We start from the raw sequence: 118,279 nt of genomic DNA, 5'->3' as shown, positions 1-118,279 counted from the left end.
GCCAGGTGCCAAGGGGGCAGGAGGACCTGCCACCTGCCTGACCCTTGTTAAAAAGGAAGAAGAGAGTCAGGGCCTCATTCCTTGTAGCCTCTGGTGTCCAGCACAGAATCTGGCAGTTAGGCAATTCCATAAATGTTTGTGACTGAAGGAACAAGTGGGCACAGAAGCTGACCATTGGGGATCAAGGACAGGAGATGGAAAAGCCCCTAGGATGTTTGAAGGATGGCAACCCAAAGGCCAGGCTGCCTGTTGCTGGACAGTGGAGGAGTAAAAAGAGAGAGGGCTGGAAGGGAGGTTGGGGGGCTGAATGTGAGTGTAAGGTGTCTGGGCTTCGTTTTTTAAGCACTGATGGGGAAGCAGAGTGTGATGTTCTCACCTAGACTTCTGAGAGTTACGGTCAAGACCAGCAGAAACTATGAAAGGGCAAGCTCCCAGATTCTATTTCAGCCAATTGGGACCCGGATCCTACCTCAGCCAATCAGGACCTGGATCCTATTTCACCCAATCGGAGCTTGGTCTCTCTCCTCTCCAGTCAGCAAAGAGCTCACCCACCACCCTTAGACCCTGCCAATTGACCAGAGCCACGACCTATCACCCCACCAACTACCCCTAGTTCCAGCCAATCAGCCAGAGCCACGACCATCACCCCACCAACTTCCCTAGAACCCCATAAAACCTATGTAGTATTGAAACTCGCTCTCTTTCTCTGGCATCTTGCCACTGCGTTGGTGTAGATGAGAGATTGAGCTCGAGCTAGCTCCAATAAAGGCTCTTTGCTTTTGCATCGGTGTTGGCTTCTTGGTGGTCTTCTGGGATTCGCGACTTTGGGCACAACACTAGACCCTCCCCAGCCCACTGACAACTTGGAGAGGAAGAAGGGTTGACCCCATGTTGTTCACACAAGGGAGCAGGAGGAGCTCTGCAGGGGCAAAGGTGAAGATGGAGGGCTGCAGAAAGAGAAGAGAAAAGCCTTGGGAAAGGAGGGAGGGGCCTGCAACCCTAGGACCTTCCTTGTGGACGGAGGATAGGACACATTCCAAAGACACACTGTAATTTGAAAGAAAGGACTCAAGAAAATGAGGACTTCAGAGCAACCGGAACACCAGTCGTATGGGGAAGGTCCCCTGTCCTCCACCTGTCCCTCTCCAGCTCAGAACGCTAAGGTATTTATGTAAGAATGACTTGGAGAGATCTGTTATAATGTATATGTATGACCTTTGTCCTCAGTTCTATGCACAGATGTCCTAAAGGCTCTGGAATTTTCTGAGTGATAGGATTGCCTTTTGTCATTAGAAACCTTCTGAACTGTGCCTGAGTTTATGCTAATGAGGTGACTTGGAGGCTCCCAGCCAGCTTCAGATGGGGGCTGCTTGTCCAGAGGAACCGACCTTGTGATGAGATGGCTGGAATTTTCAATCCCATCCCACCTCCAGGAACGGGAAGAAGGGCTGGAGATTGAGTTCAGTCATAACAGCCAATTATTTAATTAATCATGTCTACATAATGAAGCCTCAATAAAAACTCCGAAATAATGGGATTTGGAAAGATTCCAGTTAATGAGCACACCAAGATGCTGGGAGATTGCCTGCCCGGAGAGGGCATGGAAGGCCTCGCCAACCCCACCATGTTTCCTTTCCATTTAGCTACTCCTGAGTGGTATCTTTAATGATAAGCCAGTAATGGTTAAGTAAAGCACTTTCCTGAATTGTGTGAGTCATCCTATCAAATTATCAAACTAGGAGGGAGTCAATGGAATCCCAAAATCTACAGTCTACAATCTGCAGGGCATAAGTGTGTAGGCTGGGGTCCCCCCTTACGGTTGGCATCTGAATCTGACGTGAAGGCAGTCTTGTGGGACTGAAGCAGGCTTGTGGGGGTCTGTACTAAACTCAGGGGAGTTCAAATCAGAATTGAACTCAGTTGTTGAATACCTGATTATTGTCAGAGAACTGAAAAACTGGTGTCAGAAAAAAGCCACACAGGGTCCTAAAAACTGACTTAAAATATACTTGATTTTAAATAAACATATTACACTAAACAAGACCAGTCCTGCCAAATCTCTCTTCAGACACCTCACTTTCATTCTCTGTGACCGTCTCCACCTTTTTGCTGGCAGCCAGTGCCGCCCTCACCCCTGACTCCAAGCAGGTGGGGTGAGGTGGTGGAACACTTTGGTACGGAAACATGAAGTGCCTCTGAGGAGGAATTAATCTTTACCGGTGACCAAATCCTGCGTACAGGTACCAAATCCTGGGTGGGGAAAATATTACCCCGTGGGTAACTCGCCTGAGGGTTTCAGCCCGGGGCAAGTTCCTGTGGATTTAATGAGACTGAAAAATGACAACAGATAAAAGGGGGCTCATACCAAGCTTTATTCTCACTGTGGCCGGTCAAGTGCTAGAATCCCATCGGCCTCCTGGGCAGTCTTCGCCCCTGTCTCGGCCTCCAGCTCAGCCTCTGCCCCAGGCTCTGTTTCCGTTTCAGGCTCTGCCCTTGCCTCTAGCCTCTGTTCCTCTCTCCCCCACTCTCTTTTCTCTTCTCCAAGCTCTTAGTCTCTGCTCTTAGCAGGGGCAGGGGGTTGCTCTCTTACAGCAATACCAGCAATAATGGCTTATTGCCAATGGGTATGCCAGCATGTGCCTGCGCAGTAGGCTAAGTATTACCCCATTGCACGTACACAGTGGGTATCAGGTGAGGATCCTGGCCATGGAACTTCCATTTTCCCTACAGTGGAGATTGTCCCAGCCTTCCTCATTTGCACATTTTAAGTAGCCACCTCCTTTATGTGTGTGTGTCTTAGGAGAGTCCAACAAATTATGCATACTGTCCTATTTTACTTCAAAGATATCTATTGGAGGTCTGCTCACTAAACGTACGGTACACCATGTTAGGTAGGCCCTTGGCATATGTATTTCATTAATCCTCACAACAGTCAGCAAAGGTAGGTAGGCTTTACAAAAGAGGAAACTGAGGCAGTGTCCCTGACATGGTCAGATGAAGTTGCAGAGCCATGAATCCTGGGGGAGAATTTGTGACCTCCCTCAAGCTGTGTCTGTCTAGCAACAGCTCAATCTAGAAACAAATTGTAGTAGTTCACAGGTGGAGCACAGTGATGGCCGAAGCAGGGGAGGGACACGTGGGAGGGAGAAGTTAATTCCCAAGAGCAAGGACTTTGTGGAAGAGGAAGTTTTTGATTAGGGCCTTGGACAAAGAGTTGGGCTTCCAAGGACAGAGATGAAAAGAAAGGTGCTCAAGGCAAAGTCTGGCTTGTGGAAAGGCTGGGCTCACAGAATGCAGGGTGCAGAAGACAGCCTGGAGTAGGTGTATTTCTCATACAAGTGATACATCAAGTGCTGTAGTTTGGGGCCTCATCCCCCACCCCTCCAACCTTATTTTTTTATTTATTTTTTGTTTTTTTATTTTTAAGAGAGCAAGGTACAGGCTTTTATTTAGAAATAAACTGAGAGGAAAGAGCTCCTGGCTCATGCCAGAAGGGGACAAGAGAGCCCCCTCCAACTTTATTTTTATCTTTTTCTGATTCAGACCAGCAGTACTTTTGTACAGAGTTTACCTCACGCACTTCATAAGCATATTTCATTAGTTTCTGTAAACCGTCCTAAAAAGTAGTCCTGAAACATAGTTTGAGTGGCTATTGTTAATATTTTGCAGAAATTATATGACTGACTGATATGAGATTCTGAATAAATGTCTATTAAACAAAAGAATGAAGGACTTGCCCAAGGTCACCAAGCACTAAATGGGAGAGTCAGGACCAAACCTTGCTCTGCTCCCTCCAAATACCAGACTTTCCACTATTGTACATATCTGGAGGATTTAGGAACGCCATTGTGTGCATGTGTGTATGTGGGGGAGGGCAGGGGGAGGGGCTCGACTCCTTATTGTGTTTTATAATGTGCTGATCATTTGAAAAAGGCTCCAGGCCTGAGAACAATACAAGCATTCATTAAAGTATTTCAGTAGACTGACAGCAGCAATAACCTAAAATTAAACAAAGCAGAGCATCTTGTGTGACACTTCTCCTGAGGAGTCAGTGCAAAAGCACCAGGCTTCAGGGGAACAGGACAGAGCTCCCTAGGAGAAAGACAAAGCAGAGATCTACAGAATCTGTGTGGAGACAGCAGGCTGGGAGGGCCCCCATCAGCCACTTGGGCAAGCCCCCAAGAACACAGGACACCAGGCAGCTTTCAAAAGCTTCCCCTTCTTCCTGAATAACTGCCATTTACTGGGAACCACGAGTAACCACCAGGCCAAAAAGGGAGCCTTTAGAGATCACCGTCTTTTGTGGAAAAATAGTATCTTCTTACTAATTTTACTTTCTGGAGAAATGTGTCCCTTAAAGCACTTAGAGTTGTTCTGGCTTTTTAACTCAGCTGTGGTTTCTCCCATGAGTCCTTCAAGACAGAAGGGCAAAAGGCTAGCTCTGCAGGAAGGCATCTCAAGGTATCTCCTTGAGGGAATGGGGAAGCCTCATTGAATGTAGCATGTCTGCAAAGCTGGAGGGTAAAGGCAAAGCTGACTCCATTCTAACACACCTGTGCACTATGGCTCAGACTGAGGGATGTATAAGATGTACATACTAGCCAATCTTTGCCCTCAAACAACTGAGCCCTTGTTAATGGAATGTACAGTGTCTTCTGATTGAGTCACCTCTACTATACAGGTGGCCTTACCCAAGGCAAAACTATAAAATCAGTTTCTCTTTGGTGTGTCTTTTCTCACTATATCTAGGACCCTCCTTGCCTCAGTCAGTACCTTCATTTCTCACCACTCAAGGCCCCAGGACTTTAGCCCTTCTTGCCTCTCTCCCCCATCTTCTGACAATCAAAGCTTCCTGGTGAAGGACTCAATCTCTATGGCTTCCAGTCTACATGTCTTAACAATTAATTAAGGAACCTAATTCTTACTAGAGTGATAGCTGACTAATATATTGTGTGGCCTTGGTACTGGTTGGCCACCCTAGGGTGCCTCACCCTCCCATGGGTGCAACTTAAACTTAAGTGGCCCATCTACTCCCCATCCTCATTGAGAGAACAACAGTAGAACATTCCTTGCTGGGGCCTTCAGTCTCTGGCAGGAAATACCCCTTGGCTGAAGGATTCCTCTTCTGGGGCTGCCCCAGGTTGCTGTGAGTAACCATAAGTAACCACAAGTCACCATACAGTCTTGAGAATGATAGAACATTTCCCAAACTGCCATACTCCAGGTAAAAAGTAAGGGGATGATGGAGTACAACATTTAGGGCCAGTTCAGGCCTTGGGAAGATTTCTGGGGCAGAAGATGGAGAGGGGGGCAACATTTTAGGACCCAAAGAAAGAATCCAGAATTAATTTCTAGTGGATGATAATCTAGTCTTCCAACTCGAGGACCATAACATACAAGGAGCATCACTTTCTTTATATCCGATAAATCAATTTAACTTCTACACTAAGGCCCCCACCTGGCAAGAAAGTCCATGTCACTCACTGCTGAAGCCTTATTTCCCTTCTCCTCCCAGGATACCCAGAATCCAAGTGCCCAGGAAGTTAAGGCAGCGTCTAGTCTTCTGTCCATCCAGATACATCACTTGCCAAAGCACAGTGGTAGGCAGTAGCTGGGCACTGTTCACATGTCATGTATGGGAAATCTTGGGATCCCCAAAGGCCTCTGCCCCACAAAGGTGGACTGGCCACCTCCACCGTGGAGACTGTGCAGTGGTGAAGGCACCCTTACCTCTCTCCTTTTCCAGGCCCTCATGAGTTCTCTCTTAAAGGCCATCTCCCATCCTTACCTCCTCCCTTCCCCCACAACATACATGAAATTAGTGAGTTTCGATTTTTTTCAAAGGACCAGAAGAGTCATTGACCTCAGGCTTCTTCTACTTTGCACCATGTCCAAATGCCAGATAAGGAATTAACTTGGCAGTCTACTTGAAATTCAAGGGATAGGTTGGAATACTATGAGAAACACACAAATCAGAATGTCAGAACATCATCCTGAACTTCATACATTCTCCAGCACTTTATGGATACCTGCCTTGGAGATAAGCACCAGGCTAGCACTGGAGACATAGATGTGACCAAGGAAGTCCTTCAGGTGCAGCACTCAACCTGTCTGTCCCAGTAGGGAAAACAAACATGAGGTCACCTGACATTAGGAATTTATGACAACATAATAAAACTATGCACCCCGAGTCACAGGAACTGAGACAAGGAAGCTGCAAACTTGGCCTGGGTGGACTCAGCCAGGAGGAGACCTCTGAGCCAAGACTCTGAAAATGAAGAGAATTTTGAAGCACAGAGAAGAGGAAAGGCATTTTAGGCAGATGTCACAGGGAATCAAAGAGCCACGCCCCTCCAGATGAGTAGGCCTGGAGGTAGAGTGCCTGTTCAGAGGCACTGAGGGCCCCAGGGAGAGAGGAATTTGGGAGAAAGGACACAATCCCCTGGGAAGCCATGTGTAATATGGACTGTGGTGGTTTTTCCTTTTATTCTTGCTGGGGGGAGGGGGGCTGCAATAGGTAACCCTCTTCCTCCTCTTAAGTTTGGAACCAATTGAGAAAGAAGACAGAGGAAACAGGTGAACATTTAAATGTCATCTTTATGGTAGATAAAAGTTAGACTCGTGGTTACAAATGTGTAGTCCCCGTGGACTTCCTAACATGTCTTGGCCCCTGGATGCAGACATCTGCCCTGCTGGACAACTTCAGCTCTTTCTCCCCTAAAGGCAGGTCTGCTGCATGATCAACAGCCCAGAATATACCCCCTCTGTAGGCAGGCAAGTCTTAAAGAGAGTAATCACATTGGTTCACTAGCACAGCCATAATAAAGTACCACAAACACAGAGGCTGAAACAACAAAAATTTATTTCCTCATAGTTCTGAAGAGTTCTGAAAGCTAGAAGTCTACCGTCAAGATGTCAGCAGGTGTGGTTTCTTTTAAGGGCTCTCCTCTTGGCTGGCAGATGGCTGCCTTCCTGCTGTGTCCGCACATGGCCACTCCTCCGTCTGTGTGTCTGCGTCCTAATCTCCCCTTATAAGGCCCCCAGTCATGGTGGATTAGGACCCAATCTAACACCCTATTTTAACTTAATTACCTCTTTAAAGGCCCCATCTCCAAACAGTCACATTCTGAGGTACTACAAGTTAGGGCTTCAACATATGAATTTGTGGGGAACAGTTCAGCTCATAACAAGCACCCAGCTGGTCTTAGCAGGGCATGCTCAGTCCCTTCCCTCAAACTTTCCATCAGATGTCTTTCTTCCCAAGAGAGAAAACATAGAGAATCCAGGAGTGTGACTCAAATAGAGCTCCCTCCACATGGAAACACAAGGAGCAAGGGATAGAGGTTCCATGTCACACCCCACATCCAGTTCGTGGGTACCACATTAGTACTGTTTTCTGAAATAAAGAATGATGCCTCCCATTTATATAGAAATCAAACTTTTCATAGCATTTCATATCCATAAACCGCATAGTAATGTAGAGGTTTTCAGAAATCACCTAATCCTACACTCTCCTCTTACAGATGAAGGAAGCCAGGCCTAAAAGTTTTAGAGACCAAGCAAGGGCCACACAATTAATTAGTGGTCACCTGTCTTCTAGTGCTACCAAATGTCACAAGATCATTTGACTTTAAGGTCCCCAACACAAAACATTCTTCCATCTTTTTAACATCTTCTCTGTAACATCCAGAAGATCAGTACAAGTGTTTGAAAGGGAATTAGAGTAAAAGAACTTCTGGGAGTGGCTAACTGCTCAGAAAGGACCCAAGTCACTTGGCTCAAGAAGGCAGCTTGTTTATACTTGCACACAGGGTCGGAACCACAGGGGTACTCAACTCACAATAGCAGCATCACTCATGCATGGCTGAAGAGCCAGAAGACTGGAGACAGGAAATACCATTTGTTCAGCAGTGAGTGAGGAGGGATTCTCCAAGCGATGGAACCATGAACTTGGCATTGACCTGAGACCTCTGGGTGCTCTGGCATCCCTCCCCGCTCTCCAGTGATCTTTCAAGGTCATCCAGGGCTCTTTGCTCTTCTTCATCCCTATATCAAATTTATTTCCAAGTTCTCTCATATCTCCTTCTTTTCCATCTCTTTTGCCACATCCTGGCCTAGGCCCTTATCAATTCATGCTAGTCTGTACTCATGTGTCAGGCAGGGCTGAGCACAGAGGCCTGGGAGGCAGCTAGCCAGCTATCTTAGCAGATCAGGCTGCATAGACACTTGTCTCCCCACCCCCTCCACAGCCTGGCCCTTTCTCCTTATCTGCTAACCTCATATGGACCCCCTGCCTCCACCTTCCAACCAGCCACCAGCTCCTCACTCAGTCAGTCACACGCCCCACTCTTTCGGGCTTTCTCTACCATCTCTCCCGTGCCTCTCCCTCCCCCAGACCTCTCCTTCAGGTTTCAATTAACTGGCAGCCCATAGAATGATTGCAGCAAATTTATTCTCCCTGAAATAGAAGTGACCCATAACAAGGCTTAATGAGATCATCCCCCAGGGAATTTAATAAGGGACAATCGCTTCAGCCAGTCAAATGAGAGTGTCAGCTGTGTCTGAGAGAGTATTTGGGGAAAGGCAGGCAGCAAGTTGGTGCTCCACCTCTGGGGGCGTTGGTGGTCCAGGGCCCTGTGACAGGTGGCAGGGGTGTGAAAAGCGGGGGGACACACGCAGATCGGCTCAGTGAGAGCAGACAGAAGCTCAACCTCATCCACCTCAGAGGTTTGCCAGGAGCTCACAGGAAACCCGATGCCCTCCTGACTCAGCTTCCCATGAGCTCCCGGGTCAGCTCTGAGATCACCAGCCCAAGAGCTTTAGGTGTGTTGAGATGAAGATTGCTGAGAAACGGCCTTTGCCCTCTCTTCAACTGGCAGAGAAGGGGGAGGGTGCCCAATGTGGAGCTTCCCTTACAGAGCAAGGAAAAGAGGATGCTTGTTTTTCCTGCTTTTGAAAGATGATCGCCTCTGCAGCCAGGAGCTGTGCCAGTTGTGGCCAGTGTTCAGCCTGGCAGCTGGGTCATCGGGGACTCAGAGCAAATCCTCAACTGTCAGCATTTTTCTCTGTGTAGCAGCCTCAACAGCACACCTTGGCACCCACAGCTCACCTGCTAGAGGATTGTTCTCGCTTCTCCCAACACAAAGCACCCAGTATCTGCCTCATATATAACAGTTTCCAAAAGCTGGAGCTGGAAAGACCTCAAAGTGTGACCATTCCCCAACTTGTAGATGAGTAACTGGAGCCCAGGGAGATTAAGGGGTGTCTCCAATGTGCTAGTGTTCTATGTTGCATAATCAATGACCACAATCTAGTGGATTAAAACAACACACATTTATTGGCTGTTTCCATGAGCCAGGAGTCTGAACTTGGCTTAGCTGGGTCCTCTGCTCCAGAGTTTTGCTATGCTGAAATCAACATGTCTGTTGGGGCTGCTGTCTCAACATTCTCAAGTGGGGAAATATCTGATTCCAAGCCCCCTCAGGCTGTCGATAGACTTCATCTACTTGTGGTTGCAGGACTGAGGTCCTTGTTTTCTTGCTGGTGGTCAGCTGGATGCTCTCAGTAACTGAAGGCTGCCCACAGTTCCTCATCAAATTACCTTCTCCATAGGCCCTCTCATTACATGGCATTTTGAAAGCCAACAACTGAGAGTCTCCGTCAGGGAGGGCCCAAGACCTCTTATAAAGGATTTTCCCTGATTTAAGTCAGGCCTGCTCAGAATAATCTCCCCTTTGATTAAATGCAAATTAACTGATCTGAGATCTTAACCACATTTTCAGAACCTCTTCACCTATGCTATATTCTATTCATTAGAAGCAAGTCACAGATCCCACCCGCACTCAAAGGGAGTTGATTATACAAAGTATGAATAATGCAGGAGACATGAATCTTAGGGCCATCTGAGGCTCTGTCCCCTCCATCTAATGTCTCATAGCTAGATAATGGCAGAGATAAGATACAGAACCCAGATTTCACATAGAAACAAGTCCCGGGGACTAGTTATGTTTCAGAATTCAGAATATTCCAGGTTTTAGAAAGACAATCAGGTGCTTACACCATAGTCTCAAAACTCACAGTGTAGTCAGGGACAGCACCCTGTAATGAAACACTTTAGATTTCTGCATAAAATACATGAGCACTCACACCAGGCTGTACATGTAGATGACAAGTAGCTGCATGGTGGTTCAGGTGAGCCTTTGCCACCAAACGAATTCAGGGCAGATTAGGTTTTGCCAAATTATGAAAGACCTTTAGGTTTCCAGAGCTTTGGGGGCTTTGGGAATTCCAGTAAGGGATTGTGGACGTATAACTAAATGCTCAATGAGTACCTGCCTTATGCCAGATCTGGGCTAAGCCTTCTGCAGTCTTACAGCCCCTTGGAAGGAGGATGTTTCTGAGATATAAGCCATTTTCCTCCCCTTTCCTTCTCATGCAGGTGGGCTCTGCATTCATTGGCGTGGGGGTCAGGGGAGGCTGGATACTGAAAGAGGCTGAAGGCCTCTCTTGCTTATGTGTTTCCAAAGCTGTTCAAGCCCCAGACTGGGGAAGGAATGTGGGGATTTTGATGAAAAAATTTTGACAAGCAAAAAACAAAACTGGAATAGATCCCTTACCCTAGGCTAGGGAGAGGAAAGAGAAGGGGGGCTTCTGGAAGCAGACCTACACTGGCAGGACCCCAAAGTAAGGGCCATGTGCCCCATTCTCAAGAAACTGGAGTCTTGGGTGGCCTCTCAGTGTGTTTCCTCTGGGCCAAACAGAAGCAGCATCCTCACTGGATGCCGTTTGGCTAGGGTCCGTCCTTTACTGCTTTCTCATAATGGTGTGCAAGTGAGGCCTCTCTTTGTAGCCAGAACAAGTCTATTTTTCTCCCACCCAATAAAGAGCTGGTTGTTGAATAGTGTAGACAGCGCTCAATAACCGACTCTCTTCAGTGAGGACTTGAAAGGTGGTGGCTGTGGGGTGCCCTGGGCCCCTCTCTCTAGGGGTTCCTCAGTTAACTTCCTCTGAAGTGTTTGGCTTGGGAGACCCTCTTATATATTTCATTATGGCCAGAATCAGGTTTTAGAACATCCTCCTCCACTCAAGGGCCCAGGGCCTCGTGAAAAACGGGTGCAATCCCCAGGCCCGAAGTGGGAGAATGGTTTGGGCACTGGCTGCGTCCCCCCTGGAATGAATCCCACTTTGGGATTTAACTGTTCCCAGCAGCCTAGGGATAATTTTCAAGGAACAGATTGGTCCCTTTTCTTCCCTTCTGATAGTATTTTAAAAATATGACTGCCCTCTGGTGGATAAATTATATATGTAAATACCCCAAACTCCAGGCGAGTGACTGGGTGTTACAGGAATGAGAGTCGCTAGATCAGGTTACTGAGTTTGTTTGGGATTAGGGTGGGAGAGGGGAGGTAACGCCTGTTGGCTGACACAGAAACCTGACTTCAAGCAGCTAATTGGATCTGGATCACTTACGCTCTAAACTTCGTGAGGGCTGGGAACCACTTGTTTGGGTTCAGCGTTTTACCCTAGTGCCTAACGGTGTCTGGCACACGGAAAGCACTCAGAAATACTCCCTGAAAGAATGGATTAACTGCAGACATGCCTTAAAAGGAGCAAACACAACCGCACTCATTTTTACCTTATCCTGCTGCCTTTGAAGTGCTTCAAAGGTATGGGCAAGGCATTTGAAAAAATTCACCATCTACTATCTACTTCTTAAATACTCAGTACTACAGAATAGAGGGACTTTCTTGACATAATGAATAAATAAATCTGAACCCAGCCTTAAAGGTGAAGCTCCTTAAAGGAAGAATTTCCACTCAGCTCAGGAACACAACAAAATCATCCCCTTTGGCAGACTGTTTTCCAAAGGTGGCCACAACAATATACTCCATCTCACAGGCTCTTCTTAGAATGTAATCCTGACAGTCCACACACTGGGTGGACAGTCTATGTCCTTCCCTTTCCCTTGACTGTGGGTGGACTTTTGGAACTACTTATTTGACATAACACAGTGTTACAAGATGTAATACTTATTTGATGTAACATCAATACAAAATTGATAAGTAAATTTATCATCATTTGCATGTGAAATAGTTACAGATCAAGAGAATCAACTGGAAAAGTATTTGAATAAGAATTCAATAAGGCTGAATGTTAAGTCATGAAACCATAAAACTCTTAGAAGAAAACAGAGGCAAAAATCTCTTGAATATAAACATGAGCAACCTTTTCTTGAACGTTCATTTTGAAAGCAAAAATGAACAAATGGGACTACATCAAGCTAAAAAGCTTCTGTACAGCAAAGGACACCGTCAATAGAACAAAAAGGCATCCTACAGTATGGGAGAATATATTTTTAAATGACATATCTGACAAGGGATTAACAACCAAAAATATATAAAGAACTCACATGCCTCAATACCCAAAAAGCAAATAACCCTATTAAAAAATGGGCGGAGGATATGAACAGACAGTTCTCCAAAGAAGAAATTCAGATGGCCAACAGGCATATGAAAAGATGCTCCACATCGCTAATTATCAGGGCAATGCAAATAAAAACCACAATGAGGTATCACCTCACAACAGTTAGGATGGCCAACATCAAAAAGACTAGGAACAACAAATGCTGGTGAGTATGCGGAAAAAGGGGAACCCTCCTACACTGCTGGTGGGAATGTAAACTAGTTTAACCATTGTGGAAAGCAATATGGAGGTTCCTCAAAAAGCTAAAAAGGTAAATACCACTTGATCCAGGAATTCCACTCCTAGGAATTAACCCTAAGAATACAAATTCTCGGATTGAAAAAGACATATACACCCCTATGTTTATCACAGCACTATTTATAATAGCCAAGATGTGGAAGCAACCTAAGTGTCCATCAGTAGATGAATGGATAAAGAAGATGTGGTACATATACACAATGGAATACTATTCAGCCATAAGAAAGAAACAAATCTTACGTTTTTTAACATGGATGGAGCTAGAAGGTATTATGCTCAATGAAATAAGTCAGGTGGAGAAATACAAGTACCAAATGATTTCCCTCATTTGTGGAGTGTAACAATGAATCAAAACTGAAGGAACAAACAGCAGTGGACTCACAGACTCCAAGAAGGGACTAGAGGTTACCAAAGGGGAGGGAGGGAGAAGGGGATTGAGGGGTATTTGATTAGTACACATGGTGTATGTGGGGGGGTCATGGGGAAGACAGGGTATCATAGAGAAGACAAGTAGTGACTCTGTGGCATCTTACTACACTGATGGACAGTAACTGCAATGGCGTATGGGAGGGGACTTGATAATATGGGTGAATGTAGTAACCACAATGTTTTTCATGTGAAACCTTCATAAAAGTGTATATCATTGATACCTTAAGAAAAAGAAAAAAAAATTCAATAAGAGGCCAGACTCAAAACCTATTTTCTTTCCAGTATTTACTTGCATTAATGACCAAAGCTGTAATTGCCATTGTCAAGACTCCCATAACATTGGCTCCTTGCCATTGGAATTCTAATTTAAACACACCATCAGTGAAGAATACACACTGGTTGCCAGTTTAGCAAATAAAGATACAAGATGCCCAATTAAATCTGAATTTCAGATAAATGACAAACACAGTTTTAGTATAACTATGTCCCATGAGTTCTATTTGCTGGAAGTCAGTAAGTTCAGCTCACACTCAAGATGAGGGGTGTAGACAAAGAGGATACTAGAAGGCATGGGTCACTGGGGGCCATATTAGAGGCCCCCTGTCATCCCCCTTTTTAAATTTTTCTGAGATACCCATTGTATTCCAAGTAGATACTGCTGCTCAGAGAACAGCCTGGATACCTCCCCTCTGGAATTTCTTCCTTGGGCAATAGTTTTATTAGATGAACCAAGGACTTAGAGGTTTACCCACTAGATTTTCATCTACCCAGTACTGAACTGAATGGGTGTGTTGTTACTTGCATCCCATGTGAATAATAAAAGGAGAGATGAAAGATGAATTAGTGTTTGCACTTTTTATGTCCACAGTGTTGCTGAGGTCTGTAAGTCAGTTATAAACTTATGTCCAACTGACAACAGGGTCGTGAGATGAAGTTTGCTTCCTATAAAAGGATGTGAGCTGAAGTGGTGAACATCAGACAGTGGGGTGGTATAGAGATATCTGTGTTAAAATATAAATGTGGGTGCATGAGGGAGATCAAACCCTTTGCTGAGAACTAGAAAGACTAGAAAAATGAAGAAAGTTGTTCAGAGAACTGCCCAGGCAGCCAACATTCAAGGAGCAGAGATTCCAGATAGAAGGGAAACAGCGAGCTGAGTGTTTCCTACTCTTTGAGGAATGTACTGAATCATACATGGTGTGGCACAGAGATGTTGAGAAGCTGAGCAAAAATTGGTCTGCCAAGAGGTGAGAATCTGAGCAAAGTTTTCGGTGGTCTCAGCAGGATAGGAAGAAAAAAATCTGGAGTTTTGGAGAACCAAAGCAGTAGGAACTTGAGTTGCCAAGATCCCAGAAAGAAAGGAAGCTCAGAGTAGTGAACCCAACAATCTGAAGTTTTTTACTCCTTAAGGCATTCTTCTATTTGTAAGCAGCACAGGTCAAGAGGTAGAGGAACGAGCAGCCTGACGGAGCTGAGGAGATCAATCTGGGAGTTCAAGGGCCACGAGATGGAAGGGTTCCGTGGAGGAAGTCCTGCAGGGCTAGAATCTAGAAGTAAGCGTGAATGGGAAATAAAAAGGCTTCCCTGATATGGAAACCAACCTTATTTCAGCACAGTCACTGCTCCTATTCAAACTGCCTGCCAGAAGTTAAACAATTCTCCTATAGGAAAGTGATGTCATAGAGTGCAGTGGCCTTCAAACTTGAACGTGCATCAGAAGCAGTTGGTTTCGTTGATAAAACACAGATTCCTGGGCTCTGTCCCAAGTTTCTGAGTCAGAAGATCTGGGGTAGGATCAAGAATTTCATCTTTAACAAATACCCAGGGAGTGCTGATGCCATGTTTTCAGAGCCACTGATCTAAAAGTTCTCCAGTTTTTCATTCTCAGTTTTGCTAACCAGGTAAGAATCACCAATAAATTACTATGCCAAGAGAAAAAGGAGAATAGTAGCAGATGCATAGAGATACATACTGGAGTTGTCAGATACGGGCTTTGAAAATAAATGTGATTAATGTGTTCAAGAAAAGACAAAACGGAGAACTTTGCCAGAGAATTGGAAGTTGTATTTAAAAAACAGAACAAAATGGAAATTATCAACTGCAAAGTATAGTAACTTAATAATGCAATAGATGTGTCTTAACAGCAGATTAACAAGAAAAGATTAGTGACCTAGAAGATAGAGATCTAGAAAAATATCCACAATGAGAGAGAAAAAAGATGGAAAATAAATTGGAAGAAAAAAGGGATGGAAAATAGGAAAAATGTGTCTGAGATATGAGATGCAGTGAGAAAGTCTAAAATCTAGGTAATTGGGAGTACCAGAAAGGCAAGAGACAAAGCAGCAGAGGCAAACAGCCACAGTCGAAGAAATACACATTACTTTCAATAAGCAATGTTAAGATGGATGGGTCATTTCTCAGCAAAACTGATGTGTGGATAGAGTCTTGGGTGGCCCCTAGGATCCTTGCCCCCTGATGTTTACACCCTTGTATGACCCGCCCTTGAATGATCCACCCTTGACTATGGGCAAGGCCTGTGGCTTGCTCCTAACCAACAGAATAAGACAAAAGTGATGAGGTGTACACAGTTACATACATGAGCATATGAATTCTAAGACCACACGCTTATGATACGTAAGATCATGGTACCCTTCTTACTGGGTCTCATTCTCCCCTTACTGGCTTTGAGAAGTGGCCATGTTGGGGAATTTCACATGGCAAGGGACTTTGGGTGGCTATTAGTAGCTAAGGGCAGCCTTAGCTGATAGCTAGCAAGAAACTGAAGCCCTCAGTCCCACAAACTCAACAAACTGAGTAAAGATGGGAAGAGATCCTTTTCTACTCAAGCCCCAGATGGGAAACCATTCCTGATCAACACCTTAATTGCAGCCTTGTCAAGGACCCAGATAAGCTGTGTCTAGACACCTAACCCACAGAAACTGTGAGATAATAAATGTGTTTTAAGACAGTAAGTTTGTGGCAATATTTATACGGTAATAGAAAATTAATACACAATTATAGAAAATACTTGAATTATATATTTAAAGAGCAAAAAGAAAATAACTTCCAACCTATACATCTAAACCCAGTGAAAATAGTTTTTAAAATGAAGGTGAAAAGCACTAATAAAAAAAGGAAAAAATTGGTAAATTGGATATTAGACATTCATTCTATTCATCAAAAGATGCTATTAAGACATAAAATTTATCCAAAAAGAACAAAATCCCTGATTCGAAAGGTATATATGCCCCTATGTTTATTGCCACATTATTTACAATAGCCAAGATATGGAAGCAACCTAAGTGTCTATCAATAGATGAATGGATAAAGATGTGGTATATATACACAGTGGAATACTATTCAGTCATAAAGAAAAAAAGAAATCCTGACATTTGAAACAATATGGATGGATCTGGAGGGTATTATGCTCAGTGAAATAGGCCAGAAGGAGAAAGAGAAATGCCATATAGTTTCACTTATTTGTGGAGTATAAAAACAAAACAAAACAAAACAGAATGAACAAAACAGCAGTAGACTCACTGACACTGAGAAGTGACTAGTGATTACCATGGGGCAGGGGTTGGAGTTGGGGGACAAAGGGGCACAGAAATTCTCAATCATAATATAAGTTGGTCACAGGGATGGTAGTACAGCATGGAGAATATAGTCAATGATTCTGTAACATCCTCCTATGTTGACAGTAACCGCACTAATTGGGGTGAGGATTTAATAATATGGATAACTGTTGAACCACTGTGTTCTATATCTGAAACCAATATAAGATTGTACATCAACGATACTTCAATAAAAAATAAATAAAATACAAGCTCCCTAAGGAAAGAAAAACAAACAAATAAATAAATAATGGAAGCTTTGGAAGCTTAATTTTCTAAAACAAAATTGAATCTTATCCAAGAATATTATAAAAGAAAACCCATATCTCTTATTTTGCTATTTCATTTTCTAACAGCTTTTTTGAGGTAAAATTGATATACAATAAAAGAGTAAAATGGCAATCCATACAATGAGGAGATATTTGCAGTATTTATGGCTGATAAAGACCTCAGAACCAGAATATATAAAGAACAACAAATCACTAAGAAAAGGCAAATAGCCTAAAAGAAAAATGGTTAAAAGACTAAACAGGCAATTTACGAAATAGGCTACCCAAATAGTCAACAAGTATAGAAAATGTTCTCAACCTCATGAGTAATCAAGCAACTGCAAAGTAAAACTACAATGTGATAATACTAACACCCACAAAATGGCTAAATTTCTTAATGACAATATCAAGGATTTATGAAGATGTGGAGCAATTGGATCTCGCATACACAGCTGGTCAGAGTGTAAGTTAATATAATCATTTTGAGAAATGTTTTGGCAGCACTTTCTAAATTTGAACATATCAGCAATTTTAGTCCTAGGTATATACTTCAAATAAACGCAAATATATGTGTACCAAGACAGGTATGGGAATACAAAGCATCTTTATTCATAAGAACCCCAATGGAAGCAACACAAATGTCCATCAACTGTGTAATGGATAAATAAAACAAAAAAGAATTTTAAAGGAGGGGACTACTGACATTTTGGAAAATATGAGTGTTATAAAAGAATATAATATATGTAATATCAGCTCTGCATAGATTAAAAGTCTAGAAGGATTCACTCTTGGTAAGTAGAACTGTGGACAAAAGTAGGAAAGGACTTAGACTTTTAAATTTTATGTGTTTTCGAATTATGTGCTGGAATTATTTGCAATGATCAAGTATTACTTTTGTGGTTAAAAGTAGTTTGGAGTTTTCTGTTATTTTCTTAAGGGTGTTTTGTTTTGTTTTGTTTCACATTTGAGAAGGTTGGACATCCCCAGTCTAGATTTCTAAGTAGTTAAAAGCTAGGTAGAGAGATTGAGTCTTCTACAGTTTAGACAAGTGCAGGTAATACCAAGAAAAAAATCTCTGGGTTGGGAAATAAGCAATCGGGATTCCAATCCCAACTCAGTCACTGACTGGATGTGACATCTGGGCAGTCATTTTACTTCTTTGAGCCTCAGTTTCCTTGTCTAGAAGACTAAAATTTGGACAGGACAGTCTCTTCCAGTCTATAGTCTGTGAATTTATAAACTGCTTCTCTGAGACTAAGGGGATTCTTGCTTACCCTTGTGGCCCCACTACCTGACACATAGTGTTTAATAAAACTTGTTAATAAATAAGTGAATGAATGATAAGGGAGGTAGGGCAAGTATTATTCCATTGGACTCCTGAGAGTTTACATGATGTCTTTAAGGTCACATCGGTAGGTGGCATAAGAGCTAGGATTCATATTCAGTGTTTGAACTAGCACAGAGAATATGGATCCTGAAGAGGCAGAGAAAAAATTATCTCCCCCAATACAGTGGAAGCAGGTGTCAACCCACAATTGCTGCTGCAGAATTTAAAGAAAACTGTAAATGTGAGAACTGGGCAATATTAGATAAACCTAAAATTATATACCCACACAATCTCAGAAGAGGCTGTGCTAAGTGACATCAGTACATCTGGGCATCATGACACTAAATAAGGCTGGCAGAGTGGCCTCTTCGGTAGTGTCTTATCAAACCCAGGACATTAGAAGTCCAGACTTGGGGTCATAGCCAGACTATGGCGAGCGTTCTGTCACATGCTCCTGTGATAAAGCACAAGAAAAAGTTCCCCTGGCAAACAAACAGGCTCCAAGGCCATCCACACACAATCCTCAGTCCACTCTTAAAGTAGCTTTGAACACATTTTGATGAGGAACATCTTTTCATTCAGGCTGCACGTCTTACTCAATAGCCAGCTTCCCATGCTTCCCAAGGAGCAGAAGCTGTAATAGCCCATCCCATTCTGCTGGTGACTCAAGCACTGCAATTAAGTCAAAAGATAAATGACAAACTTGGAGAAATGTTTACAACTCAAATCACAAGATGAATTTAGCTGATACATAATAAACTCCTATAAGATGTTAAGAAAAAGATCAACTCCAATCCCTAAATGGCTAAAAGATACAGACTGTTTCCAGAAGAGGATATAAATACCTCTTGCATTTTATATTTAGCTACATATTTGTGAAAAAAGAAAGGTCAATTTTTGAGGACATTAGGATAGGTCTTTAAAAAAACTGATTGTTTCTTAATCCAATGGTACAAAATCTTTAAAATTATTAAAAGATACACAGTGAAGTCTCTCTTTCTTTTTACCCCCACCACATATGTCATGTCCTTTGATTTTTTTGCTTCTGAAAGATTTTGCCATGTAGGAATTTTTAGTATTTCAAAATTTTCAAATATTTCATTTATGGCTCCTGAATTTTGGTCACATGTTTCTGACTCCATGATTATTGAAAAATCAAAACATTAAAACTCCTCCATGATTTCTTTTACTATCTCTTTAAAATATTTAATCCTTTGGAATTATCCTGACATAGGTATGAAATAGTGGATCTAGCACCACATATTGAACTATCTCTCTGTGACTGATTTAATTTCATAAATTAAATTCCTGCATATACTAACATTTGGAGACAGGCAGGTGAGCTAATCAGAAAGGACGACAGCAAAGCCCTGGTGAGGGAGGAATGGGAGAAAAATACTAGATTGTCAAGCTTTCCTTCTCATGTAGCTGACTTAATGAGTGATGGCCTGACAACTATCATGACATTCACCAAACAGAATTACTAAAGGACGCTCACCCACCAGCAGTATAGACAACCACAAATACTTTGTAATATGAGAACTATGTATTTGGGCAGAAAAATGCAATACACAACCAGAAACCACTATTCTATCAATAATGACATTATTATCTCATGTAAGAATACAGAAATTAAGTTATTAAGGAATGCCAAGAGGAAACAATTTTTTAAAGTCTCATTTCATTTACTTTGTTAGGAAAGATGAAGCATATTTGGCTCTGGTCACAGTTCCATCATATTTACTTTCTTTGTAAGTTCAGCCTCAATGGTATCCTAAAGGAAGAAAGAAATACCATAAATACTAGAAATAAGGACATAAAACAGGTGCTTTAACTTCAAATGCTATTTAAAAACAAGGGAAGCAAAAAAAAATTAAAACAAATGTTTTAAAATACCATTACAAATATTAAATATGCTTTTATAATCCATTACAAATATTAAATATGCTTTTACAATCCTTTGCTTTTTTATCTACCTTCCTTCCCACATCCCAGAAGTTTTCAAACTCTAATTCTAATAAACATCTAAAGGAGAAAGAAAACCTTTTAGAGAGATGAATTAGGGCAGTGATACCTGCAGATTTTTCTGACCTTCAGTCCTTAAGCACCGTACTTCCACAATGTCTCTTATATCACCTCTTTCCAATCCCCTTGTCACTGTTCTCATTACTTCTCATCTGGCCTATGTAAGCTAACTGATTTCTGCAATTTTCTTCTTCCTCTAATTCATCCTATATAATGACTCCAGAATAATCTTCCTAGAGATCTGGGCTGATCAAAAACCATAGTTTAACCACATTTCCCTTTAGGGGAAAGACACAGAAATTTCCAGTGGTCCTCTACAGCCTCCAAATTCAACCCACATTATATTTAAGGTCTCTTATACTACTAACCAATTGACCATCTTCAGCCCTATCTTCCCTGCATACACCTAAGCAACTAAACTGTATCGTTTGCCAAAACTTGGAAAAGTCCTCCACTGATCAGCTCTTATGTCTCTGTCTATTCCTTTTGCTTAGACAATTCTGTCTCTCAGCCCCCCGTTTCCACCTGGTAACAATCTATGCAAAATTTAAAAAGATATGAAGACTACTCTGTATGTTTTTTGGAAAAAAATATATATACATATGCCAAAAAGTTCTTAAAAGATGCATGAGAATGATGCACAGCACCCTTGGGGTTTTCTTTCTTTTTAAAAAAGCTGAAGAAAAAAAATGGAACTACTTACTAATTCTCGCTTTGCTTCTTCGATTTTCACCTTAGCAAGAGATGGATTCTTTTAAAGAAAAATAAAACAAGGAAAGATTATATTGGCTCAACTAGGACTCAAAGGGAAAAAACTGCAACAATCCTTTTCAAAAGGCAAAAAATCCCTACAGAGAGTATATCCAACGTATATGCAGTACTGACATTCAGCACAGATTTTAGATCCTTAAACATGGACCCAATATTTTCATGATAATTTAGTGCCCTTGGGGAAAGCCAGAGGAGATGACTTTTTTTTATTACTCATAAAAATAATTACCGGCATTAAATCTAAATAGGACTCCAATTTTTTCTTCAAAGGTACAGTCTGTCCTTTTAATTCTGCCAATTTCTGGGGATGGAAAAAACACAAGAGTCACAGAATGATGGAGATATTCACAATGCAACTAAACAGTGCTTATTTCTGAAATCAAACATGATAAAGCATTAACATTAGGATATTTAAAATAATGTATCAAAGAGCTTAAAAGATAAATGAATAACAAACTCACTTCCAATGGAAAGAATCTATATAAGGTGCTTAAAACAGTAAAGTCATATTCCCATTTGTTAAGAATAGGATTTAAGTATGCTGTCTAGGAATACAAAATGATGTGATTAAGAGGAATCAAAATGTAAGAGAACAAAACGTAAGGGAACAACTGTCAACTTTAGACTACAAAATGCAAAGTACAAAAAAAATCTTAAGACCAATAAAATTTTTTAAAAGCCCTTTTCCCAGCAAAACAGATGAAACCCTTAGACAACCTAAAAACCCAGAACTGTATTCCACAGGAGTTTGGAGGCCTGCATTTTTACTGTACGTGGAAAGAGAAAAAGGAGAACCTGGATGGTTAGCACATAGTCCCTCAAAAAACTTGTTTAATGAATAAATTAGTAACATATAACTCCAGCAAAGAGTTTCTAGCATGTAGTAATAAATGAAGGAAAGCAAACAAATGTGAGAATATATATACAGCTAAACAAGTAATAAGACATAAATACTGGGGAACATAAAGTACAGAGAGAATGGAAAAGAAATAAAGTCAACTGAATAAACCTCTATAAAAGGAACAAATGGAAAAAGCAGATTGTGCACTAAGATTTTAAATAAAGTCAAACTGGGTTAAAGCTCACCTCTGAGAGTGCTACTAGTGACCGATGAGACAGTGAAGCATCCATGCCTCTGGCTGAAAGTTGCTCCTACAATTACAAAGAAGGGAGTTCAGTTAAAAAAATTATTTTGAAAGTGACTATCATGAATTACTTTCAACATGTTAACACAGTAAAGAGAAGCTACAAATAAAAGATAAAAACTGCATGTATCTAGGATTTTTATGTTGCATGTAAATCATTCCAGTCACAGATTTGTGACAAGACGTGTGCGGCGGGGCTTAAGAGCATGCACTTCAGAGCCTGGATACCTGAGTTTTAATCTGGATCTGCTAAGTAACTATGCAACTTTGGGCAAGTTACCTATCTTCTCTATAGTTCCCTTGTCTGTAAAAAGGGAGTAATAATACTGCCCAGTTGGGAGGATGATGGTTGAAAAGATGTCTGAAGACAGCTAAATATATTCAGTTCTTCATACAAACCTCTGCAGCTCTGATTCCAAATTTGAACTCCTCTGACTTCGCTTTTAGGAAGCCCATATTCTGAAGACGATTGTCAACTTTGGCCCTTTCCACAGACAGATGCAACTCTGCCTTCTTGAGATCCCTTTAAAAAGTAATGTTGAAAACATTTCCTTCTCAGTGAAATTATCATAAAAAAGAAAGTCAACTGATTCTTGGATTCCTCTGGACTACCCAGGAGAAGATGAAATACTTGCTGAATTTTCTACCATCAATTTTGTATCCCAGACTAGCTGCCATACATTCTCCCAGGTCATCTTCCCCGCCATGTTGCATCTAGGATTTTTCTCAAGAAATACTAAGTAAGTTTAAGATATTATGCCAATTATTCTTGAAGAAAGTAGATCTGCTGCTCAAAAAAATGATTTAATGTATCCTAAAGCCAATTTGAATCATGGAAGCCCCAAAGTCCTCTCTCCTAAACGTGATATGACACAGTACCTTGTATCTACATATTCAGTATTTGCTGAAAATCTATTCGACAGTACATATACATAGTCCTGATCCACAGCATCTACTCTCTGGGGCAACTGGAACCCAAAGAAGGTCCAGAGCATTAAGAGGGATACCACAACTCTAGTAAGGAAGGGCAACAAAATATAATGTGACTTTAAGTTGCACCACAGTACATAAGTTAAAAAAAAAATTCATATGCATTTTGAAAATGACAAAACCCAGGTTATTTGTAAAAGAGGGAAAAAAGGTAAGAAACTACATTAAGAGGGGAAAGTCTTACCCAAACACCCACTACCTCCACACGTTATTTTCTACTTAAAAATATATTTTATGGACCCCATTTTCTAACATGTTGTTTTAAATCATATCTATTGCCAAAACTCAATCTGACAATGTTCTGTTACTGCCTTTATGATAAAAATGATCACCACTTCAAACTCAATTACTTACTCTTGTAGACATTTTTCTAATACTAAAGTTGCAGTTAGATTTTTTTCAAGTTTTGTCAATTCAAGCTTGATTTCTTCATTTTTGGATTTGGTATGAAAAAGGTCAGAGGTCAAATTGTTCACTGCAGGGATAAAACTAAAAAAAGAATCTGGGTCACAATAGATGGACATTAAGGACAAAATTATAATTATTCCTCATGTCAAACAATGATTTTACTGCTATGCAGATTCTTCTATTAACCAAGCTGCTTCATATCTCTATGCATTTTTTACATGCTATTCCCACTGCCTGGAAAGCCCTTACTCGGCTGGCAAATCTTCATTCGTCCTTCACACCTCAAATAAGATTTACTCTCATTCTGGAATTCACCACCCTTCTCTGTGCTACTCAGCTACAGCTGGTACCTTCTTATACTGTTGCAGCTGTCACACTATATTATAGTTTTAAATGTCCATCTCCCTTATTTGACCATGAGCACAGATTACCCTTGCTGACAGTTATTATTCTATTTATCTTTGTTTCCCCATGCCTATCTATCTATATGGTTATAAGTAAATTCTTATATACACATATAACTCTCTATATGTATATATAGTTATATGCTTAGTACTAATTGGTGTTGTGTCTGCTGAATTGACTTAATTCAAGTCTAGATTTCTGCTGCCATATAGCCTATATGTTCTTATACTTGAAACACTACTCTTTGAGCATAAATATAAATTCCAAGCCTTTATATTAGCAAGTAAGCAGACTAGCTGTACAGTCCTCTGATTATAAGTCACAGTGGTGGTCCTAACCAAGCTGTGGCCACGCATGATAACCATATGGACTTTGGTGTCAGACTGGGTTTGAATTTCAACTCCGCCATTTACTAGCTCAGAGAAGTTATTTAACACACCCCTTCTGAGCTTCAGCTTCCTTTTAGAGTTGTTGGAAGAATAATGTCATCATATAGGTGGTATGCCTGTCACAAAGAACAAAGGTCCTTAACCAACTCTACCCAATTGGGTAGGGACATGACCAAAATTCACTATGCTCAATTAGATGAATTAGCTTATTGCTTTTATTATTGCTTATAGGGAACAATGTAAGTAACACCTAATCACTTGCGAATGTATATGAGGACTACGTTCACAAACCTAATCCTGGAAGAAGAAAACACTAAATCTTAAGCAATACCAAGCATCCGAATTACTTACACAAACTCACTAGTGATTTAAGGAGTTAACTATATTAGGTATTTTTGCATTTATTGTTAATTTCCTATATAAACTACCCTGAGAAACAGAAGTCTTTAGGTATAGACCTTATAGCATATATGATTCTAGAAATTAAAATTGTCACAAAAATTACCTAGCTAGTGAGGTATCCTTTGTTTCAAGGGCCACTGCGCTGTCAACCAAGGCAGTCAGATACCTAGAACCAGTGCTAGAGAGACTGGCAGGGGAAAAATTCACACTTTCCATGAGAAGGTCTTGAAGATGCTTGGCTGAAAAGGTAAGAGTGCTATAGTAACTAAGATGTTTAATACCTTCATTGAAATCTTCACATATCATACAACCCACCCCCTAAAGTACAGAATACAGTGGCTTTTAGTATATTCACAGAGTTGCACACCCATCAATGTGATCAATTTCAGAACATTTTCATCACCCCAAAAAGAAACCCCATTCTTTAGACATCATATTCTAATTCCCCAAACCCATGAGGTCCTAGCAATCACTAATCTACATTCTGTCTCTTTCTATTCATTTCCCTATTCTGGACCCTTCATATTAACGGTATAATGCGATATGTGGTCCTTTGTGCCTGGTTTCCCTCACTTTGCATAATGCTGTCAAGGCTCATCCATGCTGTAGCAGGTATTAATACTTCTTTCCTTCTTATGGTGAATAGTCCATTGGATGGATCAGCTGCATTTTAGTCATCCATTCACACACTTATGGATTTGGGTTACTTTCACATTTTGACTATTATGAATAATGCTGCTATAAATATTCATGTACAGATTTTTAATAGACAGGTGTTTTTATTTTTTGGGTACCTAGGAATGGACTACAGGTCATATGGTAACTCTGTTTAACCATTTGAAGAACTGCCAGACTGTTTTCCAAAACAACTGTATGATTTTACATTCCCACGTAAGTGTACATTTTAATTTCTCTACATCTGCACCACCAATTATTGCCTTTTTTTTTGCACAGTGATCATTTAGGAAACTGAATAATGAACAATGAAACTCAAGACCTGAATATTTGTCTTTTTGATTGTAGCCCTTTTTGTAGGTGCAAAATAGAACTGTGACTTTGATTTGCATTTTCCTGACGGCTAAAACGCTGCCTTACTGGCCATTTTGTTTATCTTCTTGGGAGGAACGTACATTCACATCCTTTATCCATTTTTAACTGGGTTACCTGTCTTTCTACTATTGAGTTGTAACAATTCTTTATATGTTGTAGATAAAAGCCCCTTATCAGAGACATTATTTGCAAATATTTTCTCCCATTCAGTGGGTAGAGGCAGTCTTCTCAAGCATATATGAAACATTTTCCAGAATACAGCTTTATGCTAGGCCATAAAACAAATCGAAACAAGTTTCAAAGAACAAGATAATACAAAGTATTCTCTTTTCACAATGGAATGAAATTAAAAAGAAATTTGTGAAGCTCATAAATATGCAGAATTAACACACTTCCAGTAACCAGTAGGTCAAGAAGTCAAAAGGGAAATTAAAAAATACTTTGAGATGAATGACAATGAAGATACAACATACCAAAACTTATCGGATGCATCTAAATCAGTGATCAGAGGGAAATTTAATTACAAATCCTATAAAGAAAAATCTCAAATCAATAGTCGAACCTACCACCTTGTAACATTGAAAAAATAAGAGCACACTAACCTTAAAGCAAGCCAAAGGAAGGACATAATAAAGATTACAGCAAAAATTAATGAAATGGAAAATAGAAAAATAGAGAAAAATCAATACAACCTAAAGCTAATTTTCATAAAAGATCAACAAAATTAAAAAAACCTTCCACTCATTTGATGAAGAAGAAAAGAGAGAAGATTCAAATTACTATAATCAGAAATGCAAGTGAGGACATCCCACTGATTTACATACTTAACAAAAAAGATTATAAAGGACTATATGAACAATTATACCCAACAATTTAGACAACCTAGGAAAGCTCAGGCCTGGTAGGCTTTACCACTGACTTCTATCAAATACATAAAGAAGAATTAACATCAATTCTTCACCAACTCTTCCAAAAAATAGAAGAGAATACATCTCGACTCCTTCTATGAGGCCAGTATTACCCTGATACCAAAACCAAACAAAGACATCACAAGGAAAGAAAAGCAGAGAACAGTATCTCTTAAAAACATGAATGCAAAAATCCTCAACAAAATACTAGTACACTGAATCAAGCAACATATAAAAAAAATATACACTGTGAAGATATGGATTTATCTTAAGAATAAATGTTGGTTCAACATCTGAAAGTCAATTAATATATCATATCAATAGAATAAAAGACAGAAGTCAATGTTCATCTCAATAGACACAGGAAAAGCATTTGAAAACTCCAGTACCTTTTCATGATAAAGGCACTCAATAAATTAAGAATAGATGGTACTCCCCCAACTTGATACAGGGCATCTACAAAAAAGCCCACAGCCACGTTATACTTAATGGTAAAGACTGAATGCTTTTCCTTTAAGATCAGGAAAAAGATAAGGATGTCCACTCTTGCCCCATTTTTCAACATTTTACTCGAGGTTCCAGCCAGGGCAATATCTTTTCATTTTCTTCAAATGAAGAACTGACAAGATGTAAAATAAATGGTTTCAAGAGTTTCATCTGTATTTATCATGATTAAAAAGTCTTCATGTACAACTTTTACATCTTTTCCCAATTCCTAAAAATATTTCTAAAATGTTCCAGTCTCATGTGCTGCAAAGAACTGTATGGTATAGAAATAAAAACTATCTAAAAAATGATTTTTAGTTTAAAAGTCATTCAAGTCCAGAGAGCTATATGATATCACTACTCAAAGCTTAGATTTACAAACCAAAGAAGCAGAACTCCTTAACAGTGTACTCGTTATAAGGTTCCACAAATTTTGTTTTCTGCTTGATACTTTCACTGTCTAAAAGAAGGGAACACTTAAAAAAGAAGAATAATGATTAAAGTATATGAGGTGCAGATTTAACATATCAATGGTGGCAGGACTCTTCTAGATACTCAAGTGGAAATAAGTGTCAAAATTTTGTATTAATAATAGAAACATTTGCTATTTAATGTGTCACCCTAAAAGGTACTTGAGGACAGACATAAGTAACCTTAATTTGAAAATCCTTAGATTTTTTCATCACGGGGTATTATAGACAAAAAGAAAGCTCTTACAATATAAGATTTTTCTGGATTCAAAGCCCCTTTCTCTATGCTGTATTTTAATAACTATAAAAATAAAATCATTTAAAAATAAAACAATTTTAAAGGCACATCTACGGGGGAGATTATGACCAAGTAGTAGGCTCTGGGGAGTGACAATTGTTCTGTATCCTGATTGTGCGGGTGGGTTCTAGAATCCATGTGTGCTAAAAGAGTACACCAAAGCAAAAGTCAATTTTATTTTAATTTTTTGAAGAAAATTGGAGAAAAGCACACATGCAGTAGAATTACAACATAAACTGTACTATATTCAAAACATTGTATGTAACCATGCCATGCACGTGTTTAAATATAGTGCAAATGTAGGTCTCACTCCCTTTCTTTTTTGTATATTCCCACCCATAAAAAAGTTTTTATCAGTCTTTTTTTATTTGTAGTTAGCATTATAAAAACAAAAGGGGTTTTGAATGCACTTTTTCAAGCTATATATGCAAAGCAGAAAATTCTAATGCAATCCCATGAATACACTGCAATAAAACAATTTGTTCAAGTCTCATAATTCATGGCTGCCACCTCGGGTGTCCTGATGGCTCACTGTAACTAAAGCATGGGGGCTGGAAACAGACCCAAAGTAGAAGTAAGTGGGAAACCAGAGGCATCTTGTATGTCAGGCTGAGTTTAGCTCTTATCTTTTAGTGCTTACTGTTTTGCTATGAGAGTACCAACAGAAAATGATAAGATTTATGATTTATTAAGTTACTATAACAGAGTGGGAGACAAATCTAGGTAAAATGAAGCAAAACTAACTAGTAGTGTACACTTAATAAATCTCATCTACTTTAGCATTATAGAATGTGGTTAACTCTGGTTATTATTCAAAACTCCGAAGTTAAATCTCACCTTCTGATTCGTATTCACTTGCTTTCTGTTTCAAGTCCTCTATTACCAGGTAGACATCTCTGTCCCGGACCCTGTTGCGTTCTGAAAGATGATGTAAAATCTCAGTGGTCCGTGGATTCACTTCATATTGGGGAATGGGATGATCTCCAAATATTTTTTTCAGCCACACAGCAACCTAACCGTTAAAAGTAAGATAAATATTATAAGCCTTGTTTATTGTTAACGGCATGAAGCAAATATTAGTGATCAGAAGCAAACAAAATGCTTTCTGTGAATATTCTGGAGTCCTACGTACTTAACATCCTAATTTGTCTTTGGGGTGACAGTACAGGATGTCGGGAAGCAAAAGTAAGCACAATGAACAAAATTACCAGAAAACAATCCATCCTTTCCTAAAGCCACAAAATCAGTATAGGCTGGTAATTTGCATCACTCCAACAATTTTAAAGGTCAATATACAGGTGCTAAAGCATTATTGTAACATGCTAAGTCTGAAGAGAGTTGGTCCCAACACACTATAGACCTGGGATATTTCTAGAGTTGGGAGGAAGGACGGGAAAGCAGGTCTGGTGTGAAAATTCGAGTAGGAAGCATCAGTGACCGGCGGAGCTTGGCTGGAAGGTGGGTGTGGGTTCAGAAATTAACATACTGTAAACCCCACTCCAGTCTGTTGGGAGGGGTTTTGCACCCGGCTCCTTATCCCGTCTACATGCCAGAGCCTGTGCGAAGAAAGGCCTGGAAAGGGAAGGGAAACGTCCTTCCAGGTGAGGATTTAGGCGCGCGCAGATCGGGAAGGCAGGACTAAAGGAACAGGGAGTCTGAGGGGGTTGGGGGGGGAAGAAAGTAAACGTGGCGAGCCCCAGGAAATCGCAAGCGGGTGTCCCAGACGCGGCTGCCAGGCGGCCACAGATACCCGCTCCCACCTCATCACCTGCTCCTCCTTCTTGCGCGCCTCCATAGCCGCCGGTCCCGCCGCTTCTCGAGAAGCTCGTCGCGAGAAGAGGCGCCGCGCTCGCTCTGGAGGTGCCTCGCCCCCTCCAGGACCCGGGATATCTGGGAGTTGTAGTTTTTGCTAGGACTGCGGGTTGTTAAGTCTTTGGACAAGGCTGGTCTAAGGCGCCAGCACTGCAATCGCTCCTCGCTTGCCCGCTCGAGGCTCTGTCCGCTCTCCATGGTATCATCTCCAGGACAAGATGTAGAACCAGGATGTTTTCTTCTTATATTTTTATTTCTCACTTGATTTCACTTGTTTTAAAAAACCTGAATCTTGTTTTTGGGTAGCAGATGTTGTTTCTTCCACAGTGAGTACATTAACTTAAATTTTTTATTTTAGCCTGGCGCTAGAGCAACCTTATCCCTTAGTTTCCACTACCAAAGACCTAAATGCGCTGCAGACTTTAAAACATTAACTGTCACTGCCACTCAGCCATTCTTCCATTAACTTCTCACCTTCCCTAAAGTTCTCTCTTCTCCTCACCACTCTGTAGGTGACAATATGCAAACTTCTTTATATTTGCACAGCATGTATAGTTTTTCTATGTGCTTTCCTGTTTTTTTTTGTATCATTAATCTACAATTACATGAGGAACACTATGTTTACTAGACCCCCCCATCACCAAGTCACCCCCACATACCCCATTACAGTCACTGTCCATCAGCATAGTAAGATGCTGTAGAATCACTATTTGTCTTCTCTGTGTTGCAAAGCCCTCCCCATGCCCCCCCCCACATTATACATGCTAATCATAATGCCCCCTTTCTTTTTCCCCACCCCATATCCCTCCCTTCCTACCCATCCTCCCCACTCCCTTTCCCTTTGGTAACTGTTAGTCCATTCTTGGGTTCTGTGAGTCTGCTGCTGTTTTGCTCCTTCAGTTTTTTCTTTGTTCTTATACTCCACAGTTGAGTGAAATCATTTGATACTTGTCTTTCTCTGTCCAGCTTATTTCACTGAGCATAATACCCTCTAGCTCCATCCATGTTGTTGCAAATGGTAGGATTTGTTTTCTTCTTATGGCTGAATAATATTCCATTGTGTATATGTACCACATCTTCTTTATCCATTCATCTACTGATGAACACTTAGGTTGCTTCCATTTCTTGGCTATTATAAATAGTGCTGCGATAAACATAGGGGTGCATCTGTCTTTTTCAAACTGGAGTGCTGCATCCTTAGGGTAAATTCCTAGAAGTGGAATTCCTGGGTCAAATGGTAAGTCTATTTTGAGCATTTTGAGGAACCTCCATACTGCTTTCCACAATGGTTGAACTAATTTACATTCCCACCTGCAGTGTAGGAGGGTTCCCTTTTCACCACAACCTTGCCAACATTTGTTATTGTCTTTTGGATGATGGCGATCCTTACTGGTGTGAGGTGATATCTCATTGTGGTTTTAATTTGCATTTCTCTGATGACTAGCGATGTGGAGCATCTTTTCATGTGTCTGTTGAGTTTTCCTGTTTTTTGTTTTGTTTTTTTAATAACCCTGTTAAACACATGTACATTATTTTACCTGTTTTTAAATTTAAAAAACACCCACATGGATTAATGATGACTGAGATTAGGTAGTAGAGCTGGGAACTGACCACAGTGTTTTGGGTCCAAGTGAGTGTTTCAGTGTCCTAGGGTTATACCACACTGCTGCCTGCAACCTCCTGTAGTGTACAGTTTTACATTAGGAAGGGTAGACCATACAGTCAACTTTCTGTGATGTGTGGTTTATCATCAAATTGTGGATCAGTCTTAGCACCAAATATCTTTCTTCTAGGTCGTATGCATATTTAAAATGATTAAATCTTTTCAAAGGAATTTAACCAATACCATATTGGCTTGCTTATACATTTTTAGTCAAAAAGTATATCTCTGTTCAGTAACCAAATCTCAGATGTTAGTACAGACTCTGAGTATGGGAGAAAAAGTTATCTTTATGACCTTTGTCCAATTTCACCACAAGTTTTACAAAATATCCCTGCAACTTTGCTGTTTATACAAACCAATTTTTTTCATTAGCCTGTTCCTACTCACAAGGAGAAGGATGCTCATATTTACCCCTAGCTCACTTAGAATATTAGAGAAAGGGATTGCTGACTTTACATTTGCAACCTATGTTTTAGGAGACAACTCTTTTAATCCGGGTATTCAGATGCCCCACCCAAATTAAGGTTTTGGGTATAAACAACTCTTTGGTGGATGAAGCTGAAAGATGCTCCTCAGAACAGTTATAAGTGAAGGCAATGTTAATGGGCTTTACTGTCACAACATACCCAATATATTCCATCCCCCAAATTATGTACATATCACAAAAAAAATCTCAATATTACAAAGATTCTGTGTGGAGGAATAGGGCAGGGAGGCAGAGGAAATCCTGCCCCAATCTTTCAGAGTAGGTATAGGAAGTTTTCTTTTTTCCCATCACTTATGTTGTACTTCAAATAAAAACGTATAGTCCCTACTGTTACGAAACCAGTTTGTAGAGGAAAATTTAAGTCCTGGTCCAATCTGGAGTGAGACTTCTAACTCCGGACCATTCTCAGTAGGATCAGCACCACTTGACCTCTTTGTATCTGTTAACATTTTTAAACAATCTGCTCTAGTTCTTTTAGATAGAAATTGAAACAACTGGGATTCTCCAACCTGAGTGTGTATTGGATCACCTTGAATGGTGTGGGTGCTTGTCATAAATTTAGAATGCCCCAAATTTTTGACTCAGAGGATCTGAGGTGAGGCCAGCGATCTGCGGGTTAACCAATTCGGAAAGAAACATCGTATGGCTGACCTGTCCCAGGGTATAACTGTTTACTGCCTGGTGCAACACCAAGGATTGAGCAGTCTACGGATCACCACCATCGACACCCCGTCACCATCAAGCCAGCCACGCCCCAAGCCGGGTGATACCATGTGGGGAAGTTGGGGTTCCTATGGCCAGGATCGTCACTGAACTTAAACCACCTGATGATGTAACTAGCCTGTTGCTGGGCTGCTGCTTCCACACCTTTAGGCAATAAGCTATTATTGTGCTACATAGAGAGCTCGGCTCAGTGCTCTGGGCGTAGGTAGATACGCTAGTGCTCGACCTACCGCCAGAGAACAAGCCTGGTAATAAACCCTTTCACCCGAAAACGTTTTGCTGTCAATTTCTTCGGTCATACTGAATCCATAGTGAACTTGCCCATGGCTGAAACCCATTGGCAAGACACACCAACGCCACCTGGAACCCCTTCTGGGGCCTGGGAACTGCTATCCAGCGAGCCCATTGCCCACGTGGTCTCCAGAGGCAACCACAAGGTCGACTAGAAAGATCAAAACAAATGTGTAAACGAATGCCTGGGCCGAAGCTGGCAAAGGTCTAATCACTCATTTTGAAGTTTGAATCCAAAAATTATCCTTAAAAAAAAAAAGCACACACCCCTTCACTTATCCGCTAGCAAAAGGCGGATTCGCGTCCGGTTGAAAGCGAGGGGCGGTGCTTCCGGGTCAGGTGGGCCGGCTGCCTTGACCTTCCCTGCGGTTCGGCCATTTTGTCCCAGTCAGTCCGGAGGCTGCGGCTGCAGAGGAACCTCCAGAGTAGAGGCTGCAAAGATGCTGTCCGTGCGCGTCGCCGCGGCCGTGGCTCGCGCCCTACCTCGGCGGGCGGGGCTGGTGAGTGCTGCGAGCCGGTGGGAAGGGGGTGGCCCGGAGGTGGCTGTGGCTGCGGGTGAGTGGTGGAGCTTTGCCTCCGGAGCTCTTCTGCAAGGAGGGTGAGGGGCTGTGGCGGGCACCGCCATCTTGCCGTGCGGGCAGCTGCGCAGGGCCGCCTGCAGAACGGCGCTTGTGCTCGCCAGTTGTGCAGTATGGTGCAGAGTGGTACAGGGGAGACAGTGACCTCGATGCTCTGCAGACACGGGGCCTCCGGAAGATTCCCATTTTTGGCTGAGAGTGGCCTTAGGTGAAGGTCAAGGCTTGCGCTCTGTACCTGCTCCGAAACGGCGAGACTTGGGCCCGCTAATTGTCCGGGACTCCTTAGCTATAGGGCAGAGCACTTGTCAACCCAAGTTGAAGCGAACTAGGGAACCCTGACATTGTATGAAGGTCAGCGCGAGCTCCGGCATTTCACCTCTGCTCGGAGGTCGGTTCACAGGAAAGCAAAAGAAGGTTGTTTTCTGAATACTTAAATAGGCGGTCTCTTCGTGTTGAATATTGAAAGGTTTGTGAAGACACCGTACTGGTGCAAATACGCATTTCATATAGCCAGTACCGTGATATAAGTGAAGCTGTTCTCTAAATTGTCTCAGTCTAACAAAGACTTTGCTTGGTGGAACTCTGACGTAAAGATTTCGTCCTTGAGGAATCGTTAGCGATTGAGAGCTCAATAGAACATAGAAAATGCCTGTAGAGGTTAATGCCCTTCATTATTTATCTCTTGAAGTTAGGAGCATAACCCTTTAAGTTCTATGTAAATGCCTCTACATTAATTTTTTCATCTCAAACATAATTTCAGTTTCAAAAGTGAAATAAACATACTAGCTATTTTTCTGCCCTAATACCACCGCTAGCAAAAACATTTTTAACGCTTTTCATCCAGGTACTATAGAAAGTAGTAGCTTCAGAGTGGACAGTGACCAATCACAGCATGACAACTTGAAGGAGAGGTCCACATTGCTGCAGGCTTTGTTGAAGTCAGTAAAAATAATCCACAGCCATACTCTTAGTTTCTAATCAAACTCTATGTAAATTTACTTACTCAATTTTTGGTTGCCTTTTTTTTTTAATTGTGTAGGATATCTGTAGAGATTTACCCCTTATAGGAACCAGTTATATTCAGAATTTCCACAATTCCATTGAAATACATGTGAAGTCAAAATATTAGTACCTGATGCCTTTAAAGGAAAAAATACTTTGTTAACTGTTGGCTTTTAAAATAGAGTGCATTTTAAGGATACGCTTTTTTTAAAATTCATTTTATTATCATTAATCTACAATTACACGAAGAACATAATGGTTACTAGACACCCCCCTTCACCAAGTCCCCCCCTAAACCCCATTACAGTCACTGTCCATCAGCGTAGTAAGATGCTGTAGACTCACTACTTGTCTTCTCTGTGTTGCACTTCCCTCACTATGCGCCCCCCCACACTATACATGCTAACAGTAAGGCCCCCTTTCTTTTTCTCCAGCCCTTATTCCTCCCTTCGCCCACCTCCTGCCCAGTCCCTTTCCCTTTGGTAACCTTTAGTCCATTCTTGGGTTCTGTGATTCTGCTGCTGTTTTGTTCCTTCAGTTTTTCTTTGTTCTTATACTCCACATATGAGTGAAATCATTTGGTACTTGTCTTTCTCTGCCTGGCTTATTTCACTGAGCATAATAATACCCTCTAGCTCCATGTTGTTGCAAATGGTAGGATTTGTTTTCTTCTTATGGCTGAATAATATTCCATTGTGTATATGTACCACATCTTCTTTGTCCATTCATCTATTGATGGACACTTAGGTTGCTTCCATAGTGCTGCGATAAACATAGGGGTGCATCTGTCTTTTTCAAACTGGGCTGCTGCATTCAGAATACGCTTTTTATAGAGAATTTATAGTGTATCAGGAGAAGGCAGTAAATTTTCACATAAAAGTACTCTTTCATGTAATTAAGTCTTCCAGTTTTAAGCAAAATACTTTTATTGTATTTAGTATTTTAATTGTAAGTTGATCACACTAAGCCTGCATGTGTTTAAGCTTGTGAGTTTTATAAAGACTTTTTTAAAAACTAAGTTTTTAAAAACGTTCATGCACTAGGTCTCCAAAAATGCTTTGGGATCATCCTTCATTGCTGCTAGAAACCTCCACGCCTCAAATATTCATCTTCAGAAGACCGGTAAGTCATTATTTCTAGTCTACACCACACTTAGGACCTTGTAATTAAATAATAAAATAAGTTACTAGGTTACATAACTGTTGTGGGTTTTTAATTTCCATTTATTAATTTTTCTCTCAGGAATCTTAGTTTCTTAACCCATAACATGCCGTTTAGCTCTGCCTTTGTAGGTTCCCTCATTCTAGTGAAATGAACTCTACGGTGATATATTCCCCTTTCAATGTTAATGCAATTTTTTTCTTAATCTTTTTTGAGTGGAAACAAAGTAGACATGTAAGTTGCTGGGCATGCTTTCTGATCAGTGGAGGATTTCTTTTTTTCCTCTTCTAACAAACCTTAGAAAAAAGTAAGCAGTTTTTACCTTTATGTTTTCAAAGACAGCTAGTCTATACCTGGCAGTCTATGAATTTGCTCATTGCAAATGTGATAGAGAGGGGAGGTGAACATAGGAAATGCTGTAGATTAGGGAATTTCTTTGGAGATCTGTATTTAGGCTTTTGAACTAAAGATTTAATAAGTAAATATATCTCCTTCATGCTAAGGTAAAGGAACAGTAACTGCCTGTATGCTTGTAAAGGGAAAGAGTCTTAAGCTTTGTTAATGGTTGCTTCTTAAAATTGACTGCATTTCTAAAATAAGCATTTAATAGAGTTTGACCAAAAGATCAGATTTCAACATAGATACAGGTTCATTAGAAATTAAGCCAAAGGAGCAGAAGATAAAAAAATATTTTTAATGCAATTGCTTAGTTTTATTAACATCTTACTTGGTTTACTTTTGTGAAATTCTCAATCACTTGGATTTGTTTTCATATTAGTGGTAGATATCAAGCTTTTTTTTTAAAACAACTATGTATATTACATTTTAAAATAATTTGATTGTAATGCTGACAAAACCATGGTTTTAATTATGTTGTTGGGGAAATGGATTTAAAAAGATCTTGGGGTTAGGTTATTTTTGTAATGGAATTTTCTCCTCAATAGGCACTGCCGAGGTGTCCTCTATTCTTGAAGAACGCATTCTTGGAGCTGATACCTCTGTTGACCTTGAGGAGACTGGGCGTGTATTAAGTATTGGTGATGGTATTGCCCGTGTACATGGGCTGAGAAATGTTCAAGCTGAAGAAATGGTAGAGTTTTCTTCAGGTTTAAAGGTAATTTATGAAATGAGATTTTGGTATTTTAAGGTTGTTTTAGTTATTCATTTAGTAATTCAGAGATTTTTTAAAAAATCGTTAAGTCCCAATCTGCTTAATTGTTTTTGTCATTATCACAGGCTGGGAAAAGAAAAAACTTCAGGGTTTGACTAACCAAGGTTTTTACTTTGGGGCTGATACACAAGAAAGTAGCCACTAGTGCTGAACTATAAAATTTAAACCTTCACCCAGATTCTAAGAAATCAGGCATGTTCTTGGAGCCATAAAGATGATCTTACACAAAAGCATTTGATAGTTTCATTTAAATTCAATTCTGGTGGAAAGTTGAAAGTGGTTGACTTCGTATTTCTGGTAAGAGTAGACCTATTGTTGAGAGATGAGTTAGTGGTGTTATCAGAAGCTCCCTGATGATACATGTCCACTTCTTTGTATTAGGTTGAGCCTTGTGGGATGAGAAAAGTTGTAGGTATTGTGGGTTCTCTGAGGAAAGGGGAGCATGCTTTCCAGATGGACCATGGTCATTAATTAAGGTTATCCACTTAGCACACAGGGAAAAGATAGTCTTGGTCTAGTTGCTAGTGTCCAGTATGGGAAATGCCTTTTGATGTGGAAGACTAATTATAGAGCCAAAAATTTTATCAATAGCTGTAAGACCTTGGCTAAAAATTTAACCTCTTGTTTTCAGTGTATATGTATGTCTTTGAAAGGTGAGGCTGAGGTAGATGAACTCTTGAGTTTCCTTTTAGCTTTTAAGATTCAAGAGTCTGGACCAGTATCAGATAGACCAGAACTTTCTGCAATGATGAAAATATACATCTGTGCTGTTTAAGATAATACGTCATACTATATTAAACATACTATGAGTACATACTAAACATACATATGAGGTTATTGAGCATGTAAAATGTGGAGTTTCTCACTGAGAAAGAGTAGGTGATATGTAGAGACAATAATTGGAGGAAGAAGTTTCTCTGACTTTGGTAACAGCATTTATTAATAAAAATTTTAAATAGCCACATGTGCGTAGTGACTATATAAACATTTCAGATAGCCACATGTGTATAGTGACTATGCTTTTGAACATCAAAGACGACTGAAGATTTTATACCTGCAGTGATACTCCATGATATTCCTGCTAGCTTGTTAAAATGCATTAATAGTGAAACTAATATATTTTTTACTAAATACTCTTATTAGTTTGTTCATTAAAAAGCTAATTCCTAGTACAATTATTCTTAAGTACTTCTCCAGAGCTTTCATTACTGATGGGACTTGGTTCCTAGAAGAACATTTTGCTTTAGTCATGATTAGAGACCTAAAATCTCAACATTTTGAAATACGGTTGCAATGATGAGAGAGGATTCCTTGCTGTTATATAATGAAAATTTGTTCTTGATAGAGTAGCTTTTAATTTCACTTTTACTGACCTGATGAGCACAGGTTAGGATTATAAATTTTTCAGCTGTTCTGTGGAGCACAAGAGATGTCAGTCAGCAGTATCTTAGAATTCCCAGTTCTGCCTGATCACTTTTTTTGTACTGATAATCCAGTTTAAAAGCCGTAGTCAAAAGAAATGCAGTGGGAAAAGCTCAAACTGTTAATTTCTTTGCTTCTTCAGTTCCTTGAGGATGTGACATGGAACATGCTAGACTTACACTATGCTTTCCTAAGATGATTCAAGGGAACATGTTGCTGTTTTAAAAGTCTTAACCAAAGGTTGGTTGGTTGGTGGAAGAATACTCAAGCCAGATCTGAAGGACAACCCTACCTTTTTTATCCCAGCTATTGTCTTTCTGTGTAGGGTTGGTATATGGGAAGAGCTGCCACTCAGCTTAGTGTATGTTCAATTGTGTCTTTTGTGTAGGGTATGTCTCTGAACTTGGAACCTGACAATGTTGGTGTTGTCGTGTTTGGAAATGATAAGCTAATTAAGGAAGGAGATATTGTGAAGAGAACAGGAGCTATTGTGGATGTTCCAGTTGGCGAGGAGCTGTTGGGTCGTGTAGTAGATGCCCTTGGTAATGCCATTGATGGAAAGGTAGGTTCAGCATTTATTAGATGTGGTTGTAGCTTCTAACTAACATCAAAACTGATTGTTTGGGGGATTCCTTTTTATTGTTTAACAGGGTCCAATTGGTTCCAAGACCCGTAGGCGAGTTGGCCTGAAAGCCCCTGGGATCATTCCTCGAATCTCTGTGAGGGAACCAATGCAGACTGGCATCAAGGCTGTGGACAGTTTGGTGCCAATTGGTCGTGGTCAGCGTGAGCTCATTATTGGTGACCGACAAACTGGGTAAAAGACTCAATAGCTTGTTAAAAGTTCTGTCTAAAATTTGCTATGGGAAGATAACTTTTTAGAGTTGAAATTATAACTGCTTGGATATGATGGGGAGAGTAGAATGTGATATGAGGATTAGTAGTAGTAATGAAATTTAAGTTGGTGAATCCTTTGAAGTATTTAGTAGGATTTACATTTACTTTCTCTTTTTAAAGCAAAACATCAATTGCTATTGACACAATCATTAACCAGAAACGTTTCAATGATGGATCTGATGAAAAGAAGAAGCTGTACTGTATCTATGTTGCTATTGGTCAAAAGAGATCCACTGTTGCCCAGTTGGTAAAGAGACTTACAGATGCAGGTATTAAAGAACTAAGTCACGTTGCTTTTGTCTAGGTGTCCTATTGCTGCTAATCTGAGGATAGCTGCGTCTTGATGAAGGCTGATCTTAATTACTCCCTGATGAACTGGAATTTTAGTATAAATCAGCAAATTAAAAAAAAATAGAATAAAACAGTAAACGTTGAGGCCTTGTTATTTAAATTAGAAGCTATATAATCTTGGTTAATCTTACTAGTAAATTGGTAACAAAAAAATCAGGTATCTTATTTATAGTAGACTCTAATTTAAAATCACAATATTGATAACCTTGTAAAACTTAAAATTTATCTTCTCAGATGCCATGAAGTATACCATTGTGGTTTCGGCTACTGCTTCTGATGCTGCCCCACTTCAGTATCTGGCTCCTTATTCTGGCTGTTCTATGGGAGAATATTTTAGGGATAATGGCAAGCATGCTTTGATCATCTATGACGACTTATCCAAACAGGTCAAAGGAAATGTATTTTTAGAATCTGTTTATTTGCACCACAATGAAAATAGACAAATGTAGCTTCTGTGTAATTGGTGAATTTCACAACCCTCTTCTACACCATAGGCTGTTGCTTACCGTCAGATGTCTCTGTTGCTCCGCCGACCCCCTGGTCGTGAGGCCTATCCTGGTGATGTGTTCTACCTGCACTCCCGTCTGCTAGAGAGAGCAGCCAAAATGAACGATTCTTTTGGTGGTGGCTCCTTGACTGCTTTACCAGTCATAGAAACACAAGCTGGCGATGTGTCTGCTTACATTCCAACGAATGTCATTTCCATCACTGATGGACAGGTATCATTTTATGATTAAAATAAATATAAAAGCGTTGGATGATTCTAAGACATTTGTCGATGATAGTCTTTGTGAATTTGTTTTAAATACCTTTTACATTTTGTTATAGAAAATTTCAAATGTATACAAAAGGAGAATGGTATAGTGTACTTCGTTATTGGCTTCATTTATACTTGCTACTATTCTCTCTCCAAGATAATTTTGAAATGAATCCCAGAGATACACATCACCTGTATATATTTTAATAGAAATATTACCCTTTTTCCCCTCATTTCATGCATCTCTAATCTCAGCAATAGAATATGTAGGTTGATTTGGGTTGTGAAGAATTTAAGGGGCTCTTTGCCCTAAGAAGGCACTTAGCATTCTTCCTTGGAGATTTGGGGCTTCAGTTTTTTGGCAGTGTCTTAATTTTTCAAAATAGTTGATTTCTTTAAGCTTGCTTAATACCTATTCCCCTTACATTGTAGATCTTCTTGGAAACAGAATTGTTCTACAAAGGTATTCGCCCTGCTATTAATGTTGGTTTGTCTGTGTCCCGCGTGGGATCTGCTGCTCAGACCAGAGCCATGAAGCAGGTAATTTGCATCATGTCAAGGAAAGGAAAAGGGGTATCATTAGGTTAAAATCACAGTTGTATTTGTACAGCGTTTTGTGTCCCTGAGGTAAGTGTTTTTTTTCTGCTGTATGAGTTAACTATTTCTGTATTTCAGGTGGCAGGTACCATGAAACTGGAATTGGCTCAGTATCGTGAGGTTGCTGCTTTTGCCCAATTTGGTTCTGACCTTGATGCTGCCACTCAGCAACTCCTGAGTCGTGGTGTGCGTCTGACTGAGTTGCTGAAGCAGGGACAGTATTGTGAGTTTCATTTGGTTAAGTTTCCACTGTGTGTTGGAGCCTGTGAATATTGCATAGTTCTCTATAAGCTATAATACATGCCATTCTTTTTCATTAAAGGGTACTGGTCTTTATAATCATTTGAATGTAAATGTTAGAAACTGAAGCAGGAAAACTTGGTATACTTAATTAAACCTTTCTTTTGAGGACCTGTTAGGTCATTCCCCACAGAGCCCCATACACACACTTTAAATAAGAGTGTGAAATTTGGCAGATTTAAAACAGTATTAGTATGTGTGTATTTTCCTATAAAATTTCAGCAAGTTATTTATGCCCAAAACAGTATGAATACTGCCAGATGATAAACATTGCTTACACAGTATGCCCAAAGATTACACTTTAAGGATGGCATGTATGAGGAAAAAAAACTTGTTTCTGGTGGGGCAGGTAGGAAGGAGTGGTGAGGTCGGAGACTTTCAATCACTAAGAAAGTGATAAATGATATGTAAAGCATGTTAATAATTGGAAGAAAAAGTAAGTTTCTCCGCCTTTGGTAACATGGCATTAATTTGAGCAACTCACATGGCATTCTTTTGTTTGTTTTCAGCTCCCATGGCTATTGAAGAACAAGTGGCTGTCATCTACGCTGGCGTAAGGGGGTATCTTGATAAACTGGAGCCCAGCAAGATCACAAAGTTTGAGAATGCGTTCTTGGCTCATGTTATCAGCCAACACCAAGCCCTGTTGGGCAATATCAGGTATGAGCACAGTTGATGGCCTCTTGTAATTTTAAAGATATAAAGTCTTGTTAACATTCTTTCGAATTCTCAGTAGGTGAGTCAGTGAATTTTTGTCCAGGTCAGAACTGAAGAACTGCTTTTATTTCCACTTAGGACTGATGGGAAGATCTCAGAACAGTCAGATGCAAAGCTGAAAGAGATTGTAACAAACTTCTTGGCTGGATTTGAAGCTTAAATTTGTATGGATTCACACCAGTACGTACCAGTTTGGTTTTGTCATTGTTTCTGATAGTAATAAGTTCCATTTATAAAAGGATTATTCTCATACTCCAGATGTACAGAAATCATGTTAAAAATAAAGGTTCCATGTTGCTTGGTGGTTTTCTGTAGTTTGAGTGATTCTTTAAAAGGAACTGAGATTACTTTGAGGAGTTGGTAAACATGCTTCTTAGTTTATTTTACCTGAATATTATAATCAGCAAGCCTGTATAATTCAAGGCTGAGCTATTTGTAAGTTTCTCGAGTGCTTCTTGATTGTTAAAGAGAAATTCATTGACTGGGTATAGGTGGCAAAGTTCACATTTGATAATGTTGAGGAGCCTGACTAGCCTGTCTGCTCAGAAGAATAATATGCATTAAAAGGTTGTATAGGCAAGAAAACAATAGAACAGCTGAAAGGAAGGAAATGAAAAAACCAAGAGAAATGTGAAAGATTGGGACAAAAATTGAGGAAGGATATGTCAGAATGAATAGAATTAAGACTACTTGTCAATATTGTCTCATGTAATTTGTTTATCATTACCTTTGATAGGCACTTCTTAATTATAGTCACGTTTTTATGGTTAGTATTTTTGGTTTTATTTAAGAAATCTTTATATTCAGAAAGATAACTATGTTTTCTACTAAGTTGTAAAGGTTTGCTTTTGTTGTCAAGAGCTTAATCCAGGTATTAGAGTTCTCCAGAGAAATATAACAAATAGGATCTGTATAGAGAGAATGTGGGGTCTGGCAGGTTGGGTAGGCTGGAGACCCAGGGAACAGTTGCATCCAGAGGCAGAATTCCTTCTTAATGGACCTCACAGTTTTCTCTTGGGCCTTGAACTAGAAGAGAGCCACCCACATTATGGAGACTAACCTGCCTAACTCAAAGCCCACTGATTTTTGAATGTTGATTAAATTAAATTTAGGCATTAATTGGAATGAAAATAGCTTTGCTATAGTAGGCTGCTGGTGTTTGACCAAAAAGTGGATTATCATAGCCTAGCCAAATTGACATTAGATTGGCCACAATCCATCAGGTCATGTGTTTGTATAGAGGTTAGAAATTTTTTCCTTTTCCATATCCATATCCAAGTTTTTTAGCTCTGTTTATTAAGTGGCTCCTCCCCACTTAGCCTGCTCTGACACCTGTGTCACATTGAAGTTTCAGCCATGCCGGTGTGTCTCTGGACCCCATTTTTAAATTGTCACACAGCACTATAACTGAAAGATCAGAAAGTCAAGGCTGTTTTTGAAAAATGGAATTCCTTGCTTGCCTACACCCAGACCTCTTCTACTCTCCCAAAAAAACTGCTTCCTGTTTTCTTCCTTTTCTTGGCTCCTTCTGTATTACAGTTACTGTGTTGCTTGGCTTTTACTTTATATGTGTCATCTTGATTTCACCCAATGGATGATAAGCATTTTACATGTGCACATTCTCGGCCCTACATACCCCACCACCACCGACTCTTAACTCTCATCTATGTGAACAGGTGATGATTTGGAATAAAGAGAACTGGCTGCTTCAAAGACTTTCTTTGAGCTGATGAAAACTAAAATACTTGTTTTTAGCTCTCAGCCTTTGTAGCATCTTTTCACAAAATATTATTAAAACAGGTCTGGCTCATTTTGCCTAATAAAAGTGGGAGAGATAATACTCTTAAGAGCAAATATGTCCTATGAAGAGAATTGGTGGGAGTTGGTCATCTATATTTTAGATTCTGCCGTTGACAGGCTAGATGATTTCGGTAGTAAGTGTGTGTTCATGTAAATTAATTGTGCTGGAAGATGAGTTCCCCTAGAACTTGAACAGCCCTTTCTCTGGTAGTTTTACTGAGCTAGAGCCCAGGCCATTCTATTGCAGCAGTGAACCAGGAGAAACAAATTTTGAGAGTCAAATACTAGCTTTTATTAATCACTCAGGGTAGTGAAATGGGAGACATCACAGGCTACTGGCTGTTCTTACCTGGCATGTGTAAACACTGCTTGCTTAAAGGCCCTGTGTGTTGTAGCCAGAAGACTAATAAAATGTGGTTTTTATCACTGAGGAGTGGTAAAATCTGAGAAATGCTCTTGACCTTTGAAACTGAGGATTTATGGCTTTTGGATTTGTATTTTAAAATCTATTTATTAAAGTGTTCTAGCTCTGCAGAAAGCCTGTTTCAGTTTTATAACCTGTGATTATAAGAATATTAAGATAGCATCTTAAATAGTGCTCACTTGGTGCATCAACTGAGATGAGCACTGCAGAGAATACAGAGTGAGTAAACCAGAAGGATCCTCTCAGTAACTTACCTAAGGGTAAGGAGGGAAGACAAAGGACAAATTTACTGTAATGACTTTGTAAATACTGTGCAATTGCTACATAGAAACACAAGATGCAGTGAATAACCAGTACAAAATGCTATTTGTATTAAACATAAACCTATTGGTGGAACTGGAAGAGTTCATGGAGGAACTGGTCTTTAGCAGCATGTACACATCTTTGTTTTTTAATTATGAAAATATTCGGGCTTAAAGTAAAATTGAAAGAATAGTACAGTTAACATGCATTTATTATTCATCAATATGTACTAGTTAATATTTTGATGCATTTGCTTCATTCATTTTTCTGGTGAGCCATTTTAGCATAAGTTCCAGACATCCTGACATTTCTAACACTTCGTCTAAAAAATTTTCAACCTCTGTATCCTAGGAATAAAGATATTTATCTATATAACCACAATGCCAGTACACCTAAGAAAACGTAGCATTGATTCAATAATGGGCAGTCCATATTAAAATTTCCCTGATTGTCTCTCCCCAATGTCTTTCATAAGTTTTTGGTTTTTTTTTTTTAGCTCTTGAATATCTTTTTCTCAATCTTTCACTGAATGGTTTTAGGATATTTTTTATTCTTGCTTATAGCAGTTATAATACTGGGAGTTGTAAAATGGTGATTTTATAATTCCTTTTTGTATTTACTGGCTGGTACTCCTCAAGGAAAACTTTCCCTCATATCAGTATGGTTTATGTTGTTTTTTTTTTTTTTATCTGTTACAATATAGGTTAGATTTTGACAATCAGAATGAAGGTCAGGGGCATTAGGGTAGTATTTGCAGCCTACACAAAGGAATGAGAATAGGAAAGTAGCTTATTTTGGGAATAATGACAACTTGCTTGCACCATATGGTATGTCTGCCAGGGTTGTTTTTTACACAGTTGAGCCCTGTTATGAAGGGCTTTTAATACCATACTAAAATATTTGGAATCCTCAATAATGGTTAGTTATTGAAGACTAGGATGCAGACACCATCAGAGTTACTCCTTAGGTTGAATACAAAGTAGTGATTCATTGACAGCTTGGCATAGGAAAATTGGAAAGCCAATTCAAAATTCCTGGTAAAGACTATGAAAAGGGAAAGAAGTGGATTTAAGGGACATTATATGGAAGTGTTAATGCAGTACTGGAAATGAATGAAAAGAATTTAACATTGACCGTGAGGCTTTCAGTCTGGGTAACTACAAATGAGAGAAAAAATCAGATGTAGAGGTGGAAGTTAACTCTTTTAGATAGGTTTGTTAATTTATTTATTGAAGTTAACACCTCAGATGCTCACGGTAGAATCACTTCAGGCAAGAAATTTATTCTGAGGGTCCTCAAACAGGACACTGAAGAAAGGAGCAATATCGTCATGGAGATTTTTACAGGAAACGGTGACAGGTTTGTTTCCAGGGCTGCGGTCATTTTTTAGTATGAGACTAGCTTATGCCAAAATGCAATATGGCAAAATTATCTCTACTCTGGGGGCCAGTGCTATCCAGAAATAGTTTCTTAATTGTTTGACCTTAGTCCTTAAATGTCATTCCCCATATTCTTAAAGCAGTTCTTGATGCATACCAAGGGACACTTGAGTCCAAGACTACTACACTGGTGGATAAATACTCTATTTACAGTTCATTCAGATGGTTGCTCAACAACTGCAAATTCAAAAAGAATGGCAGGATGTCCTTCAATACAACTTGTCAGCTTTTACACACACTATTCACCATCATGTTAGGAGATTAAAGTGTATCAGATGATTTCTTCAAAGGGTTTATTATGTAGCTGAGATAAGATGAATACATAGGAAAGATAAATACATTAAAATAATTGAAAGTCACATGATGAAGCACTAATATGAGTGTCTTCTCAAACCAGTTAGTCCAAAAAGAAAAGGTTTGCCAAGAGTACTAGAATTACAGAAAGGTTCCATATGGAACATCTAGTTCTACTTTTAATGAAGTTTGCTTTCCTTTATGATTGTGTTTTTTGTGTCCTGTTTAAGAAATCTTTAAAAAGTAACTCAAAAGCAGAATTAAATGGTAATTTACCAGCGGCTGATGGAGGTGTTGGTCAAATGATACAAAGGTTCAGTTATGTGGGATGAAAAAGGTCTGGAAATCTGCATGGTCATTGCAGCTAATGTTGTAGTACTGTATACTTGAAACTTGCTAAGAAGTTTAAGTTGATCTTAAATGTTCTCACCACACAGAAAATTGTAACTATGTAAGTTGAGGGGTATCTTAATTAGCTTGATTGTATAATCATTCACAATGTATCAAAACATGCTGTACACCTTACTATATACAATTTTTTTCAGGTATACCTTAGTCAAGTTGGAAAAAAATAAAGAAATCTTAGACTGCCCTAAATTTTAAGATTCTACTTTTTTTTTTCTAGAACTCCTTTTGCCACATTAGGTCTGTGTGTCAGGTCCCCGAGTGCATGCCCAGCATCAGTGAGTTTCTAGAACTCATGGCACTGGGCATATGACTATCTTGGCTATGATTTATTACAGTGAGATGATATAAAGCAAAATCAGCAGTGGGAAAATACTCATGAAATAATTTCTGGGAGAAACCATATACAAGCTTTGAAGAGTTCTCTCAGTGATGTCACATAGGATGCACTTCATTCTTCCAGCAGTGAATTGTGACACCATTAGTGAAGTAATGTCTTCTGGGGAAGCTCATTAGAAACTTGGTGACCAAGGTTTTTATTGTGGCTGGCCACAGGTAAACACTGCTTAGCACATAGAATTCCAGACTCCCAGAGGGTGTCATGCAGCTGTTCAGCATAAACCACATTGTACAGAGAGTTTAGGCACAGTGAGCTGCCCTCACCATTTAGGGAAGTTTCTATATCAGTGTTAGGAACTGTTTACCAATCAAGTTTACAGACACTAGCCAAGGGCTTTTCTCAACATAGCAGTTCCAGGTCTGCTATATTAACTTTTCTGCACAGTTAAGACTGAGGCAAGCGAGACTAACCTGCAGTATTGACCTCAGTCATGCTCTCTAGGAGTCCTGGATTTAGCTAGTTAAATCCTATTGACCATGGAGGTCTACTTTAGAATGTTGGCTCCTTCAAGTTGCTGCTGTATGAACCTTTTTTATTTGGCCAAAGTTATCAACTTAGGCCCAGCAGAACACTGACCAGTGAATTGAAGCTGACCTGAATGCCTTCCAGGGCTGATGTAGTATCATAGTAGTACATTAGTATGGTTTATTTGTCACAACTAGCGAACCAATGCTGATACACTGTTGACTGAAGTCTGTAGAGTTATTAGTGCACCCACTCACCCCTGATCCCGCCAATGAATTACCTTCATTTTTACCTAATACCCTTTTTCTGTCCCAAGATCCCATCCAGGATAATTTAGTTACCATGTCTCCTTAGACTCCACTGGGCTGTGATAGTTTCTCAGACTCTCCTGGCTTGTGATGATCTTGACAATATTGAGGGGTATGATGTATCAGTTATTTTATAGAATACCCTTCAATTTGAGTTTGATTATTTCCCTCATGTTTACACCAGGGTTATGGGTTTTGGGGTGGAAGACCACAGAGAAATGCTATTCTCATCACATGATATCAAGGGTACTACTATCAACCTGAATTTTCATGTCTATGTTAGCCTTGATCACTTGCCTGAGGTAGTGCTGCTCCACTGTAAGGTTACTCTCCCCCTCATCCCATCACACTGTATTCTTTGGAAGGAAGTCACTGTATTTCCTGCTTAAGGGGTGGGGAGTTATGCTTCACCTCCTTGAAGGCAGAGTATGCATATAAATTATTTGGAATTCCACCTGAAAGATTTGTATATTCTCTATTCAGTTACCTATTTATATCAATATGGGCTCATGGTTAATTATTTTGTATTTTGTATTATAATTATTTTGTTCAAATTCTTCCAGCTTTGGTCATTTGGAGCTCTTTCAGTTGGCTCGTTTCCTTTGATACGCCCCCAGTTTTTTTTTTTTTTTTTGTGTGTGTGTGAGTGTGCACGCATATGAGTGTGTTTCTGACATTGCAAGGTATTTCCTGCCCCAGCCCTAGAAACAGTCCTTATGGCTGTGGTTTTTTTTAAATGTTTTGTTCACTTTTACAATTTCTTACATATATAGTGGATATGAGTCCTTTGTAGGACAAATACGTCATAAATTTCCTCTGTGCCTTGCCTTTCACTTTCTCAATGGTGGCATTAGACGGGGGAAAAAAAAACTCATGTACAGTAGGTTGATAGTAGGTACAAGTTTTCCTATCTTTAAACTACTTTGATCAGGGACAGATTCTTTGAGTTCCTTACCTCACTCACTTTCATTTGAGAATTCAAGTCTTGATGGTATCTACTCTAACCCTAACCCTTGCTTTGATCCAGAGCCAACCTCCTCACCCACCATGCAACTAGCCCTCAGGCACTTAAGCCTCCTCCTGGATGTTTGTCCTGTGTATTCATCCCTGTCCTGTCCTGACCCTCTGCTCCCTTCCTCAATCTGGGTTTCTAACCTTAGTGACAAAATCCAGCCTCTGATTTTGATGACTTGGCAGACCTAGCAACATGCAGTATACCTGCCCTCTGGGGCTTTCAGATCGTGGCTCTGCTTGGCTAGGTCGTAGTCCTGGGATCCCATCTAGCTTTAGATACTTGGCCAGTCCCACTGCCAGGTTTGCCCCTGCTTCCTGGAAGGGAGGGATCAGACTCCGGGAACTGAAGTAAAAATTGGTACTGCTGTTGATCAGAGAGCAATTATTCCCTGCCCAGCTCCATCACTATCTAATCCATGAGAGTACATGAGAAAATATCCTTGAGGTGCTTTGCAGTCTTCTTGGGGAAGGTAAGATATCTAAGAGGAATAGAAATTAGAGAAGAACGTAGGATGTAAGATACTATCAAGGGTAGTTTGATGATAAGTTCCAGAAATTCAAGAAGTGAGAAGACACGGGGCTGGGGAACTTGGGGAAGTGGCAATGAGGTGGAACTTGAGCAGGAGGAAGAGTGAGGGAACCTGCAAAGCTAAGCTGAGATGGGGTGGGGGGGGCAGGCCAGTGAAAAGCCTGGCTGGCTTGGGATGGGGAGACTGTATGAAGCTGGGGAATGAGATGGAAAAGGTCAGGGTCGGGCCAGAGTTGGAAGGTCTTGAAGGTCAGATAGAGGCATCTGGGGCTTTATTCTGAGGGGCAGAGGAAACTTCAGTAGCTCTGAGGAGGGGCGAGACATGATGAAATTGTTTTAAGGATGAACAATTAAGAGTTTGCAGAGGAGATTGGGGAGGAGGGAGAGGGATGGAGACTTCAGATTTTTAAAAGCATGAAAGGCAAATTGATGATTTTAGGGGCATTTGTTATTTTTGTCACCCACCCTTCACGTTACCCTGTTTCAATGAAAGATCCCTAATTCCCTCTGGGGAAGCTCTCCACTTTCTCTGTAGCTGAGAGTATAGATGATACAACTTTTCTGGAAAACAATTTGGCAATATATTTCAAGAACCTTAGAAATGTTTATATTTTTGACCTGTAACTCCACTATGAGGAATTTTAACAAATATTTATATATACAAGGTATTTATCACAGTAATATTTCTAAAAGCGTTAGGGAAACGCTAAGGAGGAGGAAGTATTGGCATATCTACTGGATGGGATATTATGCAAAGTTGAAAAGGATATTGAAGAGTTCTTTTAATTTGGGGGGTGGTTTTGTAATAAACCTACATGGTACAAATTCAGAGGTCCCAAAGGAAATGAAAAGCAGGCCTCCTTCCCTCCTGATAGCACACAGTACTCCTTCAGCCCTGATCCCCTCCTTAGAGGGAACCATTTAAAATTGTGTATGTGTTTGTGTGTGTTCTTTTTCCTCTCCTCCCAAATGGCAGCTTGTTTTTTTTTTTTTCACTTAATAATATATCTTGTGATTGTTTTATATCAACACACAAAGGGCTTCCTGAATGAATATTATTTTATTGTATAGATATATAACTATTGAGCTGGTTCCCCCATTGATGGGCATTTTGTTATTAGAATAAGGTTAGAATAACCATGCTGCTATGAATAACTATACATATTTCACTTTGCACATATTGAAAATATATCTGGAGGGTAAAGTCTTCAACATGGAATTGTTGGGTCAAAAGAGGTGCATTTAAAATTTTGATGACCAAATTTCTCTTCAGAGATTTTTGATTTTTATGTGTAAGAGTGTCTGTCTATTTGGCTAGTACTGTGTGCTATCAGATGTTTTGTTAGGGAAAAATGAATTTACTTTAGAAAATGCTTATGAAATATTAAGTTTAAAAAGCAAGACTCAAAATTTATGTAAGAGCTTACCCATGCAGATGTATATTATTGGAAGAGATTATGACCAAACATAACAGGGGGTTAGCCTAAAAAAACTGATGACCTAATTTAATTATTTCATAATTATTGAAGTAGTGCTGTTTCAGTAAAATATCCCACATTTTACTTACCTTTTTATCCACACCTGTCCAGGTGATGAGCTTAATTGAAAAAGGAATGAGTAGTATTTTCCGGCAGCGGGACAACCATTTGCAATCTTGCCACCAGGTGGTAGAAGAGAGTTAAAATTCCAGGATCTTTGCTTGCTTCCCCAGGCCTGGGCTTCTGGGTCGGCATGACCCATATCTTGGTACCCTTGACTTTGATCCTTTCTTGAGCACCTACTCTGCTCAGTGGGGAGCTGCCTTAGGAGTGACATTGGTCTTTGGCTCCGGCGTTGTTTCGAAGGGAAGGGCTCGAATCCAGTTCTTCGTGCCTTAGGTGATCTTGGGCAAGTCATTCAGCCTCTTCGGGCCTCACTTTTGACTCAGGGCGTGTAGCAATGGCTAAACTTTGCCCCAGATCATCAAGTTACCACAAAGCAGGGATGGGTCTGACTTGTCTGGGGTTGTTTATATGAGGGTGGAAGAGTGCAGGGAAAACAAGGAAGCTCTGGGCTCCTACTGCAAGTGGGATTGGTGGAGAAGGGTCTTGGGTCTTGAAAATGGAGAGGAGGAGGTCGGGAGGAGCTGAGCCCCTGGGTGCCTTGCAAGGACCCCATTAAGGGACCTGGAATAAGTGGAAACCGTGTCAAGGTCCCTTCCTTGACTTTTGGAGTAAAACCTGCCCAGGGGCTCATCTGTAACGGGCGCATGGGGTCGTGCACATGACTCACTGAAGCTTCTACACCTCACTCCGACACCCAGTCCACGCGGCCTCTGATCAGGAGGGGGCTCCTTCCACCACCCCGCTGACCCTGGGTATCTGCGAGGAATTCGGTGGGGACGGTGGGGGCTTGTGGGCAGGAACGAAGCCGAAGTCTGGAAGTCTGCAGGACCAGCTCCTTACAATCCTCGAAGGTTCCCGGAAGGAGGGCGGAATTTAGGCTCACGACCTGGTCTTTACGTGACGCCGCGGGGCTTTAACCCGCTCAGGTCTCGGCGCGAGGCGCGGCCCTGCAGTCCCACTCGGGGAGGCGGCGCAGAGCGCGGGCCCGGGCCGCCGGAATCGGGCGTGGTTTAGGACCCGGGGCGGGCCTCCGCGCGGGTGGCGCGACTCCGAAGTTGGGCTCGGGGCCGCGGCGGTGACCGCGGCAGTGACCGTCAGGCCTCCGGCCGCTGGCGCCCGGCTCCGCTCTCGTCCGCACCACGACGCGCGCCGGCCATGACGGGCTCACTGTTTCGGGCGAACTTCTGGGTAAGTGGGCGCGGCGGCGGCATCGCCGGGCACGGGGTTGGCCGGGCGGGAGGCGGCCCCCGCTCCGCGCGGCTCGGGGACCGAGCGCGGCGCCGCGCCCGCGGCTCCGAAACGCCGGGCAGGCTGTGGGGCCCCGGGTCGGAGCGGATGCCCCGCCGCTGTACCCTCTCTGCCGCCCCTGCCCCCAGTCGCGCGGGGCTCCCATAGACTCGGGACACCCACCCCGCATCTCACAGAGAAGAAAACCGAGACCCAAGGAAGGGAGCGGCCCGCCCGGGGAGAGTGGCCGGTGGGTCTGGAGGCTGCACCTTGAGCGGAAGTGGGGGGCACCTGAGGCGAGCTTGACCGGCGGAGAGCGGCTGTCACCCCCTGGGGGGTGGTCTTTCCCAGGTCCACCAAAATGAAAGCGCCTGACTTTACGTTGCAGACCCTGAGGGGTTTCTGCAGAAGCTTTGCCCTACCTGGCAGCCTGTTGCCTGAGCCGCCTCCCCAGGCCCTCACCCCACACCAGAGGGAGGCCGAGGCAAGTGTGAGACCCCGGAGCTGGTGGGGGCATCCAAGCCAGGAGGACGGGGGCCAACCAGGAGGCAGCGGCCCGGCCTGACCCTCTTCGCCTTGTCCTCTCACTGGCCCTCTTCGCCTGTCCAGTCCTCTTCGCCTTGTCCTCTCACTCCCCAGGGGCCCCTCAAGGGCCTGATCCCTTATCCGGGCGGAACGCCCTCATCCCTGCAGGGCCGCCGGTAGCATGCCTCCAAGTTGACCTACAGCTGCCAAGCAGCACCAGCTCCTCACCTGGGGCCCTGCTTGCCCTCTGTTTACTTCACGACTGCCTTGCAGGTCCCTGTCCTCCACTGTGGGCTGCTGGATGGAGAAACCTGTCTCTGTGGCCTCAGGGACAGAGTTGAACCCGACCTTGTGAGGTCCCTTTTCTTGTAGTTTTTGAGGCTCCCCTGGAGCACTGCCCACTAACTTCACAGAGAAGGTGAACAACCTCACAGTGGCCCTGCCAGGAGGCCTGGGAATCCTTCAGGTAGAATATAGGACTTTTCAGTCCCATGACAGGCATTGTGCAAAAAAGCAGGGCAGAGTGACCTGCCTTTCCCTTCCTCAAAGTGTGACACCCAGTTTTTAGGTATTGGTCCAAATGTCACCTCTTCAGGGAAAGCTTTCTTGATTGCTCTCAGTAGGCCCTGCTATCTGCGGAACGCCTTGTGGACAGTACCGGGCTGGCTTTCAATGCACCTGCCCCTGCCCAGGCCTTCACACAGCACTTGCACAACAAACAGCTGCTGAGTGAGTGAAGTGGGTCTATAAGGCTGACAGGACCTGTGAGGGGGTGAGAGCTGCAGCCTTCATCCTCGGAAGGCTCCCAGGTCCCAGTAAGGCAGCTCACCAGCTCTTCTGATACATACTTGCAGGAGTGGTTAGCGGAGGAGGCAGAAATGAGATCTGGGTTAGGAGTCGGAGTTTGGATGATGGTCTGTGGGAGAGAACTTCCTGGGTTTATACTTTTTCCCCCCTCTGGCCTTATAGGTTCAGAAGGTGTCTGAGATCCTGAGAGGGAGTTTGAAAAGGTGTCTTCAATCTCTAATCTTCTGTAACACTTTATGTCAATAATAAAAACAAGCTGACATTATTGTGCACAGAGTCTGTGGCAAGCACCATTCTAAACATACAAGTCTCACAACTACCCTATGGGGTAAATTATTTACTATCCCATTTTACAAACAAGAAAACTGAGTGACAGAGAGGTTAAGTAACACCTAGAGCTGTTAAATAGTGGAGCAGGACTCTGCATGGACCAAATGCTCAGTGAGTGCCTCAACAAAGCTGGCACCCAGCGCAGCTGTCTGCAACACCCCTTACTGCCAGATGTAGATGGATGGTGGGTCATCATCTGACTCTTCCTGTGAACATCTTTCTCTTCCAGCTCCAGCAGTGAGCTCCTGGACGGTAGGCCCTGGGTGTCACCATCAGCTGAGTCCCTAGCCCTGTGTGGCCCCTTGCATTTGGATGCTCAGGAATCAGGCAGATGGAACTGCCAGCCAGGCCCAGGGGAAAAGGGGCAAAAGGGAACCTGTTGGGGATCTCAGGGCCTGCCTGCAATGCCTCCCTGCCTTTGAGAGCGGGTAGCAGAGGCAAGGCTTTTATTAACACAAAGGGGAGTAACTCTCATGTTTCCAAGGATGAGAAAATTGTGTTTAGATAAGGTAGAAAACTTCGGAAACTAAAGTGGGTTTCAACTGACTGAATTTAGTATTTGTGAAATATCTTCTCTGTATGAGGAGCTGTAAAACGGAGGTGGCATTTGCAGCATAAGAGCACCACCTTGATTGGAAGGTAGATTCCTATGAGGAAGTGAGGTGGGGAGGGTGGGCTTTGACCTTGAATGCCTGGCCTCCAGGATGTGGAGGAGGAAGGGGCAGGGGCTAGGGAGAGTCCAGCAGGGGCCAAGGGTACAGGGCCAGGGTTAGAAGGGGTCTGTTCCAGGGTGGAGACCATAGGGAGGGGAAAGGAGGAGACAGGTGGGAGGAGCACAGAGGGTAGAAGTCAAAGCCACAGGACAAGGCAACCAACTGAAGGTGGGCAGTGGGGAAGGAAGGAGGGTTTAGAGGAGGGTTTACACCTCTGTGTAAGGTGGACTGGATAGTGAGGTGTGGGCCCCAGAAATAAGGAAGTCAGGAGGAGGAACTGGTTGGTGGGGAGAGGAGGAGAAGGAAGAGGAGGCAGAAGCGACATTAACAATATTTAACCACAGGGGTAGCACCGGGAGGATCAAGGGCAGCAGCATCCTGAAGCCCCCATAGTCCACAGCACTACATCTGGATTGCTGGATATGGGGAGGTCCTGAGAAAGGGAGGGTCTTTGGGAAGGGACAGCATGCCAGTCAGCAGGCTTTGGAACTATCTTAAATGTTTTACATTTATCATATAACAACCAGTGCAAACACACCTGGCCACTCTCTGAGGTCTGGTGGTCAACATCCTGGGTTTGAGGGTCTGGTGAAAATAGCCCCAGCCTGTTGGAAAAGCTCTGAGGTGGACTGACTGGGTTTGAATCCTAGTTCTGCGCCTTAGAACTGGGTGACCTCAAGCAGTTAGTTTACTTCAATACCCCTCCTCCCAAACCTTAGTTTTTCCATGTAAAAGTGGGGATAATAACAGTGTCTACTCTATAGGAGCGTTGTGAGGATTAAATCAGAGTTTAGTATAGTGCCTGGCACATAGTAAGCAGTTGTGACTGTCAGCTATTATCATCAGCACAGATGTGGCAACTATAGGAAGTGAGTGACAGTCACTCAAGGAGAAAGAATGAAGAGGAAAGAAGTTCCCAGGAAAGCAATCTTGGTGAATACCTGTGTTTAGGCAGGAGGAGAGGGGGCAGAGAAAGAGAGGCAGAGACTTGGAGATACAACCAGGAAAGAGCCATCTCAGGCCCAAGAGAGGAAGCTTCCATGGAAGTTGAGAGGCCCATAGTCAAATGAGGTAAATATTCAGAAAAGATATGAGTCAGCACACCCTTGATAAATAATGATATTCAAATGCCCCATGGAAATACTTATTTAAAGGAATCTTTTCACTGGATCTCTTGAAAAGAGAATACTCAGTGTTCTTTAAAACTGGGACGGTCCCCAGCTGGTTGGTCTGACATGAAGCAGCCTGCACGTTTTGTCCCTCCCACTCTGCTCTATGCACACCTTCGTTAATGGCCCTGTGGTTAAGTGGTGCTGTGTCATTGGTCTTGGTTGATGTAGATACTCCCTAGTCAGAATAAGACAGTGACCACGGATGTGGTTTCCAGAACTCCAGGGAAGTGGCTGGGCCACAGTAAAGGAAAATATGCCAGACACAAGTGTCTTCCAGATGTGGACATTCACGGGTGACTACAGAACCCATTCCAGAAATGGTAGATGTCCCCCACCCTGAGAGATTCCCACGCTCTTTGCTCAGGTGTGAGGCCCATCCTAACCCCAAACATCCTCTAGATCCTTATTTTGACCAGGACTTCCTGATTCTGAGGGTTCTTGGTCCAGACCAGCTTCCAAGTCATCATCCCAGCCCTCTCCCCTAACCCACTTGCAGTGGGCAGGGCCTCTCTTGCTGTCTGGGGAGTGACTAGAGGAAGTTTTGGTGTTGTTTGAACTTGCTCCTTGCTGTGCTGTTGACCCAGGGCTGTTCTTCTGTCCCAAACCTTTGGCCAGTTTGGAATCTTGTCATTCTGGTGACTTACCAGAGCATATGCATTGGTGCTGCATCTGGCTTTGCTCAACGACTTCTCTCCATACAGTGCTCTAGATCAGTACAGGAAGCTGCTTTTCTTTTCTTTTTTTTTTTTCTTAAGTAAGCAGAGAAGGAACCAGGTTATTATGTAGACCATTCATGCGAACTCCATGCGCTATTTCTTAACAATATTTAGGCTGTTGCTTTAAGTTTTAATACTCCTTCTTGGAAACTGGGCTCTAGAAACACAGCACATGGGCTATTTTGTGTTGTCTTGACTAGGAGCAAAAATCAAGGTAAAGTCATCAAGTACCCTTCTCCAACTCATCCTTCCTAGAGGAGCTGTGGGGTCTGTCTTTAAAATTATCAAAATCCTTTTTTCTTGTTTTATATATTCCCAAAAATTTAATAAGAGGTGTAGAACCTCTCTTTTAAGAAAAGTAAAAAATTCCACTTTTTCTCAGCAGCATTATGCAAAGACTGCTCTTTTTTTCTGGTAGTTACCATCACTTTACAAAGTAATATACTTACACTGCTCTCTGTTGATAGAGATAGAACAGTTTTAAACATCTGTTGACTTACTGCTGTAATAGAGGATTTGGCTCTTCTGTGTCACACCTCTACTTCCTTATATAATTATATCAATTATACAATTGTATCTTCCTGCCTAAACTAATTTTAACTTGTTATTTAGAAACAATTTCAAAGTTACAGAAATCTCAAGAGTATAAGAATTCACATATGTCTTTCAGATTCCTCAGTGTTAAACCCCATTTGCTTTATTAGTCTCTCTTTCTCCCTTTCAATAGATATGTTTTCCCTTGAATCACTGAAAATAAATACTACTGTTTTGAAATCAATAATCACTATTTATGGTGTCATAGTATATGAAGATTGTTACTTCAGAAGCTAAGTGGCAGACAAATACCTATATGATCCAACATATTTGTGGAATATAAAAACAAAGCAAAACAGAAGGAACAAAAAAGAGCATTAGACTCAGACACTGAGAAGAAACTACTGGTTACCAAAGGGGAGGGGAGTGGGCGGGAGGGGAAAGGGGCTGTTGAACCACTGTGATGTACATTTGATAGAAAAAAAAAAAAAGCTGAGTAGTATACTATGATTATATCTCCATTCATGTTTTTCTTGGACTTTCTAATTCCCTTTTCTCCCCATTATTCACTTTTATCAGACTTTTTTTTAAATGCTCCCAGCATATCAGTTTTTTGGGTTTTTTTCTTCACAAACAAGAGTGTTTACTCACAGACTGAACTTACATAGTGAAGACAGAGATCAGAGGTTGGTGTCTCAAATACCCAGTATTTGGAAAGGTCAAAAATACACACAATACATGCATAGATAAATACATATAGTTAAAATTCATTCTAAAGTCAAAAAAATTTAGTGTGTGCAAAACTTGGTATAAGAGTGTAAGGATAAACGTTAATTCGTGAATTTTTTTGGTGAAAGCACCCACAGATTTCATTAATCAGATGAAAACAAAGCAAAATATTGGTTATATCCAAATATATATAATATCCAGTGTATCTCTATTTGTACAATTAAGGGATAAATTTGCTATTAATTTTTTTCTTTTTTTAAATTAAGGTATCATTGATATGCACTCTTATGAAGGTTTCACAAGAAAAACAATGTAGTTATTACATTTCACCCTTATCGAGTCCCTCCCCATACCCCATTTACAGTCACTGTCCATCAGTGTAGTAAGAGGCCACAGAGTCACTATTTGTCTTCTCTGAGCTACACTGTCTTCCCTGTGATCCCTCACACACCATGTGTACCAATCATGATACCCCACAATCCCCTTCTCCCTCCCTCCCCAACCATTCTCCCCCACCCCTCCCCTTTGGTAACCACTAGTCCCTTCTTGGAGTCTGTGAGTCTGCTGCCATTTTGTTCCTTCAGTTTTGCTTTGTTGTTATACTCCACAAATGAGGGAAATCATTTGGTATTTGTCTTTCTCTGCCTGACTTATTTCACTGAGCATAATACCCTCTAGCTCCACCCACGTTGTTGCAAATGATAGGATTTGTTTCTTTCATTTGACTGAATAGCATTCCATTGTGTATATGTACCACATTTTTATTCATTCATCAACTGATGGACACTTAGGTTGCTTCCATATCTTGGTTATTGTAAATAGTGCTGTGATAAACATAGGGGTACATCTATCTTTTTGAATCTGAGAAGTTGTTTTCTTTGGGTAAATTCCTAGGAGTGGAATTCCCGGGTCAAATGGTATTTCTATTTTTAGTTTTTTGAGGAACCTCCATATTGCTTTCCACAATGGTTAAACTAGTTTACATTCCCACCAGCAGTGTAGGAGGGTTCCCATTTCTCCACATCCTCACCAGCATTTGTTGTTGTTTGTCTTTTGGATGTTTGTTCTATTAATTTTTAAATTCTCATTTACTAAATGTAATCACAATGCCCAGTTTTGTACATATTTTGTTACAGAATAAATATCATCTAAATATCAGTATTAATGAAAAGCTCATCCTGAGTAGGAAATTGCTGGCAGTTTTCTTTCTTTACCTACACTAGAAAACCAGCTTTAACAAAAAAGGAGCTTTAAATAAGAGGAGCTGGTTGTAGCTTCATTCTTTGAGACTCCATAGAATAAAGCTAATTGTAACTTTTAAAAATATCAGACTATTAGAAATTTCCAACTAATAAGTGAGGATGGTTTAAGTTAGTTAAGTAAGATATTGTTGCCAGGAATTTTAAAAGTCTTACATATAATGAAAATTCATGAAGATTGCAGAACCATACGATCTCACTCTAGAAAAGTCAGGCAACAGAATACTAGATATTTTCACCACTGGTGTTCAAATAGCTACTCTGAGTCTTACGGCCTCCCAATAAGGGCTTTATAACCTGCCTCAGAGTCATGGGCTTCTTTCCCAGACAGCAAAGACACAGAGGACTGTTGGCTTGTATGTTAACCCTACTTTCTGGGATTAGCTCTATTTTACTTTGATTTTGGGCTGCAGGTTAGACAAGGGTCAAGTAGGAGATTTCAACACATCTGATTGAGGTTTGTTCTTAATGAGAAATTGAAGCTTATTCCCAGATGGCCCTAATGTTCCCATCTTAAACTCTTTGTACTATTTATATGTGTAAGGAGGCACAGGGCAATCTTAAACCCCAGTGTACAAATCCATAATGTTCATTGTTATCTATTTTGGGGAACTGTTATACAGCCTCAAAGCTCACTGTTCAAATATGTCCATTGCATAGCATTGGGAAGTTCACACTGGGTGCATGAGTGGATTGGAAACCAGCTGAAGACTTTTTTTTTCAACAGAAATTGTCACAGATATTTGTGAAAGTAAAACAAAAGAGTATTCTTAGATATTTAAATGTTGTATTTACTTGCTATTCTTTGAAAGAAAAAAGGCTGCATTTTTTTTCCAGGAGACTTTTCATTCTTTAAACATATTACTCTTTGTTTATGGGGGTAGATTACAATTTAAAGTACGTTTATGAATCCCAAGAATAGGACTAAAAGATCCCCCTACCTCAGTGACATCGCTGTTTTCACAACTATATTGTAGCAGAGAGAGAGAATAAAGAATAAGAAAAGTTGTGATGGCAGAGGATGGCTGACCCCTGCCTCACTCCTTCAATTTTACCCTCTGCATTGCAGCCACACAAAAGTACTTGGTACACCCCAAGGAAACAAGGGGGTGGGAGATGTTCCTTTAGCCCTATCCCCAAGTCTTTGCACTGACCTCTGCTTCTGCCTCCAGGGCTTGAGTTAAGAGACTTTTTTGGAAAGGTCATTGCATATTTTTAACAGTATCCTTACCACCCTATATTTAATCATGTTTCCTTGCCTATCTTCCTTGCTAGACAATAGCCAACTTCTGTCTCATTCATCTCTGTGTCCCTAGAGTTTAACACAGTTCTGAGAACAGAGTATGTGCTCAATAAATGTTTAACAATTGAATACAGGGACACTGAAGTCTCATCTACTTGATGCCAGAAAGAAGCACCTGCTGCCCTTCACCCCCTACACACACTTATATATTCATAATAATATTCAGGGGTCATGCAACTGAATCCCACATATTTAACTAGTTGTGTTGCCTTTTTTCCCCCCTGAGTCTGATACTATACTTTTTTGTGTGTGTGGTAAGATACTAAAATACAAATAACAAAATTTACCATCTTAACCTTTTAAAGTGCACAGTTCAGTGGTATTAAATACATTCACATTGTTGTGCAAACATTGCCACCATCTTTCCTTGTAACTTTTCATCTTGTGAAACTGACATCTATACCCATTAAATACTAACTCCCTGTTCTCCCCTATCCCCAGCCCCTGGCAACTACCACTCTATTTCTGTCTCCATGATTTTGACTGCTCTAAATACCTTATGTAAGTGGAATCGTACAGCATTTGTCTTTTTATGACTGGCTTATTTCGCTTAGTAAAATGTCTTCAAGGTTCATCCATGTTGTAATATGTGTCACAGTTTCCTAAATTTTTAAGGCTGAATAATATTCCATTGTATGTATATACCACATTTTGCTTGTTCATTCATCCACTGATGAACACTTAATATACAATTAAGTGGAGTATACAGTGGAAAATACAATATTCCATTGTATGTATACACCACATTTTGCTTGTTCATTCATCCACTGATGACTGCATATCTTGGCTATGAATAATGAATGCTATGAGTAATGCTGCTGTGAACATGGTGTACAAATATTTCTTCAAAACCCTGCTTTCAATTCTTTTGGGTATGTACCCAGAACTGTAATTGCTGGATCACATGGTGATTCTGTTTTTAATTTTTTGAGGAATTGCCGTATCTTTCCCATGGTGGCTGTACCATTTTACATTCCCACCAACAGTGCACAAGAGTTGCAGTTTCTCCACATCCTCACCAACACTGTTTTCTGCTCTTTGTAAGGAACCATCCTAATGGGTGTTAGGTGGGATCTCATTGTAGTTTTGCTTTGCATCTCTCTAATGATTAGTAATGTTAAACATCTTTTCACATACTTATTGCCCATCCATACATCTTCTTTGGAGAATGTCTATACAGGTCTTTTGCCCATTTATGTATTTTTGTGTGTTTGTGGGGGGTGAGTTTTAGGAGTTATCTATATATTCTGGATATTAATCCCTTATCAGATACATGATTTGCAAATATTTTCTCCCATTGCATGGGTTGCCTTTTTACTCTGTTGTTAGTATCTTTTTTTTTTTCAGATGAGACACTTGTTTTAATTATTTTATGGAGGCATGAGTGACATACAATATACTATACATATTTCTTGTGTACAATATCAGTTCTGATTATATACACAACATTGAAACCCTCCTTACAATCAAAATACTAAGCATATTATCATGTGCAAAGTTTCTTCCCTCTCACACTCCCATCCTCATCCTCTCCCCTATCTCCAGGCAGCCACTGACCTACTTTCATAAATATAGATAAGTTTGCATGTTGTTAGTGTCTTTTGATGTGCAAAAGTTTTAACATTTTCACGAAGTCCATTTGTCTTCTTTTCTTTTGTTATCTGAGCCTTTGGTGTCATATGCAATAAATCATTGCCAAATCCCGTGTTGTGAATTCTTTGTTATGTTTTCTTCTGACAGTTTGTTTGTTTTAGGTATAATATTTAGGTCCTTGATCCATCTTGACTTAACTTTTGTGTATGGTGTTAATAAGTATCCAACTTCATTCTTTTGCATGTGGATATCCAGTTTTCCACCATTTGTCGAAATGACTGTCCTTTCCCCATTTAATGGTCTTAGCATCCTTGTCAAAAATCACTTGACCGTATATGTGAGGGCTTATTTCTGGGATTTCTCTTCTGTTCCATTGGTCTATATATCCGTCTTTCTGCCAGGCCAACACTACAGTAAATTTTGAAATTTAGAGGTGTGAGTCTTCAGCTTTGTTTTTTTTCCAGATTGTTTGGGCTACTCAAGGTCCTTTGAGATTCCATTTGAATGTTAGAATGGGTTTTTCTATTTCTGCAAATATTCACCTTTATCAGAGACTTATTTTAGTCTTTCAGCATACCAGATATTTAAAAAAATCCTCCCCAGCCCTGCTTTCCTCTAGAGACCCTCTTTATGGAGCTCCTTGTCCCTCCCCCAATCTGGACTGCTGATTTTTCAGGCCTGCCACACAGCTGTCATCCTGGGCTTCCCTTCACTACTCTTTTGAGTTGGAGCCACTGTTTTCCAGATCCTGTGTCACTTAAAGAGCTTTTAAAATGTAAATCAGGTCATATCATTCCCCTACTTGAATTCCTCCAGTGACCTTCCATGGCACCTGGAGTCTAAAAGCCTGACCAGCCTATAAGGACCCTTCAACCCCAGCCCAGCCTTCCTCTCTGCACTTAACCATTTGCATCTCCCACTCACTTACTCTGCTGAAGCTCTTCCAGGTCAGTTACCAAATAATGAATTCTCATTTCCAACGAGGCTATTCACTTGCCCTCTCTGACTGTTCCCATGGCATCTTGCACCCATCAGATAATCCACAATGTTATAATTACCTCTTTATTGTCTGATTCCTATCAGACAGTATGCTCTGTGAGGTGTGTCTGACTTGTGCAGCACTATATCCCCCACACCAAGCACAGTGGCTGGCGTGTAGCTGACACTCAGCAAATATTCAAGTGGAAAGAACAAACAAAGGAACAATGAGGGACATACGTGGCAGTGATGGAGGTCACTCATCCAAGTCAGGGCTCTGAATTTGCACCCCCTTTAGTGGAAGCATCATTCCACATTTTTAGGGAGCCTGTTCCACTGTGACTCACTGGTCATCTTGTTTTTGGGAAACTATCATCAAGGATGGGGTCTGGCTCCACCAGAAGCCCCATTTCCAATGGGGGCCACAACATCCACATACAGAGCACAGCCCACATGTGTCTTGCAGACCACATGGCTAGAGACCCTGCGACCAAGAGAGAAAACACAACACCGGTTAAAGAGAGGAAGGTTCTTCCCCGGCCATCACGCCATCTCAGGCAGCTCAACTCAACAGCTACTTATGAAATCCTGAGTAGCAGCTCTGTGATGGTCACAGAGAGACACGTGACATCTCACTTTAGAGATTATTATCCATCTATTCTACAAGGCGAGTCTCACATGGCATTTTCAAATAACACTTAGCATACCAAAATTAAGGAAATTAAACATACACTATTAGTAATTTGGTATTTAACCCAATTTTTTCCTACATGCATAGTTGTAATCATAGTATATGAACTATTCTGCATTCTACTGTTTCAATATGGTAAATAAGACATAAATATGATAGTGTCATAAGCTGATTTTATCTATTGCTGTCTACTTTTCCTTACAATCATTTAAAAAATACTCAGTGATGTAACTATTCTCTTGCTGTTTGGCATTTATATAATTTTGGAAGTTTTCTGTAATAAATAATATGCTGCACATCTTCATTTAGGGTATTTCAAAATTGGATTCTTTCAATATCTATTTCTGGAAACTCATCAAGGAACTTGTCACAGACATTTTACTTTTTCTCTAATAAGATCATTTTCTCTTTCCATGGTGAAAATTTCATATCTTCTCCACTCTACTTAGACCATTTCCTTCCCGTGTACTCTTTCTTTTTGATGACCTTGCCTCCCACTCCATCAAGAAACCAGACACCAGCTGGTGAAAGCTCACTTACCTTCTGTATAAATAGGATTAGATTCAGCCACCAGTAACAGAAGAACCCCGAACAACAGTGGCCTAGACAAGAACAATGTTTATTTCTCTCTCACATATGAGGTTTCCAGCTGGTCATTCTGGGGCTGGCATGACCATCCATAGTGGCAGGACCCACACTCCTGTCTGGTTCCTCCAGTGGTACTTGGTTCAATGCCCAGTACATAATTGGATTTACAGTAATATCTGTTGAATAACTGAAAATAGCATTCATTAACAGTAGGACACTTAGACACCTTTGATATATGATTTCCTGAATGGCAGACATTCTCAGTGTCCCCAGTAATATCTGAAGACACTAGTTTCACCACATCAGTCATAGCTAGTGTGGTTTTTCCCTGCCCACTTAATAACGAAAAATGGGTGCCTTATTAAACTTTAATTTGTGTTTTTATGGGTGCCTGTTAAACTTTAGTGTATGTTTTACCACGGAGAGTGAACATTTATTTTTTTGTATTTCCTCTTTTACAGATGGTTTTGTTTCCTTCCATGGGCTTTCCTTACAAATTTGCATAAGCTTTGTAAAAATGACAAAGTTATTCTTCGTCATTTACTACAAATATTTGAGTGTATTATTGCATACACATGTGTGTGTGTATATATACCACAATTGTGTGTATAATTCACCTGGTCTAGCATCCAGTAAATACAGCCGGCAGTAGGGAAGGGTAGTTTACACACTCAAGCTTTTGTGTTGGATGTTCCTGGGCTGGATTCCCATCTCTGCCCCCTTCAAGCTGCAGGATGCACGCTTGCTCAAAATATTCAACTTTCCTAAGTTTACTATCCTCATCTGTAAAATGATAACTATACTTAGATATGTATATGTATTTTTAAAACACTTTATACAATTTGTTGATCTAATCCTTTGTGATTTCATCTCTGACACATCATAGATGTGTCATAGGTTTAAAAATGCCTTTCCACCTTGAACGTTGGTAAAAATTCAATTATTTTCCTTTGAGCTTTTCTGTGGTAAGAGTTTTACTCAATATTTGTTTTTCTGTACAAGCCCATGGGCGTTCTGACATTTGCAGAAGCCAGTGATCTGTGTGGACTGCAGAGGTCAGGAGAGGATTGACTCCTGCTTTCAGGGGGCCTCTGCTCTTGTAAAGGGGCAAACGCACACATAGGACATTTGGTAACAGCCTCATCTATGCTCCTCACCCTACAATGAGTGGGTTAGTAGGGGAAGAATATGGGGCAGGCCCAGCAGTGGAGTACCAGTATCTAAGAAGTGCTAAGATAGCACTGGGCATGGGCTAAGATGGGGAGATCTGTGTTTCCAGAGCATCTCAAGGTGAGGAATGGGGCCAGAAGGAATTCTTAAATAAGCTGCTTCCAGTAGGGAGGCCCAAGACTCCACCCTGTATGGAAGGTCATGCTCAAGTGCAAACAGTTGATAGTGTGGCTGTCCTCTGAGGGTCCAGAGTCTGGTTACTTTTCAGGTTTACTTTTGCTGAGTGATGGACCCAAGCCCAAATGCTGAGGAAACAGTCACCACTGTTTTTCCTTTCCACTTTAGCCCTGCATAGCAGCTATCTCTACTCCTAATTTGAACACTCATTTTTCTATTTAAAGAATAGCTGTTTGAAGTGACGGGTTCAGAAATGGCCCCAAATGCCTGAAAATCCTAGAAAAGCAGTCCCTTGACTGCTTCAGGCTTTGTTTGGTTGCCCCATATCTTGGAGTCTGCTCTGAGGCGATGTTCTTTGTTCTCAAACACAGACCCTAAGCTCTTCAGCATACCTGCAGAAACTAAACTGAAAGGCTCCATGGCCCAAGGGCTCAGCAAGCTAGAAGTCTGCTGTTCTGGGGGGCAGTGAAATGTGTCCTGGGGCTGGGGTTCTGGTGGGAAAGCTGGAAGGACCAAGGGTCCAAGAGAGGCGGAGCTACTGCAGTTATTCAGCCAGGAATTGTTGGAGGGAACAGGAAGTGGGGGGTTAAGGCCACCAGCCAAGGGCAGTGGCAAGTTTAGAAATTCCAGGGACTATGATTTGGACATCTTTGTGGGGTGGGGAGTGATTGATGTGTTTCTGGGGACAGAGTGGTCACTGGGGACTTCTCTAAGGAGACCACATTTGAGCTGAGATGTGAATGGTAAGGTCCAGCCAGGCTGGCTGCAGCCTTGGGGAAGGGGAGAGAAAACAGCCTGGCTGAAAAGTTCCTAGTGTGTTTGAGGAACAGAAAGATCAGTGTGGTTTCAGCAGCAAGCAAGCCAAATTGCTGGAGATCAGTTTGACAAAAGCCAATTTGATGAAATGATCAAGTCACTGAAAACCTATTTCTAGTAATTACCTAGAAAGCTAAGGCATGCTGCATTACTGAGGGTAGTTTCAAGAACTTTTTTTAATTAATAGGTTTTATTATTTAGAGCAGTTTTAGGTTTACAGAAAAACTAAATGGAAGTAGAGTATCATATTAATCTCTCCCTCAGATTCCCCCATTATTAATATCTTGCATTAGTGTGAAACGTGTTATAATTGTTGCATCAAAATGGATACATTATGATTAGCCAAAGTCCATGCTTTACATTAAGGTTGATTCTTTGTTTTCTCTGGGTTTTGACAAATGCATAATGTCATGTATCCATCATTACAGTGTCATACAGCATAGTTTCACTCACCTGAAAATCACTTATTCATCCTTCCCTCCCCCTGAACCCCGGGCCACCACTGACTTTTTTACTGTCTCCATAATTTCTTTTTCTCTGGAATGTCGTTTAGTTGGAATCATATAGTATGTAGCCTTTTCAGGTCGACTTCTTTCATTTAACAATATGTATTTAGGATTCTCTGATGTCTTTTCATGGCTAGGTACCTCATTCCTTCCTGTTCTTGAATAATATTCCATAGTACGGATTACCACAGTTTGTATACCCATATATTGAAGGACATGTTGGTTACTTCCAATCTGGGGCAATTATGAATAAAGCTGGTATGAACATTCGTGTGTAAGTTTGTATGGATATAAGTCTTCAACTCAGCTTAGTTTCAGTCAATCAGATTCATTGGTCTAGCTCAGTTGAATGTCATTTTAACATGTATTTCACATCTAAGATGCCTGAATATCTATTGTGTTCAAAATTCATGCAAGATGCTTGTTGGATCAAGCTGGGTAAGAAATCAATGAGTTAAAGGGGAAAGGCAGTAGACTTAGATGAACATACACTGAAAGAAATACTTCCTGTTTGCTTCTAAAATCCTGTCATCTAAGGCATTTGTAAGTCTGAAATTTGAATGTATAAAACATTCTCATTCCTGAAAGACAAGTACCAAATGATTTCACTCATTTGTGGAGTATAACAATGAAGCAAAACTGAAGGAACAAAACAGCAGCAGACACACAGACTCCAAGAAGGGACTAGCAGTTATCAAACGGAAGGGGGTGGTGAGAGGGGTGGGGAAGAAGGGAGAAGGGGATTAAGGGGCATTATGATTAGCACACAATGTAGGAGGGTCACGGGAAAGGCCATATAGCACAGAGTAGACAAATAGTGACTCTATAGCATATTGCTGTGCTGATGGACAGTGACTGCAATGGGGTGGGAGTGGGGACTTGATAATATGGGTGAATGTAATAACCACAACGTTGCTCATGTGAAACCTTCATATAAAATTGTATATCAATGATACCTTAATAAGATAAGAAAAAAAACCCAACATTCTCATTCACAAAAGAAATGGACTTGAAGTACAGAAAACCCCAGATATTCTGAACTTGGCCGGCCTCAGTGAAATGGCTGTGGGGAAAGTAAAACTAAAGCTTAATTAGATTTAAATTAAAACCTTGAAAAAACCCTCAAGTGTAACACAAGTTGTTGTCAATTTTATAAAGAATAGAAACAAGTAGAAACAAGAGCCACATATTTCAGGAATCAAGGAAGGCTTGAATCACTGAGACATGCAGGGTGAGTAATTTCTAGAATAAAAAAATATATTACTTGGTATTATTGCTCAGAATCAAAGCTAACCAATCTGATGTGCAATTTTTGAAATTACTGCGTTTTATTTGAATGTTGTCAGTTGAGTAATGCTTCTTGCTTTTGTGTTTTTCTATTCATGTTAAGAATATAATGACTGGTCAAATTGCAGTCTAGGTCTCAGTTTCTTCATTTGTAAAATGGTGGAAATTACATGTTTGAGCACTGAGATGTTCTCTAATATACTAGACCATGTAGGAAAGTCAATAGGTTCTTTGATGACCTAGAATGTTTAGGATATCCTGATTAATTGCATTTTCTGATTAACTGATGATTAACCTTGACTCATTTCAGGTTTGAAATTTACTAGAAATTATAAGTCTGCTTTTGCTTTAGAGAATCCAAATTCAGAGAGTACAAGGGAATTTTTTTGAGGATTCTTCTGATTATGCATTGGGGTTTCAGAAATGGAGGTGGATAAAATGGAAAGAATTGAATAGGAGTAAATGCACTGAAGCCAGGTTGGCCAGGTTTTACATGAGAAAAAGTTATATTCATTAACAATTAAATATTTTCTATTAACTTGAAATTTCTTTACCTCAGGTAAATTGTCTTGGAAAAATCCCAGGCAGTTGACTATCTGGATTAGGGGGTAAGGATGGTATGGGGTAAGGAGTGATATGCAGTTTCCCAGATAGCTGTGAAATGCATCCCAGCCACTAGCCTGCAGGGATGTGGCTGGTTAAGAGTCTTCATAGTTAAAAGAAATCTTAAGATTTCAAGATTCATTCTCCTTGGACTATCTGGTTTGTCTACTGGGTCCACCACAAGGATAGTAGATAGAGATGAAAGTCCCCTAAAATTGTGTGACATGAGGGTGCTACAGGCTGTTGGGCTTTTTAAGGGATTGGACTCAAACCTCCCACATGGAATAAGAGGGAATTCAAGTCAGCTGGTGCAGTACATTGGCCAGGCCTCTGGCGTTGCCCTACTTTGGATTCCTGACTCCCACGTCCGTTATTTGCTTTTGATAGCAGTGGCAGTACTTGCAGTGTTCGATTTGGCTTGCTTCTTGGGCTTGGCTTGCTGGGCTGGTAGAGTTTGGAGTCTCACTCTGTTGTTTCCTTGCTCCCATATTTGAGGACCTACTTCCAGTTTGAGGTACAACTTCTTCCTGGCACTTGCTTGCCTCCCCAGGCCTGGACAGTGCTTGGGCATGTCTGGGAGATTCTCCAGGGAATGCCATGGACCATGAGGAAGACTTTTGGGCCTGTATTTCTGGTTATTGACACCTCACTGACTTAACCCTGTGGTATGTACAGTCATGCATTTCCCAGGGGTAACCTACAAATTTTCAACTTGTTTTTATCAACCAGAAAAGTCTTAGCACTAGTATCAGCCGTGCTCGTAGGGGTGGTCTAACGTTCCTTATGAACTGAAACACCCACCTTCAATTCTCAGTTTTCTCTCCTAGTGGAATTATAAATAAATTTTCTCATGTCCCTGAGGTGTGTGTGTGTGTGTGTGTGTGTATGAAAAAAAAAGAGAGAGATTTGTATTGTGTTAAAGGTTACATGAGTAATATTGAACATTAGTCAACTTTGTTGACTAAATCTTATGCCTTTTTTGTTAAATTTATAGGGATAGTCTTCTTTTACAAGGTCATGATCTCACCATACGTATTTCCTGAATATAAGGATATTCCCTTAAATAATCACATACTACAAAACTATTAGATAATATACTCTACTTAAATTTCCCCAGTGTGTCTGTACAGCAAAAGAGGAAAACAGCTCTGATCCAGGATTCTGCATTGCATTTAGTTATCAGTCTGTTCAGTCCACTTTAATTTGAGACAGTTCCTCAGTCTTTCTTAGTCATTTATGACTTTGACATTTTTTTAAGAGTGCAGGAGAGCTGTTTTGCAGAATGTCCCTCAATTTAAGTTTGCCTGTTTCCTTATGATTAGATTTAGGTTTTGCATTTTGGCAGGAATTTCACAGAGGTGATGCTATGTTATTCACAATATCAGGGGCAACATGATGTTTGTCTATCCTGTTAATGGTGGTGTTGACTTTGATCCTTTGGCTAAGGGGGTTGTGTTCATTTCCTGTTGCTCTGTAACAAATTACCATAAACTAAGTGTCTTACAACAACACAAATTTTTTTATCTTACAGTTCTGCAGGTCAGAAGCCCGAAATGGGTTTCACTTGGCTAAAATTAGGGTGATGGGTGAGAAACGGCTTCTCAGTTAAGTTTCCATTTGCATTTCTCTTTTTTAAGGGTGCGGTTGTATATTTTTCCTCATATTTAAGGGACACATACACACAGATTAAATCATCTGCTCATATCTCTTGTCCATTTTTTTGGTCCTTTTCCATCAGTTTTAAGGAATTATTTATATATTAGGGATATTAGCCCTTTAGCTGTTATTTTGTTGCAAGTATCATCCCTTTGTCAATTGTCTTCTTATGTTTATTATTTTTTGCTGTGAAAATGTTTGTATTGTTAGGTGGTCAAATATATGAATCTTTTCTTTTACTTTGCTTATAAGTCATAGTTGGAAAACCTTTGGATTACTTACTTCTAGTCCTTGCATGGTTTCACATTCTTACATTTAGATGTCTGATCCATTTTGTATATTTTTCTTGTGTACAGTGTGGGGTTTAGATCTGTTTTTATCATTTTCTAAATGACCAACAGTTGTCCCAGTACCATTTATGAAAAAGTCCATTTTTGCCCCTGTGATGAGAGATGCTACCTTTAGCATATATTAAATTTCCATGTATAGTTGGGTCTATTTCTGGACTTTATATTCTATTCCACTGGTCTGACTATTTATGTGCCAGCACTACACAGCAGCATGCTGTTTAATTATGGAGGCCTCATAATATGTTTAAATGTCTGGTAGGGTTGGCTTCCCGTCATACCTTTACTTTCTCAGTATTTTCCAGCTCTTTTGCATTTTTATGTTTTTCATATAAACTTTGTTTAGCCACTTAAAAAAATTGTTGGTATTTTTATTGGGATAGCATTATATTTGTATATTAACTAAGAACTGACATTCTGATGACTTGAATCTTCCTGTCCATGAACAAAGAATATCTTCCCATTTGTATTATATCATCTGCAAATAGAGCTGGTTTTATTTCTTTTCCAACTCTCATGTGTCTAATTGATTTATCTTCTCAAATTGCATTGGTTAATACCTCCAGGATAAAGTAGTGGAGGTAGGGACATTCTTGCCATGTTTGCCTCAGTGTAAATACCTCTAGTGTTTTTGCTTTAAGTAAGATGTGGGCTTTAGGCATAAGGTATATATAATCATCTGAAGAAAGTATCATCAATTCCTATTTTCTTGAGTTTCTTTTAAAATCAGATGGGTATCAAATATAAAGGGTTTTTGGCTTTGCCCTTTTATAAGAAGAACATTTATGATTGCATTGAGGGCCCACTTTCCTGTGGCTGTTGTAACAAATTACCACAAACTCGGTGGCTTAAAACAACAGAAATATAATCTCTCACTGCTCTGAAGGCCAGAAGTACGAAGTCAGTATCATTGAGACAAAATCAAGGTGTTAGCAGGGCTGCGGTCCCTGTGGAGGCTCTGGGGGAGAATCTATTCCTTGTCTTTTCCAGCTTCTGGTGGCTGCTGCCATTTCTTGGCTTATGGTCACATCACTATAGTCTTGCCCTGCATGGTCACATGATTTTTCCTCTTCTGCATCAAATCTCCCTTTTATAAGAAGAACATTTATGATTGCACTGAGGGCCCACCCAGATAATCCAGGATAATCTCCCATTTCAATAACCTTAATTTAACCGTATCTGCAAAGATTTTTTTCATATAAGATGAAGTTCATGGAGACCAGAGATTAAGACTTGGATATCTTTGGGGTCCGTTATTCAGCCTACCACAGGCATCTAAAGAGACAATCCTGAATTTTTTTCTTTGACTTGTAAAAATGGTTTATCAAGTTAATAAATTTCCTAGTATTCAACCAGTTTCACATTCCTGGATTAAATCCCACCAACTCATGATATATGTATGCTCTTTGTGATGTGGTATTGGATTATTTTGCTAATATTTTATTTAATACTTTAAAAATAATATTCACGATTGATATTGGCCTATATCTTTTGTATTCTGTTGAGTTTTACGCATTATTCTGCTTTACAAAGTGAATTAGGAAATTTTCTTTCATTTCCAATCAGTTATAGACCTTAGAAATACCTTTTTTTCCTCTGAAGGTTTGGTAGAATTCCATTGTCCTACAAAAACATCCAGTTCTGTTGCTTTTTTCTGCTCCTTGATTTTTCTGCTCCTCTGTTTTCTTCTATGGAAATTGGCCTGTGGTCAGTGGGGTCAATTTTGGTAAGTTGTATCTCAAATGGGATCAGTTTTGATAAGTTATATCTTCAGAATAGGCCAATATGTTAGTTTTTTATATCTTCTAACTTTGGAATCATATTTAGAAAAATCTGTTGCCTCAATATTTAAAAAAAAACTTATACAGTCTATATTTTCTTCTTACATTTTTGTAAGTTCCATATTTAGACCTTTAATTAATCAGATATTTATTTTAGAGCATGATAGGCTCTATATTTAGTTTTTGGCAAAATGGATAGTTGTTGTCACAATAACATTTATTGAATAAGCCATCCATCCTTTGCTATCTGGTTTCAGATGCTTCCTTTATCGTATTAAATCTCCTTATATAAGGCCATTTTCGGACTGTTGTTTGTATTTTAGTTACTTGATCACCAAGTCTCAATGCCAATAGCATACTTGAAAATTTTTTGGTGACTTTACTGTTTTTAACATGGTAGGGTAAATCCTCACTCATTATTTATTGTTTCAACATTTTATGGGCTATTTTTTATTCTTTTTAGATGGGCTTTAGAATAAACTTAAATTTAAAATGAACCCCCATTAAGATTTTGGTTTTGATTGAAATTAACTTCATAGATTTACTTGGGGAGAACTGAATCTTTCCAATATTAGGTTTTCTCATCTTGGACTAGGATATATTTCTGGATGTATTGAGACCTTTGTCTATACTTTTTGGTAATGTTTTGTAGTTTCTCTTCAGGAAGGCTTATTCCTAGGTATTTTACAGGTTTTGTCAGCACTGTGAATAAGATTTTGAAGTTTAAATTGCATTTTGTTGACATATAAGAAAGCTATTGCTTTTTTTATATTAAAGTATCATTGATATACAATCTTATGATGGTTTCACATACACAACACAGTGGTTCAACATTCACCCATATTGTCAAGTCCTCACTCCCTCCATTGCAGTTACTGTCCATCAACATAGTAAGATGTTATAGAGTCATTAATTGTATTCTCTGTGCTGTACTACCATCCCAGTGACCTGCCTATATTGTGATGGTGAATTATAGGGCCCCTTAATCCCCTCTCCCTCCTCACCCACTCTCCCCAACCCCTTCACTCTGGGTAACCACTAGTCCCTTCTCAGAGTCTGTGAATCTGCTGCTATTTTGTTCCTTCAGTTTCACTTTGTTTTTATACTCCACAAATGAGTGAAAGCATTTGGTATTTGTCTTTCTCCACCTGGCTTATTTCAGTGAACATAATACCCTCTAGATCCATCCATGTTGTTGCAAATAGTAGGATTTCTTTAATTTTTATAGCTGAATAATATTCCATTGTGTATATGTACCACATTTTCTTTATCCATTCATCTACTGATGGACACTTAGGTTGCTTCCATTGTCTTGGCTATTGTAAATAGTGCATCAGTAAACATAGGGGTGCATATATCATTTCAAATCAGGGATTTTATTTTCTTTGGGTAAATTGCTAGGAGTGGAATGACTGGGTCAAATGGTATTTCTCTTTTTAGTTTTTTGAGGAACCTCCATATTGCTTTCCACAGGGGCTGAACCAATTTACATTTCCACCAACAGGGTAAGAGAGGTCCCTTTTCTCTGCATCCTTGCCAGCATTTGTTGTTTCTTGTCTTGGATGTTGGCCATCCTAACTGCTGTGAGGTGATACTTCATTGAGGTTTTATTTGCATTTCCCTGATGATTAGTGATATGGAGCATGTTTTTGTGTGCCTGTTGGAGAAGTGTCTGTTCAGATCCTCTGCCCATTTTTAATTGGGTTATTTGTTTTTTGGGTGTTGAGGCATATGAGTTCTTTATGTATCTTGGATGTTAATCCCTTAATAGGTTAAATCATTGATGAATATATTGTCTCATACTGTAGGATGCCTTTTCGTTCTGCTAATGGTGTCCATTGCTGTACAGAAGCTTTTTAGTTTGATGCAGTCCCATTTGTTCATTTTTGCTTTTGTTTCCCTTGCCAAATGATACGTGTTCAGGAAGAAGTTGCTCATGTTTATATTGAAGAGATTTTTGCCTGTGTTTTCTTCTAAGAGTTTTATGGTTTCATGACTTACATTCCAGTCTTTGATCCATTTCAAATTTACTTTTGTGTATGGAGTTTGACAATAGTCCAGTTTTATTCTCCCACATGTAGCTGTCCAGTTTTCCCAATATCAGTTGTTGAAGAGGCTATCTTCTACATTGTATATTCATGGCTCCTTTATCATATATTAATTGACCATATATGTGTGGGTTTATATCAGGGCTCTCTAGTCTGTTCCATTGGTCTATGGGTCTGTTCTTGTGCCAGTACCAAATTGTTTTGATTACTGTAGCTTTGTAATAGAGCTTGAAGTTAGGGAATGTAATCTCCCCAGCTTTGTTGTTCTTTCTCAGGATTGCTTTGGCTATTTGGGGTCTTTTGTGGTTCCATATGAATTTTAGAACTATTTGTTCTAGATTGTTGAAGAATGCTGTTGGTATTTTAATGGGGATTGTGCTGAATCATTGTTTGCTTTAGGGAGGATGGCCTTTATGACAATATTAATTCTTCCTATCCATGAGCATAGGATAGGCTTCCATTTATTGGTGTCTTCTTTAAGTTTTCTCATGAGTGTCCTGTAGTTTTCAAAGAAAGCTATTTTTTAAAAAAATAGTTAATTCAGCTAACTTTTCACTTGATACTCTTGTTTCTAAGTAGATATTTGTATCTCCTACAAATAATGATAATTTCTGATATTTTTGTCTCTGGAGTGAGAAAATGGAAGGAGTTTTAGCTTGGAAGTGAAGGGCATTTACAGAAGTTTAGGACTGTGCAGAACTTTTGTTTCCTTCAATTTGTACTGTGGAAGCTTTGATGGTACCTAGGGATAGTGCCCCATTGCTGTTCCGGTCTTCATGTCCTTGCTAGGAGCCTGCTGCTGCAGGGTGGAGTCCTCACCAGCTGTGTCCTTGGCACAAAAGTCAGAATCATCTGTTCTTTTTCCACCCGGAGTGGGGCAGGGCACTGGCTGGATTCCCAGTGTCCTTCTTACAAACACCCTGCTGATTTCTCCGTGGCTGCACCAGGTTTAGCCCTGTTGATTTGAACTCTAGGGCTTTGCTGGGAAAGTTTGTGGAAAAAAATCTTGTTTTGTGTGGGTTGGAATACTGGCTCCCAACCTCTGTTTATCTAGCTCCATCTGCTTTTTATATTACATAAATTCCTACAAATTTCCAGCTTCCTCATGGGGCCCTTCCTTATTTTCTATTGTGTCTGTGGATCATTTGTTAATTTAGTGGGGCAGCAAACAGATGAGAGAGAATGACTTCAATTTGCATCTCTAAGGGATGGAGGTAGGGAGAAGAAAGACTTCAGATGATAAAAGTCATACAACTATGTTATAGAAAATTTAGAAAATACAGAAACATGCTAAGAAGAGAGCTTTCAACATTTTGGTACACATCCTTCTAAGTCACTTTTTTTTTTCTTCTGATGAGGAGACTACATTTCCCAGTTACTTTCTCAGGATTTCCTTTCACTTAAGGTATTTTCAATTGAGTGGAGTTGTTTTTTTAGTTGATCTGGTGACTTGACATTTAGAATGTGCAAATGTCAAGTGTGGATCTAGGCTGGAGAGCTGGGATGTCTGACTGAGGGTTCTAGGAGGTGAGGGAGGCACGCTGTGGGCTTGTAGGACAAGGTTGGAGTGGGCACAGGGGTGGGGCTTCACCCTTACCTTCACAATCCACTGTTATAGCTGACGAGAAGGCTGAACAACACACCAGGTAACACTAGAGTGATTTTGTCTTTCAGGCTTAGGAAAACATGGCTGGAAATGTGTAGCCCTTGCTGAGGTTCTTTCTGACATCAGCTGCTTCCTCAGATGATGACAAAGCTACTTTTGAATAGCTAACAGGCTCTGTTTATTTTACTGCTTTCAGTAAATGAATTCACCTGGTCCTAACACATATGCTTTTTTGCTTATGTAGCCTGGTCTTGAAAAATTTGATTGTGTCTTCCTTCATTCCTGTAGTTTGTGAAGCATGTAACAAACTCAAAGCACATTATCTCATTTGATCCTTTCAATAGTCCCCTTTTTACAATTTAGTGAATTAACACTAAGAGAGCTTGAGTGATTAGCTCAAAGTCACACAGCTTGTTCATGGTAGAATTGGGGCTCAAACCAAGTTTGGTGTTAAAGCCTGTGTGTGTCCCATTTAGCAGTTCAGGGAGATGGACTCACTGACAAAAATTTAGATATGATCCTTATCCTCCAATTACAGAAGCTGGGCAGTTGAGTGGTTTAAGAACACAGACTTGATTTACAAAATAAGACTCCATTTCCTGTCCTGTAAAATGAAGATTAAATAAAGACACCTATGTCACAGGAATATTAGAGAATTCAACAAGATATTCTGTCCAAAATACTTGATATACTGTTTGGAATACAGCAAGTATTCAATGTATTTTAGACCTAATTATTAAAATTAATTAATGATAATTAATCCATATTTGCAGATATGGTGAATTTGGTCCATTTGGTTTTACCTTTCCAGGTAAAAGAGATAGGAAATTAAGTAGGAAAGAAAGATCAAGGTTGAGAGCATAGGGAGGTAGAATGAACTTCCCAGTCTTTATCCAAAGTGTACTATTGTCATATAGCTCTTAATAAATAACAGATTTGGATAATCTTGTTGGATGAGAGTTAAAATCTTTCACCATGGTTGGAGGAAGTGATAACAACCCCTCTTTCTAATGTCTTATTTTCTCCAGCTGCAAACTATGGAAGGAGCTCCTTGCTCACTGTGTTTATGCAATATGTTGTGGTCTTTTCATGTAAAGTGCAACATGCTTATGCCTCACACACCCAAGTGGCAAACAAATGCAGCCTTTGTATGTAATGCAAAGTCAGTGGCTTCCTTCCCATTCTAGTGGACTAGAATTTGCATTTTCCTGGTGATTAGTGATATGGAGCATCTTTTCATGTCCCTGTTGACCATCTGAATTTCTTCTTTTTTTATTTTTTATTTTTTATTAAGGTATGATTGATATACACTCTTATGAAGGTTTCGCATGAAAAAACAATGTGGTTACTACATTTACCCAAAAGGCTTCCAAAAGGCGTCAGTGCCACTTTGCATTTTTTACTCACACTCAGAGGTGTTATAATGGAAGTGCAAACAATGGAGAGTCTTCTCTGCACTCTTCTCCATTGCCCTTTCCTAGCCTTCGATCTCTCACTATCCCATTCTGCAATGTTCTCTGGTTTCATGTACATGTAGCCTGCTTTCTTCTCATAGTCAGCTCCTCTAGGCAGGAACCGTAATTGTTTTTCTGTCTTTTATAATTTCTATGGCAGCAGTTCTCAAATGGCAATACAGTCACTTGGAAGGAGCATCAAAAGTGGAGATTCCCCCACCCCAGGTTCAGAACCAGCAGGTCTTGGGTGGGACTTAGGGGTCTGCCTGTTTTCCAAACTGCCTAGGTGATCTGGCACAGGTAGTCCTTGGAGCCCACATCTAGAGAAACTTTGGGTAGCAGACATCATGGTAGGATGGGCATGAGATGCAGCACAAAACCAGGCATGGGCCCAGAACTGTATCACAGGTGTTCTCTGGTGGCAGCACCTGTAATTCTCTGGCATCTTTGGGGGCTGCAGGTTCTCCTCACTTTCCATCTGCCTTTAAGCCCAGAGGCCACATGGTGGAAATGGAGCCTAGAAACAACTTGTCAGATCCCCCTGCTGCGCAGGGCTCCGAGCTGGGAAGGAAGGAGGGACACATGTGCCTGGATTGAGTGAGGGAAACCATACCTGAGTATTAGAGCAGGGGTGGAAAACAGGACAGTGGGCTCCCTCCACCAGGCAGCCCATGAAGACTTCTTCCTTCTCTGAACCCGTACCCACCTTTGGTCTGGAATGCCTGCTGGCATGCCTGTGATGAGACTGCTTTTATTAATTCTTTGGCTTACACATCTGGATGTGGCACACACATGCTCATTGCTGGATCTAGCAAATTTTTGTCTTAAAAAAATTTAAGTTGCTTTATAGTTCAAGTACTAATCCACTGATTATAACTTGAATGCTGTTTACATCTTTATAATTTGAGCATTATTTATTTAATTTAATTTTATCAAACATATGTTACAGTGGTTCAACATTCCCCCACCTACATCCTGTCCCCTTGGTAACCACTGGTCACTCTCAGTGTCTGAGTCTAATGCTGTTCCTTCTGTTTTGCTTTGTTTTTATACTCCACAAATAACTGAAATCATTTGGTACTTGTCTTTCCCCACTTGGCTTATTTCACTGAGCATAATACCCCTAGCTCCACCCATGTTGTTGCAAATGGCAGAATTTCTTTCCTTTTCATGGATGAATAATATTCCATTGTGTATATGTACCACATCTTCTTTATCCATTCATTTACTGATGGACATTTAGGTTGCTTCCATATCTTGGCTATTGCAAACAGCGTGACGATAAACATAGGGGCGCACATATCTTTTTGAATCAGGGATTTTGTTTTCTTTGGGTAAATTCCTAGGAGTGGACTGATTGGGTCAAATGGTATTTCTATTTTTAGTTTTTTGAGGAACCTCCATACTGCTTTCCACAGAGATTGCACCAATTTGCAGTCCCACCAACAGTGTAGGAGGGTTCCTATTACTCTGCACCCTTGCCAGCATTTGTTATTTCTTGTCTTTTGGATAGTAGCCATTGTAACTGGCCTGAGATGATATTTCATTGTGGTATTTATAATTTGATAATTCATTGTGATATTTAATTTGCATTTTCCTGGTGATTAGTGATATGGAGCATCTTTTCATGTCCCTGTTGACCATCTGAATTTCTTCTTTTTTTTATTTTTTATTAAAGTATGATTGATATACACTCTTATGAAGGTTTCACATGAAAAAATAATGTGGTTACTACATTTACCCATATTATCAAGTCCCCACCCATACCCCAATGCAGTCACTGTCCATCAGTGTAGTAAGATGCCACAGATTCACTATGTGCCTTCTCTGCGCTACACTGTTCTCCCCGTGATCCCCCACACCATATGTACTAAACATAATACCCCTCAGTCCCCTTCTCCCTCCCTCCCACACCCCTCCCCTTTGGTAACCACTAGTTCATTCTTGGAGTCTCTTAGTCTGCTGCCATTTTGTTCCTTCAGTTTTGCTTTGTTGTTATGCTCCACAAATGAGAGAAATCGTTTGGCATTTGTCTTTCACTGCCTGGCTTATTTCACTGAACGTAATGTCCTCCAACTCCATCCATGTTGTTGCAAATGGTAGGATTTGTTTCTTTCTTATGGCTAAATAGCATTCCATTGTATATATGTACAACATCTTCTTTATCCATTCAGCTACAGATGGACACTTAGGTTGCTTCCATATCTTGGCTCTTGTAAAAAGTGCTGCGATAAACATAGGGCTGCATATGTCTTTTTGAATCTGAGAAGTTGAATTCTTTAGGTTTATTCCAAGGAGTGGGATTCCAGGGTCAAATGGCATTTCTATTTTCAGTTTATTTAGGAACCTCCATATTGCTTTGCACAATGGTTGAACTAGCTTACATTCCCACCAGCAGTATAGGAGGGTTCCCCTTTCTCTGCATCCTCACCAGCATTTGTTGTTCTTAGTCTTTTCGATGCTGGCCATCCTTATTGGTGTGAGGTGATATCTCATTGTGGTTTTAATTTGCATTTCCCTGATGATTAGTGATGAGGAGCATCTTTTCATGTATCTGTTGGCTATCTGAATTTCTTCTTTGGAGAACTGTCTCTTCATATCCTCTGCCCATTTGTTAATGAATTTCTTCTTTGGAGAAGTGTCTGTTCAGGTCTTCTGTCCATTTTTTTATTGGGTTATTGGTTTTTTGGGTGTTGAGGCATATGAGTTCTTTATATATAATTTGAGCATTCTTAACCCTTACTTTCTGTGTCTTTGGGAAGTTTGCTGGGTTCTTAGATCTGCTTTCCCTTCATTTTCATCTGCAGCCTCACCCAAGATGCCAAGACCAGATCCCTTTCCCAGGCTTGGTTTCCTCACTTCCTCTCGGTGACTGCCCCCCTCCCATTATTCTTTTGAATCTTAATCATTTCCTTTGCCTTTTAAAAAGTTTTTTGAGTGCAATCTACGTAAGATGAAATGCACAGATCAATGAGTTTTGAAAACTGCATACACCGATACATCCCACACCTCTATAGAAAGATCTTAATAAGAATGTGGGTCATGTGGACATAAGCATTTCTATCATTCCAGGAAGTCCCTCATGGCCCTTCCAGCCCACCCTCAAGTGATTTTTAGTTTCATTTTCTCTGTTGTTTGTCCATTTTTATTTCATTGCATCCCAGTATTTTTATTTCCTTCTCCTTACTGTAGATTTAATTGTTCTTTTCCTGGCTCCATAAAGTGAAAGTTTAGATCATTAACTTTAAGATCTTCTTTCATTCCTAATACAAGCATTTAGAGCTATAAGTTTCCCTCTAAGCACTGTTTTGCTGTATGTCAAATTCTGCTATGTTGTTTCCTTTAATTAGTTTGGAATATTTTCCAGTTTCTTGTGTGAAAAGCCAGTCATTTAAAAAGACTCTGTAAATCTTGTTTATTCTCTTTACTGATGACCCTAGCTTATTCCTCTTTCCTCCTTCATTCCTTAGATATTTTCACTATATAGTCTTGCAAATGTGTTGGCCTCTAATTTTCCTTGTGTTACACGTTTGTTTTATGTAAATGTCTTTTACTGACTCCCTAAATGAATGATAGGTTCCCTGATTGCAAGAACTCTATCTTATGCTGGCTTTGTGACCTTTTTAATACCTTGTCTGTAGTTGATATAGAATTAACAGACATTTCTCAAGCACCACTAATGTGGAAGCTACTGTGAGTGATAAAGTTTGGGTATAATCCAGATATTCTTGTTGGTGAAAAATTCATCAAAATCGCCTTGAAATAAAGACAATTTTATTTGAGCCCAACTAAGGACTTAAGCCAAGAAATATTAACTCCCATGGGTAGGAGAAATATTTCCAGGAGCCCAAGTCATACAAAGGTTTTTATATCCTTGGGGAGACAGGGAAAAATGACAGAATTTCAAAGGAGCACATTCCACTTACATAAAATATGTGATGCTAAAAAAAAGGGTTGGAGTTGATATACCATCTTGGCATAAAAGGGCATTAAGGTGAAGGGAAACATTCTTGCTTATCTTATCTTATGTCCTTGAGCAGGAATCTGGAGGACAAAGGAAAACAGATGTGGTGATACACACTTTGTTCAGCTTTCAACTTGGTTCTGATTAAAAGATGGCATTATAGAGTTAGAAAGTTTAAGTTTTCAAGGGTGGCCATTTGAGACTCCCAGAGTTAATGACATTTTCAGTACTTAGGCCTACTTCTAGAAATCTTTTTGGCCCCTAGTATTTGAGGTCAGCTTTTCTTTAATTCCATACTCTATAAGAAGTTAACTGATTTTTTAAAAAGATGTTAACTAATGATGCAAAATAATATATAATAAAAGCCAAATAAGGAATAGGCATTAAATACTCCAGACATTCAGAAGATGGAGAGGAGACTATACAGTGAATTATTTGAGTAAGACTTCAAAGAGGAAATGGGATTTGAACTAGCCCTGAAGCAGAGGTGGATTTTAGCAAATGAGACTTAAACAAAGAGGAGGCAATGCCATGTGCAAAGGTCCAGGGGTAGAAATGTACATTGACCACTTGGAGGACAGGAAAAAGACCCATGTAGGAAAAGCTGGAGGAGAGAAGTCACAGATACTGTGTAGAGGACTCTGATTACCAAGCTGAGAATATTGGGGCTGTGGGTTGGGCACATTCACATCTGATGGCAGATCTGTGACGCCATCTTGGTGCTCACACAGTGTTCTTTCCTGCTTGGTTCCCCTATTCTGACGCCTGCCAGTCCTAGCTCTCTGGGTAGCACAGGAAGGTGTTTCCTGGCCAAACCCTCCCCCACTGTGAATGTGGCCTTGGGCACTCTTTGTGTTCTCTTGGGGATTTCCTTTTTTGGTTGCCTCTGTAGCTCCTCTGAAGTGATGACTCTGAAGCAGCAATTCTGGTTTTGTAAGGCTAGTAGCCAGGAGACCTGGTGATTTGGTTTGTTTCCAGGAAAACCTGGTCTAGCTCTATCCTCCCTGTCCAGATCAAAGAGTGTCTGTACCCTTAATTAAGAAAAAGGGAACCACCTTTTCAAATGAATATCTTAAGACAGAGAACCTAAGTGTCTTTCTCTGGGAAAAGCAAAGCACTTCTGTCCACAGAACAGCATTGGCATTGACTCTTTGTACCCATTCATCCACTCAGGAGATTCTGTGTTTCATTGTTCTTTTCAGATGTGTCTGGTGGGGAGCACAATAGGCATTTTCACTCTACAGAGTTTTACTTTGGTGTGCATAACATTAAGCTGTATTCGGGGATGTGTGTGCAGGAGTGGTCCAAGACTTGGAAGAGACTGCAGACACTTGCCCAAGAGTTGGGACAGCAAGGCTGTCACATGGTGGGGTGGGGGTGCCACTCAAGGGCTGGATTTGGATCCAGGAGGGGATAATGTAAGCATCATCTTAGACTTGCTACTGAGCACTACATTTCAGGGGATAGTAAGAAGCCTACCTGGCTGAAACAGAAAAGTGTGCATGAGGGGTTAGGTGGGGAAATGAAGCTCTATTGGAGGCTGGTGTTTTAGAGTTCTCAAGGCCTAAATCTATGCTTAAATAATAGCCAGAACCCATAGGATAAGGTATATTTCTAACTTAGATTTATTTATATGCCCATGTGTAAAATTTATTATACTTACAATAATCCATTCTTTAAAATGCCTTGTGAGTTATGGCCAGTTAAGTTTCCGAAGGCTGTGTTTGAAATCAGCCTCAGGCCTTGGTCCTGCAGTCTGGGACCGCTGTCTGCTCAGCCATGCCATGATGAGTGGTAGCACCTGGAAGAGTGTTTCTCCAGTGCCCCTCCTCTGGGTAGAGAAGTATCTTCAGGAACCCCCCATTCCCACCCAATGGCAGAGTGACACCTCCTTCAGCAGACTTGGGGCTGGGAAGGGATGATCTGCCTTGGCTGGGCTGGGGGTAGGTGAGTTCAAAGCTCTCTGGGGTGCACCCAGAGGCAGCCTAACCAGCCTTCCTAGGGGACTGGAATCTGAATCAGGTGACCAATTGTACACTTTGAGGATAGAAACCAGAGAACCAGCCTCAGCAGGGGGCACTTTAGGGTTATTCTCAAGAGCCAGTGATTTGTTGGTTTGGTGAGCTGAGGGGACTTAGACTTTAAAATATACTGCATCTGGGGCTACTTCTTTTGGGAGGTTTGGGTAGCTTCCTCCAACCTCAGTGCACATAGTAAAATAAAATAGGAACAAACTAATAATTTAAGATTTTCTAAAAATTCCTTTCTCCCAAGTTGGGGCCAGTGACCACGCGGGACATGCTGGCTGCTGGGCTTCCTTTCATGCTTCCCAGGGGGAAGCCAGCCCCTCTCCTACTCCTGGGCCTGACTCCTGGCTCAGAGCTGCTTGCCCTTTGCTCCCTCCAGTGGGCTTATTGGCTGTGGGAAGAGATGTCAGGGTCAAGCTCTAAGACAAGTTTGAGGACATATAAGGTTACAACCACTGGTTAAAATGAACCGTGGTGTGAGTGAACTGCCTCTCAGCAGGATAAAGGTGACCTCTGCAGAAGGCTGGAGTGGGTGCCCACTGGGTGGGGACCATCAGGGACCTGAGCCTCACCAGCTCCCTCATCCATGTGCCTCTTAGTCCTCTGTCACTTCCTTCCTGTTTTGTGGCCCTTCAATTTCATACTTTTTGAAATTCTTCCACAGCTACATGCACTCTTAACTTCTTCTGTTCTTCTGAAAACTTACTTTTTGTTGGTCACAGAAGTCTTAGAGGTTAAGTGTTTCAGAAACGTCTATTGCCAGGCTCCCCCACGTTCTGCTCTGTCCCTCTCTGTCCTCCCTTCAGACCTGGGGAAGCTGTCATCACCGTTCTTGGTCTGACATGATGCTTTTTCCCCACCAGAGTTCAGACATCCTCAGCACCGTTGGCTACGACAGCGTTATCCAGCATCTGAACAATGGCCGCAAGAACTGCAAAGAGTTTGAAGACTTTCTGAAAGAAAGGTATATGCTATTCTTTCCTGAAGACAGAGGGGGTGTAGAGGGGGTGTGTAAGATGCTCCCACACAAACAAGGAACAGTTTACTGGTTTCTGTCTCTTTTTAAGCATTCACAAGACCCTTTGCTATAGGCTATGAGTGATACCCAAGAAGTAAATGATATCTATGTCCTAAAGTTCTTAGAAACTAGTTTATAAGATAAGATTTATGAATGAAACCACAAACAAAATATACTAAAATACTAAGTAATGTGGTATGTGCAGCCCTGAAACACCTCACTGGAGAGGGAGACTATGGAGGACTGGCAATTTATAGATTTCTCCTGGGAATAAAATAGCTTTTCCATACAGCCATAGAGAAGGTATCGGCTAATCAGCAAAGCTTTTGCTGCCCAGGCATGACTGTCCAAGGGTCCCCTGATGCAATGGGGATGGTGGTGTAAATCAGTGGTGTCCATATATTTTGGAATGTAACCCTTAGTAATAAATACATTTTATGCTGCCACCCAGTACACACATGCATAAAACAAGTTTAATAAAACATTATTACCCTGTTATTTATTCAATTCTATTGAATTAAACATTGCTGGTCATAACCCATTGACTTGATTTATGGTTTGCAAATGGGTCATGTACCACAGTTTGAAAAATACAAGTCCAAGTAGAACCCAAAAGCTAAGGTCTTTTCAAATGTTTCACAGAAATATATGGGAAAGAGGAGGAAACCTATGCACATTAAAAATTATTAAATATTTATACTGTATTTCTAGTATATGGTCATTTTTCTCTAGGATTTTCAAAGCAAAAGAAACCAGACACAATGTTCTCTGATACTGGGGGAGATTTTGAATCTGCTGGCATCAGGCCACAGTGTCAGATTTGTATGCCCTGGGTATGAGGACCTGGGGCCCCTGAGCAAAGGGTCTGCCTGGTATTTGGTCTTCCTTACCTGGTGGTGTGCTTGCCAGAAGGAAGCTGCTGTCACTGAGGGAGGGTGCACCCCCCAACTGTGTCCTGTTAGGGGAGTTCATGTAAAGAAATGCAGTCCTCTTCAGGATTCAGGGGTCCAGCCTCTCCTCTTGCTCTGGTAGGTGCAGGTGCTTGTGGGATGTGGAACTTAGCCTGCTGAGTCTTTGCCATAGTCTGATGCACAAACATCCTCCTTGGGACATGAGCATTATTTTACTGAGCTACTGTGAATTTCATGTGGAACCCTGGCACGTTGGGGTTCATATACTAGAGGAAAAACATATACAGAGGGGCAAAGATTAACAGTAGTTTGTCATAAGTTGCTTGTCATTTTGAGTTCATCAAGTGTAGTACACACACATTTAGAAGTTTTTATGATACGTGGCTAAACATGCCCTGTATCTCATGTGGTAGTTTTAGGACCACCCCTTGCCACCCAAAGTGTCAAAGTCCAACCATGAATCTCTGGAATTTCTGGCAGCTCAAGGCCCCAGGGGGCAGCAAGGGGAAGGGGGAGATGGCTGCACCTCCAGGGTGAGCTCCTCTCACCCACCGCACTTTCCCCTAGATGGAATCCATGCCATATTTTACCTCCATTATGGAAATTAGGAGTATCCTTTTCCTTGATTATACCCAGATGGATTGTGGTAAATCCATCTAGGCTTAGCTGGGGATGGACAGAACAATCACTGGGATGTGGGTTTGTAGTGTCATTTGCTGTTCTGGAGTCAGCAGGAATTCTGCCTTTCTTGCATCTGTACTGCTGATCCCTGCGCCATAGGTCAGTCTATGCTCTGTAGCTAAGCAGTCCCCAGTAAATCTTGGATGACCTATTCAAACACAGCAAGTAAGTAACAAAACAGCAACAATCCCTCAGTAAATTGTAAATTTGCCTAGTTTACCGTTCTATCAGCTGGAAAGGCATAATGTTGACAGCCACAACCACCATCTGAATAGCAGCCTAATAAACACCATGTACTGAGCATTAGCTATGTGTGGTGCCAGGCTCTTTGTCTCAGCATCTCCATTACTGTAACATTGAGGTTTACCCATCCCTTTGAAATATTCTCCTTTGACATGCATCAGTTGCATGAGGTATTATTATTTGCATTTTCTTTGCATGTGAGTTTAGCTTTTAAAGCAAGGTTGGATCTGTAATTTACCATGGGAACCCACAAAGTGACAGAATCCAGAACACCACTGCAGCATCTCACACAAACCCTGTGTTTGACTCCTCAGCACTGCGCAGAAGAGCAGGTGACTTTCTGGGAGGATGTGTTCCCCGCACAGAGACATTCTCCCTGCCTTTTCTTTCTGTTTCATACATTCTCACTCATTACACCCACTCTCTATTGCAGCCAGACAGGTTTATTAGTGAGCATGCTCTGGATGTTTCTGCCTCTACATCTTACTCTATTGTTTCCCTATCTGGGATGTCTTCCTTTCTCCTTGATGCTTAAGTGAATTCTCCCCATCCTTCAAAGTCCAGGCCAAATTTTCCTCTTCTTTTTTTTTCTTTAAAAGAAATATTCTATATAGCATTCCAGTATGTGGTTTTCCCCTAGTTAACAATTAAAATGAACCTGTCTGATCCCTGGTAGCCCAAGCCCATGATCATTCCCACCCTTAGAATCCCAGATGGGGACAGACATTACATACTGAGCTCCTGATATGAGCAGGACAGGAGAAATATAGAAATGAGGATAATCATACCACAGAAGGTTGCTAGGGGTGATTAATTAGGATTATATTAATAGGTGCCATTTATTTAAGGCTTGCTGGATACAAGCTACTATATGTTTTGCATATATTATCGCATTTAATTCTCATAATAACTTTTTATGGTAAGTTTTGTCATCCTTATTTTATAATTGAAGAAACTGGTTCAGAGAGGTTATGTAACTTACCTAAGGTTAGACAGCTTATAAGGGATGGATCTGGTTTCAACCTAAGAAAATTGGGCCCTGGACTCTGAGTTGCTAACCATTTCAGTGTGCCTAGTACAGAAGCCAGTATACAATAAATGGTGGGTAAATGTTATTAATTACTAATATTGTTATGTTAAGCTTGGATGATAGGTAGGGAATATATCATTAGCTCCATCTTACAAATGAGAAAATTGAGGTTTAGTAGGGGCTTGAATGACTGGCTCAAGATTATAGAAGCAGTAAGTAGTAGAGCCAGGACTTCTATTAACCCCATGTCTCATGGTTTTTCCACTTTATGTAATGGTCCCTAAAAAGGCTTGGGTTTTGCCAGGAACTTGGGGTTCTGAAAAGGGGTTTTGCCAGGAACTTGGTGGTCAGGCCAGCTCTCTTTATTCTGTGTTGCAACAAGATCCTGAGTAGAGAGGACGGAGGCAGGCTTGTGGAACCCCTTGATGCCTGAAGTTCTGCACCATTTGTAAGTTAGCAATTACACCTATGGACTGAGATCCCTAGTCTCAGTGCCTTGAGAACCTGTGCTCTTCCCATAAGTTCCTATATATCCCATTGTTTCTTTCTAGGGAGGTGACAACCTGCCCTGGTTACAGCTCTCATTCCGGGATCCCCACTCTGTGTCAGCATGGGCTCAAGAACACCAGATTGCCAGGATGGAAATGCCACATTACCTTAAACATTTAGCACCTTTTGGCCAAGTTACAGTCAAGCCATTATGCACTGTATGAGTTTCCTAGCTGTAACAAACTGCCACAAACTGGATGGCTGAAAACAACAGACATGTATTCTTTCACAGTTCTGGAGACCAGAAGTCCAGACTGAAGAAGCGTGCAGCATCCTGCTCTTGCAAAGGCTCCAGGAAAGACTCTGTTCCATGTCTTTTTCTTAGCTTCTAGTGAGGCCAGCGGTCCTTGGCATTCCATGGTTGCAGCTGCATAACTCCAGACTCTTCATCCATCATTACATGGCATTTTTCTCCTGCATCTTCACATCATCTTAAAAGGACAGTGGTCATATTGGATTTATGATGCGTCCTACTCCAGTATAACCTTAACTAATTACATCTGCAATGACCCAATTTCCAAATGAAGTTATGTTCTGAGATATTGGGGGTTAGGACTACAGCGTATTTGGGTGAGGGGGAGGTGGGACAGAATTCAACCCATAGCATGTACCCAGTGGAATGAGCTGGAGGCTGAGACCTACAAGGGAAGCAGAGTGCTGGGGTAAGAGTCCAGGCACCTGGGTCTCTAATCCTGACATCTTCAGTAGCCACAAGTGGTATTAATCAAGAGCCTAGACCTTTTTTGGTGTCAGTTTCTTCCTCTGTAAGGTGAAGGTGTTGTATTAGATATTCTGTAAGATACACTCTGATCTAACAAAGGTGGCTCTTCTCAAGGAATTTACAGTTGTTGAGGTGCTGTGACTGGCGTATACAGTAAAAATGAGCAATCTGAGTGTCAGGTTTTATAGTAAAAGGATTTCATTTATAGGCCCATTCTGACTGGGGCTGCTTGGAGCACTGGATTGAGGATCGTCCTGAGGCTGCTTTAGGCCTAAAGGACAAAGCCAAAGCTGATAATATTTTCTGTGGGTTGTTGAAGGGAAAATGGCACACGTACTGTCTTCCTAGTTTGGGAATTTGAATAGGGGAGGGGTAAGAGAGAGGTGGAGTTTCCAAGGAGGGCTTTGTGAAGAAAGTGTGGCTAGCTAAGTGCTTAGAGGAGTCACATTCTCTCTTTGGTTCTTGTACTGTCTTGTTCATTTTCACTGTGGCCCTTGTTACATGGTAGTAAACGAGGGTTGGTTTACATCTTTCCCACCATAAGACCATGAGCTCCTTGGGCAGGTCTTACATTTCAATCATCTCTGTGTTCTCCTAATATGATGCCAAGTACATAGGATGTTCAATAAATGACACACTGATGAACAGGTAAGAGGAAAAATTTGGATAGGTGGTAGAAGGGTGATCTAGGTAAATGTCTACCTATTCAAGGGGGATTTTTGTAAAGCCTTACTGATTCCTTCATTAGCTACATGTCCCTAAACTCCACTGCCTTGCATTTGCTGGGAAAACACCCTTGCAACCATGCGATTGTTTTCTTGATTTCATGACTATGACGCTACAGTTTCACTTCCATTAAAGCTCCTTCTTTTCTCCAAAGAGCACACCATCGTGCTTGCTGGAACTCATTATTTACCAGGTTTTAGGACTTTCTATTGCGATCAGATCCTACCTATGGTGAGTTCAGATTCATGGTGCCTTAATGTTAGAAAAAAGTGATTGAGAAACTTCTTTTCCTGGAAACCATAAAAGACTATTGAGAAATCTTAATGGATATAATTCTGAAAGGATAAAATACATGCACATTATATATACATATATATGTATATATTTTAAGTGTAATTGACCATAGCATCTTTTTACATGTAAGAATATTAAATGTTCATTGTAAAGTGTCATACATTTTTATGTAAATATTGTGAACAGAGATTAGAAAGTTGGAAATAAATTTCTAGGGAGTTAAAATTCATCGTTTCCTACAAACTGGAGTCAGTTTGGGGTGTACTTTACATTATCAGGGACTGGCAAAAACTTTTAAAATAGAGTCCAAGAGTAAAGGCCTATGAAAAAAAAAGGATTCTTGCTCAAACTGCAGTATTAAAGGGAAGCAGTATATAAAATCAGTAGGGCACGAAGAATTCATTTGCATGGTCTCAGATATATATATATATTTATGCACAAACACGCACACGCACACACCCTTGAATCATAGTTTTGAAAAGTTGGTCTGTGATATGCAAGCCTGTGCTGGTCATGGGACCATGTTCAGTTTTGCTGTAATGTCTGTGCTGGGACTTCTACGTAGAGAAGACCACCGTAGAGATGAAGGCCACCTCGTCTTCCTATGGTTCTTCCCTGTTAATAGAGGGAGTTTTTTATTTTAGAGAACAGTGGTAGAGCTGAGCTTCTACTGTCAAAGGTACAGTGTTGCCTACTAGGGGAGTACCACATGTCTTAACTAACAGCAGCCCTCAGAAGGACTCATGACTCCCCTCTTCTGTTCCTCTTAGGGCATCAATTGAAGAGAAGTATGGCAAAGATCTGCTCAGCCTCTCTAGGAAGAAGCCATGTGGACAGTCTGAGATCAAGTAGGTGCCACATTTCTTTCCAGTTTACAGGTTGACCCTTCTGCCAGGAGCCCCTGCTACTGTAGTGGCCAGAGCTGCCCAGAGGGGTGAAGGGTGTTGGGTGAAAACAATTTTTAATGTTTTTTTTTCCCCTTATTTCCAGTTGTGAAAAATATAGGAGAATAGAAAAAAGCTAAAATGAACCATGGAGCCACAACCCATTGAAAATACTGATATTTTCTAAAATTTCCTTGAAGTCCTTTTCTTTGTATACTTTTTCATAGGTGGGATTATGTTATGGTTTTATACTAGAAATTTCATAGAGGGGCTTCTGTACACACACACACACACACACGTCTATATACATGTAATTTGTGATTACCATGAGACACTATCTTGTGCCATTTTATAGTTCTTACCACTGATGTGAGATTTCTGTACTACAATTATTTATTCTTCTATCATTCATTGAATACTCTGAAGATACAGAAACGTCCAGGAAATGGTGCCTACTTTCGGACCACACTCCTTCATATTTAGGGTTGGCTTCATAGGCAATCATATTGTAACCTACACTTAGAAAGGTTTCATAATTGGTTTTTTGCTCTTTTCTGCCACCATTTTGAAATTCTTTTCTTTTTAATTCTTAAAAATAAATTATTTTTTACTGAAGTATACTTGATACACACTATTAAATTGGTTTTAAGTGACAACATAGTGATTCAACAGTTACACGTATGATTAAATGCTCACCCCAACTAGTGTAGTTATTGTCAACATAGAAAGATGTTACAGAACTATTGACTGTATTCCCTATGCTGTACTTTCATCCTCATGACTACTTTGTATTATGATTGAGATTCTGAGCCTCTTTATCCCATTCACCTATTTCAACCACCCACCCCAACTCCTTTCTCCAAGGTAACCACCAGGCACTGCTGTTTTGTTCATTTTGTTTTTAAATTTCACAAGTAAGTGAAATCTTATGGTATTTGTCTTTCTCCACTTGGCTTATTTCCCTTTGCATAGTATCCTCCAGGTATATCCATGTTGTTGAAAATGGCAGGATTTCTTTCTTTTTATGGCTAAGTAATATGCCATTGTGTGTATGTACCACATCTTTAGCCATTCATCTATTGATGGACACTTTGGTTGCTTCCATATCTTGGCTATTGCAAATAATGCAGCAATAACATTAGGGGTGCAAATATCTTTTCAAATCAAAGATTTTGTTTCCTTTGGCTAAATTCCTAGAAGTGGAATTACTGGGTCATATGATATTTTTATTTTTAGTTTTTTGAGGAACTTACATACTGCTTTCCATAGTGGCTGCACCAATTTATATTCCTACCAGGTTGAAATTCTTAATAATTTATAAACTAGGTGTCCCACATTTTCATTTTGCAGTGGGCCTCAGAAATTACACAGCCAGTCCTACTCATACAGAAATTTCTAGATTCCTTTCCCAAAATAGGCCTGTTGAGGGACACTTGAGAGAAATAGTTCAAGCAGACTTTGCAGGCCTCTGCAGACCTAATCATATTACATGCTGATCTGCATACTGTGTTATAATAATAAGCACTGGCTACTCTATAAATAGCTGTGTAGACACCCTGAGGTCTGTTTCCCTTCAGAGGTCCAAATGGAGGCAGATAAGACATTACTCTTCCTCTTCTCCTGCTTCTAACACACACACACACACACACACACACACACACACTTCATCCCAACTGCAAAGAAAAGTACTGCATTGTTGATAAGGAAGAAACATTGGAAGATATTTAATATATTAATACTTGCTAAAGTCTCAAAAATGTGTTACCCCAGATGTAGAACGTTAGTACAAGGAGAATTTGCTTATTGCTTATATTATATTTTATTTTTGATGTTGTAAATGAAAATTTTAAGAACACACCTGAAGAATAAAAAGATAAACTTAAGACATGGCTATCAATCTGTCATCTCGATTTGATAATCTGTCATCTGAATTTGATAATTCAAATCTGCCATATTTTTCTCATAATTTTTTGTGTGAAAATGTTTAAATTTAAACACTTAAAATTTAAGCCTGGAATCAGCTATTTCTCCAGTATACTGGTTCCTTTTTAGTGACTAATCATAATCAGAGGTGAAATTCTGAGCTCTAGCACTGGGGTTTTGTCAGAGTTCTCACTGTTTCTAAGCCCTTTCAGGGTCCAGATCTTAAAAGCATGGGTTCATATTGGGATTTCCAATTCTAGTTTAACTTTACAGGGTTTTAATGGATTTCCTTAATTTCATATTGATTTCCTCTTGCACTGAAAATCTTGGTTCCTGGTAATATTAGATTTGCTTTATATGATAATATATATTAAGATGTTTCAAAATAATACTATTCACTATTGCTACTAACAATAAAACTTCTGAATGAAGTTTAATATTTTTTTGCAGTTCCTTTGGATCTTAGAATATATCTCACTAAGAATACTGTGTTCTAAGGTCATTTAAAATATTCAAGTTGTCTATGTGATTATGTAATCCATTTCATATACAATTAAGTTTCTTTCAGTTTGTTTTAAGTTTTAAGGATTTTCCTTTCCTTGTTTTAATTTTATTTTTAGAATATGTAAACATTTACACCTTCACGGGTCAAAACTGCATAGACTTAATTAAATTTCAGTGTCATTCAACAGGGTTTAGATAATTCCAAGGAAGATTAGTGGTTCAGTTGATCAGAAAACTTGTTTATTTATAAAGAAAGCATAAACCATTTGGGAAGGTATCCAAACCTTTGGCAGTGTTGGGATGGAAAATAGCCATATTTTTTCATATAGTATTTCTTGGAAAAGATATTTAGCAGAACGAATCTGATCAAAATGTCTTGTTATATTCTTACACGTTTGATGTGTGTAACTTAGTAAATTCATAGAGAGACCCTATCACCATTCTCTTCTGTCCCATGATAAGAGCCAGTTTGTTTTCCTTCTGAGAAATTACCTCAGAGAAGAAGATGCAACAGGATATGAGGCCTGGGGACAGTGTTCCTAAGGTTGAAGTAAAAGGCCATCTACATGGCTTCTGTTTCTGTTCCCTCCAGGAGGATCTTTAGGAAGGTGGCCTAGATGAGACTGCCAGGCTGCTTATCCAGGGAACTAGGTAGGATTTTTCTCCTCACCAGCCACACTGAGAGACTCTGGCCTCTCTGATGGGCATGTTAGAGTTTAAGGCCAAAGCACTTATTAAAAGGGTGGTAGAATAGTCTATTTTCCCACAGAAAAGGAGACACCAGGGAGAAGAGGAGATGGACATTGCTAGGCCACCGTCCCCAAGGTACAGATTCCCTCCCTGGCTTGTCATCATGTCCTGAACACGGGAAAGAGCAATTAAGCGATGACATGAGACAACAAAGCCAATGACAAACTGAAAGCAGATTGGCCCTTTCAGTGGCCCTTCAGTCAGTCACTTTAGGGAGAAAAATTTTAGACCCTGAACTGACTGTTTATCTGTAAAGCTGGATTTTAACTCCATGACTCTTCTTAGGGAAAGACATCCTGTTTTATCTCCTGCCATGTCCTTACTTTCTTACTAATTCCAGTAGTAAGTCTGCTTTTCAGTGATTCTCATTCATCCTCTGGACCATTAGTACATTGGTTTGGCTGTGGAAACTTTCTAGTGTATTGCATCCCTTATCATAAGATGGGTAAAGTGCAGTTATGAAAAATGTGCAGTTATGTTTTTCTGCTTGGTGTGTGTATAATAATTGGAAATGTTTGTGTGCGAAAAGGCAGAGAGAAATAAGAATCATTTGTTTGGAATAAATAGAGTGAGAAAACTAAGTTGGCTAAAATAAGTGCCAGCTGGAAAATACAAGGGTTTTTCCTTTGCAAAATAGCAGAACATGCCACGTACGCGCGCGCGCACGCACGCGCACACACACACACACACACACACACACACACATTTATATAACTATTCATGATCCTATGCTCTTGTGGCTAGGGGACCATGAATTCACAAAGTCCCATTCCTGCTTGAATGGCTGGAGTGAGTCCAGTGAGATCTGCTTCCGTGAAGGAAGCAGAAACCAGGGCCAAGTTACCTCAGGAGGTTTACCTGAGGAAGTGTAGTTAGGGAGAATTAAAACCATGGGCAAGGAGGAGCTAAAGGGAAGAGGAGCCACGGGCTCTAAGAGAGAGGAAGGGGAGATTGAGAGAAGGTGTGAAAAATGAGTCTTGGTCTTCACTGAGACTGCAAGGTAATACATGTACATTGTTTTAATCTGCTTAATTTGTGGTAGTTTGTTATTCAGCAAAAGAACACTAATACAGTGGGTTTAACATCTGTCTCCTCCATTGGACTCTGAGGTCTGGAGCACTGCCTGTCTTGTAACATTGACTCACCAACATCTGGTTTATGCTTAATACGTACATGATGATTGATGAATGGATGAAGAAGGAGGTGATCAGAAGCTAGAGTCTGAACTCTCCCTTTATTGTATCCATGTTTGTAGTTACCATGCTTTAAAGAATGACTGGCATTCTTTTTTTTTTTTTTATTAAAGTATCATTGATGTACAATCTTATCAAGGTTTCACATGAACAACATTGTGTTTTCAACATTCACTCATATTATCAAGTCCCCACGCCCCCTATTGCAGTTGCTGGAATAACTGGTATTCTTAGGAGAAAGACCATAATTCCTATATTTGTTTTTGGGTGAAATGAAGCCTAAAGAATTTTGGCATCTTGCTTTACCCAGGTGGACAGTGAAGAATTTATGATGTTTGTGCCTGGTCTGAGAGCGTAAGAAAGAGGAAACTGGCCCAAAAAAGTCTTGGTGTTCTGTCTTCTCACGCTCTTGGGCAGATGAGTCTATAGGTTGTAAATTAAGACGTGGCAGAGAGAAGCACGCAGTGGCATTATAGGAAGATTGTGCAGTCAATTCCCATAACTGAAATTCTATGTGTTCTTGTTTTTCAGCACCCTGAAGCGGGCCCTTGAGGTCTTCAAGCAGCGTAAGTGATTCTTTAAAAAGGTATTTGCTGCCCTCGGCAGGCTCTGTGTCTGTCCTCAAAGGTAGGTTTTAATTTGAAGGGCAATTTCACTGGGTTCAAAAAAAAAATCAGAGCAGCTCCCAAGGTGAGAGAGAGCTCTGCAGAGTTGGAGAAGAGGGTGTGCAGAGGAGAAGCCCTCACATCATGATGTGCATTTGACTTAGAGCAGTGGTTCTCCCACCGGAAATCCAGGTCAAGGCCCTGGCAATCTGGTCTTCACAGGGTCCTGTGTAGTTCTGATAGTCCTCAGATCTGTTATTTGGCTTTCTGTTCTTCAGAATGCTTGGTGCTTCCCAGCTAAGGATTTTAACACAGCATAGTATGTATGATATGTGCTTAAAGTGTTTCAGTGGCTAATTGAGTGTTTCTAGACCTTTGTAAATGTTAGCTAAATATATAGTCATCTTAACTTTTCTGTAGAAGGTGTCCTCTTCCCTCTTTAACTCATCAATGAATATATTTCTCAATGTAGGGACAGGATCTTTTCATGTTTCTTGTATGAACCACAAGGTGACCATGGAGAGGCCCAAAGGAACTTCAGCTCAGGCTGGGTCTCTTGGGCATTTATACTTGCTGTTACTTTACTTTTTCTTTTTCCCCCCAAAATAGTTTAACTTGCTTCTTATTAAAATAATGTATATTTATCTTAAAAGTTCAAATGAGACATCAGACTATAAAGAAGATAGCAAATACCTGAATTTTCATTTCTTCATGATGAGCAAGAGTGGATATACCTCTAGACATTTTAATGCAATTATACATACATATATAATATAATATTAAATGTATCTTTTCATGTAAATAAATAGGATTGTACCTTGGCAGTGGCTCAGAATCTATAGGGTAGGGCCAGGTCATATTTTTAAAATTGTTTTTAAATGAAAATAATCAACTTTTAGTCATTCTAGCAGTTTGATATATATCTTTCCAGACCTTTTTCTATGCATTTACAATTCTTTTTCTCTCTCTTAAGTTGTAGACATGCACACACACACACACACACACACACACACACACACACACACAAGTTTTTAGGGAAATGAGAAAACACTATGCATATCTCTCTACAATTTGTTTTACTTAATATATCTAGACATCTTTCCATTTCAGTTCAGATAGATCTGCCTTGCTCTTTGCATTTTTTTATATTCTATTTAATGCCCAATTTCCTTCAGAAAGGTTGTACGGATTTTTGCCCAACAGTGCAGTTTTTTCACTCTCACCAATACCAAGAATTTTCACACTCTTAAAACTTTCCTGAATTGAGAAGTATAAATTATATATTTCTGGATTTTTAAAGTTTTGCACTTTTTCCCATAGTTTTAAGGTGAATACATTTTCAAATGTTTATTGGCCATTTAGTCAATCCTTTTTTTTAGATCTCATGTTAACCAGTTTTTTAATCCTAGAATACACATTTTTTCTTTTGATTTGTGAAAGCTCATTTGCTATAGCTGTTTACTCTGTTAAATAAATTGTAAATATTTTTCTAGTTTGTCATGTATCTTCTAACCTTGTCCAAGGTTATTCTGACACACACAAGTTTAAAATTTTTTCGTAGGGCATATCTGTCAGTCTTTCTAGCTTTAATGCCATGCTGCAATTTGTACTTAGAACACGTAAAATAAAATTTCAGTTTTTCCATTATAAAAGTAAGCCATGCTCATTGTAAAGATCTTAAAAAATAAGGGGAAAAAATCACCAAATAATCTTTCAATCCAGAGGTAGCTATTGATAGCTAGAATTTTGGTGTATAACCTTTCTTACAAATGCTCAGGCTCATGAGATGTTAAGGGATGGAAAGAAACTTAGAGTCATCTAATGAGAAATAAGGATTGAACTGAAATTGTACTGGGTTTAATAACATCTTCTAACGTGTAAATTCCATGAGCTGAGATCTTGGCTGTGTTTTTCTCCCCACTTCTGGGCATACACTAGGTTAGGAAGAGTTAGTGATAGGAAGCTAAGCTAAAGATTTGCTAGCTATAGTCTTGGTGGCCAGAGCAATGCTGGGTACGCAAAGGGACTCAATAAATATTGGTGACCAAGTGAAGTAGGTTAATTTTACTACTTGCTCCAGTATTTTGTATTTTAAGATCTTGTGTGATTTTGTATATTTGAATTCTGACATATAGATCTTGTTTATTTTTTTGAAAAATTATTTTTGCAGAGGTAGACAATGTGGCACAAGGTCACATTCAGCTTGCACAGACTCTAAGAGAAGAGGCCAGGAAGATGGAAGAATTCAGAGAGAAGCAAAAGCTACAACGGAAAAGGGTTGGTTTTGTATATGTATTAAAATGTTGCTTTTCCTTTGGCAGAAAACTCCAGGCTTGTTCATTAAACTCCTTGGCTCTCTCCTGACTTCACGCAGCCATGCTTTTTTAACTTATGAGATTATTTACTGGGGAACCATGTGGGGATTCAATCTAGATGGTTATGCCTCTGTACCCCTTTGCTCCCCAGGCCAGTTCTGTTTTAATTCTCGCAGGATTTAGATGTCTAGCCAGCTTTCCTCTTCTTTTGATGTCTCCTCCTGCTATTTAGACTATGACTGGAAAGGGGAACCCTCTGTCTTCAGTACAGTCTAGTACATCTAACCTGGAGGAACCCCAGATCACAATCCTCCTCCTGGACAAAGCAGTAAGGGGAGGGGAGGGTGTGGAGGAGACTCACCTTCTTTCTGTAGACCATAATGTACTTTAACCACCCTATTTTACAACTAGGAAGACTGAGGCCCTGGGGAGTGCAAGCCCATTTTGTCTTCAAAGCAGATGGACATAGGATCTTTTTCACTGATGGGACTCAGTCTCAGGGGAGGAGATGAAGTGAGCAAGAGGTCTTAAAACTGGCAAACATTTGGGGACTTATAAGGATCAAGAAAATAAGTCAGATTTACATTAAAGTGTTCTTAAACTAGTTCCTTATAGTAGATCAGATACTGTTCTGACTCCCTTCTATTTTATTCCTTGTATATTCATGTTTGCCTGGCAGCCAAGTAAGGCCCTTCCAGAATTTTTAAATATCTGGTCTCCAAGGTTGGGACCTCAGCTTCATGTGGGGCACAAGCTCTTCCCTGTCTGGCATCCAAAGATTGGCAGCCAGGTCTTCCTGGACAGCTCTGCCTGGACTTTTTGGAAGCCTTTTCTCATTCTGGCCCTTTACCGACCCAGGGTCATTTTCTTCAGTGTATGTATCTAATAAACAGCCATTAAGGCTGATTGTACCTGTACCTCAATCTCAGCAACTTTACCTGTGGTCCTAAATCAGAGGCTAATTCCAGCTTCCTTGGTGGTCATTTGGCATTTGGAGCGGTGATGGCATCTTAAGAACCTGTCTGCTCTGCATCTCTTGTCATTTCATGAGCTGCTCTTAGAGTTGTGTCTCTTACTAGGAAGGAAGGGTGGAACGAACATTAGGGACACCATTATCAAGTACTTTTACACACACTCACGCTTCATGTATCAGTTTTGAGGGGTGCTTCTGGGCCATTTTTCAGAGCAGAATTAATATGTCTATTACACCCACTCACTGGGTAGTCAAACTTTTTTGGCTGACATTGCCAGCTCTGCCCACCTCTCTAGATGAATTACAATTTTTCAAAAGCAAAATGCCTTGGACACTCAGAGTCTATGCACACATGATTTCCACTAAGAGGAGAGGAAGGTCATTTCCTCACATTTTCAAGTGCCTTTGGTAGTCCTAGTCATTTCAGGGAGAGCTTTGTTAATTTTGCAAGCCTTCCGACACTTCCCCTCCAACAAATTACAAAGACCAAATTCTCATAGCTAGAAGATGTTTTGAATTTTGTTAAGCAATAGAGCAGCCTATGCTTCATCCACCACTGTCACCCAAGTTTCCTGGGTTTTATGTGCCCTCTACAGCAGGAAGACACGTCCTGACCTTTCTTTGACAAGTCCAAAGCTTATTAATAACTGTGTAATTACTTGTGTCACAGTGAACTCTGGGTTGTACCACTTCCGGTTTTAGGTACTTAAAAAAAAATCAAACCTTGGGAGAAAAATGTGTCAATTTTAACTTCTCATTTTCCGTGGTTAAACCCTGCATGCTTGGTCTTTCACTTCTTGGAAATTAAGCCATTTCCACTAGTCAAGGAAAGCCATTATTGGTTTCTTTTAGTAAACTGAGAAGAGGAGATGCAGGTAGAATGGCTGGTCAGAAGTTAGTGCATACTCACTTATACAACTTACATCTTTTGAGAATGGAGAACAATGCAGACAAGATTATCCATCCCTCACTGAGTGTAGAGCATGGCCAGAGAGACTGATGGGACACAGTACTCATGATAAAGTGTGTTGAACCTGAACATATAGTGGGGACACCTAACCTAATCTCTGAGGTTCAGGAACCTCCTGGATGAAGTGGACTTGCAACTAAAAGCAGCAGAGTGAAGGGCAGTATGGATGCTGGTGGAGAGAGTCAAGGACAAGGTTCTCACCCTGGGGCTCGGCACAGCAGGGAGGGGTCTGGGGAGCCACTTTCAGGATTCCTGCTATTTTAGAGTTTGAGGTCCCTCCCTCCCGAAGCCCAGAATGTTTTAAGCCAGCCAGACAGCATCTGGTCAGTCACTGTCTCCTCCAATGCCCACGTTGTTTACCCTCTCCATTAGGATGGGGTGATCATGGCAGAGTGTTGTTCTGCTTCTAGAGAGCAATCTCTGAAGAAAGGAGACACTGGCTTTCCAGTTTTATGAATACAGTCTGGATGTGGGGAGACAGACCACTCAGCAGCTGCTCCAGTAACTTACTGCTTGGTCATTGGCAAATTGTTCAGGCTCTCTGGGCTGCAGTTCCCTCGTTTGTGTATTATGGGAGCAATAAAGAGCACATTTACCTTCTGGGGATGTGTGAGGACTAAATGAGATAATCCATTGAGCACTTAGCCTTCAAGATAAACTGCTATTCACTATAATTTGTTTTCATTAATAGTACTTGTGCTCTCTTCACAGACAGAGCTTATAATGGATGCTGCCCATAAGCAAAAGAGCTTACAATTCAAGAAAACCATGGATGTGAGTCTAACTTTCTTGCTTTGTTTTGTTTTTTGGTAATGTTGACATTTTCTGAAGTCCTGTGCTGTGTATGATCATATTCCTAAAAATAACATTTCAATAGTGTTATTATTTATTAGTGCAGTAGTTTAGAGAAAACAACCTTTAGTGGGTGGACTTCTCCTTCTTTTTAAGGCCTTGGAAAGATTTAAGATGAAACCAGATAGAGGAAATGGAATGATGGTATCTTTCTGGTAATATGGGATAGTATAACAAATCCATTTAAGTATTTCAGATAAGACACAAAAGTCTATACTGAATGATGCTATTTATCTTGTTGAATTTGAGCTCTTGCCCTGTAACTGTTTTGAATCTCAATTTCTTACCTATTTTATCAAGTGACCCCTTACTGTTTTAAGATATCTGCAAATTGTAAAAGCCTTAAGTAATTGATTTTAAAAAATGCTTAAGAAGACACAATTAAGACAAATTGCTAGGGGCTTCAGTCTAGCTTTTCATGAATCTGTTAACTCTGGATACAATGGACTCTGTTACTGAAACACCCACAACTCCATCTTTGAACAGAGTGTCAACATGATATGCTAACTATGACATGGTATCTGGTAACCCAGTTAAAAAAGAAAATGTCACCAATGGTGATGGCATGCAGTCTGCTCTGCATCATTTTTTTCTTTGATGCAGATCACCTCAAAAGCAATTGATAAATAGAGAATAATGTCAGTATAATGCAGAAATAGTGTTTGTTGATACAGTGATTGTTCCCAGACCATTTATATTTTGAGCAATCTGGGGCAAGCTTTCTCACAATTAAAGTGAAAGCGTTATTGAAACTTAATTTTCTTAACTGTTTCCTCTACCAGCATTTAGAGCCATATTGGTGTGATAATTTGGCTTCAAATGTCAAAAATAATTTAGAAAAAAATCAAGAGGAAAAAGGAAGCCTATCGTATTTACTCATTTTTGCTTACTGTCTACTTTTTTCCTTCTGATGTTCCACGGCTTCTCATTTCTGGTTTCATTTTGCTCAGAGAACTTCTTTCAGCCGTTCTTCAGGATAGACCTGCTAGCAGCAAATACTTAGTTTTCCTTCATCTGAGAATGTCTTGGTTTCCCCTTCATACTTAAAGGATATTTTCTCTTGATGTAGGATTATGTGTGGAGAGTTCATTTCTCTCAGTAGTTGAGCAATGCTGTGTCACTTCATTGTGGCCTCCATAGTTTCTGATAAGAAAGCTACAGTAATGCAAATAGATTTTCCCTTATAGATAAGATGTCATTTCTGTTTTAAGGTATTTTCTTTTTTCAGAAGTTCACGTATATATCTTGTCATGGATTTCTTTGGGGTTTGATAATATCTTAAATCTGTAGGTGTTTATCTTTTGCCAAATTTGGAATTTTCAGCCCACCCTCCTCTCCTAGGATTCCAAGGACATGAGCATTAGATCTTTTGTTATCATGCCAAACATCCAGGAGTCTCTGTTCATTTTTTTCAGCCTATTCTCTTTCTGTTGTTCAGATAATGTAATTTCTTTTTTTTTTTTTTAAATAATTATTTTTTATTGAAGGGTAGTTGACACACAGTATTACAAGATAATGTAATTTCTATACTAACTTCCTGTCTACCCATTCTTTCTTCTGTGCCTTCCATTCTCTTCTTCAGTCCATGCTTTCAGTTTTTTATTTCAGTTCTAAAATTTCCATTTGGTTCTCTGTACCTTCTGTTTCTTTGCTGAGCTTTCATTTCTATGCTAAGACTATTTTCATTTGCTTCAAGTATATTTGTAATTTCTTGTTGAATATATATACACAGTAGCTGCTTAAAAATATTCCTGAGATAATTCTAACATCTCTGTCTTCTTAATATTGGCATCTATTGATGGTCTTTTCTCATTCAGAGTCAGAATTTACTGGTTCTTGGTATCATGAGTGATACTCAATTCATTTTGAACATTTCAGGTATGTTACAAGGTCCTGGATCTTACTTAAACCTTCTATTTTGGCTGGCTTACTCTGACAGCCCTCTAGCAGGGGAAAGTGAGGTACCACCTCATTACTGCTATGTGGGAGTAAAAAGTCCAGGTTCCCCCCTTGGCATCTGCTGATACCACAGGGCTGGTGTGGCCTTGTTACTCCTGGGAGGTGGTTCAAGTCCTGATTCTCCACAGAACTTCTCTGACACCACCCCTAGAGGGGCTGCACCATAATACTGCCAGGTGGGGCGATGGGAGTCCAGGGTCCCCGTGTGGTTCCCACTGGCACCGTGTGTGGGGCTTAGTTACCTCCCAGTGGGAATGAGAGTTCCAGTTCCCCAGTTTGATGGGGTCTGATCACCTGCTGATGCCATGTTGGCAGGGCAGCTGGGCACCTGGTTACAGTGGTGAGGGTGGAAGTCTCAGCTCTCCTTGGCCTTTGCTGGGTGCATGTGTGTGTGGAGCAGGGCACAGTTTTCTATGTGGTATTTGTTTTTTAAGTATGTGCTAGTTTTTTTACAGAACTTTCTGTCCTGCTAGGCTATCCCTTTTCTGGTTTCTTGGCTGAAGGGAGTAGGCTTTTGTTGGGACTACGTCTGTACCTATTGTCATTTGTGGCTGCCTCCTTCTTTGGCACTCCTTCTGTGATATATGAGACAAGAAGAAATCCTAGGGAACTCACTTATAAGTTGCTCTGCTGAAACCAAGGTCACTGGCGGGTCTGCCTTCTCTCCATCTTTTAGAGTCTTATGTTTGTTTTCTATAGAATATCCAGCATTTATTATTGTACCTCTGTGGAGGAGAATGGAAAAGTAAATCTGTTCCATCTTCCAGAAGCCTATAAGACCTTTTAAAGAAGCATTTTGCAATTATGCAAAATATGATCATACCTCATCAAGCTTAAGCTAAGAATCTAAGACTCTCTTTTTAGGAAATCATCCCAAATAAGGAAAGCAAAGGCATGAACTTGTTCACTACTTGTAATACTGAAAATTGTAAGTGACTTAGTGACCAAAATATGGAGAAAGAGTAAATAATGTAACCTTAAAAATGTGATTGTGGAGACTGTGTAGCAACAGAGAAAAAATGTTTAATATGTCATATTAAAAAGGCAGGATAGAGGAAAACTGATAACTGACATTAAAATTTAAGACTTCTTCAGAGCAACAGGAAAAAAATGTCTTACATGTGGCTTCAGGAGATACGATAAATGGGAAAAATATCTGTCACTTACATACCTTATAGCCTGTTAGTGTTCCTAATATAGACTGAGCTCTTCAAAACCAATTAAAACAAAGAATGCTCTAATAGAAAAGCTGGTAAAAGACATGAAATAGAAAGGATATACCACCTTAGTAGTAAGGATAGTTTTCTTTGTATTTTTATTCTAACATTCTCACCTCTGGTATTAGAAAAGGTTAAAAATATTGTCTAAGCTTGATGTTGGTGAGAGTGTGAGGAAATGTATTCTCATATATGGTGGGAGTGTAAATTGGAAGGAGATTGGATGTGTATACAGTCTTTTACCAAACAACTACCCTTGTAGGAATTTAATGTATATAGATAAGTTCACACTATCCAAAGTAAAATGATAGTATTTCTATGTTAAAAAAAATGAGAAACAAGATAATTTCTACCAATGGAAAGTTGGTTAAGAAAACTATGGCTTGTATATGTGTGTGTGTTTGCAACCATTAAAAGTGTTTAGCTACAGGGATCATGCATGATACAGAAACATGTCTATCACATATTGTTGCAAAGAAAAGTACTGTTGCATAACTATCTTATGGGCTTGTAATTATGAAAAATTATGAACTTTTACTTCTATGTGTATGTACCACAGGTGGAATTGTATGGTCATTTACTAAAAGGTTAGCTCCCACTGAGTGGTGGAGGATGCTAAGAAATGCAGGGAAGCACATGAAATATTCAATGAGCACAAACCAACTCTGCAGAAGAGTCTTCATTTTTAAGCTTTTGTGGGGGGAGTTCGCCATTTTTATTTACTAGCTAAATGACTCACAGTTTTGCCTGGTTTGAGCAAGTTGTCTTTGCCTCAGTAGTTGAAACAAACTTAGTTGGTCCACTCACTCTAGTTTGAGAACTGTTTCCACTCCTGGAGGTAATAGTAGCACAGGATAGAACACAGCCTACTTTCAAACTAGCTTAAGCAGAATTCTTTAAATAAAAAAAGAACAGGACCATTCATAAGTGACAGAAGTGATGGGATTGATGTCCTCCTCACTATCCACCTGCTATGGTGAGTCACATTAGAATATTGAAGCATAATTATAATTACCATGGCCAAGTGGTGGCATCTAAGTTCTGAGGATTATGAATGTTATATACATGTTGGATTATACATCTTATAGTCACAAACTTTTTTGATTTTGCCTTTCAAATTCCATCGTTTGCTCCAATCAGTTTCCAAAGCTCATGTACTTTGTGTTTGCCAAATCGGAGTATCGCCTCCTTGATCAGGTTGCCACTACAAACAGCACTTGGAAAAGGGCTAGAGAGACCTTCTAAAAATAAATACAAAAGAGCATCAGCCTCAGAGAGCTCTGGTCTAGGGGTGATCACAGCCCTAATCAGAGTGGCCAAATCCTGGGCTTGGCAAGCTAGGGTGGCTACTTTCCAGGGTTATGTTCTGCTCACCTGTCTTGGTCCTCTTTTGGCTCCTAACAATAAAGGCAAAGAAGAACTATGAACAGAAATGCCGAGACAAAGATGAAGCAGAGCAGGCCGTCCACCGGAGTGCCAACCTGGTAAACCCAAAGCAACAAGAAAAGGTACCTGCGAGAGCTGACAGCCTGAATAATCTGAGATTTAGATATATGAAGTTAAAGGCAATTAATGATCTTAAAAATAAATAGGCACCCAAAGCCCCTGGAAATACCATCCTTTGGGCTATTAGAATCCTCTGAACTAGAAAGACCCTTGTCACATTTTGGGGATTGAGGAAATTCTAGAAAAGTCCATGTGCTATAAGATCAGAGGACAAGTTGAATGATTTGCTTGTGAGAGAAACACAGTTAAGACTTGACTAGCACTTGTCTCTTCACAGTCATTGTTTTTTTTTAATTATTAAAGTATCATTGATACACAATCTTACGTTGGTTTCAAATATACAACACAGTGGTTCAACAGTTACCCATATTATTAAATCCTCACCCTCTCTAGTGTGGTCACTATCTGTCTACGTAGTAAGATGTTACAGGGTCATTGACTATTCTCCGTGCTGTACCACCATTCTTGTGACCAACCTATATTCACAGCCATTGCTTTTCAGTCTATTTTGCCTTTAGAGGCCTGCCCGGCATCTCCCATCTCTTGTTCTTTTCTGTCTTCACAGCTTTTTGTGAAACTGGCAACTTCAAAGACCGCAGTAGAGGACTCAGGTGAGGGGGCTGCTCCAAGGGACGGGGGAGGATCATGGTGAGTTATGTCATGCTAAATCTGAGGCAGGTGGTTGTAAACACCTTACAACAAATATGGATGCACAGTAGGATTAACAAGACATCAGGAGAGAAAAAAAGAGAAACAGAAGGAGAAAGGGTGGGGAGGGAGGAAAGGAGAAGAGGGATGAGAGAGGGTATATATCAGGACGTGGAAAGTGGGAGGAAGCAAGTGAGGCAGCAGTTTCTGGCCACCGCCTGCCTGGGTTTTCCTGCCTCACTTGTAATTGAATGGTAGTAGTGGTGGTGGGAGAGGGGGTCATGTGGCAGCTGCTTTGTAATCAGGTCCTCACTCTGATGGATTGGGAACATCTCTCTTAAGAGCCCATCTCAGCCCTGATAACTCTCTATGAAAGAAACAGCAAAGTTGCCAGGGCTTGTCATCAACAAAATCTAAGCTCCAAATCACATGTTTGCAAAGGCTGCCAATTCCCAGAGTACCCTGCAGAAGACAAGCCTCTCATGGCTTAAGAAGTCTCTAAATGCAAAACTAGAGTAACTTGGTAGTTCTCCTCTCTGCGTCCCTCATTGGATAGCTTTCCTGAAAATGGAAAGGGGTGGAAGCTAGAGGCTCAGTTGAGAAAGAGAACCCTGGCTGAGGTTCCCGTGAGTTTTCTTTTTCAATTCCTTGGAGCATATCTTGCTAATTGCTTGTTTTATCATTTAAAAACAAAGTGATCCCACCTTTTCTCATTTCACCAAGATGCTATGAGAGAGATGTAATTATGGCCTTCCGATATCTAGAGCTCCATGGGGCCCTGAAAATTCATGATGAAGAGTTTCATTTGCCATCTGGGATGAGCTGAGGGGTGGGGCTGGAGCCCCCCCCCTCTGGTTTCTGATCTCAGGACCCCCCACTCCATTGCAGACAAAGTGTACATGCTGCACATCAGTACCCTGGATAAGGTCCGCGAAGAGTGGCAGAATGAGCACATCAAGGCCTGTGAGGTACCTGGAACCCAAACTGGAATGGGAAGCCACTTGGGAGAGGGCAGGTCTTCCTCCTAGAACTTGGAGAATTTACTTTTGTAGAAACGACCCACCCTCTTATTATAGGCCCCCCAATTCTCATGGAATTACCTGAGGGCAAATTGGAAATCAGGAATTTAAGTGGAGGATGAAAGGAACTGAAATGTTTTTCCCTAAACTTCCTTGTTCTGCCTCCTGCCCATCCTGAGCATGTTGTCCAGCTCTATGCAAGGCCTCCCCCTAATGTTTGGTTAGGGCCATGATAAACGGCTGAGTTAGTGGCTGAGTAGCCCCTCGGAGAGCCTCACCTGAACTTGCTGTGTGATAAGGAAAGGGCAGGTAGCAGGTGAGCAGGATTTAGAATGCTTTACCCTCCTATGCCTCTGACTGCACTATTGCCTCCTTTCATTTTCTGCACATGACCTCACTTACAATTGCCCAGAGAAGATAAAGACGTAACCTGGAAACTTTCTTGAGTTTCTTTCACCGTGTCTACACGATTTCTCACCAGTGGATCTCAAAGGACCGTAGCATGAGCATCAGCTGGGAACTTGTTAGAGATGCAGAATTTCAGACCAACTCCAGACCTACTCTATCATCAACTCTGAAAGTGGGCTCAGGGACCCCTGTGTTAATAAGGCTTCCAGATGGTTCTGATGCAAATTCAAGCCAGAGGACGGCTGATCTACACACACCTCTCTTCTCCTTTTATCCTGTTATATTTGCACGGGGCTGCTCCTGCCCTATCAGGGTCTCATCCCACCTCTGTGGCTCAAGCCCGTCTGGCCCGCATCCCCACACCACCTTGTCACAGCTCCCTTGAACGTGAACTTCTATCATTTACACAAACACAGCTCATTTCAGGCTTTAAAGCCTACCAGTACTTGCTTCCCAGCTGCTACCCTCTCCTCTCTTCTTGATGGAGTTGTCTCCACGTCCACATTGCCTGTCCCTGCCTGTCCCAGTCGGCTGTATCTGGGCTTTGCTCCTCTGAGGGGAACCAGTGACCCCCTTGGCGTGAGGTCCAGTGGGCCTGTCTCTACTATCAGGTTGTTTTCCTGTCTCTACTATCTAATACTATGGGTCACTATCCCCCTCCTAAGACTTTTCCTGCTTTACTTCCTTAACTCGACACTCTCGTGGAAAAGCCTGGAATAATGCCCTTTTTATAAGGTTTAAAAACATGCAAAGCAATATCACATACATTGTATTGATATGTAAATATTATAATAACTGGCATGGGAATGATAAACAGGATAATGGTTATCTCCAGGGAAGCAGGAGGGTGATATTGGTGAGAGCGCACATGGGTTTAAACAGAATCTGAAGTAAATACAGCCAAAATTTTTGACAAAGCTAGGTGATTGTTAACATGGTTATTCGTTATATTACTCTCTATGATTCTATGTGAAATATTCCGTAATAAAGACAATGTATTTCTTTAAAATCCTCCAGGAAATAGGTGAGCTGGTAGGGACATAGGTAAAGCAGAATCTGTTGTGAGTTGATAAATCATGTGTAAGCTGGTGGATACATGGGGATTCATTATACTATTCTCTCCACTCTTGTATATGTTTGAAATTTTACATTATAAAAAAATTTTGATGTAATACTAAGTGTTGTATTTAGTACTGAAAAAGCACATTAATATAACATCCATTGTTGAATAGAATAGCATCCGATTTATAGAATAGCTTGATTTTCCAAAGGTTGATTTTTGTCTATATCAGAAAGTGACTTTTTAAAAACAACTTTTTCATTAAGGAAAATTTCAAATATATACAAAGATAGAAGATAAGTACAAGACCCCCATGTACTCATCAACTAGCTTCAACAATTGTGATCATTTTGCCACTTGAATTCATTCATGGTGTGGGGAGTTGGGTGGGGGATGTGGCACGTGTTGGTGGTGGTAGTGGGAGAGGGCATGGGGGTGGCTGGTGGGCAGAGTTTTTAATCTGAGGCTCTGTCAAGCTGCCCAGGTAGAGATTCCCCTTAGGCAGTTGGAAATGTGAGCTGGAATCCAGGTTAGAATCTTTGTGTCTGGGTTCCTCATTACCTCTTACTTTCCGGAGTATATCCAATCCTGTTTGTGTGAATACCATCTTAGAATCCATTTGCATTCTTTGCCTGTAGTAAGTCTGTGAGCTTCCTTGGTGGTGGGGGAGTACCCTCCGTGGGGCAATAAGCTTACAGATAGTTGAGGGTTGACACTGTTTTTTTTAGTCATAACCAGTCTAGGCACACGGTAACTTTCTCTGCATATGTATGTACACGTAGTTATGTTTCTGTAGGTATTTGAAGTTCAAGAATGTGAACGAATAAACTTCTTTCGGAATGCCTTGTGGGTACACCTGAATCAGCTGTCACAGCAATGTGTCACAAGTGATGATGTAAGTCAGAGGCATTCATGGAGAATTCATTAAAATGGAAGGAAGCATGGACATTTATTAGTTCTCCCCTCACTTAAGGCCCAAGGAGGTACAGTGACTTGCCTAAGGCCACAGAGTGAGTTGACAGAAGAAAACCTAGCCTGCCTGACTCCTGGTCCAATGTTACTGCCATGACTTAATCTTATAGAAATTCAGAGTTAGGGCAAGAGAGCAGAAACGTGAGACCCAAATGCAGTTTAATTTATGGAAGACAGAGATGTCACAGCATGAATATGAGCCCCATAGGTCACTTGAGGACAGCCCCAAGTACTAACAGATAGATTCATGCCCAGGCTAGTGATCACTGCAGGGTTCAGGACTTACTTCAGTGGTATTCCCAGGGCATTTTCCAAGCTTAACTTGTGCACAGCAGTCCTCATGGGGTTCCAGAGGGACCAGAACCAAATCATCACAACCTTTTTTGCTAAGAAATAGCCACCCGCACTCAGAAAGGCATTCATTTTAGAAGAAAGAAACACCCAGAAAACCTGTAGGATTGACTGGAGGAACTTTTCTCCAAGTTAACTAATTGTCTTTGCATTTTGTGTGTGGCATTGGTCTTGTTTCATGGGACTTGGTATCTATTTTCTTTGTCCTGTAAGTGTTTTTTTTTTTTTTAAAAAACTTTCCACCAAGGATTTTCTGCTGTTACAAAGATGCATTTCTTGTCATCTTAAAAAAAATTTTTTTTTAACCTATAAGTATCAGAGAAATCCTTTTATATGAGTCCAAAACTTGAGAATGTCTTCTTTTTCTTTTCAAAGCAAAATCTGGGAAGGAGTTTGGCATCTTTCAAAGTTGTTTTAATGAGCTGTGTCACAATTACGTGTGTATCTTGTGTACCTTGTGTACGCATGTACCTATGCATCTATCTTGATAATCTTCTTTTCGTTAGATGTATGAAGAAGTCCGTAAGAGTTTAGAGATGTGCAGCATTGAGAAAGATATAGAATACTTTGTGAATCAACGAAAAACTGGACAGACTCCACCAGGTGAATGGAGCAGCAGGGTTGGTGGTTTGTTTAAGCAATTGTGTTAGTCTTTCTTGTCACATGTCACTGAGAATGGAAGACGCCAGACTAATATTTTGTTTCTCGATGATTCTCCTAGCACCCATTATGTATGAGAATTTCTACTGTCCCCAGAAGAATGCAGCCCCACCAGGAAAGACTGTGGGGCCTAACTTGGCAAGGTAATAACCAGCTACCTTTCACGTGAAGAAAAACACTTTCAGTAAATGTTTTTGTCATGTGTTTCTAAGCATTTTAGAATTGGAACATATATACCACTAAATTTTCTTGGTGAGGTTCCTAAGTTTTTGAAAGTAGCATTTTTAGGACAAATGTTAATGGATTTTATTAGTCATAGTTTAAGGAGGACTATATCGTGTTTGAGTATGATTGTTATTCCTCGTGCATGAATCCTGTCTATGCCTTTCTGATAGCCTGTAGAAAGCAGGAGTCAGCAAACTCTGGTCCCCTGAGTCAAACCTGACTTGCCTGTTTTGGAAGGGCCTGAGTGTAAAGAATAGTTTTTACATTTTTAGATGGCTAAAAATATTTAAAATGATACTGTTTCATGATGTGTAAAAATTATATGAAATTCAAATTTCACTATTCATATATAATGTTTTATTGAAATGTGACCATGCTCTTCCATTTACATTTTATCTGTAAAGGATCCTGAGAGAAGAGAGACTTCTGTTTTACATGCAGTCAGTTTGAAGTCTAAGCTGTTGAATTTTCAGTCCAGTTTTCATAAACATAAAGGAATATTTAGAGGGAAAGAATTGCATGACCATTATCAATATTTAAGAATGCCACTTAATATGAATTCATTCATTTAATCTTCACAATGAGTAGATGCTCTTTGTGTTTTCCATTTTACATGTGGAAGCACTGTAAACATACGAGATCAAGAAAGCTTGCACACACAGATGAAATTTCATCCTGCCAGCCTGGGTTGCCGGGGGCAGAGTTCACTAAGTGCTTCCTGACCACCATGCTTCCTGTTCCTTTGCATATAATGTCTGCAACCTAGAGTCCAGTAGGCCAGTGCTTTTCCTTCATCTGAACTTGCCTTGGCCCTCCAGAACAGAAACCAGATTATGATTAGAGTGCAATATGCTTGTAGTGTGAAGTAGAAAATTAGAAAAATAACAAGAACTTATCTCAAAGACTTTGTTTGTCATTTCTTACAGGAGAGGACCTCTCCCAATTCCTAAAACTTTACCAGGTATGCCACCTAGAAAGGCTATTTGAAATGCTTTTCTTTAAGATTGCATAGTTAGAGTTTTGAAATAAGGGGGAAGAGGTAATAATTAGAATCAAATTCCCAAGAGAATAAGCCTGGATTAAAATCTTACTACAGTGCTATTTGTCACAGAGAGAAATTTGGTAATTGGTGGTCTATGTTATAGCTTATCCAGGAGACATCAGTTCCTGGAGTATCAAAAGAAATGTATTATAAGGCAATCTTACCTAAGAGATTATTTCAACTTGGACCATGGGAACAGCAAAACTGATACATAATTCCCTATGGATTACATAGAACTATAATTTACAGAAGGCACATATGTCTAGAAAAATGTAACCCATTGTTGTATATTTTGTATGCTTCCCATAACAAGCTAATCACAGTGACCTCTTTTTTATTTTAATTTTTTAAATTTTTGTATCATTAATCTACAATTCATGAGCAACATTATGGTTACTAGACTCCTGCTATCATCAACAGTGACCTCTTTTTTAATCAGAACTCCTGTGATACCTTTGGGAGAACCACAAATTTTAGCATTTTTTTGTTAGTTGTATTCCTGGGTAATTGTAAGATCCTCAAAAGCCAACACCTTATTTTCTCCTGTGTTGCTCATAACACCTCACACAGTAATGGGCACATAGTAGGTACTCAACAGACATTTATTATTTGAAAAAATGAAAGATATACCTACATGTGTTCAAAGGAATGAGGGAAGAGACAACTTATGGTATGTTTAACAGCTTAGTAAATAATTTAGTGGCTGAAATTATAAACTTCAAAAAATATATAAAAATTTATTTTATTTTAATAAAATAATTACTACTTGTTGATGTGAGACTTTTTTTTGTTGTTAAAGTATCATTGATATACAATCTTATGGTGGTTTCACATACACAAAACAGTGGTTCAGCATTCACACATATTACCAAGCCCTCACCCCCTCCATTGCAGTCATTGTCTTTCAACGTAGTAAGGTATTATAGTCATTAGTTGTGTTCTCCGTGGTGTATTACTGTCCCAGTGATCTACCTATGTTGTGATTGCCAATTATAGGTTCCCTTAATCTCCTTCTCCCTCCCCACCCACGCTTCCAACCCCTCCCCTTTGGTAACCACTAGTCCCATCTCAGTGTTTATAAGTCTCACTGCTTCTTTTGTTCCTTCTGTTTTGCTTTGTTTTTATATTCCGCAAATAAGCAAAATCATTTCGTATTTGTCTTTCACCACCTGACTTATTTCACTGAGCATAATACCCCCTAGATCCAGCCATGTTGTTGCAAATGGCAGGATTTCTTTAATTTTTATAGCTGAATAATATTTCATTGTGTGTATGTACCACATCTTCTTTATCCATTCATCTACTGATGGACATTTAGGTTTCTCCCATATCTTGATTATTGTAAATAGTGCAGCAGTACACATAGGGGTGCATATATCTTTTCAAATCAGGGATTTTATTTTCTTTGGATAAATTGCTAGGAGTGGAATGACTGGGTCAAATGGTATTTTTAGTTTTAGCTTTTTAAGGAACCTCCACATTGCTTTCCACAGTGGTTGAACCAATTTACATTTCTACCAATAGTGCAAGAGGGGTCCCTTTTCTCTGCATCCTCACCAGCATGTGTTGTTTCTTGATGTGCAACCTTTTTTAAATCCATTTTTTAAAGATGATTTTACTTCGGGAGCTGCTATCTTGGTGTGGATGGAAAAGGGCAAAGAAATCATAATAGTGATTTCCAGAATGTGTGAATGAATGATTCTCTGGTTTGTAGTCATGACTACCATAGGTTTTGTTGCCAGATACATTTTCTTTTTACAAAAGGGCAGTCACTAGACTCTTTAAGTGGAATGCCTTAAAAAAGGGCTAAGATCTTATCATGAGAAAATATAAGCTTAATGTTGCTCTGTGTTCTGTCCTTAGCAGATGATCCTGATTATTCTTTGATTGATAACTACAGTTTGATCTATCAGTAACGCAATGGTAAGAACCTTTAATTTTCACAAAATCAAGTTTCATTTAGACTGGTGATTTTATTTTTGAAGGTTTTGAAGCTTTTCTTTATAACACCACTACAAACAAGCAAGGCCTTGCTTCAGGCTGGCACCTTGGTGGGTGTGATGTTCCTGCAGGACAGCCTCTCTGGACCCCACAGCTCCATACCTATTTCAGTGAGGATGTTTTCCCTTCATTAGTTATTCTGTAATTCTTTTTCTTCCCTTGTTAAGCTCTTCTGTGGCTATTATGCACCTACTCTTAGGGCAGAGCTCACAAACAAAATCCACATGATTCTCACTTGAAATAATTTAACCTTTAGAGTACTCCCTGTTCCCTAAAGGGGAGAAGTCAAGGAAAAAGAAATCTGTGAAAATGAGGCAAATATTATCACACTCACCTATTATGTAAGGGCATGTAGGGGTCATCCTGCACCAGATTATTACTGCTCGGAACTAGCAAATCATAAGGATTCCCAGAGCAGAACTACTAAGCCAACTGTAGCTGCAGAGATTACTCTCTTCTTTGACACTCAGGTGCTCCCAACCTGTCCCAAGTCATCATCAGTCTCCACAAACGTGAAGGAATGCCTCTGAAGCCAAAATAGCAATACTAAATGAAACTCTTCATCCTGTATAATTCTTTTAACCCAAATGAGGATATCTTGGGGTATGATGACATAGGCATATATGAGCAAAGAAAAAGTCCAAAAGGGTACATTACTAAACAGCTAATAGTGTTTGTTTACCCATGTTTTCCAATTTGTGTACAACGAAAATGTATTACTTCTTTAATTAAAACTGTTTTGAAGAGTTGACCCTCTTGCATATTCCTGATCTAGTGTGTTCCTAGGAAGACAGGAGGAGTTAGTGGGATGCAGGAAATCATAATCGAACTGGAATGGACTTCCTGGTGTGGTGTTGGTGGCATTTACTGTCACTTACGAAACAAAACAGGTTTTAATAGTGCTCCATAGTGGTTTTCCTTCAGTGTTCTATACCCCTGGAAAGTTCTTGAAGTGAGTACATCAAACATTGCTTGTCTTCAGTCCTCTAAAAACACCTACTTTGAGACTTATAGCCAGTTAGCTAGTGGGACAGAAGCCATGTTGTTTTGATTAGATAGAAACAGTCAGTATCTATTTATATTTAAATGTCTATCCTTAAATTGCTTAATAAATATGTTTAATGTTTAAGCAGTTTTGCTCTAAAAGATAATGAAAATTGAAGACATAAAATACTCTACCCTCTAATTATATGTAATTTTCTGACCTACAAACAAATTGTATTCTTGACAACCAGTCATTATTTCTTTTTCATTTCATAAGCCTCCCTCTTTCTCATGGGAAGAGGCAAGGCCCATGTTAGAGGTAGAGTAAGAACATGGGAAATCAGGGACTTGGGATTCAAAGGTGAAATGCACTCTCTGGAACGCCACATAGATGATGGATAGGAGAGAGCATTGGCAGCTCCAAGGGTTTCTTTTTATTTTTTACCTCTTTCTTTCCTGCCCTCACCTTGTTTGTGTAAATATATATTCTGTTGCTTAGTAGTAGCATTTGACCCAATGATGCTAGTTCCTCAGAGCCTAGAAGTTTGCTGTTTGAATGCAATGTGCTAATCCAACATATTTACTTGAGTTCTATAATTTCACTGCGGCTCCATGAACAGGGGCTCAACATATACATAACTGACTGAACTGAAGAGCATTTTAAAGAAGGGATTCAACCTTAGTTAATAGTCTAATTAAGCTACTTACTACATTTAAAATAATTTGAGCCTTCAGAATTGAAATTTAAATAGGAAGCTTTAGGAATTTGAAATTTGTTTGGCAGTTGTTGATTTTAACTGCTATTCCTGCTTTTGATTCTAATATGTTTAGTTAAAGACAAGTTATAACTTCTGAATTTAAAAGTATATGCATCAAAAAACATAAATACATGTGTTATTTACCATAAAGCAATGTTATTGTCATCACATTCCATTTTTCATCACTGGGAATACCCATTCCTCATCATTTGTTTTCCTTGACCAAGCACATTTACTCTCATTGAATCAAAATCTCAAGGTAGGAGCAGGGCGCTGACATGAATGGTTTGGTTCAAATGAAATTTCTTTGTTATTTTCTTTCAGAAAACACAGCTTTTTCCAGCTGGTGCTTCTCTGGCATGGAAGGAGGCACTCAGCACAGTAGAATATATAGCCAAACTACGTCAATCATGAAGACTTCGAAGTGAAACCTTGCTGTAATTTTTTGATATTTTAAATTTATGGTCAACATTTAGATCAACTTAAGTTAGTAGTGTTCTGAAGTTTTTAAAACAAGTTTACAAATTGCCCCAGACTGAAGAATTATCCATTTTCCATCAGTTACTAAAGTTGTAAATGAGTTATTTTCTACTTGATTGAGGAAAATCTCTGGATTTGGAGTTTTGACTCTGGAAGAGGGTAGGGGTGGCCACAGAGGGGTCTGAACCACCAACCTGCAGAGGCCCTTTGGCTTTGGGCCAATGTGGCTATGGAATTTCCACCAGGACACACACTTGGTGGGGCAAAATTTGCAATAACCTTCCTTCTTGACTAAAGACTTAGAAGCCATCTGATGATACTTTCTCACTTTACAAATGAGGAAATGAGATCCAGAAGTGTGAAATCAATTCCCTTACTTATCAGGGACAGAACCAGAGCTAGCATGTAAGCTCATCCCACATCACCATTCTTCTAATCCTGAGGCTGTGATGTTCAGTTGAAATTTAAGATGCCAAATGTTTTTGCCAGCATCTTTTCAACTGGGAAAACTACCAGGGTTAAAACGTCAGATTTACTTTTATATGGCTCACTGTATGTACCCACTGTATCACTTTAATCTAACCTAAGAAGCCATCGAGTGTAAAGCATGGCTTTATATCTTATATACCACCAAGAAAGTCAGGTAGGGGAGTTGACAGCTAACTTATGACAGTTAATGGCCAATTTCATTTGAATTTGAGATGCTAAAGTGTGAAAGAAAAAGTACATCCTAGAATCAATGAAATATGCTATTTTTGTTCTATTCCTGAAGAGACTTTTAGAGTTACAAAATTGGTCCTCAATCCTGGGTCTTCACAAAGAATTTTTCCCTTGCTAGATCCTGGAATTTTTAAAGTGTCATCATCAACCTTTCACAAATATCTGGGTTCCTCTGCTAACTCAAAAACAGCAGGGAAATTATGTGCCTTTTGTATAATATTCACACACTGGAGGAAACAGACATTTTAGTTAATGGCAAGTTAAAATAGCATGGGTATTCATATGGTATGTTGTAAAATTCTGTTACCACAAAAAGCAAATATTTTCCTCTCCTGCTCTGTGCAAACCTTTCTAAGACCAATGGGAAAATGGAACAATGATTGATTATTCCCCCTTTTTAATGAAAGGTGCTACTGAAAGTGGCAGCTTCTTGTCATGGCAGGAAACTTGCATCAGTTGGATATCCTTTTGAGAAACTGAAGTTTGCAAAGGGCCACCGACTTCCCCAATTTGAACAAGCTCAGAAAATTTTCCTTCAAATGCAGAAGATTCTATTTTTAAATATTTTATTTATTGTTGGCAATTCCTCAGGGATTTCACTTTTCTCTCTATTGGTCAGTGTAATTGATGTGAAAGTGTTTTATGAATTGAACATATTTTTATTTTATTGCCCTTTCAATTTGATACAAAATAAAATAACAGCTCTTGGTGATTTGGAATTTATTGTGCATTTTTTAGTTAATCATCTCTCTCTTCCAAGCTGTATTTGACTCCTTGTCACATTTGCTGTTGTTAGAAGGACAAAACAGCTGGACAAATGCAGACAGAGACTGGTGCCTTGCTACTTCGTGCTGATCCTTCAAGTGTCAGTTGCAAGTCACTTCCTCAGGGAGGCACTGTTCCTGCCTCCGGACGAAGTTGGATTCCACTGCTGTATCTTTTCCCCTCCCATATTTTTCTTGATTTTCATTCTTTCTGTTGCAAGAGTGACTCCTTCATTTTTGCAATTCGTTCGTTCTTTCTTGTTGTTTTTTATTTTTTTGTATGTTTTAAGCCCCTGGGTTTGGGGGAGGTTTATTTCCCAGCAAAAGAGAAGTAAAACACATTATAATATGACCAAATGTTCCAGGCTCTTCTTATACACTTCCTTCCCTAGACTTGTAATTAGCCAATGAGAAATAGCACTTGGCGACCACAGTCCGAATTGAATTTATAATTTAGAGAAAAATAACAGTTTACAACACTGAAAATTTCTATCCAGGAACATGGTGTCATTATTTAACCATGACTTCTTTACCATTTTTTGATAAAAACTTTTTTATTCACATTTTTGCAAATTTATTATTTGCTTCTTTTTAGCTAATACATGATTCATTCTTGAAATTAAGTGTTCAAAGCCCATCTTCCCTCCTAGGTGGTAACCTCCATGAGAACAGGGCCCCTCCCTATCATTTTTCCTGTTGTATCCCCAGCACCTGATTCAGTAGTAAGGAAGAATTG

General features: G+C 40.2%; 3 protein-coding genes across 6 annotated transcripts; 2 read left to right on the top strand and 1 right to left on the bottom strand.

The window, feature by feature from the left end:
- Positions 1-17,617: 17,617 nt before the first annotated feature.
- Positions 17,618-29,997, bottom strand: HAUS1 (HAUS augmin like complex subunit 1). Of its 3 annotated transcripts, none has more exons than XM_036918689.2 (10): positions 29,875-29,997; positions 28,944-29,118; positions 24,998-25,133; positions 23,645-23,779; positions 22,700-22,823; positions 22,242-22,307; positions 21,385-21,456; positions 21,088-21,135; positions 20,049-20,133; positions 17,618-18,813 (listed from the first exon to the last, which is right to left on the bottom strand). In XM_036918689.2, the coding sequence occupies exons 1-9, from the start codon at positions 29,899-29,901 to the stop codon at positions 20,083-20,085; spliced, it is 834 nt and encodes a 277-aa protein (XP_036774584.1). In that variant the 5' UTR covers positions 29,902-29,997; the 3' UTR covers positions 17,618-18,813; positions 20,049-20,082. The 3 variants fall into 3 exon arrangements, with proteins under 3 accessions (XP_036774584.1, XP_036774583.1, XP_057360132.1); XM_036918688.2 differs by lacking the exon at positions 17,618-18,813 and adding an exon at positions 18,914-19,031; XM_057504149.1 differs by lacking the exon at positions 17,618-18,813 and having other exon boundaries at positions 19,887-20,133.
- A 3,431-nt stretch (positions 29,998-33,428) lies between these two features.
- Positions 33,429-42,339, top strand: ATP5F1A (ATP synthase F1 subunit alpha). The gene is made up of 12 exons (XM_036918690.2): positions 33,429-33,582; positions 35,706-35,784; positions 36,768-36,937; positions 38,805-38,978; positions 39,067-39,233; positions 39,434-39,582; positions 39,899-40,050; positions 40,159-40,383; positions 40,854-40,961; positions 41,097-41,241; positions 41,828-41,978; positions 42,114-42,339. The coding sequence occupies exons 1-12, from the start codon at positions 33,523-33,525 to the stop codon at positions 42,193-42,195; spliced, it is 1,662 nt and encodes a 553-aa protein (XP_036774585.1). The 5' UTR covers positions 33,429-33,522; the 3' UTR covers positions 42,196-42,339.
- A 9,479-nt stretch (positions 42,340-51,818) lies between these two features.
- Positions 51,819-117,491, top strand: PSTPIP2 (proline-serine-threonine phosphatase interacting protein 2). 2 transcript variants are annotated; one of them, XM_036918693.2, is made up of 15 exons: positions 51,819-52,208; positions 84,491-84,591; positions 90,571-90,648; positions 95,586-95,620; positions 97,830-97,936; positions 100,629-100,691; positions 105,355-105,453; positions 106,017-106,062; positions 106,988-107,067; positions 109,383-109,481; positions 110,416-110,512; positions 110,631-110,712; positions 111,721-111,755; positions 113,703-113,759; positions 115,904-117,491. In XM_036918693.2, exons 1-14 carry the CDS (start codon positions 52,176-52,178, stop codon positions 113,750-113,752), a joined length of 1,005 nt encoding a protein of 334 aa, XP_036774588.1. In that variant the 5' UTR covers positions 51,819-52,175; the 3' UTR covers positions 113,753-113,759; positions 115,904-117,491. The 2 variants fall into 2 exon arrangements, with proteins under 2 accessions (XP_036774588.1, XP_036774586.1); XM_036918691.2 differs by having other exon boundaries at positions 51,825-52,208; positions 113,700-113,759.
- The last annotated feature ends 788 nt before the right edge of the window (positions 117,492-118,279 follow it).

The sequence above is a fragment of the Manis pentadactyla genome, chromosome 6, assembly GCF_030020395.1.
Source record: "Manis pentadactyla isolate mManPen7 chromosome 6, mManPen7.hap1, whole genome shotgun sequence".
Lineage (NCBI taxonomy): Eukaryota > Metazoa > Chordata > Mammalia > Pholidota > Manidae > Manis > Manis pentadactyla.
The sequence above is the reverse complement of the archived record's forward strand: the minus strand, read 5'-3'. Positions and strand labels throughout refer to the sequence as shown.

What these genes read in the sequence shown, in the direction of transcription:
- HAUS1 (XM_036918689.2), bottom strand. Translation starts at nt 29,901, where the DNA reads ATGGAGGCGCGCAAGAAGGAGGAGCAG. An exon ending in CACTAGTAGCACTCTCAGAG is followed by an intron (nt 21,457 to 22,241) that starts GTGAGCTTTAAC and finishes TTCCATCCCCAG; the next exon opens with AAATTGGCAGAATTAAAAGG. An exon ending in AAGAAGCAAAGCGAGAATTA is followed by an intron (nt 20,134 to 21,087) that starts GTAAGTAGTTCC and finishes TTCTTCCTTTAG; the next exon opens with GATACCATTGAGGCTGAACT.
- ATP5F1A (XM_036918690.2), top strand. Translation starts at nt 33,523, where the DNA reads ATGCTGTCCGTGCGCGTCGCCGCGGCCGTGGCTCGCGCCCTACCTCGG. An exon ending in AAAGAGACTTACAGATGCAG is followed by an intron (nt 39,583 to 39,898) that starts GTATTAAAGAAC and finishes TTATCTTCTCAG; the next exon opens with ATGCCATGAAGTATACCATT. An exon ending in GCCCTGTTGGGCAATATCAG is followed by an intron (nt 41,979 to 42,113) that starts GTATGAGCACAG and finishes ATTTCCACTTAG; the next exon opens with GACTGATGGGAAGATCTCAG.
- PSTPIP2 (XM_036918691.2), top strand. Translation starts at nt 52,176, where the DNA reads ATGACGGGCTCACTGTTTCGGGCGAACTTCTGG. An exon ending in GAAGACTTTCTGAAAGAAAG is followed by an intron (nt 84,592 to 90,570) that starts GTATATGCTATT and finishes TGTTCCTCTTAG; the next exon opens with GGCATCAATTGAAGAGAAGT. An exon ending in CCTTGAGGTCTTCAAGCAGC is followed by an intron (nt 95,621 to 97,829) that starts GTAAGTGATTCT and finishes TTATTTTTGCAG; the next exon opens with AGGTAGACAATGTGGCACAA.